At 38.1% G+C, this 144,179-nt stretch overlaps 1 protein-coding gene and 1 long non-coding RNA gene across 5 annotated transcripts in view; both read left to right on the top strand.

Moving 5' to 3' along the window:
- The window catches only part of LOC135324675 (uncharacterized), a 6,757-nt gene extending 27 nt beyond the window's left edge, over nucleotides 1-6,730 (top strand). Inside the window, exons 1-2 of one of the 2 annotated variants that reach the window (XR_010385964.1) lie at nucleotides 1-3,779; nucleotides 5,454-6,730. The exon at nucleotides 1-3,779 is cut by the window's left edge and continues 27 nt beyond it. This is a non-coding gene — a long non-coding RNA (uncharacterized LOC135324675). Of the gene's footprint in view, nucleotides 4,077-5,453 lie in introns of both variants that reach the window. The other variant, XR_010385963.1, reaches the window with a different exon arrangement.
- A 48,917-nt stretch (nucleotides 6,731-55,647) lies between these two features.
- LOC112987100 (E3 ubiquitin-protein ligase RNF180) lies at nucleotides 55,648-116,745 on the top strand. Of its 3 annotated transcripts, XM_026106798.2 has the most exons (8): nucleotides 55,648-55,776; nucleotides 60,739-60,870; nucleotides 63,113-63,208; nucleotides 66,493-67,443; nucleotides 98,606-98,831; nucleotides 103,312-103,437; nucleotides 113,405-113,553; nucleotides 114,419-116,745. In XM_026106798.2, exons 2-8 carry the CDS (start codon nucleotides 60,769-60,771, stop codon nucleotides 114,452-114,454), a joined length of 1,686 nt encoding a protein of 561 aa, XP_025962583.2. In that variant the 5' UTR covers nucleotides 55,648-55,776; nucleotides 60,739-60,768; the 3' UTR covers nucleotides 114,455-116,745. The 3 variants fall into 3 exon arrangements, with proteins under 3 accessions (XP_025962583.2, XP_025962582.2, XP_025962584.2); XM_026106797.2 differs by having other exon boundaries at nucleotides 113,408-116,745; XM_026106799.2 differs by having other exon boundaries at nucleotides 113,405-116,745.
- The last annotated feature ends 27,434 nt before the right edge of the window (nucleotides 116,746-144,179 follow it).

Here is a 144,179-nt window from a genome sequence, read left to right as displayed (position 1 = left end):
AGGCACCGCAGAGCAACAGGAAAGGAGAACATCGTGTGACGGTTCCTCCCGCAAGGAGGGGGACAGGCTGAGCCTGGAGGGGGGCGAAATGAGAAAAATATCTCTGGGAACGACCTTGAATAAAGGAGAGCGTCGGACTGGCACATCGTAAGTCAATCAGCTAATACCCAGTAAATAGCCCAAACAATCGAAAACCTGGGAAACATCCTCGGTCACTTACAGAAAAACAAAGTGTTGTGACTGACAGCTTTAACTTTACTCTCCGCGGAAGCCGAGAGCAAGCCCCGTGACACAAAGTTATGAGGCAGGCTTTCTACTCTCTTGCGGCTCAGTGTTTTTGATGATATTAGAGCATCTTTCACTCCAGTTTGCACTTGTGCCATGCAAACTCAGAAAACGCAGAAAGCCAAATAAGTAATTGCTTAACTGCACGGCTTGGCCAGACTCTATCTTAATCACACTGGCGATGAGGACCGCAGCGGCAGGCTCTGCGCACACAGTCAGGATTCTCCATCTTCTCTGCGGGCGCTTAAAAATGCGGCTGAGTTCGTAACTTCACAACAGTTGGGCAGATTTCGGTCAGCTCCTCTCCACGAGAAGACCTGGCCGCCTTTGCCCACCTCCAGGCTTGCAACCTCTGCGGTTTTAAACGGCCAAGGCACAGAGAGGGGCTGGCTAAGCCGAGCTGCACCCTGCGTATCCCTGCGTTAGCTGATCGCACCCAGGTCTGCGCGCTCTTGAATGGTGCCCGCACAGGCGGGATGCGGACAAGCCCGGACGCGTCAGTGACCGGCATGTAAGGGTGCTTCGTGCCCTCCCTACCCGGGCCTGCTATTCCCTCCGCTGCGTCTCCTGAAATGCCAGGGATGGCATGAAAAGCACGGCTGGCTCCTGAGCAACTGGCCACTCGCAGCCCCTTTCCCTTCACTGAAATGGAAGTGTGTCCTGGCTGCTTGGAGCCGGCTCGGCCCGAGGAAGAAAGCGCCGGGCGGGAGGCACAAGCCCTGCGCGGCCCTGCGCGGCCCTGCGCGGACGCGCCGTCAGCCTGGCGACGCCTCGGGACCGCGGGGGCGGCGCGTTTGGGAGCGCACGGAAGGCTCGTGCAGCGACTGCTCTCAGGGGTGTCTCGCACTACCATGGCCAAGCGAAGTCAACCCCAGCCGCTTTCTGCCAAGGACAAGCAGCGGGGCCCCTTTTGGCTTGAAATCTTTCAAACCGGCTCTACTTTTCGGATTTTTTCCCCAGCCACTGAAAGTCATTTCACCCTGAATTAAATTGAGAGGCAATTTAGGCAACCATGAAGGAAGGGGAGGGAGCAGGAGGTGAAAGATATAGACGAAGGGAAAACTCACTCTTTTGATGTGATAGCATCTTTAATCCTACTAAGCATTTAAACAGCAAAATGCTGTTTAAACTTTTAAACAACTGAATGAGGTGCTAATGTGTTTAGAGAACCTAGGTGAAGCAGCTAGGGAAATCCTTAAAGAAAAGTCATAGTCTCATAAAATCCGAGCTGACTTGAGAGCAAATGAAACCCTAACACTGCACAACTTTAAAAAATTCAATTAAAATATTAGTTAATGTTATTCAGTTATGACGTAGCTGCAGCAAACAGGAGCAACTGCAGCAAAACTTCAATACGTACAAAAAGAAAAAGCATTAACAATCATGGCAGAAGGGGCTTTCTTTTGCCATTCCGTTTTACACACTTCAGAAATGGGAAGGGCTACGCTCGATGCTCTCAGATCATGACTGTTTTTATCTATCTGCCAGAGAGAAACTGGAATGTTACAATTTGATTGCAGTGTTTTGTTCATGCGGTTGCATGTTACACTTCGGTTTGAAAAGCATTTGTTTTTTCTCCATTCAGAAGGATAAAATACAGCGCTTGTGTTAAAAATGAACCTACACTCCGCTAGTGGTTCCAGCGGGAACGAGCTTTACCAGGGAGCTACGGGAATGAGTGTTTTCGGTTCACTGAAACCGATCCAGTATGTGCAGCTTTCTGCGGGAGAGCTCCCAAACAGGTGGAAGAGAAGATTGCCGGGAGACAACCTACCAACCACGGCCTTCCTGAATCCTCGCATTAGGTACCTCGGAAATAGAGCCAACAGAAATTAGCACCGCTCCACTCTGTTCAAAAACCTTTTGAAGAACAGCTATAACTTTAAAAAGCGGAAAAGAGAATAGGAATTTTGTGCCTGAGGGGACTCTGCCATTGAACCCTCTCTCCTCCATATCAGCACACACATTTTGCTATGAGAGACCCACTTCAGAATACCTGCTTCACACATTTCACTTTTCATAAACCACAAAACGTATCACAATACTCTCTAGCAACTTTAAGCTTTGTAGTGCAACAGGCCAAAAACTATACAAAGGGAACAGAAAAGTTTAGGGGCATTGCTGGTGTTGCTCTCAGCCAGATGAATCTGGAGCAAAATGACTCCAAATCTGGCACTCTGTTTAGTCCTGACTGTGAGCAAGATGAGCCAGCCAGGAACCGAAGTGGCTTACAAAACCAGCAGCAGAATCATTCCCTGTGTCCTGTCTCTAGCTATGGCCAGATCCTGAAGCCCTAGAGGACATCCAATTTATGTATCAAGAGGGGAGAAAATCCCTCTTCAAGCCAACATTTTAGTCTCCTTGGAATTAATACAGTACAAATTCCGTGCAATAGCACAATAAACAAGCCTAAATTTCCAACTTCTGGATCACCACTGAGTGCTATCTCACTATCTTTTCCCTAAACTTATTAAGTTCTATCTTAAAACATTTAAGGTTTATTTGTTGATTTTCAGGGGGCTATATAAAAACTTTTCTCCTGATTAGAAATCTTTCAAAATGTATTATAATTCCCTGGCTGGTCGTGTACCACTCTCCTCTACTTTGCACGGTTCTTTCCACATCCTTGGCCTTTACTTTGAATCACAGCTGGCACTAAGCAGAGGCGAAAGTGAGCTCAGTCCTGCTAAACCACTCAGCTGTTTCTGTACCCTCTTCTCTAGAGCTCACCTTCTCCTTGGGCTCAGGGCTGATCCGCTCCGGCCCACGGGGCCACGTACCCGAGCTCAGGCCCGGCGAGATTTGTTAGCTCTGGTGCCAGCCATGCCAAAGCAGCTCAGCTGTGCTGCTCCCTGGCTTCAGCAGGTCTGGGGAGCAGCACAGCCAGCTCCACACGCTGCTGACTCCGTCAGGCCTCTGGTGGCTCTGCACCGAGCCCGGTCAGGTTCCTGCTCCCTCTTCATTGCTCTGTTTATTTTGTTAGAACCCACTATATAATGTGGGCCCCATAACCCAGAGGAATAACCTGAATGATGGAGGAATAACCACTGTCTCAGAATATTAGCAAGTCAGTCCATTATGTTCCCATGTTATTAACCACGTTTTCCATTACCTCAGATATTCCAGTTGCCCCTATCATCCCAGACAGTGATGCGTTGACTGCAATTTCCACTGTCCTATTCTCATCTCATTCATTTACCTTATCACTACTCTCATGTTCATCATTTTTATTAAAACCAGACACAAAGTAGACACCTAAGTATTTATATGCCTTTTTCTGCCAAGAGCTTACAGTAGTACCTGAAATTATAGCATAACTCAGCATAACCCACCGCACAGTCTCAGAAGTAACACAACAGGAGGTGATCTTTCTTTTCCCCCAAATGAATGCATGTTACGTATATCCAAATGGCATCACTGAAGTGAAGCTGTTACTTGTGATGCCCTGCTACCCTTATGATGGGTCAGTCTTTATGCGAGCCTAGAGATTTAAGGTGAGTTTTAAATAAGGTTCACTTTAGTATTTTTATTGTATGGGGGAGAGGGATTTTCAAGCATATTTGTTATTCTGGAAAAACTTCAGTTTGGGCTAAATCTTCTGCCTTGTCCCTTCTGTACCCAGTGCAGCTATGATAAGGGAAGATCTGCAATATTGTCTGTTAACCATCTGCGTATTTTCTTGATACTTAAGCTGCTGAGCATGGACTTGATTCCTGAGAAACTCTGGGAAATCTATTTAGTCAACTCTAATCATGCTGCGGAGAAGAAAGCGATGTTCCCACGACACACAGGTTTTTATCAGCACATCTCGTGTGTCAGAGGCAAGGGAGAGCAACATACAGAGCTGGTGCACTAGGAGCTGGTCTTTGTGAGGGAGCATTTTGTAGCTGGTGAAGAATCACCTGTGTGGTGCAATGCAGTCCTGGGAATCCAGAATCTGGCTAAATGCTTTTTAAAAAGCTGTAGCCTGATATTTGTAATTGAATTAAAAATATCACCTCAAAAGTATTTTTTCCCCCAATGAAGTTTGCAAAATAAATCATCCTAATAATATCCGCTATACAGTTCTAAAATTGCTGACTAGTGCTGAGCAGCTTCTTGGTTAAATCGGACTTTTCCTAGTAGCTAATTAAGATTATTCCATCTGTTTATTTAACAATCACATTCATCTTATAAAAAAATATACAACTGGCTGAAAGCACTTGCTGACAATACATACTAGATTCCAGTAATATTCTAGATCTTAAGCATTTTTTCCAGGTATTAAAGAATATTTGCATGATTGTTTAAACAAGTACCGTCGATTCAGTCCAACCTTTGCAAGCATTTTTTAAGCTTCCTACTTTATTTTTTCACTTACTAGTTACTTTATTTAGTATTTTTAATGAATACATTCAAGCTTTTTGATTTGTTCCTCCCATCCCCACCACAGAAACATTATAAAATAACTTCTAAATGAGAAGGAACTTTATACAATGAGCAGCTTAAGGAGAATTATGCTCAGAAGATTTTTACTGCAATAGCCATTTTTCCAGCTTACATATATATGTTTTATCACTCCAAAAGAGACAAAATAAGAGAGAAATTATGTTGGACTAACAATGAGTTAAGAAAAACATCTTCTCCTTTCCTTAGCTAAACTTCTACAGGTGTCAACTTTGGATATTTGACTAAACTAAACCAGTTTATCATTATTTTCCAATATAAAATTAATGTACTTGAATCTTTCAGCTTAGTTTTAAGATTCATAAAGCTGAGGACTTCCTCTATTGTTATTATGTCAGAGCTTTCATACTACACTAGAGATCAAAAATAAATTATGTAGGATCATTGTCTCCTTAATTAATAAAGATATCAGTTCCAGTTCAAACATCATTGCTTATAAAGGATACAAACTCTACTGTTTGATGCATACTTCAAGACTGGAATTCAATAGTATTGATTGGAGTTCAATAGTATATTAATTCAAGGATATTTTTTTCAAAAAAAGATTTTTTTATGAATGACTTTTAATCTGTTTACATTAAAATGAATATAAAATTATTATTTTAAAAATACTATATGGAAAAAGCAGAGTTGATGCATAGGAATTAAATTTTAGGAAGATCTGATCTTTGGAGACTAACTTTATCCCATTAACTGAGAAACAATTTATTTTATCTATACAGAGACAAGTCATGCCTAACCACAGAGCCTTACTGACTGCCTTTAAAGAGTGACTTGACAAGGACCACGAGGACACTGTGTTTCCTGCTCTATTAACCTCCTTTACCTATGGCATTGGCTGGCAGAGTACTAGACCACCAAGCCTTCTCAGGAACCTGGGGCCCCGTTCATGGAGGAAGGTTCTTGTCTTTGCGGGAAGTAAATGTGCTCTTGAGGAATTAATTGGCTGAAAAGCTTTTCTTTCTTTTTATGAATGTGTCGCCTAGTAGAGGCAACTGCTGGTGCTGAGGCAGGTGGGAGTCTTTGGCCAGGGACAGGGTGGAAGGCAGGACTGCCCTCCAGCAGCAGCCCACACTGTCAGTTTACAGTAACTGTGGAACAGAAGGGCAGGCTCATTGCTGCTGCTGCCCATTAACTTTTAAGCGCCCTGCTAACTAGCAGAGTTCAGGCTTAAGTTAAGCATCTGGGAGTCCTACATAACAAAGGGAGTTCAGAGAGCCTCAAAAAATTGATTCATAAAAGCTGGCACATTGAGTGTGAAGCCTTCCAACTCTTTTCATTGCAAATTATAGGGAGAGGATGGTTGTTTGATCTGTTTTTAGCAAAGTAGTTCAGGCAGCTATATCTACCAGCAGAGCTAGAAACCTCAAACTATTTTCTAGTAGTTAAAAGAATACTGGTTCTTGAGTATAAGGTGATGGGAGGGACCGCTACCATCTCCTCTTGCTTATATTTTGAATGGCATTCGCTGGATTGGGCCCCAGAGGCCAGGGAGTCTCTGTTCTGTCTCTATCCATCCTATCTGCCAGTCAACATTCGCTTTCCAGTTGCAATGGTCATCCAAATTCTCTCACTGCAGTGTATGCAATCACTAAATCAGATTCAAAATAAGTAAAACTTTTTCTGGCAAAAGATCATCTAGTTATTAGTTCCTCCCATTTAATCTTGTCTGATCCAATGGGGTCACATTTTGGGGCCCTCAATGCTATCTGACTGACAGGGCCTCCCGTGGAGTCTGTAAAGTACAGTTGCAATGCATGGTATTTGCTAAAACTTTCAGGAATCTCCATCTACAAGCAGCGCTCTTGTGGATCTAAATTTTGTCCATGGGCACATAAGTTGCAGTAATGAAGGTAGTTGTAAAGCTAGCCCTTATGACTTTTGTTAGATGCTGTCTCCAACTACCTTACACCCAAGAACTCAGCATTAGAGCACTAGTATCTTTACTACTACAAAACAAAATCTGAGAACAAGATGTTAATAAAGTTCTGACAAACCAGTCCCTTCATCTCTATTCTTTACAATAATTTTATCTCCGTAACTGTTCATACGAAAGAGTCACAATGTGTTTTATGTCTCCTGTACATCATGTATCCCTCAAGATCTTCACATTTTTTTCTTCCTAACACACATTTTATGTTAGTCATGTACCTGTACTCTGGTGCAATACATAATTGCATTACTGCCAAGAAGCATAGAATTATGTCTCTGAGAGAAACAATTCATTTCTTCCTTTCCACTTGTCCAGAGAGGAGAGTAAACTGCCAGTTCTTAACTGTTTCTGTCCATCTCCTCAAGAGGAAAAAGCAGTATGGCAAAAATCTCTTTCCTCCTCCCTGTCTGAATCCTGGGAGCAAGGCTCTGTGGGGCATTCTTCCCTCCCCTGCCCACCACTCTAACCAGGTGAGCCAAGACTCAACCTAGTTTATTCACTAAAAATCAATATATAAAAGTTATTCTTAGATCTTTCTAAAGACAGTTCCATGAAAATTAACACTACAGCCATATATTTCATGTATCTGTTCACTTTGTATCAGTTCTTTTCTACATCATATTCCTTGTTCAGTAAGAAATCAGTATTGTGATATCGCCCTTGAATTCAGTTGCGTTGTGCCTATTTTCCATTTCTGTTTCCATGCGACTTTGGTAAGCAATTATGCTGGCTAAGGCTTTTGAAAGGAAAAAGAGAGTAAATTGTTTTCTGCACAAATGCACAAATCTGTTTTTGTTTATTCTGATGTCAGAGTAACATTGCCATCATGGGGATAAATTAACTTGTATTTGATTATTACAAGACAATGAGAGAGACTAGAGCTGAAGAAGAAGATATTTATGACTCTTTGTGTTCGCAATAATATGATTCAAGTTAATAATCTGTTTGGCTCTAAACCACATAACAGAGGATCACAGGGGAAAAAATGCCCATTAGATTCCTTACACAGCTCAAATTGTGGATGTTCATTTAGGGGTTCATATTCTAAACATTTTCCTCTGCGGGCACTTCCATCTGCTCACTCACTAAGTGACAGGTAAGTATGTAAGGTTCAAAAAACAGGGAGAAAATTCTGTCCTGTACTTCTGTCACCAGAAAACCTGCCTTTTAACTTCCGCAGGGTTAGGGCACTGTGTCTGGCTCTTCCAGACACTAAAGTGCAATTTTTCTTTCAATCTACAAAAAGTCATATAAATTGGATTGAAATTACTGAAATCCAAGGGGCTCTGTCAGGATAACTCAGGAGGAGGTTTGGTCTCATCACTTTTATTCTGAAGCCCAGGTAGGCTAAGTGCAGCCTGCAGCTGGGAGAAGCTCCACTCACTGAGACGAGTGATCCATCTCCACCCGTATGTGGCCAGAAACAGGAAGCTCAGAGGAAGGCGTAAAACCCCACTGTACAATTCTGCACAATATACCTATTGGGGAAATTACTGAAAGATTCCCTAGTCCCTCACAGTTCATGATTAATGTATGTCTGAAAACAAGTGAGCATCTATTCATATCTCTTTATATATATTTTTACCCTAATGTAATTAAGGTCATAAAAATGTCAGGTTCAAAGAGAAAACATACTTTGCTCTTGGCCTTTATTCCACATTTGGCAATGAGTTGAATAGTTCAATTATGTGTTGTGTAAAGGATTATAAATGAGTTTTTACATTTTTATTAGCTAACTTTTTATTTGTGTATGAAGAAAAGCCTGAAATACCTTCTCTATCCATTTTCTTAACTACCTCTGTGATGCCTCTGTCTAACAAGGTTCTGTCTGAACAGAATTACTCCAGTCTTTTCTCATCATATGGAAGCTTCTCCAGCCCTCTAAGCACTTCTTCTCATAACCTGGACTGCCATGTTTTTGTCATTTCTCTTGGCAGCCTTGCCCAAGGAGAACTAACTTTGTGAAGAGGGTCTGTAAAGTTATATCTTTTTCCTGACAGAATTCATTTCAGTAAATGTGATTTTTTCACTTGGGCAACTAATTTACTTATTGCTTTTAGTCACACTGTTCAGAAGAGTATTATCAGGAATTAGTACTATAGGCTGTGTTTCTCTCTTCTTGCACTAGCTTACTGCATGCATATAGAGTTTGGAGCAAACTCCTACTTCTGTATAATAATTCAGTTTCTCTTGCATCCTTCTTTCTGATATTTACATAGAGAAATGGCTTCCAAGCCTTTTTTACAAATAATAACATTGACCTTATTATTAATTGTGAGCATAGTCTCAAATTAATAATAAGTATATAAATGAAAGAGTCTAAACAAGGTTCCTGGATTAAGAACATTGGAAATGGTTAGAATTAACGTCACTATTAAGAGACGAGGGATTGGTTTTCCAGCTGCTGTAAATCAGGTAGTCAACCCAAAATGTAACTAGCTGCAAATTTTAACAAAAACTGAAAACATCGTAGTATGATTCCAAAAGGCTGTGACATCTAAAATAGAATATCCTGTGTCACGCTATAACAGACAAAAATGTAACACTGGTTTCCTTTGCTCTTGGTTACTGTTTATAGGCTATAAATTTTGGCCCTTGTAAACATAGCTGAATGGAGGAAAGAAAGAGGGGCTGAAAAATCTGCTGTGAAAAGGACACCGGTTGGGTATCTCAAGCATGAGATTGTTTCTTGGTTTCTCTGTATCACAATGATGGTTGCAACTTTTTATTTTAATAGAGCATGTCTCATCTTTCTTAATGAGATGCAGATGTGATCAATATCATTAGACACAAGAAACTGGATATAGATGTGTGATCTCTAGATCTAAAGTACAGGCAATATAGAAGTGCATACATCTACAACCATGAAGAGAATTGCCAACTGCTGTGTGGGACAAGACTGGACTACCTGCTGCACTGCATGTGGCTCTCTCTATAATAGCTCTGATCTGTACGACAGCTCAGTTTGCCTACTCTCTTGGTGGTCATTGCAATACAGAATACTTTAAGAGAAGTTTAGGTATGTACATGTCACGTTAACGCTTTTTTCCATTTTTCATTTGTCACCTGTTGTAGTTCACTAAAGTTTGGTCTTCTTTAGTTTCTTCCTTCTAAGGAAGGAGGCTCTCAGTTCCCTTCATACCTGAGCTGGATGTCCCAGTTCTCCATAGGATAACATCCACAAAATGGACACAGGATGAAGTCAGATGTAAGTTAAAGGAGTTCTTCCATAATGAAAATCACCACTGATTTTAATGGAAGTTCTGCATTCATAAGGGCTACAGAATTACCAAATATATATGGACCACTCCACAATACCATTTTTTCTGTAGAACTACATGAAAATAAAGATTATGGCAAGCACATATCCATCTACAGATGAGCCCGTGGAATTAGAGTCTCTGTTCAAATGACAATTTATTTTCTTCTGACACCACTTGAAATAATTTCAGCCAGAGGGAGTTGAGAGTGCAGGTTCTGCAAAGTATTTTAAGTAGATGCATAATGCTCAGCAAATATTTGAGTTTTTACCAACTTTTGGGTTTTTATTTGCAAAAAACCCTTTTTGTTTTACAAACAAAAGCTTGTACAGTTATGTCCCACTAACATATATGGGCAAGCCAAGTACCCCACAAATGCTCAGAATTCAGGGGAAAACAATGGATGAAAGTCTGACCATGTTAAAAGCAATTGAAGTTTTTCCGCATTGTCTCTCTGTTGAAACAAACATCAAAATCCCAAATTCAAAAATACTTAGGAATAGAAATGAATATTAATGACTAATATTAACAGAAAATAACACATTTGACTTAATCTATAAGACGATGAAACCTACAACCATAAAAGCCAGTAGTCACCTTAATTCAAGTAATAATGCTTCTATTAATGTATTGCTGTTACTAGCTCACCTTTCACTTCCCAAGTGAGAGAAGGATAGGAAGGGAAAGTATAGAGTCAGTATTTGTCTCTCTCTTTCTTTCTTGATTAAAACTATTTTACTTTCTGTAAATAAATAAATATCCATTAGTGCATAGGGAGAATGACTCAGTGGCTTCAAGCATAAAGCATTCATACGTAAAGCCAGAAAGTGTTTTCAAATCCCTGTTCTAATGACCAGTTAATTGTTTATACAAAGTGTTCATACAAAGCTCCAGCAAACTGCTTTCCACCAAGAGACGGAAAGTGCCTTACTTTAAGAGAGCCAATAGCCTCATGGCTAGGACGCTTACTGGGCATGGAGAAGACCTAAGTTCAAGACCCTCCTGTCAATCTCACAGACTCAAAATCATGTGTTCAAGACCCCGGGAATGTATCCTAATCATCCAGCTGTCAGTTATTATAAGATATTTCTCAGTGTCAGGCCTTTTTTGAGGAAAAGTCATTTCATCTAAGTGTTATTGACCTTCCTACCAGCATTAATCTTAAGTGTTTACCTCTCTCCTGGAACAAAATTATTCTTGGTGACAACATTTTTTCTGCGATGTCCCATTCTTCAGTCTCGGTAGAGTTTATTGAAGACAGCAGCTAGATTGTCATGGAAATCCAATTCCTTAAAATACTAGCCCTGACAAGTTCCAGCCTAACAGCAAAACATAGAGAGGTAATGTTTTTCAAACTGAAAAATCAGCAGTTATCACAAATAATTGCTACTCATGGTAGCCACGGGTAGTGACTGGCTTCTAGGTAGCCACAGATCTCCCACATCCTTACAACAGTTTATTTGACTAGCCAACAACTTAAAAATCTTTCAAGCCCGGTGTGTTAAATCAACTGGATTGAGACTGGATGTCTCTTTTCATTCTCTGGGTTAACCAGCCAACTGTGTTGTTGCATCAGGAAAGAGTTTTCCCAAAAGCTGGAATAATCCAGGCTAGACAGATATTTCCTTCTCTATAGCCTCAAATCTGGTTGTATATTTGGCAAATAATCTGTCTCTTATTTCTTACAGTAACAGTTTGGTTGCTAGAGTCAAAGGCCAGCACTTGTCTCTACATTTAAGATTTTAGATGCACAAACTGTGAGTTTTGTGAAAGACAGCAGAAGCTTCAGACACTTGCAGAACTGGATTTTCTTCTTTCCCAACAGGATCTTTAATTGGACCAAATGGCTGGTATTCCCTGACTGCAGGTATGTGATTGTGGCTCTGTATTGGTGCACTAATGCTAACTGAGTATGTATTTTTCAAGAAATCAAGCAGCAGCCCACAGCTTGTCCTTTAAATCCTCTGTTCTTCAACATCAGAGTCAATCTCTTGCTATAGGTTTTCCCATAGTGTTGGAGCCCGTCCTAAAAATGAATTTGTAGGAGCACAGTCTCTGTCAAGTCTCTAGAGAACTTTCATCCACAGGTAGCATAACAGCGACTGGGCATTTGCTTCTCTCCTGCACACCAGAGTTACTCCAATATAATTCAGTGCACTTTCTCCTAAATTACAACAAAGTGATGAAAACTAATCCCACAGAATGCCGCAGAGATCTGAGACATTTCTGTATGTGATTCAGCAACTGCAAATCTGCAGCTAAAATAGTGTTTCCATTTGCATTAAGCTCTCTCTTTTCCAATTACAAATGGCAGGCCAATGATCTCATACTGGAATAAATCAGAAATAATTCCAGCAGTGCTGCATTGGTTTAAAATTGAAATGAATGAGAGCAGAATCAGGCATATGATAGTCTGCACACTACTCTGCCAGCAATGATTGGATTCTGTATCCTAAAGTATTGTTTTACCATCACTACTTTTTTTTCCCCCAAGCAAAGAACATCCCCAGGCAATCTACCAGCCACCAAACAATGCTTTTCTGCATTGGTGGTTTAAGTGGCAGGAAGACCACAACACCACAGTGTTGAGCTATTTTATCTGCAGAGACATCATATGTTGAACAATTGCCAAGACACAATTGCATATGAAAATGTAGATGCCACTGTTTTGAAAACTTGACATGAACTATGTGGAAAACAGGCAGAGACAAGAAATCAAAAGAAACTTAGAAGCATGAAAAGAAAAGAAAGCTCATAGCTAAGAGTATGAAACTTGTGAATAAAATCCTATTTCCACCAAAAGTGAAAGTTCCCATCCACTTTCACTAGGTATGCAAAATCCTGTACCAACTACAGATGCAAGCAGCTTTTCTAGTCAGAGCCAGGCAAGATTTCAAACATGAGCACTGTAAGTTAGATATAGGCATACCTTTATACAGATAAAATATATTTTATTTGTTGGAAAGAAACTGTGCTGGTGGGATGCATTAGGTAACAACCTGGAAGAAAAAGCTCTATCTTTTGAAATTAAATGAAAATGTGCTTAAATGTATTATAGCTGGCAATCAGAAACTGCCAGTCTGACTCATTTTTAAATATAATTTGGCTGCAAGAAAGTGACCCAAATCTCAAGAATTCCATTCAGAAATCAGCTATTAGCTATAAAAAAGAGGAAAGAGGTAGGAAAGGCTATACCAGTTCTCATCAAAAAGGGATACCATGTAGATTAGAGGGGACTGATAAATATTCTGCTGTTGGCAAGTCCTTTTGTTAAGAGTTTAAAGCCCAAATTTAAGGTGGTAAAGCACACCCTTAACTTTCAATGATTCCAGGGACCTCTGTGGAACTATTTGTATACTTAGAGATAACTCCTGATACAGCAAAATACTTGAAAAAAATGCTGAAACTAGCAGACATTTACATTCTTCAGTGCTACTGAATGAAATCATGCAGCTGCATGTTTGCTTTAGGACACAGGTCAGTGCTCCTTACTCATTTTAGTCATGTTTCTGCCTCAGGGAAGCAGATAAATCTGTCAAATCTCTAAATCAGATCAGCATATTAGAGAGTGACATGGACGCAAGAGGGAATTACAAGAGCATGCAGTTTTAAACCACAGATAAGAGAATGCCCTTTAAATAAGTGTGCAAGCAGTAGCCAGAATGAACCAGCATGTGATGGTACTCCAGACAGGCATCTCTAAATTTTTCTCTCAGCCACTTTTGACCAGGAATCAGTTAATAGAGAAAATGCAAGAAGCCTTAGGATATGTAATATATAATCCTCAGCAGTCCCAGGATGAAACCACTCAGTTTTGAGCCCTGGAAATAGCATTTTTATAAGCTTCCTATGGAGCTTGCTGGCTCTCCAATTCAGGTTAGCAACCCTAAGATTAAACCAGATCTCAACTGCTCCCTGGGCTGGAATGAGGTATAAAGAGTTGCCAGAAATGCTGCAATTACCCTTGTGTACCTGAAAACACTGAAATGTGGTTGAAATTGATGTGGCTAATTTTTCACACTGCTTCAGTTTTAGCAATAGTCATCCAAGCAATGTTATACCTGCAAAATCTATTGCAATAGCTCTTATCCAAACATCAAACTAGTCCAAAATGGTGTATTTCATATTCTCCAGGGTGCTTTTGTTTGTTTGGGGATTTTTTTGTACTGATGAAGTAAAAAATACATTTGGAAGCAAAGCATATAGGGCCAGAGGGACAAAGCTTAATAAATATTTAAAAATGAACCCAACCAACTGAATATGGGCCTCAAGTAGTCAGTTGCGCAAAGGCTATAGAAAGAAAAAGAACTGTTTTCACAATGTAAAAGAAATGACTCACCATCACTTGAATCAACTAGAAGCTGCCAGAAGATCCTCACATATGCTCAAGATGAAAATGCTGAAAAAAATGAATGAACAATTATAATTTGTTATGAAGCTGTTATGCAAAGGAGCCTTTGTTGTGTAACAGAAAGGAGTTGGGAGGACTTTGCCCTAAATTACAGGTAGCTCAGCTTTTAAAACCCTGGTCAAGGTTTGATGTTATATACTTTTCTGTCGCTAGAGTTGAAAGAAGTACAACAAAAACCACTGGCTGGAATGGATATAATCCTTCAGCAAAGAATGTGGTAATTCAAATACTCCTTCCTTTAAAAGGGAACCGATGGAACAACAAGGCTTATAGGGGTCCTATGGTACATATGCTAGTATTGGAGTTAGTGAGCAAAAGGCAGACAAGCTGTGGCCATTTGTCAGCCTCTCCTCCAGCAACTCTTTCTGCCCACACCTAGTAGGTTTCTCGTCCCTGCAGGCACAGAGAGGTCACAGGCTGTAGAGTGCGGCTACGTGGAGGGCCCAAGGCACAGGAAGCTCACATGCAGCTATGCTCTCTCTGCAGGAACGTCTTCCCTCAGCAAGCCAGCTGGGTTTTGGCATATAGCCAGAAAACGGACTGAAATACATCTACGTGAAATATGATCAATTTTTAGTTATACATATCCACTTTTTATCAGTCTGAGCTATGGGGTCCCGTTTGTTATAGGATAAAACACTCATTTTTGTAGATATTATGTATTTATGGGCTGGGAACTTCACAGATATTAGCAGGAACAATATTAAGCTAACACTGAGTACATCTGAAAATGCTTCCCTAATGGAAAGAAACTAGTAACAGAACAAGTAGGCATTTTAATATATTAAATTACTGCCTCAATTATTACATGGTATTAATAATTTAAGCAGTTTGGGAAGCATCCTTCACTGACAGCAGCCAGTTCTGCAACTATATACAATAAAGACCAGGGCAGGAAACTCACACTGTCTGTTCTAGTAAATTAAATGTGCATGAGAATGCCCTTGGGCACTAAAGTGAAATGGTGTGGAAAGGCCCACAGCTACACTAACAAACACTGTTAGCATCCAGAAGAGGGTGGTTGCAGGCAGTATGCCTTTTAGTCCCAGAGCGGGCCCAGGAATTGACTGGACGTGACAAGGGACCTGAGCTGAAGGCCTGCCAGGGCACACTGTCCCCATACGAGGGGCTGTATTTCAGTGCACTGGCGCATTTTGGCTACTGTTTAGCAATCTGGGAAACTGTAAACTCTAGCTGTAGCCTCAGATTCCAGATGTATTGCTACATTTACATGTTGATGTGTGATCTCAAACACATACACACAGACAGGTACAAATCTGTACAGTTACAGTCACAGTGGCAACACATCACACTTCAAGACTCCTCTATAATAAATCGTCCAGAGGAGGGAGGACTGCTCCTTTATTTAAACAAATACAAGTTTCATATAATTATAAATTGTATTAATCTACTTTGCTTCCACACGCAGAATTTCTTTTTCTTGATTTGTTTGACATTGACACTGCACTAGGCTGCAGATTACTAGCCTTTGGCAGATGATTGTTGATATGGGATATTGCTGAAATTAGTAATATCCATAAAATGAGAATATGTGCAATAGCTGGTTATGTAGGTTCTTCAATTAGTGAAATGGCAGGTTTTGCAGTAGCAAAGAGAGAATTTTTCCATAGATTGAAAAAGTTAAGTCCTGAAGAAATTATTGATCATTTAGTCTTGTCTTCTATACAGCACACATCACTATATTTCTGCCAGTTATCCCTATACTGATTGCAGTAATTCATGTTGCAGTAGAGCATATCTTCTAACAGGCATCTGATTGTGATTTGAAGGCATTAGACCATAAAAAATTATTTTGATAGTTTGTTCCAATATTTTACACCTTCATTGTTAAAGTTTGTACTTAACTTCCAGTTTAAATTAGTCTCATTTCAGCTTCCAGTTCTAATTTATAGCAATTACACTTGCTCTTTACTTTTTTTTTCTTTAGAGACAGATAAGGGATTTTTAGCTGTAGGATATTTCAAATAAAAAAAAGGAAGGGATTGTAATAACTTTCATACTAATCATCTCTCCCAGTTTGGAAAAAGTCTTTAGAAGCTGTGATACATATTTTCACTTTAAATCTCCCCTTACCAGTCATGCTTAGTAGTAGTTTTGGAGGTGTTTTTATATCTGCTTATGAGCACTGAGGACTGTTTCCCCTGATTCATTGCAGGAGTGCAAAAGCAGTCATTTTGAAAATTAAAACATTTAAAACCATTTTGTCTTTTCAAAGAAAAAACAAGACATAGCACACTTTCAACCTTAACACAGCCTCTTTCAGCTTATGATGCTATCATCACCTGCACATGAAACCAACACTGGCTGCATATGACAAATGCATATTTAATATACAACTATTACACCTTTTAAAATATGTATTTTTTTAATCTGTAATGTTCAGCAACTCAGTTACAGAGATTCTACTGCAAAGCAGGGGCTTTTGGATCGCATGCACAGCACAGTCATGCGAGACAATTCCAGAGCTGGTAGGCTCACAGCAAAGCTGAGGATTAGATTACAGTCATAGTCAGTAGTATGTTATGCTGCCATGTTTTTTTTTTTCCTTCCTCTGGTGCTTTTTAGCTGTCCTGTAGGGTTTTACACTCCTCCTCCTAGATTAAATCTTTTTCCTTTGCCCTTGAAGACCTTGTTAGCTTTATTGTGGGTGATATCCTATGCACATTTTCCTGAGCAACAACACTGGCTTAAGTGACTCCTGTCCCTGGCTACTCGTTCCTACTTTATGCCACAGGGCGCCACTCCTCAGCTGTTTTTGCACAGCTATTAGAAGGGTCACACTGCAAAATGGATCATTGAAATGATCCCGGTTTAAAAGAGAATAAACAAGCAACAGTATTTTGGGGGAGGATTTGTTTGTTTAATTTCCTTTCAGTGGCCCAGGCTGCAGCACAGCTCACAGACTCTGGCACAGGCAAAAGTGAGGTGATGACAAACTGCAGTGCAGAAATACAAACATGCACCCAAAAGCAAAGCAGAGGTAGAATTTTTATAGCAGCTAGGATGTATCTGGGAAAATATCTACAAACTATGTCTTCAGGCTGTGGTTCCATGATGCAATGAGACTGGCTTTAGGGCTCCCGGTACCAGATCAAAATCACTACTGCCACATGATACATAAGGACTGATCCAGGAGAAACTCATTGCTGCATGAGTTGTGGTTCATACAGTTTCTGATGGCCTGACTTTGTACCTATGGGCCAGATCTGGTATCACCTGACCTCCCATATCTGGATGACAGCAGTGAAACTACAGCCTAACTCTGCAGTGAGAAAGTGTTGTTAAACGATAGCCACTAGAGAAGGTATCAGTTGTACAGTTACCTCACTGTTCTGCTAACTCTGACACCTGATGTGAATTTCCAGCACAGGGAAGCTGCTTTCCTGTTGACTGTTTCAGCAAAAGCTCCCACTAAATTATACAGAGTTTAGGATTGCCCGTGGTGGTTGTGTCAAATGTCACCTCTTCTCCTACACGCACACAGCATATACGTCCAGTATCTACTCCTTTGCCTCCTCCAAGTACAGGTAGTTTAATAGACTGTTAGCTTTCATGAGCTAGGAGTGCGTTAGCAGGACAATGTCCTGCTACATCCTTTTTACCCTCTTCTAATGTTAATTTAAATAACAGATGCTTTGTATTCTGTGGTAAAGAATTCTTCTGTGATATTCTTTCTGGTAATTATCGCTCACATTATATTTGAAAAAGGACTGTCATCTAGTGATTGAAGGGAAGTTTGCATGGACAGAGCTTTCTTGGTGTGAAATCACTCTCTCCACAGAATGAACAAGACCAGACCAAGGATTCTACTAATCTAGAGCCTTACAGCAGAGAAAGTACATGAGATCCCACCAGTACTCCAGGTCAGAAGAAAACAAAAAATAATTAGAGACATTAAAGGGATACTCCCATCCCATTACAGCCAAAGCCTCTGGAATTGCACTTTGTGAAACATCACTGCAGAGTGTAGTCCTCCATTTCACAGCAAGGGGGCAGATGTGCCTGAGTCTCCACTACTGGATTTCCAAAAAATCTAATGCAGGTCTACTGGGGGAGCATCTTAGAAGGAGGCAACAGTCTGCAATACCAAGCACAGCTGAGGAAATACACTGATACAGCACATCTCATGAGAAACTCACAATCTATTGTAGGAGTTCTTTTCCACAGTGAAAAACCACAAAGGGAAAACAGGTATCTGGAGCATCTTGTCCTGCTATGATGAAATCACTCGCCATGCATACTAGAGCTGGCAGTTTAGACAGCCTGATGGCATGTTTGTCACTCTTTACCACAGCTTTCATATGGGCTGTTCTGCACAATATGACATCAGCTGTTCTTTTAAATCTGCTCACTTTTTCACTGTAGTTCTATAATAATGGACTCTACCAGCTCTGTTCAACTCCCATCATGTTCCATTAGTATCTCCCCTCAAAGTACACTATTCTGTGAATTTTCCCCATGTAGGTTATATGCGATTATGCTTGACTGCTTGCTCCAAATGTTCACCATAGTTTATCTCATCTGTCCTCTCTGGTTTGTTGCTTTGGTTTAAGTAAAAATAGCTTCTAATCTCATTGGTTCCTCAATGAACTATGAAATTCTTACTCATATACTCCTCCAAAAACATGTGTTTCCTCTGTCATTTTGTGGGTTCTGCTGCTGTTAATTCCAGAACCACTCACTTCTGCAAAGATCAGAGAGTATTCATAAACATTTTTTCCCCTTCTGTTTTCTGACAACCTTTAGAAAAGAATATTTTTCCCATGCATTTAAGAACGAACGAACCTTTAAAAATAGAATATATACAAACAAAGTGGATATTGTTTGCATTTGTGTTACAAATGAGATTTGCAAAAGGGATGTTCTTTTGAGTTTGGACTCTTCACTGTAGTAAGAACACTCTGAATTCCGGTCCCCCTGTCCTTCCTCCAAAGTATTTAAAACTCTGGTCCAGCGATACCTACAGACTTTCTCAGGTTTTTCTTTATTTCACCATCCAGGCCGTTAATGAAAGTCTTGAATAGAATCATGCCCTGACCAGATTTGTGCAGGACTCTCAAAATGACCTCCCATTTTGAGAGCACACCACTGAGAGTTGCTTTCTAAGTGTTTCTCCACTGGATGACTACTTCATTTCATCTGGACCGTATTTCCTTAGTTTGCAAATGAGAATGTCATGCAGGACAGTGACAAAAGCCATACTGAAGCCAGTACATCACATATACTGCTTCTCCTCAGTTACTAAGCTGGTTCCTACCAGAAGAGGAAATTAAACTGGCTTCCACTATTTGATCTTGACAAATCTGTGCTTGGATACTTTCCTCAACATTGTTATCCCTCAGATGCTTATAAAATTGATTGTTCTAGCACTTTACCAAATACTGACATTAGGCTGACATCTATAATTCTTCAAGTACTTTTCTACTCCTTTTTCAAGATATGTGCCATGTTTGACTTATCCTTTCCAGGTTGAAATTCATAATCTCTACTGATTTCTCAGAAAAATTTCTTCAACATGCCAAGTTGAATTTCACCAGCCCTTGCAATCTGGATTCATACAGCATATCCAAATATTATCTTTTCCTTTGTATTCTGGGCTGTTTATCCTTGTTAAACAAAAGTTCTTTAACTGAGTAGTCATAAGCAGCCCTTCACGACAATGTTTCAGCTTTCTCTGCACCCATCACTATCTACTCACCCTTCTCCATTACTGACTAGGCCTATCTGTTCCTTTCTCTTCGTTACAGGACAATATCTATTTTATGTTGCCTTTTATGTTATTTACTCTCCAGCTAAGCCCTTCCAATTTTGTCTTCATATATCTGTGCTTGCTTGTCCCTAAAGCATGGCAGATGCAGACATATCTGTCCCTAATTATGTTTCCCATTTTTTTCTGCACAGCAGGTCAGTTTGCCATTCTCATTTTGATAAAGTTTCTTTCAGTAATTATTTTCTCTCACACAGTCCTTGAAATGATCACTCTAAGACCCCACTGACCATTTCTCTGCATTCATTCAGGTTTCCTTGTAGAAAAATAAGAACAACTGTATTCTGGTCCACATTCAAAGTCCATCCATTTTCCAAAGCAGTGGATGCTTTTTTTATGCCTGCCTTTGTATTCTTACTTCTGTATGCATGGTTATGTATGCATGATAACTGGACAGGCAAATCTAAACAGTTCTCACTTTCTGTTTAATAGTTTTTGTTCCTTAAGAAATTTTCTTTCTCCTCAAAAGTCTTGCTACAAGATGTTATTCCCATTAGTTCTCTGACACAAGGTATTAGCAAACACCTTCTACTTATTTTTCTGCTAATTATCTATTGGTTCCTCCTAGATAAGATTCCAGTCACTACATCAGAATTATATCGCATTCATTTTTTCGCACTGTCACACTAGGGAGAATCTTTGTGACATTTAGAGGGATTGACTCACTTACTGAGAAGGATGTGTATTATTTTGTGCAAGATGTATAAAACTGATTCAGAGACAGAAGTTATTTTGAGAGCTAAGATTAAACAGGAGACAGTTAGGTGATGGGGGAAAGTGATATGGGAATGTTAGGGAGATATTTAATAGGTTTCCAAATAGAACCCTTGAAGAAAACGAAAATATTTGTAAATGGACACTGAACAGAAAAAAAGTAAAATCAGTTATTGACAGTGGCTGCCTGGCCAGTATATGAAGGTTAGAAGCAAAGTAAAATTCCAGCTCCAAATACACTATATTTTTGAAGGAGTTATGATCTGGATTGATAGCCAGTGACAAAAATGAGTTATGGGGAATTACCTTCTCATAGGTTCTTCAAGTAAAAGAACCTTTTGTACCACTTCTAGCAATGGATAAGGCTCAGAGGCATCCCAAGGGCCAGTTTTCTCTGGTACATCTTCTAATACAGCCATTGTATATCTTCTGTGGTCAGGAGGATTGTTTGTTGGGAGGAAACAAAGGAAGTAAGAGAACGAATGGCATTATCCCCTATTTCCAACAATCGCAGGTGATTCCACCTGAAAGGTAATATATCCGCAGTCTGAGGTTTTTTCATTTGTGTTACTCTAGAAATTAGGTGAACAATTACCAAATTGATAGGTAGGATGCTCTGATGTGGTGTTTGAGGTAAGCAATATTGCTCTTATCCAACTGCTTGCATCTGCCTGAAGTAAGGTTAAATTTAGTAGGCTGAGATGAAAAGTGAACTGACCCTTGAGTGATCAGGTGGCTTTGCTTAAGAGGCACCAGTGTCACTGGAGATGGGCAGAGAGGCTAGGGCAGTAAGCTTTCTGGTTTTGCTCTGCAAAACACCTCGATACCCAAAGTCCACCTTGGAAATCTAGCTCAAGTGCCATGGGAGTACTGCACTTTTCAGCTATATGGAGCCATTGGATTAGGACATGGTTTAGCAGTGGATAGGCTGAAAATCCATCCATATATCTCTTCTGCAGGGCTAGTCTGAACATAAGCAGCACGTCAGTTTTAACTCACGTCCAAGACAATCTAGTTTGTGAAAGCTAAAAATACTATTTACCTCTACCTAGAGATTTCTAGGTTCTGCTAATGCTACAAGGATGAATACAAGCTTTTATACCCTTATGCTTTCCTTTATGCTACATAAATCATGCATGCCTAGTGCAACAGGACAGAATGTATAGTCTTGTGCTCGGATATCACAAAGGTGAACATATAACCTTACACAATTTACACATGTAAGTCTGTACTATACAGGGGTTGCTATTTTCCTTGTGGATGATTTCCTCCTACAACCTGTAAAAATCCCTACTTCACACTAATACAGAGCGAATGCTAAAATGCCACCAAAATCACATGATAGCATTTTGTGTTCCCTTTGCTTTGATGCATACCATATCATGCAAGGAAATACAGAATTTGGACTTACTCTTTTACATGCTTAATTTTTATATAAAATGTTACAATAAAGAAGAAGATTCTATTTCAGCATTTCCTAATTGTAAATAGAAAACTGACACTCAATTTGTAATTTTTCTACTGAAAGTCTGTCAATCACTCCTGTTATGCAACATTCACAGGCTGTCAGCAATGTCTTTTACAGACAACTAATCTTTTAGTTTTAGTCTGCAGTATTTACTGACGGTAAAAATAAAATATAGCTGCATGCCAATGCATCACATGGGCAGTTTTGCAGTCTTTAAAACACTCAGCCATTCTGCAATAGTATCTGCAACGGAAATCATGTTCAGTGATGGATTACTTTTTACTGGAATCATCTGCATTTGCATGAAATCACTAAAATAACAAAATAATTAGCGAAGATTGAAACTTCAGGCAAATAAACCTACTAAATACAATATCAAAGATTTGTCTCATTGTTTCTCCATATTTTTCTTTGACCAAATATTTCAGGAGAAAAGAACAGCTCTCACGGAAAATGAATACAAAAATTTCATGTAGCAGTAGTGACCTGAGGATAGGAGCCACGCTACACACACAGCCAGATACATAACATACAAATAAAGCTCTGTTTCGATAGTAATACTTAAGCTTTTTAAAAATCAATTCCATTAATGGGGGAGGAGAAATCCCTTACACTGTTCCTTCTTCCTCCTCAGTGGATCCACCCCAAATGCAGAGTGTTGTCCTCCAAAACAGGGCAGCCACTCTGTGTCTGTAAGCAGGAACCCAAATAGCATGCTGATGGCACAGGTGGGCTGGAGCTCCTTTGGGCAAGTTGGGCCCAAGTATTTGGCAGGACTCACTCATTCACAGGTCTCCATGTGTCTTATCAGCATTCCCCCAAAATCAGTTCCCAAAATGTAACCAGTGCTTTAGATAATAAAAATGCTGGCATAGTGAGTTGCCAGTAGCTTTGGCCTGTGGGAGGGATCCTTCCCCTGGTCATTAAAATTTGTCAGGTATAAATTCAGAAGGAATCTGCTAATGCCTCCAGTATATCTTTACTGGACAGCCTGTGTATGAGGTGTATGGGTCATACCCACCCCTGCTCTCCTTCCAGTCTTCTAGAGCATGTCTGGGGATTTTAGGTGGGTTAAGTAGCTCCTGGAGATGTCCTCTTGTGTGTCTTCTCTTCGGCATCCTTTCTTAGGAGCAGACATGACCCTTCCAGAAAAAGTCCCATCATCACAAGTGCTAGTTTCATGTTTAACCAAGCCAGTTCAAACTAAATTATTTAATCTGTAGTAATACACTTGCCCTCTCTCGCCTCCATCCATGGACTGCTACATTCTGTCAGTCTTCTCTCTGCATCCTTGATTTTGTCATTTACCACAGTTTATCACCTTAAGAATCTGGTTAACTTTATACAATTATAACTCAAGAAACCTAATTCACTTCAAAGTCCCAAACATACTTGTTGGTTTTCTCACTCACAACAATTGACATAAGCATATTTGTGGCACAGTTTTCCATGAAGGAAACTTTCAGTATTATTCGTGATCTGAGAAGCAAGCTAGTGCCTGCATGCTAATGCAATTCATCTGCTATTCCCAGGGGAACTTCAGGGGCCTTTTTCTCTTTCAGCCAAGAGACCTCCCTCTTAATATTTATCACCAGACTAGATAGATTCTGTAACACCAACAAATGCTAACAATTGTTATGGCATCAGTATATCGGAGGGAAACTGTCTACCATGAAGAAGGAAGAAAATCTCAGTGAAACAAACAAAGCCTTAAAGAACAGAGAGAAAACACAGAAAACTGCACTGACACTTGGGCAGTTATACATGGACAAAGTTAGAGGACAAGATATAAAGAGAACATTCCCCAAAACAGTTGCATTTTCTCTGTAAACAATTCTTGTCGGTAAAAATAATTGAATACTTTTGACTCAAAATAGGCCTTGTTTATAGTCCTAGCAATGACTTCATCAGATTTGTAATACAGAATTTTATTCCCTTTACCTCATAGCTGAGTAAACTTCCCTGTTGTTACAGAATTTTCATATGCATTAACAGAAATGTGATTCTGCATATTTTCCCTTGGTTGACTGAAATTCACGGCTGATGCACACTGGTGTCTTTTTCCCCTGTGTTTCATTCATCCTGATCTCTCCTATGCTGCTCACTGGCAGAGAATCATAAAATTACAGAGCCAGATTGTGTTGGCTTTTGAAAGCAGATCTTCCTTTTGATTTTCCTCTCCTTTGCTACTACAAGTATGGAAACTCTTCCTCGGAGTTTTTTCTTAAAACATTTACCACAGTTTGTTACCTTCAGAATCCAGTCACCCTCAAGACAACTATAAATAGTAAATCTAAATCAACTTAAACCCTAAAGATATTGATCCATTTTCTTGCACCTTAAGCCCCATAATGCATATACTGTAGCTCCGTACGCAGAATCACACGGAATAGTTGAGGCTGGAAGCGACCTCTGGAGATCATCTAGTCCTACCCCCCTGACCAAGCAGGGTCACCGAGAGCATGTTGCCCAGGATTGTGTCCAGACAGCTTTTGAGTACCTCCAAGGAAGGAGACTCCACAACCTCTCTGGGTAACCTGTTGCAGTGCTCAGTCATCCAACAATGTATGCAGAAAGTTTTCTGTGTATCTATAACCTAGCTAGACATTACTAAGAAGCTACACAGTTATCTTACTTCACGGTCTGCTTCACTCAGACTTCAAGTTCAAATTCTCTTAAAAAAATGCAGAGACCACAACGGTCTCAAATAAAAGTTATATATTTTCCTGTTTGGCTTAAGGGGGAAAAAAAATGACCTTGGCATCTAGCCTGGCTAAATTTGCACAGTCTCCTAGCTCCCACAAATTCTTATCTCTTGTAACGAAATACAGTTTTTCAATATTCAGACATCTCTCACGACTCATAATGCCAGGAGGAGCTTAGAGTAATAGCAAGCACTCTGGGAAAATCATATGGAATGCGAGACTGAAGAAATCAAGGAAGAAATTAGAAAATCAGATTGCAGAAATTACTTAAACAGCCTATTATTTTTACTTCAGAAAAATGTCACCCTAAAAGGATTTTATTCAAACAATTATATAATGTTCTGACGCTAATATATATGCTCTTGGATAGTTATTTAAAAAGTTCTATAGAGAGATTGTTTTCACATCAAGATCTGTAGGACTTCTCCCACAAATTTCACTTCTGAAAGAGGGAATAGAATCTGACACTGGAATAAGTTAACCTGTGATAAATTAAAAAAAAAAAAGAAGAAGAAGAAGAAGAAGTAGGAGTTTAAATGCACCTGGAAAGTTTAATACATACGAAATGCCAGCAGAAAGGTCATCATCTTCTATAACTCCACAAAATACAAAAATTCTATTACCACAGGATTTTATTCATTTTTTTCTATAGCCTCAGGTTTCCTACATACTAGAATACATGTTCTCAGCTTGGGGCTTGTGAGCCGATCCGGGGGTATTAAGATCACCTTCTTTTCCTTGATAGTTAGATGAAGGTGTTAAAACTCAGGGTGAAGTATACTGGAGAGCAAGTTACATACTATGCGGAGGCTAACTGTACTAAAATATTTTCCTTGGTCAAACTTTCAGAGATTTTATATTTCCATTCTGCTTAAATATTTCCTCTTTACTTTTTCATCCAGAAAAGTTCCACTCACAATCTATTGTTAAAGATACTTAACCTTTTAAAAGAAAACATCAAATGTGCTATCTCCCAAGAGGAAACTTACATTGCGAAAAACTGAACGTAGAAAAAATGTTTTACTGAGAACCTCCAGAAAGATGACACCTCTATGTGGAACCACCAAATTTCTGTTTGCTAACTGACCTGCTTCCCAAGTGGTTAAAGTTCATAATGATGAGAAAAATTACAGTAACACGAGGGCAGCACCAGGATGCCATTTCTGATAATTTTGCCCTCAAGGGGAGCTGAGAATAAGCAGGGCAGAGCCACAGTCTTTCTAGGAACTTCTGTGCTCACTATGACAGTGATTCATTTGCAAATCAGGGCATGGTGTTTATACTGGAAAACAATATCAAACACATCCAATAGGGTCAAATCATCTGTGTCATATTCCATAATTTTGAAAAACAGTAACAGAAGTTATGTGGACCCAGGGATGGAAAAGATAGAAAACAGGGAGGAGAAAATAAAGGGAGAATAGCTAAAGAGAAAATCTCTTGCTTTTATGGTAGATATGGCATAAATCAAATCCACTTTCATCGCATTATATAATGCTCATATGATTTGCAGATTCTGGTAGCATGTCTCATCCTGTATGCATCATATAACAAAGCTTTTGGCTGGTCATGAGCCTCATCAAGCAGGTCCAAAAACGTCAGGAAAGGCTGAAACATTAACTACCGTCCACCGAATCCAGTGGAATTATTTTTAAGTGCTAAAAGCAATATTTGGTGAGTTTTCTATTCGATTCTTGCATGCACCATCAAAAAAAAATTTGCTGGATTAGCTTGAATATAAGGCAGTCCCTTTTCCTGAGCAGAAATACAGTTTCACAAATTTTCTTGTAAAAGCTTATAATCAGCAACCTGTCTCCCCCCCAGATCTTCTTGTTAGTGTAGCAGGGCAGGGGCTGCCTCTAAGCATGAGACCTGGTACAATTGTACTAGTTGCACTTGCCTAAATCCAGATTTGGACTTAGGTAGTAAGGGGTAAAACTTAAACCACTACAATGGATTAAGTCTGAATTAATTTGTGCTTCATTAGAGCACAGATTACCAGGAAGACAGGAGAGATGTAATTTCTCTCTTTTGTAGCAACCCAAAGTCACTTCATATAGTAAAACATGATCTTGAGGGTAGTGCAGTAGCTGGTACTCAGAAGACACAAATTCTATTAGCAGCTTTGTCCTTGACTGATTGTGTAAATTTGAATAAGTCCCATTTATTTTCCATATTTCAGATTTTCCTGCCTGTGGAATAAAGCGAATGATTACCTTAACAGTATTGACAGATTTTGATACATTTCTGTTTTTAAATAAAAACAAGTTGCTGTGGAAAAAGTCATTAATAATTACTACCAAACTCTGATCTCAAATTCATTCATGAAATTCAAAGAATTCCTTTGTCTGTTGAGCTAAAGGTTATGCAGAAATGAACAACACTGAAAAAGCATGATGTCGAACGTCTAACCGGATTTTTTCTGAAGCAAGGTAGAAGGCATACTTCAAATGATTATTAGCATTTGTTCACAAAGATATCTAAAAAATAGAAAAATGAGTATTATTTTCCATTGCTACACTTAAAATTTGTCCATATGCCAAATGAAATCTTTAAAAATTATTATGTACAGCCATGTATAGCATTCTCAGTATTTCTTACTACATGTTCTCATATTTCTTTCCTGAGTATCTTTTGAGCTCAGCAACTGCAATGCAGTTGTTATCGTTATATGAAAATTTTGCTATGACGGGGTATAATGCATATGAATTTGCTTAAGACATTATTGTTTTAGATCGACTGAACGATCTTGAAGTTGTTATTCCTAATAGGTAAGATCTAACTGGGATCACTTGTAAAAATTTTACAAGCAGAATTAGACTGCTGTCATTTCTGGCTAACATCATGACTGGGTATATGCAGAACATGGTTTCAAGTTACATTAATCTGATATAAATGCAGGTTGCCAGTGAACAAGACAGTTTACCTGACCCTCATCAACACATTCACAGAACACATTGACATTTGTTTGGTCACTTGATGAGTCAGATCAGGAAACTGATCCAGCTGAGAATTCATCTTTTATCTATTTGTTTATTTTGCCATTTCTCAGCCAGATCTCTTCCCAGGTCCAACTCGCTATACAGCCACCTCAACACGAACATCAGCACAAGGAAGAGACTACAAACCAGTGGTAGAGGAAAGGCATTTCTGTCAGAGTAAAGCAACTAGGAAACAATCACCTTGGAATAGGATAGTGGATGGTTGTGCTTCTTTTTTAGGGCGCTGGCTAACACGTCTTAAATCTCTCACTTTTTAAAGCCGGATTATAATATAACATTAGATTTTTCCAAAAGGAACTCTAGATGAATTGAAAGGTTAGTCTTGACTACCTAATACATTCAAAATAAAATAAGCCTGTGCCATAGTTTAAAAATACTATTTTAAAGATGTTAACTAATATGTATAAAAACAATCCAAAAATCCCAGTTTTATCTTGATGTAGATGTACACAGAGAGGAGAACAAATATAAGAATACCCTGTGGTCTTATTCTATCAAAGACTGTTAAAGTAATAAAATAGCACACAATAGGTGTTTTAGATGAATAGCTCAGAACTTAATTGGCAAATGTAATTGTCAAGGCAAGCTGTGATTTATATGGTTTATCAGAGTACAGCCTTTGATAACAGCACGGGGAAATCTTAATTTTGAGTTTTTAACATAATCATGTAATCTTTAGGTACGAGATTGCAAAATAACAGTTACATCAATTTTCATTGGGAAATATTTTACTCCTGTGCAGTAATGGCAAGTACTTTAAATAAGACTGTGTTTCTAAAGCCAAAATTAAAAAATCGTATTTACTGGCTTTCTGTTTTCTGAGCCTCTAATGATGGTCATTTTCAAACTGTCTCTTATAGCTCACCCAAACTATAGAAAGGCCCCTATTCAGAGACCCTTACATTAAACTCTTGTTCATATCTATTTAGCTTGCACAGGTAACTTACTGACTCAAGTTAATTCAGGTAAACAAGAATTTTAAAAGATCAAGTGTATCTGTTAGGCTTTTAAACTGCTCTAAGTATGCTGCTTTCAGTTTAACCTATTCCAATGTTTTGTCTGTGTGTGGCAACCACTTTTTTGGCTCGCACCTGACAAATCGCAGTTTGTAGAGGCTGCCTCCTGGTCAACGCACAAAGAAAAAATTGGGGACCTTCGTAACTAGCAGTATCAAGGTTTCTACAGTTTGAGATAGAGAGTCATGGTTCAGTGGTTTGAAGGGAGAGGTGTGAACAGAAAATTGGAGCAAACAGGCATATAGACAAGACTATGTAATGTTTATAGAAGTAGGCAGGAAGGGTCAATGTTGTTATAGGCAAATTACAAAGGCTATAATCTCCGGCAGAGAACCTGTTGTATGTAATTTCTACTCATGTAACTAGTCAGGCAAACCTATTGCTAAATGCTTTCCCATATGTTGAAAATCTCCTGGTCATGGAATTGGAGATATTCTCAAGTGCAGAACTTTGGATGCTGGCTATATGCATGCAGACACATACAAAGTTTCACTTTCTGCAGCATCAACTGACTTCCCTTAGCTTAAGTGCTTAAATTCTGGTTTAATGCTCCATACATTCTGAATTAACTTCTCTCCTGGGCACCTTTTGCATTCTTTTGAAAAGAAGTATGCAATGGCCAAATGACCAGTTCAGTAAAAGAGGAAATTCTATCAGAATCTGTTATATTAAATTTTAGCAAGTAAAACTGATGGATACATAAAAAGGAGAAAAATCCCTCAAAAACTATTCGTGAAGAGTGGAAACTTGAACAGATGACATGACAATTCTCTTGTATCATTTCATAGTCATTTTAGTGGAAAAGACAAATTCAGCATTATTTTGCTCACACATCTTGCTGAAGAGACAAATGAGGTAAATAAATATTCATCATCACTTCCACTATTCAGTAAAGATCCTCACAAGCGCCCTCTTCAACAGTTTTCTTCATGCAGATAGCTCATCCTCTTTGTAGCCTGACCTGATCTCATTTGGGAAAAATTCTCTTTTCTCTTATTTATGGCTGCTAATAAAGTGAGGCTTAAGCCCAAGACTGTTGTAACAGCAACCTGAGAACGTGTAGCATGTTATTGCATTATAAAAGTAAAAAAATATATATATTTAAAAATCAACATCATACACGTTTACAGTTCTGTATAGAAGCAGGATGGCTATGGTCTAACGTGTACTCTCCCGTCCATGTAAAACATGTTCTTTAGTTTAGGTGAGCTATACTCAGTGTGAAACCATTTTTTCTTTGTTTGTTTCTCAATCCTCACATCAGCTCTTCTTACCTTTTTACACATAAGGGGATTGGAGAAAGTATCCGCATGCAGCCTAATGTACCCTCTACCAACCACTGGCAGCCAGCAGCCTACAGATGGAAGCATGGGATCACTTTTCCATCTAGAATTAAGCCTCAATTCATTAAACAGGCCCCATGCAGCATCCTGGTGGAGCATGTTGTTAGTTCATGCCAACACAACTGAAACCTTCAAAATCTAAGTCTTCCTTCAGCTTTGTAGAAAGATGCTGAAAGAAAACTACCTTAATGGACCAAAGACTGCAGTCTTTTACCATTCCTTATTGCTTCGATACTGTTAAAAGAACATAGCTCCTTCAGTGTCTGATGTGTACAATGCACAAATTTTACTAGTCTGAAATCTAAATTCTGCCTTCATTGTACAGGGTCATTTTCACTGAAGTATGAGACTATCTAACATACAGAGAAGGATAATAAGTCTCCATTGTGTCTATTAGTTCAATAGAGCTGCTCAGCTATAAAGGAGAAAGAAGCATTTCATTCCTTATCAATCAATTGTGGCCTATATAGAACGGCATCTTCACTGAATACCGGAAGAAAAAAGCAAATTTTGATTTTCTGACCCAAGCTGTGTTTTCACTTAAAGACAGCAAACTTTTTAAACATAAAATAAACAGATTTGATACGGAAATAGCCATGACATTTTAGAGACATTTCTCTGATTAGGCAGTCATTTTGATAGATCTTTGAAATAACAGTGCATTGAACACCGTGGACTGTACCAACAAAACTAACCATATACATTTCACAGTTGCTACCAGATTTTTGTATGACAATGTCAACTTAAGCACAGTAGGCAGAAAAACACATGATTCTCGAACCACTTGAATAATGCCAATTGGCATGCACAGGTTGTTTAACTCAGAATATTACTCTAGTTCAGACAGTGGATTTTTGTTGAATTATGGTATCAGGAAGGTCTCTCATAATAAATATTGAGGACGCAGTAGCATCTTAAATTAGATTCTTGTTTATTTGTATTATTCAGAGTCTAATGATGCAGTAGGAAAAAAATTCTAAAGAAAGAAAACACTCACGGGTTATTTAGATTTTATTGTAAGAAATGCAAATGTTATTTTGTAATTTTTTGAAAAGGGAAAGCTGGTTTCTACTAACTAGAATGGATAGATGGTTTCTATTAACTTGCATTGAAATCAATAGAAAGCAATGCTGTCAGAAATCCCACACTTAAATGTCTTGTCCAAAAATACGCACTTCCCTACTTAAACCTGTCATAAGAAAACAATTCTCAGAAAACAACAGAGGTAAAAAACACTTATTTGTATGATATGCCTTCATGATCTTAGGTCTGTGATTGCTTGCACTGACAATTGGTCTGCTACTAAAATATAATTTTCATGCATTGATCCCTGAATATTAATTGTATAATTATGCTTACTATACTTACAGGAACCTGGTATTAAAAATATTAGGAAGAAAACATCTGAAATCAAAGTCTCTAGCTCAGCTAAGAGAAACTAATGATGTTCTAAGTCCGAAAGGGCGGCCCACTTTATTGTCTACAGCTCTTCACCATAGCACCAGGTGGAACGTGCAACAAACACCACACAGCTGTGGCTGCAGAAGCAGAATGGCTAGGGCTGCACAAACAGAGGTTGTATATCATGTAGGAGGAGGAAATCTGTAGGTATTGAGGTAACACTCAGTGCAGGTAGAGAGCAAGTCAAGCTTTGAATGAAGCAAAGGTAGCTAACTGATGACAGTGGCAGAGAAGACAGGAGTTTGTGGACTTCAAACTGACCATCTAAATTCTCAGCATCCTACAGCAGTGTATCTTCACTATTACTGTTACCCAAGCCAGCTCATTTAAAGCTAGCTTGGATACATCTACCTGTACTGTAATTGCCATACTTCTCGACTGCAGGTCAGTCGGACACAATACCTTATACAAAAATGCTACTGATTCTAAAAAAGATCATGTGCATAACCTTACCAACACAATATAACTGATTCATTAAATTAGAACATAGACAATTAAAAGAACTGAATCCTTCTCTCTATGTTTATGGAATCAATTCTACTGAAGTAGTGAAGACCGCTCTCCCAAGCGAGTGGAGTAGGATTTGCCCCAGCCAAGCATACTTTTCCGGAAACAATTGTTTCATACTTTGCTTATAATTTCCTTAAATGCTTTTCTTTTCAAACGGAACAAACAGAAAATGCAAAACACAGCTTTGAAATTTTTCAGATCAGAGAGGAATATTCCATCAAATCAGGATAGAGAAGAGAAATCTGAATCTGTTTAACAATGAAGCAACTGTCTCCTAATTTTTCTATTAAAAAAAGATGTGGATTGATACAGATAAACATTTATAATTAACTGATGTAAACTGACAGACTGTTGATAGTGTTTCTCTTTCTCACACCACTTTTGTTTTTGGATGAATGCCATTTTTGCCGGTTACATCACCTATAGATTATTTTCTAATGATTTGTTTCATTCTACAATACTTTTCTACCTATTTCAGAGTCACACTGTCAAAAATTAGCAATATTGACATGTTTTGAATGTTTTCAGAGTAAGAAATCTAGTCTTCACAGATAATCTCCTGAAAGGAATAACAAGAAAGACACCCCAGTGCCAACTCACTGTGACTATAAGCAAACTGGTGAGAAGGGACTTCCTTCTTACTTGTGTTTTATTATTATATCTGACCTTCAAAGCAGTTGCCAGATAAGACAGCTAGTTTCAGGTCAATCCAAAATCTGGTCTACTATTATTCCAAAGAGTTTCCTTATAAGAATGTTTTGCCTGTATCTCTATTGCTCAGCTTATTTTGAGTCCATAATGTAGTGCCTTGATTTAACCACCTGAAACCTCTACTCTGGAAATCAATTTTTAAATATCAGCATCCATATACAAAATTACAGCCTCAGCCTGAGCGAGTCATTAAAATACTACTGTTCTTAAAGGTCTCTCTTATTGCCATTCTGTATGAGAACTGAGTACACAACTATTAGGATCCTGCTAACTTAATGTTTCCTTACTTATGAGAAAGAAGCAAGGGAGGACGTTTGCTTTTGTTTTTATCAGACTTCATAGACCATTTATTCAGCCTGACTCCCATGGATGACAATAACAAAAAAAGAAATGATTTTGACAGGACCAAGCTCAGCTGTCAAGACTTCAGTGAAAATCATCAGAGAGACAAACTTGCTAGCATTTTTATAAATGCTAGCATAATTCATAATTCATGCAGCCATATACAGAAATTAGCATGTGTGATTACATGCTGCATTCCCTTTTCCCATCCACTCTCTGCTGCATGTTTGGTCTGAAAATTCTTAGTCTGGGGATTCTCACATTTCTTACTAATGCTTTTGAAGTTGTGGTGATCAATCAGCTTCCTGTGCATCTTCTAGAGCCATAGAGCACACTTTATGCAAAGAGAAGGAGCTACAGAACTCCCCTTATGCTTCAAACCTCAAGCCTTTTCTCTCAGTGACTCAGATGGCATTCACTCATAATTCCTACTCAGGGTACAGTACCCTGGAAATATGGAAAAATTTAACTGAGAGAAGACTGGAAGGGCATTGTGGAAAACCCAAGGCTGCTTAAGAAAAGTGGTTATACTTCTGTACACTTTTTCTGAGTTTTTCAACATAATTTGCTGAATATTTGACTTACAGTCAGAAGAATGGTGGCATTTTTGCCTCCCATTCTATCAAATCCACACACACAAAAAAATTGTATTGCACAGCTGTTTTTAATACCTCCTCGCTGTACCCTTGTATGACATGACTTCAGTTATATGGTATGTGAAGGAAATATGTGCAGTTTTAAACATAATAAGCAGCCTAAAAGCTTACACAAGATAGATTGTCAATGGACAGCCACTACAAGCCATACGCAATCCCTGTTCAGGATTTATTTTACCTTGTGTTTACAACCCTTGTCAGGAAGAAAAGAGAAGCTTAAAAATTGAAGTCTTCAAATAGATAATCCTTGAAATTAGAGAAGTCTTCAAAACTGTTTTTCTGACCAGAGGAAGAAAACAGAAATACTTCCAGATCTTCCAGCATTTGTGACAATAAACTTTCAGCTACTCTTGATTCTGTACTTGTATTATTTGGCTCTTTGATTCCTTCAGCTGGAATCTGCAACTCCACAGAAGTAGCATGCAACAAGCAGAATATTCTGTTATCCAGGAAGAACAATGAGATTGCTCCAGAATGTAGGAAAACATCAGTAGAATGGATAAAGGATGCCTTAACAGTAAGGAATTATGATATGAAACTCATGACTTTAGTCAGTGCGTCAGTGCTATCTAGGATTTGAGGCAAAACAGATTTCAATAGGTCTTAAAGAGGGAATTCCATTTCCATTACTAATACTTAAGAATAGTGAGGACATGAAACATCTGACAACTTATCTCAGTCTTCTGAATCTATTTAACTTAGACAGGTGTGATTAACAATTAAATATCTTGCCTTCTTTGTGTTCAAGTGTTTCTTTGATATCTTTCTATTTAAGCAAGGAGGAAATTGCCCCTGAGAATATGAGTTAATCATTTTCCTTCAGCTACATGACTGCGTTATCAATTGTTTTCACACAAAGCTAAATTATCTTCTCAGAGTGCATTTAAGTCACAATAGTCTGCACTGCTAGTATCCGCACCAGTTGATCTAAACTGGATGTTTACATACAGAGCAGGTAGGTTTTAGAGTGATATTGTGGAACAGTTTGTACTTGACCCTCTTTTTAAGTCTTTGGGATTTCTGTGTATCTCATAAAGCCTAATGCAGCTTCCTTCAGTAATATATATTGTCTATGATTTTTAGTCTGCATTTGCACTTTTAGCTTGCTTTTAACTGTCTAATATGAGTGGGGAAACGTACTTTCACATGCATTTTAAGAAGCAGGATTGCTGCCTTCACAGCAGTAGATCCTGTGACTGAGAACTCGCAAGTCTTTCCATGCATTAGTACACAAGGGTTTTGTTATAGTGAACACTGTCACTTCTGGTTGAGATTTGAGGCAAGGATTACGGTAAGCAGATTTCTGCATCAGCTGGTCTTGGGATGTCCAGCAAGATGACAAGGAGTCTAGGTCCCCCTGGATGGCTACTCCGAAAGAGGGAATCGGTAAGCCTCATAATGTGAGATTGTTACTAGGCCTTCACTATGCCAATGAACAACATGACACAGCCTCTCTCGTGTGACTTGTTTGGAAGTGTGCTAGCTAGCCTGGGCCAAAAACACACTAGGAGCCACGCTAACAATTTCACATTAGGTGCAATTGAATTGCAGCACCTAGGAGTGTTCCCTTGCACTGTTTAATTTACTAGTAAGTTGCAATAAGAAGACTAATGACAACAGTGAGGTTCTTGTGCACCTTAGAACTGTTTGAGATAGTTTGCTTGGTTAAGCATTGGTATAATTTAGACAGTGATGCAAGCGCCTGTGTACATGCAGCGTAACAGCTGCACCTACCTCCTGTAACGAAATAACAGTCATTAAGAGAAGGGATGCATTAGGTGGTCAGCACACTGAAAGAAAAATAGCATTGCTAGTTGTTTCTCTGTGTAAGAAAGTGATACGTATAAAGTAATAATTTTAACCAACATATGAGCAATTCCCCACCATTTCTGTGTGACATTAAAAAATAGCTACATCATTAACAGTATCAGGGTCTTTTTTTCTAGCATTCCTATTCACACTGAACGAGAGTTCTAGAGAATCAGCCAGTTTCTGATTCAGCAAAAGTACTCCGGTTTCCTCAAAATTTTCAGAAGATAGCAGGGGGGAAAAGCCTTATCTGAGGAATCCTGAATTCTTAAGGAAATTCTGATCAAAAGGAAAGAGCAGAAATTAGAGGAGACTGACTAAAGTATTTGCTAAGTCTGCTATCCGTGCGCTTGCTATTTATCTAACAGTTAAAAACATTTTGGGCATTACTGCTAAAGCTGTATAAAAAATGTATCTTGGAAATTAAAAGGATATATTCAGAAAGGAAAAGTTTTCTTCCATCTTCCAGAGAGTCTTCCAGCTTCATATGAGCCTGAGAACTCTCAAACAAGGAAAAAATGGAAGAAATGAGCTTTCTAGCAGAAATCTTCACGGAGATGAACAAATAAAACATTGTCTAAGTGAACCAAGAACCTTTCAGTTTGGAAGTGTACAAGACTTCTTAATCAATGAGAAAATACTATTAGAAAGATAAGCATAAAGCATTACAGAAATCCACTTCAATAAAACAGATTTATGGTCTATCTGCGTTTTTAGTATCTCTTAAAATTGTACCAGGTGCCTAAACCTTCTCTCTCTTTTCAATTTTGTTTTGTTTTGGTTTTTTGCTTTGTTTTCTTACTGGAGGTGAACACTTCTCCCTGGATTTTTTAAGTTTCAAAGGTTTCTATGAGGACTTGCTTGAATTTTGTGTGTTTAGCAGTTCTGCAGATCAGGCCTTTCAGATTCTAATTCCCCTCTCCGCAGCTGTTGCTCTGTGCTCAAAACCTATGTATGATCTAAATGAGCATGCAGATCAGTGCTGTGGAACAAGAGTTCTGAGAAAAAGAGCTGAGGTGCCTCATTTATCTCTGAGATCTTAACTCTGGAGTCAAATACAGACATTTAAAATATCAATATTGTCAGCTATGTTATATTCAGAGTTGAAAAATTCATTTGAAAGGACATTTCAGGCGGACAGCAAAGCATCAGGGCTTGAGGGTGCTATGCCTCACTAAGAGCACAATTGCCAGTTCCAGTCTAAACACGAGACAGTTCAGATGTCAAACTGTTGGATGCAGTTTACTTGCTTAGCACTAGGGACTCCTGCCTTCCAGTTAAGGGATTCCAGTTAGCAGAGGAGAGGAACAGTGGACTTATGGCACACTTTGGAGATACTGATGTAGATTTCTCCCACAGAAACTGAGATTCTTCCACATGTTCCCGGGAGTCCTGGCACCAAATGAAACGGGCATGGAGCCGGCTTCTGTGAAAAGCAAGCAAGTCACCACCATTTCTGCAGGAGTGGAAAATAGCTTCCTTGCTGTCCTGCTCTGCTGCCTGACCCTCCGGTTCAAAAACAAACTTTAACTGGAGTTTGGGAAAGTAAAAAGCATTGAATGGACTCCCTCCGCACAGAGGTAAATCTTACTTATATGTAGAAGCAACTAGGTCAGGTTGCTGGATAATGCTTGGAACAAAAGGACCCTCTATACAGCTGCAAAAAAAAGTCATGGCAAGGTGTAGTATTCAGCTAAGAAGAGGATGCTGTGCTCTCATCCCTATGTCTTTCTACATTGTATGTGCAGGTTTACAGTTGCTCTGCCTCATCAGTAAAAAAATGTTTCCCTTTCACTTTCACTATGCTTTGAGAAAGCATTAGTGGTTACACTGACTGCTCAGTAGTTAATCTCAGTTTGGGGAGGGGAGACTTAGCTAGAAGTAACACCTTAGACTTCATACATACGCCAAAGAGTTTCAGACAGGCAACTCTAGGTATGAGGCAAACTTCAGCCCAAGCTGACTTTATTACTACACAGTGGAAAAATCCCTGTCAGCATGGGCTAACAGGGTGGGTAATCTATTTGTTTGTCATCTAATAAGCAAAAAGAGAGTCTGTAAATCTTACAGCAGATGGTAGATTTATGCTACAGTCTGTGGTCTTTTCATGGGATTTATTACCATATGTGCTGCTTCCATTTGACTATCCTTCTGCTTTGATTACTGATACAACTCTATTTGAATGCAAGGAGGATTAGGGCTTGGTGTAATGAATCTAAGTCAGGTTCCAAAAGAGCAATAAACTGTGCACTCATCCTTAATGCATAGATGGTACAGGTTCAAAAGTTAAAATGATACGAAAGAAATTGTCAAATAAATTGATTTACTAATGTAGTTTTTGATATACTGTACACTGGGATTTGCAGTCTCCAAAGAAGGAGTTAAAGGCCACTATAGGCTTTTAAGAACATTACTGCTAAATTAGCATTAATTAGCATTAGTATTAGCATTTGGATAAACAGTCAAATCCATAAGGCAATTGGCAACTTTTGGAACCCTGTTTGGGTGGATAGCTAGACAGGTGTTTCCTGTGCACCTCTTCATTCCAAGCTGTGGTACCATTATTCCTACTCTTCCTCCTTCCCCTCATCAGCTTCTGTCCCTTGCTACATTTCAGGTAGCTAACTTCAACAGATGGGAGAGGAGCAGCCAAAACATCACACTTGCTAGAAACATTCTGCCAAAGATGAAGTCAAACGTCTTTTTATTTCCCTGAAGTAAGGGCCTGTCACTAGGTTGCAGGATAAGAAAGAGGTGAATTAGTATCTGTCATTGAAAGTCAGAAATACTTTCCCAACACGAGCAGCCTGGAATAGGTCTGAGACTGCAGGATCAATTCTAGAAGTCCAAGGAAGGACTTTCTATGGGTCAGTGTTCTCCTGCCCACCTTTACGATGAGGCAAAGGATGGCCAGCACCCAGCCCTTAAAAAGTAATGATAGTTGTGGTGCTAGCTATAAAAGTGTCCTAGGCAGACCCCTGAAAGCATCTTCTTTTCTGGTTTTCAGTTGGTTTGGTTAGGTTGAGGACAAAGAGAAGGGGAATCAGCTTTTCCAATAATGTTTTTTTCCCCCCATCGATACTCAGGAATGAAACAGGTTCATTCTGCATTTTTGATGTTCCATCATGATCATTATCTACATAGGGAAAAATCTGTGACTCTTGAATAGCCCAGGACAACTATTAAACAGAGTTTTGTACTTACTTGTTCTGTTTGTTTGGTGTTAAATAGGTACTAAAGCCATGGCATACATGCTGCAGAGAACAATCACAGTCCTCTCCAATCTGTGCTTTACACATGAAACCTGACACAACAAGTAAGAGCCAATAAATCCCCACTCTGAGCACCTATTAGAGACAAAAATTACAGTTTGTATTTAAAAGAACAAAAGAGACACATTAGCGACCAAGGCATATCAAAGGAAGGGTTACTCTTCAAGTTTCTTCAATTTTTTAAGTACAACACCTGAAAGCACTTGCCATGCCACAGAGTAAATGCTCACAAAAATCAGTCAGAAGCACTAGGACTCACCTAAAATTCAGCTCTCTCCTATTTATGTATTTTATAAACACAGATAATTTTTAAACAAATTACAATAGCAGAAAGGGAAAGCACATTTCATAGTGAACGCTGACCGCAGTGATGCTTGAGAAACCCTCTGGGTACACATTGCCATTATTCAGCACCACAGTACTAGCAATCATCAAGCTAGCTTTAAAGAAGCTAGCTCAGGAACCTTTGAGAGCCTAGCCACTGTATGACAGAGCTCAGCAAAAGTTAATTTTAGCCAAGCCATGGCAAATACCTGTACTTAACTCAATGGTGCTTTGAGTAGACCCCTCCTGATTCTCAAGCCAGGTTTGGTACATCTCTATAGTTTAGAGGAAGTCATACTCTGCAATAGCCTGTAGAACAGCCCCCCAGTATGACCTGGAAAACATACTGAATGAAAGAGCCGGCTCCATTCAAACAACAGGGGACAAATGACTTTTTGAACCAGTTATGAAATGGTGAGACCTAAGTACCCCCTATTATCTCATCTTTGCATTGGAATATAAAACTTTTATTTAACTGATCGTTTGTGTGTGCTTAATTTCTATTAACCATACATTCATATATTGCTTATTTTCTCAAATATTAGACGTCTCTTAAACAGTGGTCCCTTAGAGCTTTTAGCAACTACACATTTACTGTAATGTGGCAAACAAACTGCTGTCACATGACATTCCCACTAACAGTGGGCTTCCGGACAATCAGGAAAGTTAGTAAGTTAACATACAAAACAAACAATAATATCTACCTTCATGTATTTCAGCCACTACAGTTTCTTTTCAAGTTAGAGCTTCCTTACTACTGGTAATGAATTGACAGCTAATTACACCAAATATAAAATAGTGACTACAGAAACAGCAACAAGAAATGCACTAAAGGTATTTTAGATTAATGTCTAAAACAATGCATGTCAGCGTATGGAAGACTCTTCAGGGAGGAATAATGGGGGGAAAACACCTCTTCCAAAGGGAAGTATCTGTTTACTAGTAGTGGTTGCTCTTAGGAATATCTAATTACAAATACTATGTTTACCTACTCCTTTCACAAGGTTCTAATCTTCTTTTGAAGTCAGTCAAACACATCTGCCAAATGATAGAAAAATTAGAACAAAAACTTATGTGCCAGTCATTTAGACTGTTCTGTTATCTCAAACCAGATGTCTTTTCCAAAACCTACAAAAGGTTGAAAAAATTTGAAAAAGTTGAGTTTTTAGTCAATTTGCATTGTCTTCTTTTCTACCAAGCATTTTTTCCCTAGGAAAAAATATCTGCAGAATACAAATAATGCAAGAAATACCACTCACTTCAGAACTCAAAGACCACATCACATTCCTTCTCTGGCATATCCAAGAATATCTGCAGCACTTATTTCCCCATTCTTCTATCCCTGAATGTGAATCCTGTGAAGCATCTAAAACAAACCAGGGAACCCTGGAAGACCTATTGTACTTAACAATATTTACCCTGACTGAGATTATCAATATTTGTAGAGACCATCTTCAAGTCCTCCTCACACCAGGGGTCTTGCTCTAAGACATAACATTTTTCCATAAATTACACATCAGCTACCTCACTAACCTTTGCCACATCTTTGTGGCATCTTTGCCACAATGGTCATCATCAGGCTACACAAAACATCCCAATATCATGACATAAACTGCCTCAAGTATTTGTGAGAACAAGACCAAGGCAGAGACTGTATTCAAACATGCTGCTACACTTACTTCATCTTCAACAGTATTTTCTTCAGTGATAGGAATTTTCTCTGAATTATGGGCATCAAAAAGTATCCTCTACATGAGTGACCTCAAGGATAATCAACTTTTAGATAATTATCTAATGAAATCTTTTTAACCTAAGACAATTCTATTGTATACAGTAAAAACACAGACTGTCTTGTTAATTTACACAAACCATATCATCAAACTGTCTCCAAAACATCCTCCAAAATACCACTTCACCTTTCTAGACAGCACAGTCAATATACCTACAGCAATTTGCAACCCACAGACAAACATACGTATTTCCATTAAGACAGCAAACTTCAAAATACTGAATATAACTCTCTAAAATCAAAAGCTGTGATTTATAGCGAAGACCTTCCATAGCTCTGCAGCAGTTCTGAAAAGATTGTCCATCTTTTTCTTATCAAACTGACAGATAATCCGCAAGCAAAAACAGGGAAAATGTATCTATTTTTGAATGGGCCATCTGAATATTATATGCAAATTTGTTAAAAGATTAAGGAAATACCACTAACTGGTTCTCACAGATCACCTTGTTATTGAAACCTATGCAAAAATTACTTTAAGAGTTCTAATGTAATGCTATTAGAAGATGATATTACAGATATGCTCTGTAAATATTTCCTTCAGTTATCGGTAAGGAAACATTTTCCAAATGTTTTGGCAAACTTCTACTACTTCTTTTGACTCTATTCTGAATCTCTGAAAAGACCTACAAAATAGATGGAGAAAACAGGGTTGGAAACTAATACTGGTAACTCTGCTAGAAAATAAAAATAATGGTTTCATGTAGACATTGATTTTATGCCACATAACAATTTTGTCAAGGCCTATCTCCTGATGACTGCTCACTATTTCAAAGGTGTTAATTACCCATTTCTGTTTTTTATTGTTTCTCTTCCATCTGTCATGTGTACTTTACTAAAACCTTTCTTCTTCACTTTTTCTCTCTCACAGATTACTTAGGTTAAACTCAAAGAAACCACCCTGCTTCATTTGAGGCTTACCTCCATTTCATACCTAAAGAAAGGCTTGCCTCTTTTTACAGGTCAGCCTTCTGAAACACTGCTCATTTTATTCCAGTCGTATCAGTAAGATAAGCTATTACTTCTTCCTACAAACCTGTTCCCTCAAAACAGAAGCAGTAGTCTCAAACAGAAAAATCTCCTAAAAATGGCACTTACTGGTAAAACGTTTCTGAATGCTCAGTCTGTCAGAAATACCCCTTCATACATATAATAACATATTGTGTCTTTCAAACCTCCTATCTATATAAACAATTCACAAGAACTGGCTTCTTTCTTAATTTTGTACCAAAATAATCACAGCAGCTACTGCCACAAATACCTAATCGGTCCTCCAACAATCATCTCCTCACCAAGAGTTAAATTTCCTCTTGTAGCTATCACATGTGGACCAGGGACATAATATATTGACATGATGAAGAAATCTTAATTTCAGTGTTCTCTTAATAATTCCAGTGCATACAATCACTGGCATCCCTTAATATTTCAGCTTTATGTTTTTCACAGACAACAAGTTCACTTTCCTTTACCTGCTGAAATTTTCATTTTCTGTTAAGATCTGAATTATACATATTCTAGTCAAGAAGATAAATTAAGAGGAAAACATTACCTGGAAACACCTCCCTTTCTGAGGAGAATACAAATTTGACTGAAGTTATCAAACTGCTAATTCAGAACCTGATTTTCAGAGCTAACAGATTGTTCAAAGAAGTGTCACAGGTGCCCATCACTTTCTACAATAATGCTTGATTTAATGTTTCTATTTTATTAGATAACACTACCTCTAAGATTTTCCTCATTGCCAGTTGGATTCTTGAGATGAGACTTCTAGGAGAAATATTCTGTCTCAATATGGTACCTAGCACAATAGGACCCTCTCTCAGCTGGGGTCACTGAAAAATTACCATAATATTTTGCAATTTATTATGGTGAGGAAGATGTTTGTGTCTTCTCTCTCTTTAGATGTTATTACTAGACATTCTTAAAGTGGCTCCTAAAGACCAAAGGCATGCCTAGTTCTATTGTGGTAGAATTGGTGGTACTTTGCTGAACAAATATATAATACGTAAGTAAGTACTGTTGACAATTCTCAGATGGATTTGTTGGTTTTTCCATCTCATTTGTACTGAATTCTAAAAGTAGTTTCCATGTTTTAAATGAATAGTTTATATGCACAGTTTATAAATAATACAGTTTTTATATATTGAGAAAATGCTATCAAAAGAAAGCAAATTCCCCTCTACAGAGAAAAATAGGCTTTCCCTACTCATGCCAATGACAATAGTCTCGATAAATATTACAGCATTTTGGCATGATTTAAAGATCAACAAAAGTAAGCTTCCTTGTTTCGCCCAGGTTTCAACCAAGCTTATTTTTTGTGCATATTACAGATTGGATTAGTTGCCCAGAATTCCTTTGGGCGTTTTTTATGTTGTAATTTAGTTCTGCCTATTGCCCATGAACTTCATCACAGCATACTTTCGGAGAACTACAGATCGTTCTGTAATTTCCTTTTATCTTGTGCTCTGATCTAAAACTGCATCCTAGAACATTGCCAACCCATAAATTAAAATGTTCTTTGAATCATTAATAAGGCACACTGAATGATACTGTCCCTAATATTGACTTTTTGTTGAATCTTGACACTTACCTCTCCACAATTAGTTTGAGCAATTATTCTTTAGCTCATACTAACCAAGCCTATTAATTTTGTTTCTAATCTAGAGGCACAAGAGGGCTGTTCCCCAGCAGATTTTCAATATACTGTTTTTAAAAGAACTGAAAATTAATTGCAGCAAATTATGGAAGGAATGGAGGATACCAAACAGATAATTGCAAGCCAAGTTTTCACTTGGGCTGGTATTTAGGTCAGTCCATTTTGTCTGCATCTCATCTCTATTCATCCTTTCCTATTTCCAATAAAAACTGAGAGAAACCAGTTGTTATATACTTGAGCACAGTCCACACCTTTCCTAGAGCTCATTATAACTAGAGATTAATGACTGCTTGCAAAATGCTGATGGCTCATGGGTAAGTCGCCCTACCCTTCCCATTCATTCTCAGGAATGTACTTCAGGAAAATCTTTAGAATCAGTAAGAATGAACATACTGCAAAAAAATTTAGCGATTTTTACCTTGTCGCTCGCTCACGACATACTAATCAAAATGGGATTCATAATGTTGCAGGCACTACCAGTGAATTAATTGGCCATCACACAGGTATGCTTTTCTGAGTTGTTTTTGTCATTTGTTTACATATTTTCCATAGATAGCAATTAAATTTATGTTAATCGATAACCATTTCAGCAAGAAGATGCATCATTTCAGTCTACACTCTAATGAACAGATGTGAAAAATTACATATGCTAGTAATGAAATAAATTTCCCTATTAAAGGCTTAATCTCACTTCATCAATATTTGATTTGTAGCAATCATGAAGATATATGTCACTACCATTAATTAAAATGATTTCCTCAGTAATGTCTCATACTTCCAGTCAGCTAACCATTATTTCTATATTCTTAGCTCTTAAACTTCTCAGACTCTTTACTAGTAAAATAAAAATTGTAACCAGTTCAAGACAGTGCTTTCTGTTTAGACAGCTTCAATATTTTGAACTACTTTAGTCATCTCCCTTCGTTGCACATCTCACAAGCTTTCTGCTTGTGCCTGTGCTGGCACACTGACGCTTGCCCTTGGGGGCTGGAGCCAGGGCACTCCTAATAGAGGGGTATTGCCTGAGGAACTCACTCCCTCTGCTGGTCTTCTGAGCCTCTTGCTTTCACAGTTGACAATTTTAGCCCAGCATTTACTAGACAGATCTAAACTATGGTTATATCTTTTCTTATCTGTTTGGTGGCCAGCTATCTGGAAGCACAGTCAGTACTTTTGCTTTACACAAGATGATCTCATATGTATTTTTACAGAGAGCAAGAGATACTGTCAGTATGTTTCTGCTGAATGCAGAAAAGAGAGAGTATGCATGCACTGTTTAATGTGGAAAGGAGATATTTGATAAACAAATGAAAGAAGAAAAACAGTGTCAGAGAAAAAATACTCAATGAAAATAAAAGGATAGATAAGAACCACAACACAAGAAAATTAGGGTTGTGACAAGAGATATGAAAGGCTGCAAAGGGGGCAAAGACAATGTTTAAAAGCTATTACTGCAGAAAAATTATATCAGCTAAACAAGTACCAAAAAAGTGCATAAAATACACAGTTAGAAGAAAAAACATGAAGAAGTAGAAGAAGGTGAAAAAGACAAAACAAAGGCAGATACCTAGAGCTGGTTTCAGTAATTATCCCAAGCATGCACTTTCTACAAGGTGCTAAGAGAAATGTATGCATCCTGGGTAGCATAGGGTTGTAACTGCAAAGGACAACCAGTCTAGATCAGGGCAGTACTGCTCAGATCATTTACAGTTCAACCTGATGGGAGACTGTGAGTAGCTGCAAATAGAATTTTCCTACCTTCCTACTTTATTTTAAAAAGTCACATTAAAAGGCTGCCAAACCACACATCTGATTTCTCAGGTCAGAAGACACAAGAACATGGTTATGGACACGAGCCTGCTAATGACACCTAGTTGCTCCTTCTCTTGGAGGCAAAAATGGTATCTTTAGCTCTTTTTGTGAGTGATGTGACACTTCGAAGCCACACCACAGGTAACGAAGCTCTGGGAGATGCACGTGTCCCAGGATCATCCAGAAACAGACAGCTGTGGCAGATGTGCTGTTCTACACATGGTGACTAACCAGAAGCATAAAACTGAAAGGCAAGCGTGTGTCCAGGAGGGAGAACTCCAATCCATAAATCTCTCCAGCTTCCCTGGAGCTGTCCAAGCACTAGCCCAAGCAGGTTCTCACTGCTAAGCTGAGATGGGCAACACGCCAGGTATGAAATGTGATTCTTTGACCTGTCACTTAGCTTCTCCTTGGCATGTTGCCTGGCTGTGAGAACATGCAGAGCACACAGGACTTTCTGACATTATTAGGATTCTTCTAACCATCTATTTAGATGCTTTCACTGACATATTTTTTCTGAAGTTTTAAATAAATCTACATTTTCACTATAATATTAAAATATTTTCTGTTTTTCTCCTTTTTGTTAATAAAGAATTACATTTTTAAGCATTCAACTTTGAAAGGACAGGGAAAAAGTACTACATGCATTTCTATAGCCCCTACATATATGCAATAACTGTACAGGGATTCTTGTAACAAAGTAAATTTGGTTGCAAAGTACTACTGGTTCTTACCATCTCCCCTCACCTTAAAACAAATAAGAAGAATTAAATATTCTGGGGGAAGTACAGATGGAGTTTTCTACTCATTATTAAAATTTAAGAATGGTTTCTTATAATCCGTATTATTTACACTGCACATTAATTTACTATGATTTTCCTGTGCTGCACTTAGCATGAAACCACAGGCTCCTTTGTAGTCTAACACTGTTAACATAGAAATCAACAAACTTTATTGTTTCTTATATGTCATCAATGTTAATGATCTAACCAAAGGGAAAAAAGAATCCAATGTGCATCAAAGCAAACTGAAAAATACATAACCACAGATCTTAAATTTCTGCAGCAGAGAACAAGAGGGATTGTTGTAGCAAATATTTGGCATGTTCTGAAAGAGTGATATCATGGACCAGAAGATAAGGTATTGGCTGAAGATTTCCACCTAATGTAAAATTGTGATTACATGCCAGCTGTATATTTCATCGTCAGTGTTATACTGTGGCATCATTTAAGAGTTCCACTCTCAGACCGGGGCTCTTTCATGCTCATCCCTGAAGATGCACAAAAAATCACTGCACCTTCCCCAAGGATTTGCAGTCTGAGTAAACTAGCTGTGGATGTGGGAAGCAGGCAGAGTTGCATGTATTATTATGTTGTAAAGACTGTGTGTTCTGCAGCCCTCCACTCAAGCTTAGATAGATGTATACAGCCTCCTAAAATCAATTTGCTCTCTATGTAAACTAGAAATATCATATGATTAGAGAATGTTATAATCTTTTTCATTACTTCAACTCACATCTTGATCACTCTGCTTGTAAAATGCCATATAAAGGCCTGACCTACAACTCAGTGTACAAAGTACAACTGACTTTGCTGAGGTTCTGCTAACAGAGCAGCTTCAGCCAACTGTAAACTGTAGGATCAAGCCTATAAATGAACACACACAAACATACTTATGGCTCCTTGTACTTCTGTAACTTGTAATATCCATTTCTACCCATATAACTTTTCTATACAAGTTAAACTGGAAGTATCTTTCACATGGATGACAACTTGACAAAGAGTTAGTATAAATCAGCTCTGTGTCTCAATGTGTAAGTCCATCAGTCTTTCCCTTGGACTCTTCTCTTCACACACAGTGTATTCAACAAAATGGCTCAGATTCAGTGTTTATCAGCTAATTGTTCCTTCCATGTCTTGCTCTTGTTCAGATTAAGATCTGCTCTGAAGTTATATACTGCATAATTACAATTTTTGTATATTCATAAACAATCAATTTAACATTTTTAATCAGTCTTCTGTTGAAATAATGTCCTTCTCATGGCCTTTTCTGGAACCACAGAGAGAAGATAATGGAATGTTACAGAAAGCAAGAATCTATAAAAATATATGAGCATCTTAGCATGTTTTTTGAGAGAGTGAACACATGAGCTTAATCAGACATACCAGCAGCTACAGCAAATGAGTAATTAAGAACTTAATTCTGTATCTGATGCAATGCATCATGCCTTACACTGCCATTGGTATCAGAATTCAAAGGCCTTAAAAACTAAAACACTTAGGCAATTAAGAACTACTTTTTGACATCTCAGATACAGTTTGATGCAGGACATTGATTAGGACTTAGTTCAGGGGCCAGTAAGCCCTTACTGCCATTTGAGATGCCCTCAGGTATTGAATCTAGCCTCCAGCTGTTGCTCCAGAAGGGCATGTTGTATCTGCCAATACCATGCAGATGTGAGGATCTTAAATAGCACTAAAAGGATGTGTGTGGGTACCTAAAACAAGTGTTGTGTCAAGGATTCAGAATACCATCCTTCCACAACCAACCAGCTGTTAAAGTGCCTGTAATTTATGGATACCTATGCTGTGAACCACAAAGTTTTCCGGATGTTTAAGCCTAGTGTCTTGCTCAGAAACTGCAGGCATACAGTTCTGTCCTTAAGTCTGCTGTGACTTGAGCCTGAGGTGGGGAATGTGACTAAACCATGTCAAGAGCCATAGAAGTGAGTGCTGTTAGGCAGTTAGTAGAACCAGCGCTTCTACCTGAAGAGTTCAGTTCTATGAACTAGCTGGGTGTACGTTCTTACTTACCAATTCTGGCAGCAACCTGTAAGAGCACTGGAACAGTGAATCACCCCTTAAGAAATCTCAGTCTTGACAGACTCAAGGAGGTGCGCAGCTGCCCTGAAACACCTCACTGAAGCAGGAAGTCTCCTTTCAGCCCATCACTGCTCAATTTTGGCACCTGAAATAGTTACTTTAATGTGACCCTCTGCTGGGATAAATCAAAGTTTACATTTAAGGATTACAGATGGGCTTCTATGGCAAAAGGAGCCAAGTAATAATCCATTTAGATAGATGACAGATAAATAAATAAAGTGAAAATGTTTTTTATTGTAGTGCCACACTGTATTATACAACTTTCAATGAATATATGACAAGAACAGAATTTTGATTTCTGTGAAATCTGGCAAAATCAGACATTGTATTTTAGTAAGAGTTAAAATACGCATAATCAGGCACGAGTGTAGGAGGTTCTTCTGACTACAACAAAAGAATATTTGAACACAGTATCATGTTAGAATGATAAAGTTTTAAAGTCCTATCTTTGTTTTGCTATTGTTAACAAATTGCAAGTCCCAAGCACAACATTGTATTTGTCAAACTATTTTGTCATAGATTTGTCAGAAACTGGGATATATAAATAATCAACATACTTTTCCAAAAAGTAAAGCTGGAAATTATTTTAAAATGATTTATTTCCTAAACTGAAATTGAGACCTGAATGACGATATTATTCTTTGAGTGTAAAACATAAGTTTTTCATTATTGAACATTTTTAATTATGTGTCTTAAACTGGAACATGTACATAAACTAGCTGATTCTAACATAATTTACATATATCTGCATTAATTTATTGCCCATTTATTTCTTACCATATATCTAGACATTTTTCAATATAATAGGACAATTCATTTAAATTATTTGTATCTCAGCCTCAGAACAAGTCTGTTATATGCAGGCAGCAGCACCGACAAGTGAAAGAAACTTTCACTGCTTTCTACGCATTCCTACTGAAAAAGTGAAAGTGATAATTCTGGAATGGGAGTGAATTCCAGGCTGCTCTTAAAAACTATAAAACACAGGAAGATGAAAAGATTTGCAAAGGTTTAATTTAGACAACGGTAAAACAGCAGATGATGCTGGAGTCTCATGAAAGCTAGAACTCCCCTAAACAGCAATTACTGTGCAGAGCTGTTTGGAGGGCTTGAATGACAGTAGCATTTAAAAAAAGCCTTTATATCATTTCTGAAGTATATAAGAAATATTTTTAGACTTCTTACAAAATTTTTTATATATATTCAAGCATTGATATGGCATTGCCTCTTATAGGACAGGAAAATCAGAACTAAGAAATACAGAGACACATTCAATCACAAGATAGCAAATTACCAAGTAAACTACCTAAATCATCTTTTCCCAAAAAGTATAAGATTTTCAAAAATCAGCTGGGAGTGTAATAACAAAGGACTGGAAAGGATTTTCCAAATCTTTAAGTCCCACGACCAGCTGCTGTAAGCTTCACATCATACAGCTGTATTTCATCTTCAGATTAGTTGGTGTTTTACCCTAATGACTTTTCTTAAGATGCTCTTCCAATAATCTCCCTGCTACAACTTCTTAATTTCCACCCTAACTTTCTTAATGGCCAGTTCATACCCATTTTTTTTCTTATATTCAATATCTTTTAGGCTAAATAAGGTTGTTGTAATCTCTAGTAATTTCCTCACTGATGATCAATAAAGAGAAATTTTTCTCTCCCCAACATTTGTTAACTATGTAAGCAAAGCTCCTTTCTTCCCATAAGACAGGCTCTCTCCATTCTGATCATCCTAGTATTACTTCTTTGCACCTGTTCCAGCCCCAATTTCTTTCTTGAAAATGGGTGATTACAACTATCTATATTATTTCACATGAAGAACTATCAGAGCGTCAACATTCCCGTAGAGGTCCTGGGAAGGCACCCACAGTCGAGGTCACAATTTGCCTTTTCAGGGCTACATCATACTGCCAATGCACAGACAGTCTGTGACTAATTAGTATACTCTGATACTTCTCCTCCATATCACCCCCATCTGAGGGGTCCTCAGTTGGTAGCAAAAAATCTTGTTAGCAGTCTCCAAGTGCATAACCTTGCATATTATTCAATTGAATCTCATTCCTTTTCCATTTCTCTAATGCCCAGGGTCATCTAGATCTCTTTTAGTATTCTTTGCAAGTTCTAACTCAACTTCAATTCAAACAGTTTTTATTCTTGCTCTACATTCTTGCTCATACTCTTGCTCTTCTTTGCTAATCAGTAATTTTTTTATTCCTTTCTGGTTTTTTCTTCTCCTTGTAGGCTTCCATATATTTCTAAAATCATTCCTGAAGTAACTATCCATTTAGGTCTGACATTATTTCTGAAAGTATTTTTCTGTGCTTGGATATAAATTCTAGACATTTTAAATAAATTTAACTTAGAGAAATTCCACACTTTCTCTCCATTCAAATTCCTGAACAGTTCAGACTGGCTGAGTTATCAGTGTAGTTTCTTTAGCTTACTAAGCTGACTCTTAAAGTGCAGCATTCTATTTGAAGACATACTTTTGTTTATCTTTTCATTTAATCTAAGCAGAATCACTTAATCAAAAGTCCTGATTAAAAGTTACATGACTGGCTTATCTGTAATGTGCCTATTATTTACCCACACTAAATATAAAACAGCATATCTGTTTCTTCATAGGGTTGTTAGCATATTTTTAAATGTCTGCTTAGTGTAAAATACTTAAGGTGGTCCCTGAAGATCTTTGAACTTTCCACTCCCATGTGAGTACTACAATCCTTTGGGCGCGGGCATGTTCTCTTCCATCCTTTATGGCCCCATATATCATAAGTTCTTTGAAGCTGTGCCATTGAAGAGCAAAAGACAAGAGTGCTCTTGTCTTTAGCTGGTAACTAGTATGCTCTCCTGGGTTATAGGAAATCTGGCGATGAATAAATACAGGTGGTGGAGAGAAATGACCTTAGGTCTATTTTCTACATGAATAACTTCTAGGAACTAGTTTCCAACAGGTGGTAAATACAACACAAACTAATCAACTTCACTGTCCTTACTAGTTTGAATATGTCATATTTGAGTATGAATATGAAGTTCAGATAAGTGGTATTAGGAATTACTTATTAGATCTACTCCTGAACAACTTAAACACTAAAAAAAAAAAAAAAACAAGCTCTAACATGGCCTCTGACCACACACAGCAAGTTTAGACTGATCTGATTGTTCTTTGAAGAGAAGCAAAATGAAACAAATAGTTTGTTAAATTATGATTTTCTCCAGTTCTTACAAGACTATAACTAGCTTCACAAATCAGATTTAGAACCTTAACTGAAAATACAAAATCATTATTTTCCAGGTGTATGGGAAAGTGCAGAAGAATGTCGAGGAGATAGACAATGGAAGCTAGCCAGACCGTTCCGTGGGAAAAGGAGCATCAACAGGGCATGTTGACCCATAGTCACGTAGTTGAGCCTGAGCCAGGGTGGTGCTGCACCTGGGCTTTGAATTGGGAATAACAATGAGCTCAACATGCTTACTGCGCATGTGTACAGTACATACAAACTTCATCTAGTGCCCCCCTGGTGTTCCTCACCCTGGACCGACGCTCAGCAGTGCCAGGGATCCCCCGCTCCATTATTGCCTCGATCGGGAAAATGCCGGGCAACCCCCGTTCAGACGCAGAGGTAATAAATGCTCCATATCAACCATCATATGCCTTGTGTTTGTGTATCCGTCCCTGCCAGGAGTCCAGGCGGTGCCCACGCCTCACCCTTACACCAGGGAAAGGGGAAGAAATAACATTTTCTTAGAATTTACTTGCAATAGGAAAAGTTGTTAAATGGTAAGTCAAATTGAAAAGCAGGGGTATATTTTTCAAAGAATAATAAAATGCAAGATGATGATAATCTCCATACAGTGACGTTATGCTTTAGGGGTATTGTAATGCCCAGTGGCACTAAAGTTATTCCAACAATGAATCCTGTAGCAAAGGGTGAAACCAGACAGTACTGCTCACTGGGCTTCTGCTAAGACAATGCTATTCAAGTATGCAAGTTGCTCAGAAGAAAAAAGGTACGTGCAGTGTCTTCCTGTGCTCTGTTTCAAGCTTGATCCAGCAGGTCTGTCCAATGGCAACTATTTTTTCAGTCATTTCTCCTTATGCCCCCTCTCTAGCCATTTTCTAAGATACGGTGCCCCAGCACAGAGGATCAAATGATAAATATCCAAGTCTTGGAGACAACACCAGCTGACTGGGACAGCCTAATGGGTGAAAGGACCAGGGATTACAGAACTAAGTTAATGCCTGTGGTATTCACTGGTCCACTACTAAACAACTGGAAAAAAAGTAATTCCTTCTATTGCAGATGTATTTTAATAAAGAAGCAACTCTACTGGAACAAAAGACGGGTCATTCAGTTTCCTAAATAGCTAAGAATTATTTTTTCTAGATTCATCATCACTGCTGGCAAGGAAGAACTATCCCTGTTGTGGCTGCCGGCAAATATAATCATTTGTTAGAAACCAGTGGACTGGACTATGTATTTCACGGGCCATGAAAATTGGATGTACCACTGTCCACGCACGAAATCACCACACCATGACAGTGTGTTTCAGTGTTCACCAATTCACTGCATATAGTCTTCACTACAGCCTCCCTGCTGTCCCATCCTTGTCTCAGAGACAGTCTCTGCCTCCTGATTTACTCTCTGTCAGCGTGGCATTGTACCTTGGACTGCCCACCATGGACCCAAGGGCCATTCCAGTAAAAAGCACTCCATACATACTCCACTTGAGAATTAACTTCTGCACCAGGCTGTCCTGTATCCCAACACCACAGTGCAAGCAATATCCGTTAACCTTCTTAGTGGCCATTTTACCCTCTCTAATCTCGCACAGGACAGCTGCCCTGCACTCTTCCTGCAGCAGACAAACTCTCTGTAAGACAACTGCATGGCACACAGCTGAATGGCGCGTTCCTCTCGCTTAGTAAAATCCAACACGCTGAACAAAATCCTCAAAATACTATCACATAAAAGCCACTAGTAGCAAGGGTTTTTTCTTCCTCATTCTATTTGCTGTTTCTGTGACATACAACATACTGTGCCTTTCATTTCTTTCCCCCAGTGCCATCTTCACTGCTATTTCTCCTTAAGCATGGGATGCCATCAAGTCCCAGCAGTACAATTCTACATCTTCCTTGAGAGGAATAAAATGGGTACAGTTATATGGCAAAATTCTAAAAGAATAAGAGCTCTCTGCTCAAATATTTCCAATATTCTTATATCTTAGAAGGTCAAGCCGTAAAATAGCAGCTAGTCATATTAATCTGTCTTTTATTTACTCCTTTTCCTACTTATTTCCCTCCTTTGCTTGTTTCTGCATATCTTTACCAATTAAGCCTGCTACAAAATGCGTTATAACCTGCAGCTATTTGTCACTGATGCACTGTTTAAATTTGAGCATGCCGTATCTTATCAGAAATTCTTTCAAAATAACCATCTCTCTCATGTAGAAGAGATGAGAAGATCACAACTCAGTCATGGCGGAGATGAGTGAAAGTTAATTATTGTAAGCACCCCACCTGTAAGCATCTTTAGGTAGACCTACTTTATTGAGCCTACATAAAGCAAGCAAAAAAGAGTAATCAGGACTACATCTCACCAACAGTAATAACCACTCAAAGGACCGTAATGATCCTCTTCTCAAAAATAAAAGTGAAAGCTTTTCTAACCATGGAATAATAAAATGGTAAGGTAGGAAAGTCGTTCATCTTAGTGTCAATTAAGTTTTTAAAAAGGGGGGAAAAAACCCTGCAACTGAATTTACAGTGTTTAAGCACAAAACTGAAAAGGATAAAGTCTTATAGTTAGCAGCAATTATTGAAAATCACAATTTTCTGATTGAGTGCTGTTACACTGTTATTTAAAATATTTGTATCACACTATTCTTTGAAAGCTCTCCTCATGATTAGGACTCCAGATAGCAGGAACTGAATAGACCTATATGCTCTTCCAAGAAAAAAACAGACTAAATAATTCTACTGCTACAAGGCAGTCTGTTAGCATGACAGGGTAGCAAAGAACAAAAAATTAGTACACATTCAGGTAAATGAGAGCACTTAAAAACTGATACTACACTCCTGCATCCATGAAGGCCCCAAACACACAGAGTCCTGCATTATCCAAAATAACTAAGTGATAGCAGAAGCTTATCCTGACCCAGAGAGAATTCACATTAAAATACAGCAAGTCACCTATTAAAGTCACTCAGATACCATAAACGCAGGAGTAACAGTGAAAAGGAGGTTTTAGTGTTTCAAACCATCTCCATGGGCCAAAAGTGGTCATACTCTGAATTTTTTTTCCTCAGCAATGCTCCCACCATCCTCCTGTTCGGTATGACACACTTTGATACCTCAGAGCCCTCCTCCGCGTGTAAGGGGGGTATGTCTGAAGCGATGCAGCTACACTTAGCAGTTTCTGAAGCTCCGGATCAAGGCAGAGAACTATTTTAAAGGACCAACATGCCACCGAGCTGGACACAGAGCCCGCCTGGCACGCGAGCCCCCCTTCGACACGGAGGCACGGACGCTCACCATGGAGGGCTCACGGCGCTGGCCTGGGCCGCCCGGTCTTCAGAGGACAGCACCGGCCCCCGCGCTACCTCCGACGGCAGCGTGAAGCACCAGGAGCGTCTGCACTGTTGCCTCCGCAGAAAGGGCCTGCTACCGCCCAAAACGTGCTTTCCCCAAAGCCAGCCCTGTTCAGCACTCCCCAACCCGTTGCTGAGATCCTCCGCCTCGGGAGGGAGCCCACGGGCGCTGAGCCGCTCCCTCGCCACCCGGCGGGAGAGCAGAGGGAGCGCGCCCGCCCTCGACGCCGCGCCTGGGCCTGACACCGTCCCCCCCCCCCCGCCCCACATGGCACCGGCCCGGCCCGCGCCAGGGCGGCGCCATTTCCCCCTCACCGCGGGGTCGCGCTGTTTACCCCCCGCGCGGGGGAGCAGCGGCCGCCCCAGGGGCTGAGCGCCCCCGCGGCCGGGGCTAGCGGGGCTGCGCCTGCCGCCTCGCGGGCCGGGCGGAGCGGAGCGCTTTCCGCAGCCGTTTGTCTCACGTCTCTTCCCGTTCGCTGGAGCAGCAGCTGCTGCTGCGCAACCCCTTCCCCCGCCCGCGCCGCCTCCTCGCAGCCTCGCCCAGCGCGGCCCAGTGAGCGGAGCCCGGCGGCGGCGCCTTCGCGGTGCAGGGTAAGCGCCGAGGCGCGGAGCCGCGGGGCGGGGCGGGAGGCCTCCCTGCGAGGGGGGCGGGCGCCTCCCCCCGGGGCGCGCCCGGGCCCCGCTCGCCGTCGCCTCGGCCGCGGCGCGGGCAGCCCGCGCCTCGCCGCCGAGTTAACTTAGCGCCGCCGCCCCCTCCCGCCGGCTGCCGGCGCCCCGAGAGCCCGCCCGCCCCCGCGCAGCGAGCCCGGCCCCTGCGCCGGTGGCTTGCGGGCGGCGCTGCGCTGGGCGCGGCGGGCCGGGTGCGCGGCCCTGGGCTCGGGGCGGCGGCGGCGGCGGCGTGCGGGAGGCCGCCCGCCCGGGCACGTCACGCCTCGGCGCCTGCTTCTGCGCTCGGTGATCTTCGCCAGAGCAGTGTGGATACTTCGCGTTGTGCTGCTGCGTCGTGCAGACCTGTTGACTTCGGCAGCGTGCACTGGGATTTTCTAGCAAGTTAAGCATATGCTTAACTAACGACTAATAAGTTGTATGTGTTCCTGCCCGTTTTTATGTTAACTGCCTTGTAATGGCTCGGGCTACTCTTACTGAACGGCGTCACCTGCTAGCCACCAGCTCCCACCAACCAGTGGCCCGTCACCTGAGAGCTGATCACACAGCAGCTGAGATGGTAGAGCAAAATAGGGTTCATAGTCCAGCTGGAGCTGGCACAGGAGCAGGTTGTATGGCACTCTGCTCATCTTGCTGCTTTGCTTCTCTGGCAATCTGAAGGCAGTTGTTTAAACACTTTTTCTGACTTCCCATCAAAGTGTCACTTTATTGCAGATATTGAGACATGCAGGTTATTCTTTTAAAGGTGCCTCTTTAAGCAGAAATACTTGCAAGATCAGAAGCTAGCAGCCAGCATCTACAGGTACCTTAGTAGCTTCCATGATCATTTCTCTGTCCAGCAAAGCGTCAGTTCGTCTCATTCTGGGAGCAGGAACTTCTGGTCCAGACACATGCTGGCTAGGAGACTTAATACAACTTTTCTTTGTCATCTTACTTCAAAGCTGCCACTCATCTACCATTTCTTCAAAACTCCCACTAGCTAAAGCTTAAGTTCCTGTGCCCTAATTTCTTGCTGCAGCCTAATTACTACTGTCATCTTTGTGGCTGCAGTGTCCTGAAAAGTCATGGATGGCTTGAACAAAAAAACATTGAGAACCACTTGGGTTGCTTTACTTCTTTTCTTATTTTTATGTATTTGGGGAGGAGGGGGAAACTAGTCAAGGAGAAATTCTGGACCAGGCTTTCAACAGAAATAAGTTTTTATGTTTAGTCCTTTACTTTGTGCATTTAAGAAACTTTTCTTGGGCTTTGCTTTGTATTTTCTTATTCTTTTTGACAAGAAATGCACAAAGCTAACTACACTATACAGTTTGGACTGTATAAGAAACTTCAGTGTAGTTATCAAAGGGGATTTAAAACAAAGAAAAAACAAAAAAACCTCCTGCTAGTGAGAGGATGCCAAAAGGGAAACAGTCTCATTCAAGAAGTGATGAATAAACAGGAAACTGAACCATTTTGCTGGTTGCTATGTCTGTCACTTCATCCTTCACCTAATTTTCCGTGTTTTTTTGTGAATAGTTCTATTAGCTTCCAGTGGTGGTGTTCATAGGTTTTCCAGATAAAGGGAAGGAAAATTTGATTCCTGTTTCTTCTCCCCATAAAATCTCAAGGAACATGTATGAATCAGAAACTTGTAAGGATCTCATGCAGAAGTTGCATATTAAAGTTGTTTGCCATGAGAGAGTTGGTTATTAATCTTCCAGCCTTTCCTGTTCTTATAAATATAGGAAACAGCTTTTTCGAAAGGGTCTAGTGAATTTTGTGTTAGTTTCTGCCCTAATAAGTCATTTTTTTGCTTGTATCGAGTGTTACGTTGTTCACGTGTTTAATAACATCATATTGGAGTACATGAATAGCAGTATAGTTAGAAATTTATATAATCAGTCCAGGCTCCTCAGTGCTGGCAGTACTTCATTTTGTGTTCCGCGTGCAGATTTGAGCACTGTGATGTAAGAATAGGTGACCTATTTGGAAGAGTTCCCGATAGCAGTGACAGTTGGAGATCAAGACAGCATCATCTGTGAGGAAAGATTAAAAGAACTGGATTTATTTGGCTCAAAGACAGGTTTGAAGGGGAGGTAATGTCTCAAGTGCTTCAAATTATAAAACGTTCTTGAACATAAGCAAAAGAGACGTTTTCTTCTCCGTATTCATGGTGGATAAGGGAAAGAGTAAGGCTTAAATCACAAGAAAATTCAGGCTACATGTTAAGGGGAAAAGTTATAATTATAAAGATAACAAGGTATTGAACTAGGTGGGGAGGGCTGGGGAATATCCATCAAAGGTCTGTAAGAGAAGGTCAGACAGACATTTTTCAAAAATGAGGGCTGAGGACTCTAGCTTGCGAAGGAACTGTTAGGACCCTCTCGTGCTGGCTTTTCTGGGACTGAATCACAGAAAAATACAACCTGTGCTGTGTAGATTATTATGTATTATACATTCCTTTCTCTTATGAAAGTGTATTTTTAAGTGAAAGGTCTATGCAGAACTTAGAAAATACTTTTAAAGTATTTATCAAAAGCAAAAAAAAGAGCTTTTATTTTGCTGTAAAACAGTGATTGCTTGCTGGACACTGTTTAGGTAGGGAGAAGTTTACATCACTTCAGATGTCACGGATAACTAGACGACCTTTGTTCGCATTAGTTCAAACTTGTCTTGCAATACAGCAACACCGCTTTGTCACTTCTTTATCTGTTGTTTCAGAGGTGCACTACCAATTGTTTATCACCCTCCTCCGGTAGCTGTTATCAGCCTCAAATGAAGCAACTGCTCAACGGGTAGCAAAGCAGGGTTTTTTTCCATAAGAATTAGTATAATGGGGACAGGATGTATAGAGACTTGTATACAGTTTGAATACACAGATACGGTATATATAATGTGGAGGATGGATAGTACTAACTGTAACACTTTTCAAGAATGTGTCTTTAGTAGACAGGGGGTATGACTGTACCTGAAATACACATTTGAGCTGGCCTTATTGTGCAAAAAAATCTTTCAGTCCTTCCTGCTTAGTCTTAGATTTGAGGTTCTCACTGAGCTCTTGTAAGATTAAATTAAAGATGTATTATGAAATTGGCAAGAATGAATGAATTAGAACAGCTTTAAGGTGTTTGACTGATACAAGCAAATTCACAACTGCTAATCACTCCTTCAGTACCTTGTGAAGTCTAATGCTATATTTAGCAAAGTGATCCATGCTGCTTGTTAAGTCTTTCAGAACCTGAGTTTGATGGGGGGGGGGGTTAATATATAAGTTACTCCTAGACAGGCCTAGCATTTTTATTCCACTTTCAAAATGTGCCTGATACAGAAAGCAGCACTGGCATAGCCAGATCAATAAAAACTTAGGAGATTCTGTTTAAGTCAAGGCATTAGAATCATCAGTTTTTTGTCATGAACGAGACAGACTTTCAGTGTAAATTCTCTTTCCCATCAGTGTCTCGTCTATGATCTCTTACTTGACCAATTTCATTTACATTAAGTTCTTACATTCACTTACCTGGAAACAAAAACAACTGGAATCTTCACAAAAATTAATTGTAATTTACTGTGTAAAATTGCAAGAAAAAAATTAATGCTTGCTTAAATTTCATTTCATTCATTTTGTTAGTGTGGATCTACACGTTAAAAGCTGTTTGTACACTTGAGCTAGGAGTCTAATGTAGGCACGCTTTGTTTTAGTTCTTTCTTGTCAAACCAGATTTCAGACTCTGCGCATTTAGAAAGAGTAGGAATTCTGCTGAAACAAGAACTCAGATACAAATGGAAAACAAGGTTTAACCAGTGTGTTTATTTGTTTCATAGTCTTTCATTCCTTCAGAAAACAAATCAGAAGATTGAAAGATGGAAATGGGAAAAATGCAAAGATTTATGTGATTTAGTAAGTCAACATACTGTGCACACAGCCTAGGTTGAGGACCTGAGTTTTCTTTCTTAGTGAAAAATAAATAGAAATGAAGTTGTTAAATGAATTGCAGAATCAGACATTTGGATTGTGGAAGAACACAGATTCTTTTAACATTCCTTTGAATTTTTATGGCACAGCTTCCTTGTCAGTAAGCATTGTGCACTTCAACACTACAAGTAGGCATAACTATAGCATAGTGTCTGAGTTGAGTGTGTAAACGTAAAAGGTCATCTTAGGTTTCTTTTCATGTAGCTAGCACAAGGGGATAAAAACAGAAGTCAGTAGAAAGAAGAGCATTGAAGAAAACTTGCCCAAAAGACAAGCCTTTGGAATCAGATTAGAAAAGACCAAAGAGACATCAGAACATAGTAAGGTGCAAACAGAAAAACAGCTGTCTTCTCCTTCTGGGTGTTGTCTTAAATTAAGTCTGTTTTGCAAGCAGACTGATTCAGGTCAGTGAAAAGCCCTGTTGACTTAGTGCAGCAGTAGCGCTGGTCCTCCCGTACAAAATAATTTAAGGGAACAAGCTTCCAGATGCCCGGTGAGAAAACAGTCTTTTTTTCTATGTGGGCTTTCTTTTTTGTTATATGGCATCACATATTTAATGTATATTATAATCAGGAATTAATTTTCTGGACATATTCTGGGAAGTAGTGTGGTTTGGAGGAGGGGATATAAATTGGGAGGACTAGAGTTCTCTTGTGTAAACATTGAGGAAGTTGGTCTATTTTCTAGATTTGGAGGGGTTTTGCTTTCTAATTCTGTATGTAAACTGGAAATAAAACAGCTGTTTCTCTTTGCTATTTAAAATGTTTTTGGTAGCATGCTGTACAAGATCAGAAAATTTTGCTTATAAATGGAATATTAATCTCCTTTACAGTGAAGATAGACTACTGATAGACGTGGGGGTTGCAAGAGGCAAGCATGTGTGGATTTAACAGGTGACTTGAGTTGTACATTTTTGTGGTCTTTACAAATAGGCATACAGATCTGAGGAATCACAAGTGGAAATGAGTAATGAAGAGACTGATGTGCTACGTTGCTGGAGATGTAGAAAATACATAGCAAATTCTGTTTGCCTTATAAAACGTCACGGAAAAGAACCATCTAAAGTAAGTATGGAGTCTGAAGGGGGTTTGTAACCTTTTTCGGTGCCTTTGGTTTTAAATATAGGAGGAGTATTGTATGTGCAACATTCTTTTTGGCACTGGAGAAGGGTGTAACCAATAGAGGTAGAAACAAATATAATTTTTTAAGCTCCTGTATAGTTAGTATTATTAATAGTCCCTATTTATTCATCTACATGTATTTAATTTAGTAGTCAGAAATCAGTGTTTTCAATACAGACATTTGCAGTAGAGCAAGACATGCTCTGGCCTGATGTATGTCTGCAACATGGAGCTCTCGGTGCTCTTCCAGCCAAGGAATCCGCATGTCATGGCTGAGAAGTAGGGAAATATTTTAAAGACAGGAGACAAATAGCTGTCTTAATTTTACTGCTTCTCCAAGGATGCTTTCACAGACTTTATATTCATAGCTGACATACACATAAGTCAAAATGATGGGAAATAATATCATCAGAAACAGAGCCCCTTTGGGTAGAAAATCATTTCCTTATCCAAGAACTAGGAAGTTGTCTTCTAATTTTTTCTTTAACATTGCTCATAATGCTTAAACGTATCATTTGTACACAACATTTAGTACATCTGCATTTAGTAGATCTGTACACATCAATTTCTGTTGATTAGCTTCATGAATTAATGGTTTGTTACCTGAATATGCATTTATACTTACCAAATACATCTATCTCAGGACTCAGCACAGAGAAGATCTTTTCTTTATATTTATATGGCTTTTTTTATTTTATCTTGGTTTTCTTGGCAATGCAAAGGAGTGAAAGAAAATGTGTCTTTTTACTTTAAAAGCTGTGTATTTTTTGTATGGTTTGGGTTTTGGAGTGGAGGGGGAGGGCTTGGAGATAATTTCAACTCTTTTTACGGGAAAAGAAGTAGTGAACAGTAGAGGGTATCTTTGCTACATGGATGTGCCATGGTGGAACCAGGTACTCTTGGTTGCTAGGGGAGATCCACCTTCATTGTGCACACAACCAGAAAGTTCTTTCTGTGTTCATGTAAATAGCAGATAAAAAACATAGGTTACCAGTGTTTTCTGAGACACTGGAAAGCAAATATTCTACTAAGATGAGAAGAGTAATATTTTTCTGTATGTTAGCAACCGTGTTCTTTCCCTGCTGAATTTTAGAACTTAAATCGAACACACAGATGAGTTATAAGTGAAGGAGACTTTGGGAGGACAAAATCTTACAGCAAATCTTAATCAGACATTGAAGTTATGAATGCAGTATAAGCACTGTAAGTCAGAATTATATCCAACTTTAAGTACAGGGATATTTGTACAAGTACTCTCTATAGGTATGAGGAAAAAGACAACGCAAGCGTGGCAAACAAATTTATCTGGGTATTTTAAGTTCTGCTGACATTGATTGAAGAACTTTTAAAAACTTCTGTCTTCCTTATATAGAGCCACTTTCACTTCTCAGTATAATAGAACTGTTATTCCCATGAGTTTCATAACATAGGAGTCAGGATTTTTTCCATGTTCATATCTTTCAGCATCTGGTTTTAAGACTTTTATGCTCCCCACAGGTGTTTTTATAGCTTAGCCTGCATTATAACTTTATTGTCATTCTAAATTATATTAAAATGTTTTAATTCCTTTTGCACTAAAATATAGTTACGTAATTGTATTCATTTTAGCATCAGTTAGTGAAATGCTACAATTTGGAAGCTCAGCTAAAATCCAGCACTATTCTTATGAATATTTTTGAAATCTTGTTTTTTTCCTCTGCAGTTGGTCACATTATTGAAATAAAAACTAAATAAAACTTACTGAAAGTCTTCGGGTTTTCAGGTAGTTATTCTAACAACCATTTTTAGGAAATGAATTTGAAACTCTGTGGAATGATTCTCTGGTACTGACCACCGTTTTCAAATGAACCAGAACTTAACTTTGTCCTGTCTTCACTGAAAAACTGACAGTGTTTGTGAAGTCAGTTTCCTAATACACTTGGAAGATCAACCATGGCATACTTTCTGTTCTTACAAAACAAAAACGCCTCCCTATCAGAGTCTGTCCGCTCTCCTTAGATTCAGAAATAGAGTATTACTGACAGCATCTACTTTATTTTTGGCTTAGAGAATGCACAGCATCTTTTGAGTTTTATCAGTTGTTAATAAAACATTTACTGAATTTGGGTGGCTGATTTCTGGCTAGATTCAAAGAAAAAACATACATGAATGTTGAATATCAATACAATATTTCTGTGTTTAACAGACACCTCAGCATTCAGCTGCTGCTCAGGAGACTTGCAACATATGGCATGTGAATTTAGAAGCCATTCCAGAGTGGGTAAAATGTGTCATTGAAAAGGTAATTTTTTTAACTTGCATTTTTATTATTCAATAAAAATGAAATAAGTATGGGGAACAAATATCAAAGGCACTTTTCCAAGGAGGTCCACATATCACATACAGACTTTTTTTATTGAGGGAATTTCCATCAGTAGTTTTGATCATTACCATTTACAGAGGTTTTTTTTTCTTTCCTCTTGAGTATTTTTTTCTATATGCACAAAACCTAGAAGTGGAATATTCTATTCTTGGCCATAAGAATGATGGAATATAATGTGATGTCTCTCTTTTACATCACCTGTGCTATTTTGTCATATGAATAGAAAATGCACTTCTGTAAATTCAAAGGTCTGATGACAAGCAGTGTCCCTGCTTTTGAGTTTTATCTGCCCATTTGAAATTACAAACCAGCTCACAACTCTGCTGTTGAAACGATTGCTTCAGCTGAGTATTTAAATTATTTAGCCTCTAGAAGTTAATCTTATTGCATGGATTTAAGAAGCAGAAATAGTGATAGTCTTTTGCTGTAAGATTTTTTTGATCAGCCTTACCTGATTTTGAGTCTCACGCAACCTGCATTCCTTTCTGCTTAAACTGCAGTGTCTAAGCTTTACTATATTACAAGATTCACATCAGAAATCCACCCTGAAAATAATATGCAAAGCAAAAATGGTTATGACTGTAAAGCTAAGCACTCAAAAATTAAGAAAATCTGTTTCATCTTCTGTCTTCCTTGTTTTGCCCTGTGTTTTATTTTGTTAAACATTAATTAAGCTCTTAAAATTACTGATCTCTTAGACTTCAGCACTGCATGGCAAAATAGTGCATCTGTTTCACAAACATTTCCCCTTTGGGGAAAAAATATTTGAGCAGTGAGGAGGTATTTTCATGCTGAGTTTCTTAATCTTGAATGCCTGATCGCAAAGACCCAGATTTGTTTTAGTACTTTGTATTTTTTTATGATTTCATGTATTGCAACTAGCTTTATACTTTTCACGGTCAGCTGTAGATGCCCAGCCTTCTGCATTTAAAAGCCTGGAGATACAGGTTTCCAGGAGACCTGGAAAATAAGAAAACCACAGACAGTGGCTGTGCAGAAAAGACTTAAAATATTTGCTCAAGATTGCAGAGGAGCAGTGTTCCTCTGGTGGCAGAGACAGAGAATCCAGTTCTGTATGAAAGCCTTCAGCTGTCTTAGCCCTGACTTTGTCCTTTCACATCCTGGAAAGTCTTGCCACATTCCCTTCTGACTTCTGTAGAAAGGTCCTGTGGGTTTATGGATAAATGTATGGGCTTTTTACACAGTTCTTTCTTACCCAGATCTGAATAATTTTGTGATCATTTGTTATTTCCTCCTGTATGACTTCTGAATCAAAGGCTAAATCATTTTACATAAGCACAAAGTCTGTTTGGAGGCTGCAACAACCTACTGCTTCCTAGCCAGTTCTTTTTTGCCATCTGTCCCTGTTCTTAACCAATCTCATTTGGTTTCATACACACTTCAGTGTACAGAAATTCTTAAATTGGCTCTTCCCTGCTTTACCTTTTTATGCAGCCTATCACGAAATTGTGTCCCCTCAGCTTCTTTTCAGATCTTGCTGATTTTCCCCCTACCACCTCCTCCACAGTTAGGCTGTTGCCTCTTTTACTGAGTCAGTACTTCCACAGTCCACTTCCAAGTTCATGTTAAATTAATCCTGGACTCCTTTGTATTGCACCTCATCTCCCAGTCTCTATGCACATAGGACAGGTCGTCTCCTCCTTTCCTCGTTTTACCGGGCTCCTTACCTTCTTCCCTGACTTCTCATGGCTCGTCCATCCCCTGCATTTGGAGATCCAAATTAGTGTTCCATAGCACCAGAGTGCCAAGAAGACTCGCTAGAGGCACTAGAGAGAGACTGCTTTTTCCTCAGTTTTAGTGCCTAGCCTGTAGCATCTGCGAAATGGAACGTGGGAAGCTCATAGTAAGTCTTTGAACCAGCTTAGTTGTTCTGAGGAATGGCATAGACACAAATTGGTCAGCCTTATAAACTGTGAGAGGTACTGTGCATGTTCAAGGAATTTCCAGGGATCTTAAAGCCTTCAGAAAGCTTTACTGAGCATGTGTAAACTGAGATTTTTTCCTCTAGGCTAATAACATGTTCAGATTCAAACAGATTCTCATAGGTGCAACAAAAGGCACATCTCTTACATTTTGTGAAATTTCGAGCTTTTAACACAAAACACAGGAGTAAGTTTCTCAAGGAAGAGTTTCCAGAACTTTTTCTAGTGTTACATAACAAAAAATAACCTTTTTTAGCACACAAGCTTTTTCTGACACTGCAAAATTGGTTTTACCGAAACTTTCTGAAGCATTCACTCAGACAAGTGTCAGTCATGGCAACATCTTCTCAATCAAACTTGCAAAGGTATAGGCAACTAAAAGCATTGCCTAATTAGAAATGTTGGGCAGCATCTGTAACACTCAGAGCTGAACTTCACTTACAACTCCAGGCACACGAGTGATGTGTGACCAGAGTTGATAATGTTGTTTCTCATCTTTGCTTTGATCCTGCAAACACTTGCATAACTTTAATCCTCACAAATGTTTCTGCTGAACAGATTAATATATTTACTGAAAATACTGAGTGTGCAAGTGTGTGTTTATAGATCTGTTATAAGTTTTCCTTTGAAAAAGTGGCTTTAGAATTGAAATGAGTTTCATAAAATTACAAATAATGAAAATAATTGTCTCCTTAAAGATACAGTATAAAGGGTTTGTGACAGTACCCGCACACAGATTATGCTGTAATACTACGTACACCAAAATACATTAAGTACTATTTTAAGCATTGTCGGGTAAGCAAAGCAAAAGCTACGCTCATCTTGTGAGAAATCTTCTTCCTCTGCACTTAGTATTCAAGAGATGTATCAGCACTCAGAAAACTCAAGTGAGAAACTGTGCTTGCCAATTCCAGGCTAACATAAGAAATTAATTTCAGTGTTTTAAAGGATCTAATATTTTCATTAGTATTGCAGCATTATTCTCTCTATAGACAAATTTTTGAAGTAATTTAAAGCCTCTATATTTTGAAACGTGTGTTTGTTCTGGATTTCTTAGAATCAGTTATCACTTCAGCAAGCAGTGTTTTTGAGAGAACATTATTTATAGTGGATTTTCTTTTTTCTGTGCAGTCTCTTTTCCTGTGTTTAAAAGGGTTTACTTTTTGTTTTTCATTAAAGGAGAAAAGTAAATCTAGTAATGGCTTCTTAATCATTCATTTACAATGAATCTGTTGTTCTTTTTTCTTTTCTTGCTAATAGACACAGTGGACAACTGGAAAACTACACTGTCCGTTCTGTGAGGCCCGCTTAGGGGGCTTTAACTTTGTTTGCAACACAAAGTGCTCCTGTGGACAGTCTGTAAATATACATTTCTGCAAGAGTCGGACTGACTATCAGCCAGCTTTCTCTGTTAAACTGGCAAAACCATCAGCAAAACGCTTATCACTCTGCAAAATTCAGTGTGATTTTAACAAGGATCCCCACCGCATACTGGTAGCTGCAACTTTGGAAATCAAAAATCAAGGGTTTTCATACATGGCCAGAAAGAACAATGATATTGGAAGATTAACAGAAGCACTTTGTCTGGAAGTCAGATCACCCAGTTTTGAGATGAAGGGTAAAAAACTTCCCTTAAAGGCATTAAATCAAAGGAAAAACCTGTCTGCTGCCTGGCCTATGAATGATGCATGCACTGTAGAAGCTTTTCGCAGAAGATCACATAGTTTGGATTTAAGTATCAGGGAGAGGCTTGTTTTGTTGCCTGCTTTATATGGAACTTCCAGTGTGGGAACTATTTGCCATGGCCAAAATGAAAATCCACCTGTTTACACAAGATGTGACTTGCAATTAGAGTCCAATCAGAAAGACGATACTGCTTTTCAGGACCAATACAGTGTGAATGCTGATGAACTACAGAAAAGGTTTCGAGTTACTTCCTGTAACACATTGGTACATAGAGTAACAGAAAGTGGATGTGATTTTGAAGCTACTGGGCAATATTCCGGGAGTGCCACTGCTGATCAGTCACCTTTTGTGATGAACCGTTCTTCATCTACAAGTGCTGTAGAAGAGGAACAGTGCATCACACCTGGTGGTCTTGTGCAGCCTGCAAGTATTTCCTTCAACCAAAAGCTGAGTAAGAAAGAAAGAAACAAGTTGAAAAGCTTAAAGAGGAAACAAAGAAGGCGAGAACGGTGGCTACAGAAACAGGTAGGTGTTTAAAATGAATTATGTTTGTAAAGTTTGGCATGCTTTTGTAAATCATTCTATTTTTGATGCTTTTTTTTAATATTGGTTTAAGATGGTACTATCTAAGGTTACGTATTCTGCAAACACATATTTATGATCGCTTCCTGCATGCATTTTTTTCTAATTCAACGTGATCAGTTCCTCCTCTGCAGAATCAAATCTTGATGGGTAAAGATAAGTACGTAACTAGTTTCTGTTGGACTTCTTGTTGTTTTGTGATGTAAAAACAAACAAACTTGAAGTGTGAAGAAATACTGTAAAATTTAATCAATAGGATCAAAGGAAATCTGAACATTCATATCTTCTAAATGGGAAACACTAGCATTCAGGATTTCCTAACTTTTAAGTAATGGCGTTTCGGAGTATCTTTTTGCATATTTTTTTTTAAAAGATGTTTGTATTTATTATTTATCAAAACAGAAATATTTTTCTTTGAATAGTGAGCTGATCCTTGCTGTTTATATTATCATTATGTCTTTAGTAGCTAGATATTTTGGATACAAATATAACAAAAATGTTATATATTCATATCACTTATACAGTTATAGTTACCTTCTTCAAACCATCTAAATAGGAACAGAATTAAAGACCACAGATTGTCATGAGATTTTTACAGGGGGAGAGAGGGGCAAAAAAAAGGGGAATGTATCTTAAAATGAATAACACAGTCATTGTGTGCTCAGAGGAAATTGAATAGAAAGACTAATGATATGCATGTCTTCAAAGGAAAAGTTCTCATAAAATTCCTGCCATAAAATACTGTGTGGCCAGATAGAGCAAACACATTAAGTAATTCATATCAGAGAAATAATACCTACTTAAGAAATCGTTCCCATTTTGGGTAGGCATGTCATTGTTATAGGCTTAGAATATTCTATGACTGAAGTACAGTGACATGTAAAGCTTCCATAAACCATAATTCACAGATTTTTTGTGTGATTGCTTTACATTTGATAGCAATCTAATTTAATTTAGTATTTATGCCTTATCTAGAAGCTGCTAAGCTTATTTTAATTGACTACGCTTAAGTAAGATGCTATATTGTTTTCATTAGTTTGCATTTAAAACAATAGGCTATATAGGCTATATACCGTTCCACTCTGCTCAGACAGTGAATGACTTCAGACTCTGCTAGATATTATCAGTAGACCCTTTAGAAGGTAGTACAAGATCATAGTGGAGCAGTGAATTCCAGATCGAGAAATAATTGCATGGAGACTGTCCCTCTCAATTAAATGTGCAGACCCAGCTTGAAAATGTGATGAGTCCAGGACATATCATAGGACTTTTCAGTATGACGTATATACTTTCATCTGGGGGAAGCCTGAGTTTGGGTTTTTTGCTTGTTTGTTTTTGTTTTGTGTTAGCAAATATTTCAGTTGGCACTGTGATATTATGAAAACTTGTTCTGGCTTTGTAAAATGACTGTGATACTGAGAGTAAAGAACCTTTCTAAGTTCTGGATGTCTTAGCATTGGATGCTGGTCTTTTGATAAATTTAAAGATTATTAAGTGTCAGAGCCCCTAAAATGGTTTTAAAAATTCCAGACCTCATTGCTTCTATTGAATAAAATGTTGATGCAAAAGCACAGTGTATATGAGCATTTGCAGTCATGTCACCTGTGGTGTCTTCAGCCACCTTCATCTTTGCAAGAGATTACTTTCTCGAATGAAATTTTGCACAAATTTTCCTAATTTGTGGTAGCTGGAGAAAGAAAAATATACTTTCAAATCTCTTCTTTGTTAAACCTTGCCTAACCAATTCCTCTACATTATTCTTAAATTTGATATATCAAATGATATACAGTTGTTAAATCTGCATATAATTTGCAAAGTACAAGAATTCAAAACTAAGCATGTGAAACAAATCATCTGGTTTTGAACAGTGTGTTTGAGGGGAAGTTATTTTGCTTTTGTTCCTTGATGGACATTGATTTCTTTAATCTTGATGAAAGTCTATGCTTGTGGCATGGACTATTTAAACGGGACTATTTTAATACTGAAATGTATACTTTTCAGGCTCTCAGTCAGGCAGCGTGTTTCCCACCAGGAGAGTTTTTCCCACCAGGAGTTTGGGACATCGCACCCCCTCTGCAGGCTGACATGGCACGAAAGGTGCTGCGTCCCTGTTAGCAGCCTCCCCTCCCTCGTGCCAGCCGAGGGGTCCTGCCTTTGCTTCCGAGCTCCCTTTGCCAGCGTTTCTCTTCAGTGCTCTGACACCTCTCTTTTGTATGTAGGCGCAAATTGTCACTGCGGTACATAGAATAGTAGGCCGTGGTACTTTGAAACCGTGATTTTGAGCATGCTTATTGCTATACACTTAAGTAATCAGATGGTAAAACTTCACACGTAGAAGAAAGCATGAACATTTGATAGGTGGAGTGCAAGAGTTTTGATAAGTGGCAGTGGGGAGCATTTCATTTAAGTGCTCTTTCAAGAAGTCCTGTACAGAGCCGTGATGGGAGGCGAACCTTTTAATTTATCTCTGTTAAAGTTACTGTACATCTCACTTTTTATTAAACCTTTTCCTGAAAGCAGCCTGAGAGAATGAACCCTTTCAGACTTTGGACTTCTTTTTCTTTGGAAACCAGCATAGGCTGGTTCTCTAAGTTTATTTTGTAGTGTGAGAACTTCGTCTGTCGAGTTGCCCTTCCCTCTTTCAGCACACATATTCTGGCTGATGCAGTAAGCCAAAATAGATCCATAAACGTGGTCTCGTGACTGAATGCACACTATGATTAGTTTAAAGTGTATAAACCTTGAACTGTGAGCAGGAGCAAGGCTGCCAGCTCCTGAGCTGTGCCTGCACTGCGCGGCCTGCGCTGCGGCGTGGGTGCTGCGAGCAGCAGGGGGACCCAAACTTCCTCGCCTGCTCAGCAAGCGAAGGCTCTGCCTGCCTGCGAGGAGGATGCCTGCCTAGTGGCTGTGTGCTCCTGGGGTTTTTTAGGCATACAGCATATCATTAGAGTGTGACGGGAAGTGACTTATGTTTAGCGATTTGCCTGTATAAATAGTGGTTCTTGTTACTGTTGTTGTAGCTAAGAATATGAAGTATTTCTGTTATAACAAGATGTATGTGAAAGGGAATTTGTATGCTTGCATTATTTGCTAAAGTCTGAAACTTGTAATCATTTGCTGAAAGATCTCGGTCAAAGAAATGTCTTTTGCTCCTCCCAGTTTTGTTTCATTTCTGTTTACAGTCATTTTATGTAGAGGAAGACTCTACAGTTACATTCAAATTTGCAGTGTCCTCTTGGAAATGATCCTGATATACAGGGGGAAGAAAATATTATTGGGCGTTTGCTTCACTTGATAACTTGACACATCACCAGTGCTTTTGTATCTTTTCTAAAACACGGAAGTGTGTCTGACAAAGGTGACCAGTGGTCAGCCCCTAGGAAGTAAGTTGGCTTTCACGCTCCCGGTGTTAATCAGAACTAAGGATAAACAGATGGATAAAATACTGGATTGTTTAACCACACCATCTTGTGCTAAATGTTCTTATCTTGGCCTGCAGCCTTGAATTTTCATATCTACACTGATGATCGCTGGCAACTGACAGTCTTGTAGCAAAGGCACTAGACTTGGAAGGTTTAACTTCTGACCTTAGTCACATCATCGATGTTTGTCTCCTTCATGTGTAAATCGGTTTAAAATTCTTTTTCTTGCACTGCTGTGTTTGTATTTAAAGTGTAAATCCTTCAGGTGTCTCATCCTGGATTTGTGCAGTGGGACTTCAGACATCCCTGCTGTGATACTACTTGTAAAAAGAATTATTCTCAGATTCCTTACGGATTCCTTAACTGGTTGTTGCAAGAATAAATGTATTATTTAGTGTTGGGACCAAAGTAAGGCAGGATGAGAAGGAAGTGAAATGAAACCACAGCTGGAAAAGCAAGCAATGACTACAAGGTCTAAAGATTGTGACCTGTGTCAAAAAAATATGAGACCCTAGAGAAGTTCCTTAAGACTGAGTAAAGAGGGAATACAGGGGAAAGAAGGTAATTCCTAATCCCATACCCTGAGATCTGTATCAGAAGGTGATGGATTTAGTAAGAAGTAATATTTAGTTGTAGTGACTGACTTACTGTGAATCCTCAGGATTAAGGTGGAGAGATGCAGTAGTGCAAGAGCATTTTGTCTACCTGGCTCATGCTTGTATGATGTGCTTCAGCATGGGAGGTGTTCACACTGGCTTGCTCATTCACTTTCTAGAGTGACTGAAAGAGAAGTGAAGATCAAATATGCATAAAAATGTTTCCAGCTAGGGAGTTTACCATGGCTGACTTCAGAATCATTCCTGCTCTGGATCAGTTCTCAGAATAGCATAGTAATTTTGTAAGTAACTGTTTAAACTTATGTTTACTGCACAACAAACCATGAGAAAAGAAGACTCTCATGTTTCGACTGAGGTGCTTCTATGTTAACCCGCAGCTGCAGAGAACACAGGCCTGCTATCTTTATGATTTGCTCTTTCTGGAATAGTGATGTTGTAATGATGATGTTACAGCATTAGTGGTTTAACGGTCATTAAGCAGCAAGGCTGCAGGATGTTACAATCAAAACCTTGTTTATGGGCAAAGAGGAAAACCCCATATATATAATAATAAAGGGAAGAATTTATTGTTAGTAGAATTGAAATCTTAAAAGTCTGATTATTATTAGTCCAAATCTAATTGTTACAGAAAGAATAATAATGCAGTTGTAACTGTTAGACATGCCTCTTAGTTTCTCCTCTTTTCCTGGTGTTACGCTCACCATTCTGCTGCTCCTCTGGGTGCTGAAGTTGGTAGTTTCATTGTGGAGTGTGTGGGGGGGTGTTACAGCCAGTTGTCAGCATCTGGAGTCCTTTACCAGAAGGAATATGATGTCCAAGTTTATGGTTTCTTTTTCCTCACTGCAGAATCCACTCGGGCACTTTTATGTGTTTGCTAACACACTTTTACACCTTTGCTCTTCCTCATTGGTCTGCAGTACCACATTACGTCTGAATTTACTAATGTGATGCCTTTTATGTATGTTAGATACTGTTACTTTGATCTCTTTGTTACCCCTAAAACCAGTTTTGTCCAGCTCTGGGTCTGCATTTCTTTAATGGGCCATTGGGGAGTTGTTTATAGCTGTGGGCTCTCCAGTGCTGGCCTGTGCCCATCTTGTGTCATCCCATACCTGGGCTCCTCTGCACCATACCCTCTCTCGCCACTTCTCAGGGCCTCTGCTGTGGTGGTTACACCTTCTGAGGGCGACGTGAGTCCTGACTTGTTCTACTGTTTGATATGCCTTTTACATAATTTGGGCTTAATAATAACCAAAGTGGGATAAACAGCCTTGCAAATTTGCCAACAAATTTACCCGTCCAGGAACAAACTCTGCTTGCCTTCTGTCATGGATAGTTAGAAAAACTAGTGTATATTAATTGATTTAATAAAATACATCGCCTGACCATATAATACTATATCCTTAGTCCATTGCAGCATTATCCATTGCAGCGTCACTATTTCTATATTGCAAACTTACTCTTCACTTGTGTTGGAAAGGAGAAGAAATTACTCACGGAGCTACCAGAGAAGTACAACATATCAAGATTGTCTCACTGTATCTGTAAACTATATACTGTGAATTTTTATGATTATTTTGAGGGTAGACTAGAATGTAGTGTAGCTGCGTTGTCTTAATATAGCTTTACTGCAGGCAGAAATAATTGGTTGTGCTCTGAATATATTCCTTCGCTTCAGCAAAGTACTTATGAATAAGCTGTTGGTCTGTAAGATACTTTCAGAATATATAAATACTATAAAATAATGTCAGCGTAGCAGAAGTCCCTGAGCATTAATGCCTTAAATGACCATCTTCCAGAAGAGAGGGGCACTTGCTACTTCTTGTGTCAGGCCACCCTTCATGGTTGCTAAGCTTAGAAAAAGAAAAAAAAGGCAGTGATTTTGGCTGACCTGTTTGTGCTTTTCCAGCATTCTTGGTAGTGAGAAGTAGAAGTGATTATAAGCATCAAACAGATGTCACACAAGTAGAGCGGAAAAGATTGCATACATCCTCACTATTTGTAAATTTGATAACCTATTGGTCATTCTAGTAGAAAATGGAAAATTAAAGTGCAAATTAGTGAAACAAATCATATATAGTACTGAAAAATAGTGAAGAGATGTTATATGGTAGCTGCATTCCAGAATTAAATGTAAGGAAAGATAATATCTGCTGTTGAAGCTGAAGAGGGTGGGTGGACAGTCTTTTGGGCTTCTGAATGCGTTTTTCAGATCCAAAGTAAAATTTTATGCTAGTTAGTCTAAGAAGTTAAAGAAAGCAAGAATTTCCTCTGTTGCATTGTAACAGCCTTACCACTATAAACCTGCACCTATGTACATATTTAAAGCTGACTATTCCCAAGTTTTTATTTGAAACAGTGTTTTCTCTAACATCATGCACTTCCCTAGTGTTTTTTATCAACACTTAAATTAAACACTTAAAACGATTACACATCAGAAGGGAGAACTTGTCCTTAGAGATTCTTACAGGGTAAAGCCTTAGCTAGGAACAGGCTTCACATTTAATACAATTTGGAATTGTGGGGGAGAGCGTGTGTGTTTCTTCTTTTTAAATTTGCTTTCAAGAGAGTACCTGCCTTTTGTGAAGATGCCCTGTCTGTCAGTTCCCATTATTAGGAATTTGCAATCAAGTTTCTAAATTTAAAGTCTTTTACCTTCTATTTGAATAATAGGAGTTTAGATGTATTTTTTCTAAAGATTGGGCTCAACAAGGCAGCATTTTGATGTAGTGAACATGAAGAGAAGAAATACAGTTGATTTAATGGTGATCTCACATTTTTGATAATGCTGTCAGTCAGAACGAAGCAGATTCATCCTCATTAAATAAGGCTTCTCCTCTGCAGTCTTTTAAAAAAAATCCAACAGTTTTACAAAAGCTTAATCAAATCTGAATCTTTTGTAGCTTAAAAAGTTGAACATTTTTAAATGACTGTATTTTCATATTTTTGTATTTCTCATTTTCTTCTATGTACAGAATGAGGAGAGCATACACATGGACTTTTTTAAAAGTAAAATTAGAAGATCTAAATAGATGTTATTTAGAATATCTCAGTTTCCACTTGTAAATTAAAATTAGTATGTCTCTGGAAGAGGAGAGCTAAAATTACAGTGCATCTCTGAAACGCGCTTTACCAGAAAAATGAAGCTCCAACTATGTCCTTATTCCATTACTATACTTTTCATATCAGTTTTCATACAGAAAATCCATTGGTTAAGAAAATAAGTTTAGTATTTCTAAATAGAAAACTATATAATTAATAAGAAACAGAGCAAAAGCCTCTCATTAAAAAGTGAAAGAAGACTTGACTGCAGCCGTGGTGAAGGAAGATAAAACATTAGAGAGAAAGAAACCATCCAATGAGGAGTGTTACAGTCAGTGGGCTCCCTGAATTGGCAAGAGTGAATGACTTGGGAGCATTCTGAGTGTTTTCTAATTGAATATAGTAGGTTTATTGCAAAAAGAGATGTATGATTAGGAAGAAGCATTACACCAAAGATTATAGAAAAGGGTAAAAACTTGGGGGTAGTCAAGTTTTTTTTTTTTGCAACAAACTTACACTCTGTCTTTTCCTGTTTCCCTAGTAATATTTTTTACCCTCTTTGTTCATTTCAGCCACACTTGATAGTGTGATAGAAGTTTTATCTTCAGATAACTGTTTGTTTTTTAAAGAAAATTTCAAGACGGTAGATAAACAAGTGAGACCCTTTAAGTTCCCTAATGTGGGGAACGGCTGTACATGAAGTTAGGAAAGTGAACAAATATCAATCATAAAGCACAAATCCGTAGAAACCGGGGTCCATAGCAGCAGACCTGCCAACACTGGCACATTCAAAAGCAACATGTCCTAGCTATTCTTGAGTCTCATTTATTTGCATATGTCCTCAAGTCTGATGCATGCTAAATATATCACTGCCACTTAATACCTTGGATCTTGTAGAAGCAGATACCATTAACAACTGTATTCTTACACGTTATTGGTAGAGCTGGCAGATTTTCTTTGGTTTATAGAACTACTTTTTATTTTTATTGACATTCATGGAAAAGTAAGATTCTACAAGAGACAGGAAAAAATGTTGTGCTGTGTATGAACAGTTGTGTATGTCTTCATTATTTGCCTTTTTAAAAAACTGTTAAATGGGTTCGGTGTTCAATCTCACTTGCTGCAGAAGAGGCAAGGTTTTAAAAAAAGATATAAATAGATTGTTTGTTTGAGGGTATTAGATACAGGTAGACCTTGTAATTCCTCTTGGCTGCACAATTACAGCACTCGAACTGTTAAGTAGTGCTCCCCTTGAGGTGGGTCCAAAATCCAGCCTGGAATGAGAAGAGGACCACAGATTTTGGTATAGTAGCAAAATAAATATTGATTTTGTGCATTAGAATAAATCTACTGGACAGGAGCATATCTCCTAAATGATCATATTTCTTGTATAGGGAATTACTGAACTGAAAAGCAGAATATCATTGTTGTAGTCACTGTAGCAATATGTTATTTCCTGCTGCAGCACAACAGACCAGTCTGGCCTCTAACAGTAAGCTGTTCCAGGAGGATATAAATAATTAATTAGAATTACTACTAGATGAATTTTTCTGGACTGAAGTCTGTTAATCTGTTTGGAATATATCCATATTTAGAATGCTATTGACTACTGTGTTGATGTCTGTCTCTTGGATGTCTTTTGTTCTAAAAATATCCTGATTCTCCTTACTTTAAGCATAAATGTAGCATTGGCTAGTGTACCGAAACTGTTTTTATACAAAAAGTATGAGCAGTTTTAGAGAGATATGCTGAAATGTGACCTGCCACAATGGGGACAAAATACGATGAGGCTCGCCTGGGAGTAACATGGCACTAGTCACGCTTGATCCAGTGTTCGTAAGATACGATCTCACTCTTTAATGAAGAGCTGAGATAGCAAGTGGTTGCTTAGCCAGGCTGCTGAGATAGGCTCCCAGTTATTCTCCACTTCACTTGTTCTCTAGATTGAACTTCTGTAAAACCTGTCTTGGGCAATAGCGGTGGAAGATCGTACAGAATTTCACCTGCAGCACCACATTATACGAGTTCTGTGTTCCACTTTACCTATACCACTAGTCCATCACCTTCAGCTACGAAGACTTATTTTTCCTCTTGCTTCTAACACAGATTTTCTTCAGCATTTTGAATCTCAGCAAATCCAGTGCTCCAGATAGATGTAGATTTAGAGTATCTGTTCATCTGGCTGTAAATTTCTCTACAATCTTTTCCCTGTGCTTCCAGCAACAGGCTGTTTCTCTTTCCCCTTTATGAGCTAGAGGTGGTATCAGATCAAGAGGCTTGGGGACTACTGCAGTTCCTTCTGCGTATTTTTATGTGCATTTTCTCCTCATCTTATCTTCATTTTCTTAGTTGTGCTCTAAAACAATGTTTTTTCCTGTTTGTCTTCCATCAGCCTTCTGTCATTTTTCAAATATGGCAGTGCATGTTTTGAGGGAGGCAGACTTGCTGCGTTTTTGACTGCAGTATGGTTTTATAATCATTGCAGGTAGAGTTCAGTTGCTCAAGTTATTTTTCGTGAAAGCACATAGCAAGTGGGATTTTGAGCACAGTGGAAGAAAACAATTCTTAAACCTCAAAATGGAAACTAGAGAGTGCTTGTCAGTATTTTCCTAGTCATATAGAAGATGTACTGCATGTGCACTAAAATGGCACATGTATTGAAATCTCTACAGCAAGATCCTTCAACCAGTGATCTAAAAGACAAATATTTAGCTCACAAGTGATTTTCTGTTCTCCTTTGTGCCTCAGTATTCCTTTTATAAGGAGCCCTTTGTGTGTGGAGAAGGAAGAAACCCAGCACAGACAGAGGTAGCTACAAGACTGTGGATCTTGAATGCAAGAGTGAGGCTGTTCAGTATAAGAGAGCAGAGGAAATTTGGGTTTTCTCCTTCAGCTGTCTCTTATGTTCCTGCTGGGTTGGATGGGACTGCAGCTGAAGATGGAAGAAGCAGAACAAAAGTTAATGGAGCTGAGGTGCAAATACACATACACAGTTCTTCCCTGGGCCTGCTGTGCTTTGTTTTGAAGCTGAACTGTAGAGAAGAAGGGAGTGAGATGAAACAGAGCAGGATCACCGGAGGCTCTCAGTTCTTGCACACAGAAGTGGAGGTGGAGCAGGAAAAAGAATGAAATAGCGCTGCTAGAAAGTACCTTTACATACACATAGGGGTGAAATGTGGAAGTAGGAAATGGGGACAAGAAGTGGGGCCTGTCAACTCGCACTTACATTTGGATATTGAAGAAACAGGCAAGGAGCTCGGGGGCTGATGGAACACGTAGTTTGGAGAGCATCCTTTACTCACTTGGCTTTGTGTTTCTCCTTTTAAGAAAAAGGTAAGTTAAGACGTATTAGTTAAAAAGCAAATTGGAACTATTTTCATGGCTTATTTGAGAACATCCTGTATATTTTCCTATGACTTTAGGAGTGTCACTGAGGAAACCTGTCTGATCTAGCGTAGTGCAGTAACAGTTGAATCTTTTTTTGTGTTTAGTGCCTAATTTATTCACAGAAGCGCTGCTTTGTTGAAATTTTTGCCACTAAAGTCTGTGTTGATGCTCAAACTTACCAGTGCCAGTAGCTTACCTTTGCTGATTTAGAGTGTGATGATTCAAGATGCATACTTCTGTGGGAAGTTCTGCTGGATGCAGAGTTCAGGGAGTTCAGGGTACCTGGTACTTTACGGGGTTGCCTTTGGCAAGCTTACTAATCCAGCTTAATTTTTGGCAAAATACAGAGCAAAAGGTGTGGTACTTGTACTATCCTGAATCTTGTGCCCTTCTGCAAGGTTCGCACTAGCAACTTTGTTTAGGCTGTTTGAAGAATACCAGACTATCAATCAGGACTGTTGGATTGGCATAGTGGAGTTGTGACTGAACCAGAATTTTTCAGGAATTTTGCTTTTCCTGTGCATCAGCTGCAAGGAAAGCATATGAATCAACATGTCCATGATATATTATTGTAACATAGTTTTATGAATGACTGGCTGGGCCATTTTCACAGTTCTGTGTTCAAAATACAAACATGATCAGAACCACACACCAGTGTCAAAATTTGCCAGGATGTAATTATCTTGTTAGTTTAAATAATAATATGAGGAGGCAACTTAGGCAGTGGTTTCATCTTACAGTTGGTGAGAAGGAATCCCACGTGATTCTGGCCACAACTGGCTACTTCTCTTGTCTCATCTGATTCCACGGTGACCTGATTCAGAGAGGTAAAACAGGTGAAAACTAACAGAGCAAAACTCATAAATTCTTGTCTATTGATTCTCTCCCTAATTCGGCTCACGCTGAGTTCAGTAGATTGGTACAGACAGCATAAGAATACAGGTGGGACTGCACGGTTGGAGACAAAGAAATAATAGCCATTACATCAGCTGAGCTATAACATCAGAACAGGGCCTTATACTTACTATTTTTGCTAACGGTTCTTTGTTTCATATTTTTACCATCCTCATAGAAAACATATCAGTCACAGAGTCTTGTTCATTTGCAGTCAAAATGATTCCCAGGAGCAAATGTCTTCAGCTGATGAATGTTTCTGATGATAGCTGTAACAATGTCATCATTCTTAGTGGAAATGTATGAGATGTTATCCAGAAGTGATTTGTTGTGAATGGAATGAAGATAGCTATTACATAATCAGAGTGTATTGATACTCTGCTTCTATAATGTGAATACAAAAACTGATTGATCTTTTGTCTTCATAAATTTATAAGATGGACTTCTGTATCTGCACTGGAGCTTTGTAGCCTTATATACTCACATGTATGTAATTAAACCATGAATTATTGTCACCTAGCATGTCCCATTGATACATTGCTTTAAAATGTAGTAAGGAAATTTATATTTTGCTTCTATCTAGCATTTTTATACTACTGTAAGAGTTACTGCAATTTGGGGGGAGAGACTGTTTTTTTTCAAAAGCAGAATCTGAAACATTCCTCAAAAATTTCAGAACTCTGAAGGAGTAAATGCTGTCCTATGTGCTATGTGGAATAAAATATTCTGTAAAGAGCGGGGGAAGACCAGTTTCTTGGAAAGAAAGATGTATTTAATTCTTTCTTAAGATCAGTTTCAGTAGCTAAGCAGTACCATTTACGTGGGGAAATTCGTGATGGATATTAATGCAAATAGTTTTTGTTTAATGCTGAATGTGCCAATCTGAGACCCCAGTGGCAACTCTGTGTTCCACTTTGGGAATGAAAAGTGATGGACAGCAAATATTTTACAGAACACTTGGGCACTGAAGAGACTGACTATCTAGTTATGTATTACCCTCTTTTCATAAGGCAGTGGTCATATTTCTGGGTGAAAAAATGGGCATGGTAACAAATAGCAAAGGTATCATGCAAACTAGGTGTCTAGTGACTCCAGAGCTTCCTAAGAAACGAACATATCCCGTTCAGAGGCCTGTGCTTCAGTTTCCACACTGCAGTGCAGTGCAAGAAAAATGCAGAGGAGCATTCTAGAGGAGCATTTGTGCCTCAGCCCCTTCCGAAGAACAGACATGCAGCCCCTGTAACCTGGATGCTGATGACATTGGATAACTGTCGTCTAAAGATGTAGCCTGAGACCCAGAGATCCTTAGCTGGTTCTAGGAAGGACAGTTTCTCTCATATGTTTAGTTGTAGACCTTTGTGCTACATGTAGCCTGACTGAACATGGGCATCTGCAATAACACTGTAGTTTACATCATAAACATAGTTGCAATTAACTAGTTGCTGTAAGTATTTTTAAAACTGACCTGAAGTTACAGAAGTTATATTTGTATCATATGATAGCAGAAAAAATGTCCAGCCATTTTTCAGAGAACTTTAGTCAACAGCATTTTTATTTTATCTCTGTACCAAAATTTTAATGTCAAGTAGAAATTTCTGAAAATAAAAAATGTGCTCTGAAAGTGAGAATGTGTTCTGGGACTACTAGCATAGCTTTAGCTATTACACTGCCTCATTAATAACAATTATATTGCATAGTAGCATGCTGTACTCTTTTACTATATCGAGCAATGAGAGTGTTTTTCCTGCTGTTGTCTTTTCTCTTAGGAATAACAGATTTTAGAAGCATGGTCCACTGCAGTGAGTGCTTTGATAAATTAGCAAAAGATACACTGCTGACTTATCTCAACACTGCTTAGCCGCCACAGAGTATTCTAGCAATAATGCCAAGTTATAAGGATGCCAAATATGTGGTTACCAAAAATTACACAATTGAAAGTAAAAAGTTTGCCAGTATATTAAGGCTAATTCTTTTGCTTATTTCACTCCCTCCATAAGGAGGACTTGGCTCGACTTAGCTTTCTCATACTGCATTACAAATTCCTTCCAAAGCCTACAAAAATTATTTCATGTTCTTTTTCTTCCAATAGTTTTAGAAAAGATTGTGCTATATCTGAACAGCAGCCGTCATCGCAGATGATTTCCAGCCCACAAATTGCAGTGTTTCTCGTGATATAGAAGCATGCATATGTTAGACACAAATTGGAAGAAAGGACATAACATTCTGGAAGGACAGAAATAGTTAAATGTACAGTTTATCAGAGTGCAGTCGTACCAGGCATACAGTCACAGTGCCTAAGGGCATTAGAGCTGCAAAGAGCTCCCTGTAAGAACTGCTATACCATTTGCTTTAAATATTGCTGGAGTTCATACCGAACAGTTTGGTTAATAAACAACAGTTGTTCAGCTATGTAGATTTTCTGTAGGAAGTGGTTTGTAGTATTTTAATTGAAAGCTTTAACAGTTAGGATATCCTAGCATCTTTACTTGTTTCACAGAACTTCAGAATACTGCATACTGAGTATTTTTCAGCGTAGGTAAAATCGATAATCTCTGCTTCATGCAGCCTACTTTCTGAAATGAATTTAATTAACAAAATTAGAAATAAAACAAGTTTTGTGTTCTCTAGTCACCGTGGCTGAAATAGGTGCTGAGGAGATGGATGATGGTTAGACAGTTCCAGGAGGGCTCAGTGGGAGAAAAAGTTCTGACTTATGGGAGAAACAGTGACATGCTGTATTCAGGCTAGAGACACTGACAGACCATGGACTATGAGGTAAGATAAATTGAGATTAGGTACGCTAGGGTGAGCCAGAGCTGTCCCAAGCCATCAAATTTAAATTTGATCTGATGCAAAACTAAATGTGTCACTTCTTCCAGGCAAGAGTTTTTCTTTCAGAATGCAGAGTATGCATAGATATTTCATTATTTGGAGCAATGGGAAACCTGGGATTTTCCAAGTGATGGAAATGATGGGGAAAAAAGCAAATAAAATGGATGCTCTAACCATGGTGTAAAGGCACTTTGGTCACTGCATGTATAATTATTATAGATCTGGCTGGGCCAGAGCTGAACTCATGCCTAATAAGCGAGTCAGGGAGCAAGCTGAATTCTGCAGATGCTCCCGAGTTCCTGTGCTGTCCTTCCCTGTATCGCAGGACAACTAGCGGGGGTACAGTTGATATTTACAAGTTGATTCCATGTTTTTGCGATATCGTGACAGAGCGTGATGTAGAAGCATCTAAGTGCTTCTATACGAGTCGACCTGAATCCAGGCAGAGGCACTCAGGTGTCTTCACCATAGACCCCTGTTTCTGGGATCATAGTGCAGAAGTATTTGCACTAACCTTGCACAGAAGTGCCTCTGTGCTGAATTTATTTCTTCATACCGTATGGAAGGGGATAAGCTGCTTATTTATCCAACCTGACCCTGAAAGCTTAACGTCAGCTGTCATGCAGTTCTGGGTATGTCTTAAGAAGCCTGCCAGATGCAAATGATTGTGGAAGGAGCCAGTCGTCTTTGCATTATTGACAGATAATCACAACCCAGACAGACATTTCAGAAACAGAGAGCCGTCAGTGTAAAACATAGGATTAGTCCATATAAGAATAGCAGTGAACAGTGGTTAGTGATTTGTCACTAGATTTTTGTTACAGTGTTACAGAAGGTTACATTTCATAAAGTCATGATCTGTTTGCTTTATAGGGCATTTGGGGGATTGTTTTTTCTTACAAGACTGTGTTTCCTAATTGCAAGAATTTTCAAATACATATATAAAATAAAATATACATACATATTAGTATATGTCTGATGTGAACCAGAAATCATCTCCAGTTTTTGAGCTCATAATCTTAGAAGTATTTTTCTCACTTGAGTTAAAAGCTGCTATATTGATTGTGGCAACATGGAGCAGTCTGAATTATTAATTTAGTCTCATTTGGCAAGTAAAACAGTTTTTAATTGATTATGTTATAAAAGATGATATATGCTTTCACAGAGCTGTTATCTGCATCTTTAAGATATTAATGAATATATACTGTTGAGTCTACATAAATTAGTATCATCCATCACCAAGCAGAACTTGAAACTAAAAATGCCTAGGTAACAAAATACTATGAAAAGCAAGACTTTCATTAAAATAAGTGCTGAAGAGATTCTAGTTTAGGTAATAGATTTCAAATTTTAAGAGGTGAGTTGTTTGCCAGCTAACTATCGTGAACTTTTGGGGATAAGTAGTTTCATTCAGAACTTTAGTTAAATGAAAAATAATGAACCATTTTCACATTTTACAATAGTTGTCTGGAAATGCAATTTACTGTACTGAAATCCGAGGGTAAAACAGGTCATGCTCAGACCCAAGAAAGTAGAGATAGTTGCTGAGTTCTCTGAAGACTTTTCATGGGTTTTGATCAGAGTATCTCGATGCCTTGTAGCAATTGTTGCAATTTTTAACTGAAATAAATTTTCAAAATTATAGATAATTTCAGAATCACGTTAGCCTTTGAATTCTCAAAAGAATTCCAGCTCAATTACAAGGGATCTTTTCAGATTGTCATTCTGGCAGTTACAGTGCGTACAGCTACACACTTCATGAAATCAATAGTTGAGGTTCTTTTTCCGTTAAGAAGTTCAGGATTTTGACCTGTAATTTCCTTTCATACAAGTAAACAGCTTGACTGTGGTATTTGTACTTTAAAGGCGTATAAGTAAGATTACTTAAGGAGAAAAATGAGAGACCAGCATCTGTTTGAAGTTAGTGTGTGTACCTTTTCTTGCTCTGTATTTCAAAAGGACAATTATCTGAAAGTTTAAAAGTGTATCATTCCAGTTGCTAGGTCATGTGCTCTTCTTGTAAACACAGACAATTAAATGTTCTTCTTGTGAAAAGTAAAAGAGCAAAGTTGTCTTATATTCTAAACAAACCTTTTGTTAAAAGCAATGTCTCAGGTCCTTAACTTAATGTTTTCTTTTCAAAGCATCATTCCCACCAGTGCAGGGGTAGGAAAGGACCAGTCTACACAATTTTTTTTTTATATTACTGGTTTTGAGGTTTTTATCTGTATAATACTTAGGCACTTAGAAAATCACCAAGCATTGGAAATTTGCCACACTTGAGGAGGAGGTAGGCAGGATGTCTTGGCATTAAGTTCTTAGATGCTTGGTTGATGTGTCGTGTTCACACTCTCAGGGGTAACCTAATCACTAGATTTGGTGCCAGGAAGAAATTTTTCACACAGTTTGAACTGGTGAAAGCAGATATATGGTACAGACCTCTGGACAAGTTCATAGTTTGCTTCCTAACGTTTTTTGTCATTGATTTCTTGCCATTTAATAGTTTAGATGTTTAGTTTTTGCTTGTGTCTTTCAGTATGAATCTAAACTAAACTATGAACTTGTTTGAGGATGTTGGAATGTGGTTTAGGAGCTTTGGCATACGGAGTAGGCAGGCTATGGACCTGTCGTCTTATTACCCACAATTTTACAATACTGGGTTCAGTGATCCAGAGAACCTTACAGTCCTATTCTATATACCTCTAAGACTTTTTAGCCACTGCAAATCATATTTCTATCATGTGCTAGTTCAGATAGATTTAGGACAGGCACTTAGACGTGCTGGGTACATTTGCAATTGCTGAAAAAGAGGGCCGAGGAGTTATCCTGTGACCTGAAGCCTGGTAGCCCTGGTACTGTGCACTCTGCTAAGAGCTAACTGCCCCCAGAGCATACTAGTTTTATCCATACCTCAAATCACTTGGCTCCGGGTCTCCTCAGAGCCCCATATGGTGTCTCTGTGGTCCTAAGATATAATCAGGTCTTGGGTATCCTGTGTCAGTTCAAAATGTCTGAACATAAGGGCTGTGTTGTAGCATTAGCAGAGTGGTAATTTTTGCAGCATGGAGCTGAGTAGGTGTTGCAGGGCTTGGAGTATGACCTGAGCACATGGGATGATGTTTAGGATGCAAACTTGGATGCAAACTGTACAAAGAACAGAAGAAGCCAAATACAGTAGATTGTCCATGCTGACTTCTGAGGTCAGTCTCTGTACTGTGTCCACGTGGTATCCAGTTATGAGCAGGCCAAAACAGTGCCAAGGAGTTAACTAACAGTTAAGCAGCATTGGATGGTCAGGGATTCAGTGCTGAGGTCCCCTTTTTTGATTATCATTATGAATGTGCTCATCGTGCCTTAAAAAGGGCGACGGGGGAAATGGAAATGCTTTATATTTATTTAAATGTTTTGAATCTTCAAAACATCATCTTTGAATTTATTTTTGAATCATCCAAATTTTTTTGAGAATTAGCAGTAGGAAGGGAGGCATTCAGTCCTTCCAAAAAAAGAAATCCCCTTGAGCCTAACTAGCCCTCATCTAGGACACACAGAGGAAGGTCCAGCCCATGCATCCCACTTTTCAGATTTTCACTGTTGTGTGCACAAAAGCTTGAAGTCCATTTGTGGTGTCAAAAAAAAATTTTTGCAGAGTCCTCTGCTGAAGGAGAAAAAATAAGTCATGAAGGTATCGTTCTCCCCTCTTGCACACACCACAGTTCTTCCCACAAAATAGAAGGAAGCACTTGAATATAAATACATTTATATTTTTTGTTAACCATTCTTGATTATTTTTGTTCTGCTAAACTGTAAGTTCATTCCGACTTAATATATGCTAGAGATGATTACATTTGACCTTTTTAGAGCTGGTAATAAAGTAAAAGTAGTATTTCAATTTTGAAAATTAGGTGAGGTTTTACTTTTTTTTTCAGTTAATTTTCCTTGTTGCTGTCTAATCTTTTCAAACGAACATTCTCTGGTACCACCTTTATGTTGGCATCTTTGTTGATTACTTCTCTATAAAGTCTTACGTAGTAAGCTCTATATTTTAAAATGGAAGTACACATTATATAAAGTGAGCTCGTACGGACTGACTTTTTGTGTGATTGCCTAGCAACCTAAAATTCAGTAGCTGAATAATTTTAACAACTCTGAATATTATTAGAAATGCTTGGAAGTAAATGCAACATTCTTTACTCAAGAGTTACCACGTGCTGCTTCCTACCACTGAGCATGAAAATTTTATTAGTAGTGTACAGTATGTCACTTCAGTCAGCCTTTTTCTGAACATGGAAGTACAATTTAACTCTGTAGCTTTCTGTGAAATTATGCAGTATATGTATGAAAGAATCTTGTTTTCACAGCTTCTGTAGTTCTTAATCATAAAGGTGTATGGTTATGCTTATGAGATATTGACTTAAGAACAGTATTTTGGGGCGTTATGATGATGTTTTACATATAAACTTTGGTAATAAGATTAGCTGGATTTTATTACATTTTAGTACTAGTTTGGGATTTTTTTTACAAGATCTTTTAAAATAGTATTTTCAAGTCATTTCAAGACTATACCCCCTTAGCCATGTCAGTGCTTCTCCCCTAAGTTTCTTGGTTTTCTCTCTGGTAGTTGTCTTTTGACACATCTTTGTGCTTTTTGCTGTGTCTTCCCAGTAGCATCTCCCTCCCAGGTGAGTTCATTCCATTGCCACTTTGTTCCCACTCTCTCCACTTAGTGATCTGTGGTTAAATGACTGAAGTTGACACTGATGGACTGCACAGTTAAGACTGCAGACAGGCTTAAGAGCTGAAGAGTTTGCATCACTGAGTTTTTCTCCAAGGTTGTCCCTACTAGTTAAATTTTATTACTTTTGAAAGTCTATCTGCAGAATGAGAGCTAAAAGACTTCTTTTTAGTAATGAAATGCTGGGTTGTAGAGACTTGGCTGTGTTGTGCACTCTGTAAGCATTTGTGCTGGTCATACCCTTCACAAAGGCTTTACGGTGGATATTCTGCTTGAGGGCTTTAGCTTGCATTCTTTAAGAACCCAAAATAAAGTACTAGTCTTCCATTGAATTCACTGTGAAAGCCATAAAACAAAAAGTCTGAAGCTTAATTCATTCTATTCTGTTAATATACTTAGGTCTTTGAACAAATACAAGTGAGCTTTGTACAAATATGTCCTGCTTTTGTCTGAGGAACTGACAAATAATCCATCTAAAAATGATCACACCTTACTAGCTAGAAATCAACTAATTGCAGTCAAACTCAATAGTATTGGTTTGCTTTGTGTGCTTTATGATACTGGATTTTTTTTGTCTTTGATTGTTATATTTCATCATCAGAAAAGAGTTCTTCCATTCTGATAAGCTAGGATACAGGATGCTGCCTACATTAAGGAAAATAAAATTAGAAGTGCAATTATTCTGTAAAAAGGCTTAGAACATTTATGTATCTAATATAGGTAGTTTTTTGAAATGTTTAAAATATGTTAAAGAAGAGTTCACTTTTATCAGTTAACCTCAAAGAACGATTCTTCCCAGCAGTGGAAGCCTTCTCTCATTCAGCTACCCAAGGCTCTCAACACATCCGCTCATCAAAAGGAAAAAAAGTGAGTGTAGCATATCTCAGGTAGGAGTCCAGGATTTTATTATATTTAAAGGTTTATCTGCAGAATGAGAGCTAAAAAACTTCTTTTTAGTAATGAAATGCTGGGTTCTAGAGAATTTGGCTGTGTTGTGCACTCTGTAAGCATTTGTGCTGGTCGCACCCTTCGTACCTCTTGATCAGGGCAGTTATAGTCAGCATTGTGTTTGAACTCAGCTGTATGAATGTAAGCAATAATAGGAAGATTAGGCCTTACATATTACTTGACTTTTCAACTTCTAAGAAAAATTTGCAAAACTTAGTGTCATGAAGGAAGCTTTCTCTAGCAGTTTTATCTCGGTGTTGATTTAGCTTGAATACACTCTTCTATGCTAAATTCGTGTTCATCTACTTAAGCACAGATTCTTCTGCATTATGCAGGAGGACAGACTTAGCTCTTGAAGAAAGTTAATGGAGCTGCTATGAACAAATTTTATTGTTAATGGAGCTACTATGAGCAATTGGTGTTGACCATGTCTATGATGCATGACGGTGTAATCAGTCTATGGAACAGGAATTATTGTAGACATACTAATGCTGCCTTATGCACACTCTAATTATCCCTATTGGGAGGAAAAGTTTATTAGCTTGTGCACAGCAGCGTACTAACATGGTTTTCTGCTATTGGGCCCTTAACTACTACTTCCATTTGTAAGTCCAAATTAGCGCTCTTTGATGGCTCTCTTTAGGGAACAGGAACTTGGGTCTTCCTTCTTTTGTGGGCTTTGGAGGGGAGGGAAGGAGGAGAGTCTATTAAATTTAGCAATAACTACTATAAGGCCTTTTTTTGTATTTTCTAGAGCTTATTCCATTATTCCATGTATACCTTATTTTTTAACTTAGACTTTATGTGGCTGCTGCTTCTGTTTGAATAGTGAATTCTCTAGATACTGCCTAATTGGTTAATTGAATATCAAAATTATTTGCTGTAATTCTCAGTCTCTGTGTGCTTGGTTGCAGCCAAAAGTATGAGTACTGTTGTCAGATTCTATTTATTATTATTTTGCTTCAGCTGTGTTTTCTTGGAACACTGAAAATATGTTTGAGCATCTCTTCCTTAGTCTTTTCTTCCAGTTCAGATATCCAAACTCTAGAGCTGTGCTTGAAAATTTGTTGCTTTCTTTTTTTCCTAATCATAAAATTGTTTCCTGTATGTTCTGGTTGACCATGATTTCCTGTAACTCTTAGGGAGATCAGTAAGTGAAACAGGACCTCCTGAACACCTCTTGTGACCTTTCAGAAAACTGAGATATATCTACGTACTTAACCAGTCTGAATGGTGGCACCAGCAAAAGCTGCTGAGGATTTCTGTGACAATTTAATTAGCTATAGAGATTTGCAGTATTTTAGGACTGAATCTAGCTGTTCTTTAAACTTTTCGTAGGTGATCTTTTTTTACTGTCGGTCATTTACTAAAACATTTTTTGTTCTTTTTGTTTTAATTTTGTAGTTTCCTGTAAAAGTGTTTCTTTGTAAAGAAACTTTGTCATTTTAATTATTTGTGCATTTAAGCAAAAAGGGAGGAAAAACAGTGAAGAAAGTTAATGGAGATCTATTTGGAGATGTTACATAGATGAATACATAAAATTACCAAAAGACTGGAATTCTTACAATTGTAACAGAATGTGCCAGAGTAGCTTCGGTTTCTGGAGGTGATGTGATTAAAATACTGTAGTACAGTTTCTGTTACAGTCCAATTAATGCACAGGGTTTGAAGCACATTTTCTTCTTACAAAGAGATTAGTTTATCAAAAGAATATTTGTAGGAGAAAATGAAAACACAAAGCGCATTTCTGTACTGATCCTTTCGTAAATGAAGTACAGTGCTGATTTATGTTGTGCTAATAATGGAAAGATATATTCCAGGTTAGTGTGCAACATGAATGTAAATGTTACAGCAAAAACACAAAATAGATCTGAATGAACAGAATCATAACTTATCACTGAGCACACAGGTAGCAGGATCATAACTTACCATTAATCATAGCTTATCACTATGCACATTTTCTCAAATGTAAATACACATTTGTTACCACTGTCCTACGCAGCTAATCAGAACGTGGATGGATTCTGTTAAGGCAAGAAGACCAATTCAGCTTCACCCTCCCTCACACCAGAATAGTCATCTTGTGCTGTTGAACACTGCAGTGGCAGTGTCCCATGGTGGCACTTCCATTGAATTGTCTTTGCATCTCATATCTCTTCTGAAGAGACTCACTTGGGAGCCTGTCTTGAGGCAGATCCCTTCTCCTGCACCACATGAGGCAGCGAAAAAGAACCACGTTCAGTCAACATCACCTCGTAGCAGTGCACCTGATCGAGAGTGTCACTGTCCTGCTACCAGGAACAGATCCCAGCTTAGTGAATGGCAGGGAGACTTCCTCTACGGGACTGTTATCCAAGAGGTGCTAAGCAAGTAGAAATTTAATTTTACCTCCTTATATATAGCCTGTGTCAGAGTACATCCCTGAAATGAGGAGCAGAAGAGGGGCTTTCTTTTTTCCTCATCCAGTTTGTTTTTTTGCCAGACTTTTTCTGCCACTTCTGCTTCATCTACAGGGCTATGTTTCCTTTGCACAAAGGCAAGAGAAATTTTGAATTAAAAAAATACCCCGTGGAAAATACAGTAAAATACTTTTTTCCTTTGCAGATGAAATTTTATTAGCAATGCAAGCAGAAAGCAAGAAAATCTAGCATTTTATAACACTTGTAGCAGAAGATGCTATGTGGAAAGCTCAGTGTCTCTGTAACTCAGGCAGAGGCCAAATAACAAAAAGAGGTGAAAAGAGAATTATTAGAAACTGAAAATCATTAGTTAGCAAATAAACTGATAGAATGATAGAATAATTTATCTTACAGTTCAGGGATCTCAGGAGGTCTCCAGTCCAACCTCCTGCTCAAAGCAAGGTCAGATAGATCAGACCAGGTTATTCAGGGCTTCATCCAGTCAGGTCTTGAAAACCCCCAAGGATGGAGACTGCCCAACCTCTCTGGCCAGTGCAATCCACTGCTGGACGGTCCACATGGGAGGGGGAAATTTCCATATACACAACCTGAACCCCTCTTGTTTCAACGTATGCATGTTGTTTCTTATTCTCCCACCATGCACCATGTAAAGAGTCATCTTTGCAGTGAACTCCTCATAAATGTTGTAAGGCTGCTATTACATCACCCCAAGCCATCTCTTCTCCATGCTAAACAAGCCCTGAGTACAATCTTTTTATGGTATTAAAATCCTTTTTATAAGGTGACACAGTGTTATAGACAAGTTCAAACCCACATTTATGCAGCAATACACTATTGTTTCGTTTTAACTGTATTTTTTTTACATTTTTAAAAGCAACAGGCTGGTGTTTATGAGCACATTAGCACAGTAATTCTTAAATCCTTGTGTTGGTGAGTCTCGTGCACCAAGGTTAATAGTTGCATCCTACTTTTTCAGTCAAGTCAGAGAAATGTAAAATAGCAGATGTTCAATTGCATTTTTCCATTTCATCATCCTGTCATTCAAAAGCCTTAAATTCTCTGAATTTTGGGGGATTTTCATATTGGTTTCTGAGAAGCTTTGTAACAAGAAGCAAAAATCTGCTTTATTAAACTTAAATAGGGAGAAAAGATTGAAATCGTAAGAGCTCATTATTCAGTCCCTTCAAGGCTTTTGTAAGAAGGCTCACAAGAAGGGAAGTGTTGCCATCCTAAAAATTAAAATGGCCTTATCTTCAAAAAACTTCTGGGGAGAATAAAGAAGGATGCCATATGCTTATTACACAACATAGGTAACTCATGTCTTGCATAAAATAATTTCTGCATGTTATAATTGTAGTATTTATATGCGGAATGTGGTTTGCTCTGTGTGAAAGGAAGTATATATGGAAGTGTATATTAAAGTTCTCATTGCTACAAAAACATACATGCGTGTATACAAGATTTCCCACTTATAGTAAGAAATAAAAAATAAACATTTTGCTCTGCTCATCTGACAGAAAATATTTTGATAATAGCTGCTTAAATCAAGAATCTGGAAAGAGGATTTATTTAAATATCAGTATCCTGACAGCTGAACCCTTTGAAACTTTCCAGGTTCTACATCTCCAAAGTGAGGCATCTAATGGTTAAATCTAAGGGAAAGCAAGTTTTTGCACAGTTTGAATGACTTTGCATATGACTGAATAAAATATTGAGGAAAGAATATAATGGTTATTGCTGGCAGCTGCCATCACAGAACTATAATTTATATTTTCCGATAGAATATAACAGAGGAGATTTGAAAAGAGATGGTTAGTCAAACTGAGTATCTATATCTTATTTTTCAGAAGAGCAATATTTGGGTTGCATTTTGTTACTGCAAATCCATCTGAATTTTTTGTAACAGAACAGGATCAGATTTCAGTGTCAGTCCTCAGAGGTAGCATGAAAAGAAGAAAACAAGATTTCTTTCTATTGCTACATGAAGATATCTGAAATACTTTTATATTTTTGGTTGTTTTTGTTGTCTTAATCTCACATTAGAATGTGTAGTACATTAGAATGTTAGAATGTACAGTTGGATTATAAGCTGCAAGTTTTACTATGTCAAAATAACTATGTAAATTAAATTGGAAAAAAAGATTTGCTTGGCCTGTTTATAAATGTTCTTTGTTTTTGCTGTTGACTCCTACTTGAGTCTTAAGCGTTAATCATTTTTTCTAACTTGAGAAAATTTTCAGAAAGGAAATACAAGTTCTGTAAGAAATCCAATGGATTTGGACTTCTTGCAGATTTGTAGTGCCGGAAAAGCTAGTACTGGAAAGGCTACCTTCATTTTCTTGACATTTTTGAAGTAAAAACATATTTTTATATATTTTGGTGAGTTGTTTGGTTGTTTGGTTTTTTTAAGGAAAAAATGTATGAATTTCTTCAAGTCATCCCTGAACTACATAGGAAGTAAATTCAAAGATTCAATTCTAGTGAAGTTAGGATTATTCAGTAGTTATCTTAGTCATCAAAGTATAAAAGAATAACCTACAGTGACAAGATTTGATCTTTCCCCTAAAGTTTCTCAAGTGTATTCTTATTTGAAATCCTTTACATGTCTCTCTTTTCCTTCAATGTAAGTGAATGTTGTACTTAAGTATGGTTTATATATGGAATCTATTTATATGATAATTAAATCATGTTTAAGAAACTCAGTCAGGCCTCTTAAATAGGTGGTCTGATTATTCTGAGCAAGAACATCACCCAGTTGCTCCATCCAGATAATGAAAACTTTTAAAAATTGGGACACTTCTTTAATTGTCTCAATATAAATTTAGGATCCTAATTTTAGGGTGAGTTATTTTGAAGAAATTGATCTCACTTGGTGAATCTTTTTCTTACTATAACATATCACAAGCTGTACTTAGGTTGTGGAAACTGAGGATACTTGCAGATTCCTTAAATCGCTATGCTGTTTGTCCAGTCCAATGGAAAGGACATGTCATGTCCCAGCAGGTGCCCAGAGGGAGAGTCAGGGTAGTACCTACCATAGTGCACATCCATGTAATTGCAGACAGAGGCACGGTTCATTTATTTGGATTAAACTACTATTTCCAGTCAAAGTTCTGATGGTTCTTACGTAATTCTAGTATTTGCAGAATAAAAGGCAACAACTTTCTCAGTTCTGCTTCTGCCCTGTGTTGTAAATCTCTGTTGTTATGTCATATTAATAACATTTGAGTGATCGTGTAATCACTGCAAATAATGACTGAAAAAATTGTGTTTATGTAATACTACTAAGTAATTTATATAAAATTTACTTAAATAAATTCCTTGAAAAAGCCTGTTAAGTTCAGCAAACCCATCTTTTTGTTCAAATCAATAGCAAGTTCCCTACAAACATATCTAGTGGCCAGAAATTCTGTGTACCTTTCCTTGTGTTGGTCTTCTGATAACCGTTTGCAGCCTCTCTGTGCAGTTGCTGACCAGTTCCCCTTGATTTACTCAGGTGCAGTTCTGCTCATTATCTGCAGTCTGGACAGCAGCAGGTGTAGACTATATAGGCAGAGAGAACTGTGACTTGGAGCTGACAAATCCCAGGAACAGTGAAACTTTAGCAGAAAACTAAAATTTACAGTCTCATGTTATTTATGAAGCTGCATTCCAGAAATGGAGATGCATGTGAGTGCAGACTGTCAGTGCAGTTGAGAACAGCGCTGGAACTCCATCTCTGAACTGGCCTCTTTCCGTGGCTCGTTCTGCTCTGTAGTGCTGAGGAAAAGGCCTATTTTAATGGTAAGAGTAGGAGTTCTGCACAAAGGGGCCTTTTGTATGCTATCTATTAACTCAGATTGTGTCATGCATCATTATAAAATGCTTCAGATTTATGCTGAATGACAAGAAGAATTTCAGATGCGTTGTTTGGAATACTATGACTATATTTATGCAAAGCTGCCAAAATATAGCGACACTGTTCCAGACATCCTTTCACAACTCATTTTATTATGAGTATTTTCCCTGACAGAATAATAGCGTGTGCATTCACGCAAAGCCTGCAAGTAGCGTGGAAAAATAAATACATACTATTGTCTGTTATTTCAGTGCTGCAAATCTGTTGGTTATCTCAAAATTAAAAGGTGGGCTATTTTTACAGGTATAATACTAATATTTCAGTTGAAATAATTTATTGATTCTCTAGGTCTTTATATATGTGAACTGACAGGACTCTTTTTACCACATACCAGAAATATTACAAGCAGAGAACACCACTTTAGATATAGATAGCAACTGCTTTGATGTAACTAATAGATGGCGATCTTTTACTTTGGTAGGAAGAATAAAACTTAAGTAAATGTGTAAAAGGACATGATTCCTTAACAATCAGATTAAATAAATATATGCTTTAAAACTTTAAATTCACCCCTGATAAGCCATTTCTCTTGTTTCTTTGTAATAGTTTTAGGTTTATGAAAATTAGATGTTGCCATATTACCTTGATATTTTTTCGTGATAAAATAGCTGCATTTCCAGAGAAGAAAAATGCAGACGGAACCTACCTAGATAGACTCCAGTAAAGTACTCATTTATGAGGGTGGGCTTGATGTTCCACTGAGTGGTGAATTAATCCAGTAATTTCAGTCTTAGTAGCATCTCCTAGTTAACTTCTGCCTGCAGCAGGACTGTAGTGGTTACCCAGGAGTCTTTGTGCCACCAGAAGAAGAGTAGAAAGTTGCATTCGGCAAGCACAAAAAATGCGAATGCATGTTAGAGAAAATAATTTCAGCTAACCACACAGGCTGTGATGAGTTGTGATGGTAAGGTGCTCAGATACTAAAATAATGGACCAGATAATTATCATAGGTAGGGGTATAATAAGGTCAATGGAGACTTAGAGTTACTGGCCTGGCTCAGTTTGTAGCATGTATAATATGTGGGTAACATTATGGCCTGTGCATAATAATTCAATGAACTTTAACTAGATAGGAAACTAAATTGCCTGTGCTGTTCATTATGAGATCATTCAGGACTAAGAAAATATTGTAGTAATACTGTTGTGGCCATCATTATCTAAAGATAGAAACGATTCAAGATTGATAGGGAAAAGTTAATACGTGTACATATATTTGATTAGGCAAATCAAATCAAGCATATTCGATTAGGCAGATTGCTAGAGTGAGGAAAAACAAAGTTTGGAGGGTCAAAAGGCCTTTTCAGGTCTGAAAAGTAGTAACCTTCATGAATAAACATGACCTCAGAACAACCTTTGATGACTCGAATAGAGCAGGGAAAGGGAATTAGAGTGTTCAGGAGGATATCTTCTCTGAGAAGACGACAGGCAATTTATTGCCTCTGCAGTGTGGAAGAGGTTACCTGGAGGCTGGAGTGTGATTATCTGTTCAGAATATTCTGATATTCACTTTTATTATTTATTATATTCATTTAGTGTTGTCACTTTACAACCTTATATACGAAAGTATAGCTCTCTACCCATAGTTAATTGTTGCTTTAGAAGCCATGGTCTGCAAAGTACTTAATCAAGAGTTGAAGAACTCCATTGCCTAAAGCTACTTTTAAATACACAAAATAAAAATAAATACACTCTTTGCTTTAAACAAAAGTTCTCAGTGAAAGAAAATGTCCTTCAGTTGTTTTTCCCTTTGGGCAATTTATCCAGCCCAAATGTAGCGGGGAGAGTCTGAAAGAAGGACATGGCTCTTGGCAATAGGTAGCTCCAGAGAGCTGCTCAAGCTGCTTTGCTCTGCTTTGAAGTTTGTAGTTTGCCTTTGGGTTTTTCTGAGAAGTTGTATAGGGAGAAGTTTAGAGTGCAGGTAGTTCAGAGTGAATTATTAATTTGTACAGAAATGTAAGCCATGGCCATCGGCCTGTCTGCCCTGTTATAATCTATATGTTTTAAGCTTAGGTTTGCCAGAAGCCTGAAAAGATGCCCTTTGCATTCATTATACCAGTCAACCAAAACAGAGGCTCGAAGGCATACAAACCCCAATGGACATTTTGGCCTGACTTGGAAGAACTGCTGCTAGCTTAGTCAAGTAAAAACTTTTGATAGGGATTTCATACATTTTAAAATTGTACTTGGTTTTGGGTTTTGAGTTTGCTTTTAAATCTCCATAAAAAGTCACTGGTCTAGCCTGCAGAAGTTAGGCTATAATTTCTAGTAAGCAACAATATATTAATGCTATTACTACCACTGACTTGAAAGAAAATGACTACAAGTTCTTAGTTGAATAAGAGTAAGTAATGGTGAAGCCTGCTTTCCTACTTCTTCATATCCTCCATAGCTACCACATTATGTCTGCTCCCTTCTGTGATTTCCTTAACATTCTTTACTCTGTACACCCCTAAGTACACCCCCCAGACTCTAAAGCCTCTTTCAATACTCCTCTTTCATCCAGTATCCCCACTTTCCTCTTCCAAGCTTTCACTGTACTAGTTGGCAAAAAAATAGGCACCCGGTGAGGGCACTCTGCAGACTTTCCCATAATGGTGGCACTCATTTCAGTCTCCTTACTCAACCTAGCTGTCAATTTTAGTGAAATTTGCAGGAAGCCAGTATACTTCAGATCTCAACTGTTCTGTCAAATTCAGTTACAATTGACTAAGGATTCAAAAGCTGTTGTGGAACCACCTGATGCATAGATGGGGCAATCTCATAAGCTGCATTTCTTTAGGAAATGATGCTGAAACCACTGATCATTCTTTTCCAGCAGTAACCAAGAAGTATTTATTTCTTCTTGATCCATTTCTGTACAAAGCAGGATCTATAGCCATTCTTTCTTCTATAACAAACTTTTTTAAACCTGGGTATAATATTCTGAGTATATAGTACAATTAAAGGCTTAAACTCAGTTTTTGAGTTGTAAATCATTATAGTCTCATTTATGTATAGCTTACAAATAGCATGGAACAAACTACCAAACGGGAGCTTCTGAGAGAGCACAGGAGAGTATGCAAACTGTTCTCTTTCAAAATGTGAGGCACCCAAATGTGCAGCAAATCAGCTCTTCCTTCTGGTGTATAAGGGTAAAAATGTGGCTTTATGTATTCTTCTGCCTCCCACCCCACTGCTCTCCCTTAGAAGAGGGATAGTTCATGTAAGAGAGTGCTGAAGGAGTTGCCTGTGCAAAAGACTACAGTTATATGCACCTTTACATTAAGCATGCAAGGATAGAAGGAGAATTTTCCCCTCCGAAGCAGTCTACATAACATCTGGACTGATAAATCCTCCCAGGTAAATATTTCTGCTCTGTGTTTTCAAATGCATTCCATAGTACTCATATTGTTAGGGTGTTCAGTATCCCAGATAGCAGGGGATTGACTGTAATGAGAAACAGCAGAAATCCAAAGCAGTAAGCCATAAACATAATCATCCCTGAGACAGACATAGAGACTCCCACTCTCTGAGCAGGCACAAAATATTATCATGAATATTTGGTACACAAGTAGCAGTGATAGTCTGCCATGGCCTACAAGTGTCAAAATTGGCCTGTCTAACAGACAGCTGGTGAATATGCAGATCTAGATGCTAATCATGCAGCTACTCTGGCACAGAACATTATATATTGGGTAGCAGTGAGTCATGAGGTAGGCTTAATGTTGGTAATAGGTGTCTATAAGGACTTCTGCAGGCCTGGCAAGGAGGTAGGTATGGGGTAGTGGTTGAGCAAGGGACATTTAGAGCATAGGTTGTTAAGTATGGGTGCTGGAGCCTACAAGAAGTCATTGATGCTACAAGACAGCTTAGAATTAAGATGCTTAAATTGGAGTCACTAGGTATGGTTTGAGAGTTTAGAACAAGGGACATATGAGAAGGGTTTTGACACTCGGCAGTGTCTGGCACCCTCCTTTGTCTCAGATCTTTCCCGGTGGGTCTGCTGGATACTGGGGTATGTTGGGTTCTGTTAGCTATGAAATGGAGAGTAGGGGCAGAGGAAACAGAGCCAAGTAAATCTGTTTCTTGTGTTCCTCCCGTAGAAATGAAGAAAATATATTTTTCCTAAGCCAAAAACTTTGGGGGCCATTAGTATAAGATCTTCAGCTTACATGGAAAAGTTTAGTCGTTTTACAAGAACAAAGCAGGAACCGGGTACTATATAAACATTTTTATGCTCATATGGCATGTAGACAATATGGAAAGTCCAGTCATGCCCCCCTGCAAATACATCCATTCAAGAAAATTCATAGCATACATGCTAGCAAAAACAAGCATTTGCCAAAGTTGCTAGGGTTTCCTAGAAGGAAAAGCTAGAAGGGTTTCCGTTCTACATTAAGGTTCAGGGGTTCTCCATTATAGTGATAAAGCTGTGGCTTATTTCAAACTGTGGGTCATTAACTGAGAGTCACTGTTGAGTCTCGCAGAAACATACCCTTCACAAATTACCTTTCAAAGGCAGAAGAATCCACAGGTTACTTTTAGAATTGTTTGTTTCATTTTGCCTTTCTTTGGAAAATTGGCAGATATTCTGGTAATAAAGTTACATATGAATTGTTAAAATCTGTTTTAAAAGAAGAAATCTGAAAATATTACAGTTTTAGTCAAACTTTTTGGTTTTGTTGTTCCTTTCTTTTACTGTCTAATATATGACTTTTGTTCTCCTTTTCCTCAATGCTTGTTGTGACATTCTTGTCTTGTCCATATGTTTCATTATCTCATTAAAAGTAACGTGTATTAAAAGTTAAGAATATCACAGTTTGTACCGACTTCTTAGGCATTATTTAAAGCCACCTTCTTGCTGATTGGTTTATCCAAAATAGTTATAAGCTGCGCTGTGAAGAAATGTTCTCTCTCTCTTTTCCTTCTTGCAGACTGCAAATGATAACCTGCATACAGATGATGAGCATGAATTCAGAGGAGATAAAGAAAGCTATCTCTGTGCAGTGTGCCTGGATATTTATTTCAATCCTTACATGTGCTATCCATGCCACCACATCTTTTGTGAACTGTGCTTAAGGATGCTTGCCAAAGACAATCCAGCCAGCACTCCATGTCCACTGTGTCGCACTACAATTGCCAGAGTCTTTTTCCAAACAGGTATAAAAATTAAACTTTTTACAATATAGAAAAATATTTATAACTTTTTCTTCATCTATTTCTGGTCTGAATAAGTATGTAGGTAAAAGCATAGTAAATGCCTGCTAACAAAGTATAGTCATAAAAAATAGTCTGTTGTCCAAAGAAATAATAAGAGTATGCAGTGGGGTAAATCCAGAATCCACACAGAGCAGAATTTGGTCTCATTATCCATTGTGAGGATTTCTTTGCATTTAGCTCTTCCTAGAACTATTGCGTGCAGGCTTTCTTAAGCAGTAAGAAATTACTCTGGAGGTATATTTCAAAACCTTTTGATTTTTGAAGTGGGGTTTTGATATTTCATATTTCTTTGGTTTCCTCTTGCTAAATAATCACAAACTCCAAACATTACAAACATGCCTCAAAATACCTCACTAAAAAGGCATTTTAAAATTATTAAATTAATGACAAAAATGATTCTTTTCTTGGTTTTATGACTTTAATTTAGCTGTAGGTGAAAATAAAAGCTGACAGAACTATAGAATTCTAATATTGTTTTTAAATTCTGCCCTCCTCCCCTCTTACACCCTCACCTTTCGTACTCCTGACTTCCTGCAGTAGGAAAACATTCGTGGGTAGGGGTTGTTGTTTGAGGTCAGAAAGGGTGTAGGAATAAGAAAGGCTAAGTAGTGCTATTCATAGTATACATGGAACAGCATGGGTCAGTCTTTACACCTGGAGCTTTAAAAGGTAAATTCCAGCACTATGGATAAAATTCCACTATGGTATATGGAGCCAGGCCCTTTACAGCACTTAAAAGTATGCATAGATGGTCACAAAATAATGGAAATGACTCAGCCATATGGAACATTTGTTTATTTTTGCATGGTGCAGAGATCATGCAGGCATCCTGCTTAAACGGGGAGAGTGCTGTGGTGATGACAGGTTGGGGATGCAGATTTTGTGGAATTAAGTTATGATTTTGCACTGAGCAGCAGAGCTACCCAGCTTCTATTTCTGGCCGTGTGCAGACTATTCCTTGAAGAGGCTCAGCGTCGTAGAACTGGATGACACGTTAGCTCGAGGAACTGAACTGTCTGAAAAAGAGCTCACAGGGGTGGGAAGGAGGCGTTTTTCAGCCATACTAGTTTTCCCAGGATGGTTCACTCGAGTGCTGCAGGTGGCAAGAGCCAACGGTCAGGGACAGGGACTGAAAAAACTAGCACTGCAGCAGAAAAACTGCGTGTGAAACTGAAGCTTGAGCACTCTCAGCACCTTGCCTGTCTGGTGTATAGAGGCTTCAAGCTGTTCTCACTTCAGTTGCTTAATGCTCAATGCTTCTTTGGATTTGATGTACAGATGAAGTGGGTTTCACTACTACAGAATGGCTTTTAGTTGCTGTAGGGCTATGAATAAAGAAAAGCTATTTAACAGGGTTGCTGCAGTAAAGTATTACTGGGAGAGCAGAAGGAGGATACGGATGCTGGCTATAATGTATTTGCAAACCTTTCTAACACCTCTGAAGTACTGTCATTTAAGTGAAATATTTCCAGGATTATTTGTTGCAATTGAATACTTAGAAAAGTATGTAGCTTTACTGAGGAAATGGATTTGTGTGGCTAAACTGTAAACACAGTGTCAGGAATAGAGAGTCATAACAAGTACAGGATATGTGTGTAGAATTAATAACTTCAGATCAGAGAAATCCGTATGACCTTACCACAGCTATCTGTATACTTTTATACAATTTATAGCAGTATATGCTTGACTTAGCAATATATTTGAAAACAGATACACTAAATTGACTTTGTTTTATCATACATCTATTAAGAAAAATATTTTGTAATTTGCCAATGCATAACATGTTGAACAGCTTATAAATCAACCAAGAAATATTGATGATGATATCATATCCTTAGAGAAATTAATAGAATCAACATATTAGGGAATACAAATGGCGCAGGACTAATATAAAGGGTAGTAGATACTTTCTACTCAGGAGGTTTATTAAGTCTTTTAAAAGTTACGTTAAAGTCACTGCTGTTACCGGTCTGAGCAACCAGTGAAGCAGAACTGCTAACATTCTTTACATTTTCCACTAATGCTACAGCCTGCCTGTCTCATTTCCCTCATTATTCTGGATTCCCCTAATTTATTCTGGATGCCTTCTGTAAGTTTCCTTTTGTATAATTGCATTTTATTTTACAAGGATATGTCAAAAAAAAATTTAAGGATATGTTCAGAAGTTCACTTTTTAGTTTGTACAGTTTTGCAAACTGAATGTAACTAAAATAGAAGGATGCATGTAACAAGTCAAAAAAAGATGAAGGCAAAAAGATCCATTAACCACCAATTATAAAGAAAAAGAGTGCCGAATCCAGAGCTACGAAGCCAAATGTGACTCAGGAGGACAGTTAATCTGGCCTGTTGCCCACAACAAGTGAGCATCTTCTACTGCTTCCCTTGAGCGTGAGTTCCAGCGCAGACAGGTTGCTCTGGCGGTGTCTGCGGTACATTCCCATCTTCCTTAAAGGACAGAAAGCCCTTCCCTTCGGGATAGATTTGCTTCTGGTCAGATGACAGAGTGCCAAGGACTCACCTGAGAAAAAGGACAGAATTTGATCTGATTATAGCAACCCACTTCCAGGAAGTCTGTCTTTTAAATGCCTCTCGTATTAGGTGAAAGAATGAGCCCAGGACGGGCTTGTGCACTTTCATTCAGGTTGAAGTTTGATTCATGTAAAATGTTTCCAAGAAGTGCCAGATCTGGCACCCATGTGTAATAAATCCTCCACTTCTAAGAAACAGAGATTGAGTGCACTATTTGTGCATAGTAAGTCCAGTCACGCGAGAAGGAAAGGGTCCCATACAGCAAGGTAGCTTGGTCTGGCCGGCCCGAAAGCCTAACCAAGCAACCTTCTAAAAGCCAGTAAGAGTTGTGGTCACTGCCTTTTCTGAAAAACAGGAATTAGATGCCTCACCAGAGATTTCAGTGGTTAAATCTGGACAATCAATTTGAAAGAATTGATTCAATTTTTATGGCCATTAAAAGGAAACTAAAACACTCTCTGTTGATCCTGCAAGAGGCAAGCAGAGTCTCATCAGAGGCTATTTTTCTGAATCCTGATAGTACTTAATCAAAATATATTCAGTGCCATATATAGCTCTTACATAAAAATTGAAAAGCACTAGTGAAAAAATATGCAATTTGTTTCAATTACATTTAGGAAGAAAAATGGCCTCTTTCCCTTCACTGATGCAGGTTTGTAGGTGCAGTAGCACTGTTCTTCTCCCATAATGAGATAGAAGCATTTGGGGATTTCTGTACTTTCTGTATGCTGTGTGGCCAATTCTGCCTGCATTCTGACATAGTGAAATATGGAAAGGCACATTGAAAGACTTTTTAGAACCAGTGCATTTTTGACTTTCAATCTGCTAACCCCTTCCTCTTATGTAGCAAGAGCTACTGTGATGAAAGGGCTCAGTAGCTTGCTGTCAGATTTTTTTTTTTCTTTGTGGAGCCTGCTCACAAAAAGTTTAACTTTCTCAGATTTGTCAGAGAAGATTCATCTCTTAAAGAATTACTAACTATTGATTATTAAAGGTATGCAAAATTGCAGCAAAGTAATAATAAGTATAGTAATAACACATAAGGCTTTTCAAAGACCTGTGAAGGGCCTTTCTTTTCTTTCTATTTTTTAAGGTACACAATGAGTTGTGGAAACAACCTCTATTATTAGTATTTATATGGAGCCATGATAGTTGGAAGGGAGAATGTTCATTCAAGCAACTGAAATTAGGGCTTTAAAAAATTTTCCTGTTAACCGTTAGCTTGCAACTGTCTGTTATCATCAAATCACTTCTTTTCTGTGATAGGATATTATGTTCATCTTTTAAATCTATTTTCCATGGATACATGACTATAGATAGGTTCATTTTGCCATTTTTGAGTTGCAGTCCATCTAGTTAGTTCCTCAGATCTTCCAGTGTGTCATTAATCACTCTAAGAATGTGTTAAGTAGTAATTCCTTTTAATCCACAGTATAAAAAAATCTATCCAGATAATTTTTCAGACTTTTCCATCTCTTTCCATTATTGCCAGCTGTTACTGACTGATGGTGTTAAAGCAAAAAATAGCATGAATGGAGAATTAATACCACAGTCACATTCATTGATTCATAGAGGTCTTCATTGTCTTGTAACTTAAATAGCCTGATTTATAATGTGCTTCATTCATGTACAGTTTGACATCATCTTTCCTAAATGCCTTAGTCTGGAGGTAGAGAATTAGAAGAGCATGTTTAAGACTTGTTCTTGCTGTATCTGGACATGTTTGTTTTTATGTGATTTTCAAAAACTTGAGGAGATCTAAAGGTATGTAATAATCAGAAAAAATATTACACGGTAGATGAGGTAATCTTATTTTGTAGAATTAACATAAGAAAATTATTGCTGTAATTGCAGCATTAATGCATATATTCTTTCCCATTAATTATTATAGAACTGAACAACTCTACCAAATCTTTTTTTCCTACGGAATATTTGAAATTAAAAGAAAGTTTTCAAAGATCAAATTCTGCAAAATGGCCTCTTCCAAGCTGCAAGAAAGCCTTCAGAGTTTTTGAAGGTAAGAAAATCATTTCTATATCATTTTGGAGATGAAGAATTTAATTTTCAGAATTAAATGGGTATTTTTTGTATTTTTCCCTAACCTCCACTCACTCTTGAGTACACTATTTGAAAATAAAAATTTGAATTTTTGAACATTTGAATAGCTAATGCATGCAATAAGGAATCAGAGATGGATGACTACTGGAGTAGAACAAAGTTAAAATTTCTCCTTATGTGACTTATACACAGTTCTCCAAATCTAAAGATAAGCTACAAATTGTATAAAGGCAATTTGGGTGTGTAACTCTTTTTATTCTTTAATCTTTAATTTTGTGCACATTATCAGGATAATTGTATGTGCAGTTTTTTGTTTGGAAAAGCTTATCGCGTCTAGTCTGCCTAGTGGAGTAAAGAAAATGACTCTGGAAAAAAAGTTATCAGTTGTAGGTGCGGTCAATAAAGAAATACACACCAAAAAAATCCAGAATATTTTATGAAAGAGGTCATATAAAATAGTTGGAATTATTTCATAGATATTATCCTGTATTCCTTGTTTTATACATCCGAAATGGAATGAGAGGGTTTTTTTCTTTAGTTTTCCTTTATTTTCTATTTATTACATGAAGGAAGTGTACTTCAATAGTTAAACATTGCCATGGTTATAAGTAATTGTTAACTGAAAAACATTTAAGCTAGAGGAGTGAAATGTACGATTCACTGTTTATGCAAGTTTCCCAGTTTTCAGTCTAATGAGGCCTTTCTTCACCAGGCCTCATCTATGTTTACGTATCTAGTAGCTTTCTGTAGTGTTGAGTCTTGCTAACAAATCTGTTTTTCCTGTTCATAAGAACAATATAGATTGCTTCTAAAAGCATGTGGAAAAAAATAGAACAGAACATCCTTCTCATACCCTCTTTGTCTACACAGGCCTTTTTACAGGTCAGATTTGATAAAATGTGGTCTGCTACTTATAAAACTGTGTCACACAACCTCATGATTTGATACTGAAAATAACAAGGAATGCTCTGAGCTATCAAAAATGAGCAGACTTGAGAACTTTGAGAACTGGCAGATGTTCTTTGGTACTGCTCAGAGGTGGAAGCTGTTGGCAGGAAAAACAAAAATGTTCCTTTTTCTCTAAGGCAGTTAATGTAGTTTAGATGTTGATGTTGAGCTTATTGTTTTATTGTAATCTATTACATTATATATATGACATGGTTCATGTATGTGTTATAATGTCATATGAATGATGCATTTCATATATGTGAAAAGCTATCATCTTGAGCTTCATAAAAGGTTCATACTGCTTAAGCAGTGTACTACGTCAAAATCAGGCAAGTGGTCCTACAGAAGTAATTCAGAGTGAGTGCTGGACTTAGGTATCTCAAAAGGATAGCCTGAAAATCCCTCACATGGTATAGGAACACGGCTAGAGACAGTCGGTAGGAAACCCTAAAGACAAAGCTGTCTGAAGCTTTGCCTTCTTAAATACGAGTGTCACTACCACAGCCCTTTCCTCTGGCTTTCAACTTGAATAAAAGTTACTGCAGGTTTCGTATCAGTTCAAAATGCAACCGGCTAATATATTCTCCCTGGATCACTTTCTTGGGCTTGCATCTAAATTGTGCTCAAAACCTCTTTAGGTTCCATATTTGGTATTCCTAACTTTGCCTATAATCCCTGCCTCAGGAGGTTGCTGGGCACACACAGGCAGAAGGCTTGAGCGTGTCTGGAGCAAAAGACTTCTGACACCATAACAGACGAACTCACAAAAATACACCTTAACATCACTGAGAGCAGGAGGGAAATTAGATTATTTTTTGTTTAATTAGGAAAGTAACAGCATAATCTGTAAATGGGTCAGTGTTTGTGCAATCTATAGAAGAAATATTTTTAGGGAGGAATTTGAATGAAGAGAATGTGAGTGGGATAAACCTGGGATGGAGTTGCAGAAAGCAAAAAATGCAGCATGGGAAGAAAAAAGAGCTGAAAGGGGTAAGTCACACTAGTGAAGTGACTGGAGTGAAAAGGGATATGATTACAGTGCTTAGAAAGGGACAGAAAAATGCAGAGTTTTGACTATGAGGATAACTGCTTCTTCATAACAAAGTGCTGCATTGTCAAAAAACAAACGTGGCCCTGCTGGAAAAGCATGTTCTTTTGTCCTGTACATATCTAACAGGTGTAGTCGTCACAGAAAATTTGGCTGCTATTTTCAAACTTCGTATGGTTCAACTTTTCCCATATGACAAAACCATTTTCAGAATATGTTATGTGGTTTTAGGGTTCTGGACATAAAAATGGTAAACCTTGAGTGTAGGCAAGCTGGAAGTTCTAGTGTAGATCCTGGGGCAAAAGGAGTTCGGAAGTTGAGGGCTGTAGAAAAAAATGAGATTTTGATCTCTGAGACAAGAGGTTTGTGCAGCTGATACCTGAGGTAGGGGAGTAGGGAGGCTTTGGGGTAGGAGAGGGAGAAACTAAAACTCCGGCTCTGAGAAGGATGGTGACTGGTTTGAGCAGCCTTAGCTTTGGGAAGGAACTGGATGCCTCTGGTACTTGAGTTTGGTGGAGGGTTTCAGACCAAGCTAGGGATTAGGATACAAGACTGGGAATCAGTGTGACATATGTTTGCAGGCATTCATACAGGATGACTGCCATCCTCTCAAAAATCTCGCTAGTAATGTATGCCCTTTTCTGTTGTTGGAAGTATAGGACTCATAGTTCATTTTAACTAGCAAATCTTGCAATTTAGCTATTATATTAGCATAACCAGAATATGTTACAGCTTGCACACATACTGGAGAAGGCTGGTAGGCAAGCATGAAGTTTGGGATAATACCTCCTCTGTGAAAACAGTGTAGAAACACTGTGTCCTTGAAACAAGTACAGGACAAACAATGGTAAACTTCATGTGGGAAGCAGTGAAGCAGACCCTTCAGCAAATAAAGGCCTCTTTCAGCAGAGCACATACAAATAAAACCAGACCAAGACAAAAGATGGAATATATGATGGAAAGTACAACGGAAAAGAACATCTAGCAAACCACAATGGATTGTCATTGGAATCCCACAGCAGTCCATGTAGTTCAGCATACTCACATGTGGTTAGGAAAAGAGATGCACAATGAGCTGCTAAAGTTTACTAATGATACTGAATTATTCAGCTCGCTGATGATAGTAACAACGAACTTGACAGCTAAGAGTTATCTTTATTGGCGATTTAGAGGAGGCAACGAGTCCTCTCTCACCAGGTTTGCAGATGACAAAAAACTAGAAGGATCAGTTGATAGACTCCTGTGCAGGCTTGCTATTCAGAGAGACTTAGACAGGCTGGAGAAATGGGCTGATGGGAACCTCGTGAAATTCAGCAAGAACAAATGCTGTCTTGCACATGCAAAGGAGCAGGCCTTGGCAATGACACAGGCTGGGCACTGCCTGGGGAGCAGCTCTCTGGAAGGGACCTGGGCATCCTGATGGAGAGCAAGCTGAGCACAAGCCAGCACTGTGCCCTGACAGCGAAGGCAGCCATCATCATCTTGGGCTGCATGAACTGGAGCACGGCCAGTAGACTGAGGGAAGCTATGATCCCTCACTCCTGAGCACTCAGCAGACCATATATAGAATACTGCATCCAATTTTGGGCCCCAGTGCAGAAAAGACATTGCTAAACTGGAGCAAGGTTAGCAGAGGGACACCAGGATGCTCAGGGCCTGAAGCAACTTGCCCCGTGAGGAGAGGCTGAGGGAACTGGGCTTGTTCGGTCTGGGGAAGGGAAGGCTTTGCGGCAGGCCTCAGAGCAGCCTTCCCAGACCTACGAGGAGGCATTCAAGAGGACAGAGCCAGTTGTTCACAGTACTGCATGGCAGGAGGATGAGAGGCAACAGACTGCATGTAAGAAGAACTTTCTCACCACGCAGACAGTTAGGTGGGGGAGCATTTGCCCAGAGGCTGTGCAGGCTCCATAATATATAATATTCACAATGAGGAGCTGTAAATTAGCTATGACCACTTAAGAGGTCTGGGAAATGCTTTGGTTTCTGAAAACATGCAATGCACAGCCATAGTCAAAAAAGTAAATAGAATTATTAGGAACATAACAAAATGGAAGACGTTATGTCATTGTCTGGATTTTTGATTATCCCACATCTTCAGTTTTGCATATACTTTTGATTACATCATCTCAAAGAAAGATAAAGCAGGGTGAAGCATCTTTCTGTAATACAGAAGGGACAATCTGAGGGTATGGAAGCTTTTCTGTACAAAGGGAGTCTGCAACATTTTAGTTTGGAAAAGGGCTATTACAGGAGGCAGATACAAGTGGTCTGTGAAGTTATGAATAGCATAAAGGTGTTTCAGGAAAGATTGTTCAATAGCTCTCAGAAGCTCTCTACATTAGCAGTTAGTAGAGCCATAATAGGTAGGGCAAAACAATTGGTGCTGAGGACCAGATGTTCACTTGTGCATTCCAGGGGACAGAGGGACGACTTACTTCTGATTTCACAGGCCGAATGACCACTAGTGGTTGGAGCGCATTACTTGAGCTCCTGGAGCTCATCTTCTCATTTAGTTTCACCTGGAATGAGTCCAATTTATTTGCTCCACCACAGGACACAAAGTGCAGTAAGTGGGGGCAATATGAGATCTGGTTCAAAAGTATGCATCCTGATCCAAATGAAAATGTTAGTCTAGACACATCAAGGAACAGCCAATGAATATTGTCAATGAAGGCAATAGGCTGCATATATACAAAAGGAAATATTTTTTTTCACAAAGCACTTACTTACTTAAATTAAGAAACTCATTGCCATTGAATATTTTGGATGCCAAAAGTGTAAGGGGTTAAAGATGCAATTGGCCAAACTTACAGGAAGAAGGGCCTATCAGTGACTTTTTAGCAGTGTTCTGAGCACAGCTTCCAAGGGGGCCTAAACTGCTAGTTGCTGCACAGTAACATGTGGGAAGGTGTCAGTCTGTACTTGCCTTTTTTCTTACACTGTTTCAATAGATCTGTCTATCTGCTGCTGGCCATATCAAAACAAGCGATCAGGTCAAAATCACCTTGGTAGATCTGATACACTTACTTTTAGGTAACTTAATCTTACATGAGCACTTATAATGTAGGTGTAGCTTACATATTATTCATTCAGGCATATTTTTAAAGATGAATTTCCTATCTCTTATCTCACCTTCAGTCGTAGCAAAATTAGTCCCATCAATTTGTAAAATAGGGAGAATATTTTAAATTATTTGTAGTCTTATTTTGAATATCATTAGCACCTCAATAGGAGGCTGCAAAAACTTCATCAGGGACACATGCAACAGATATGCCTATTCATGATCTGGTGAAAATCCTTTTTGATTTGTACTCTTTTATCAGTATAAAAGCATAATTTGCACACAGCCTTCTGGGGTTTTTTTCAGTTACAGGTTTCCACTAAGTCTGCCAGACTCTGCTGGCACTGTGCATGTTTGTGCATGTGATTTGAGTGGAAATCCATGTTCAGAGTGGCAACACAGGCATGCATAAGAAAGTTATGTAAAGTATATATTTTAACAAATACATGCTTATAGAAATGATTTAGGGACTGTATTCCTGAAATGAGACAGGACTTCTTTTTTAAAAAAGGAACAAATACATTAGAAGTGATTTGGAGCTCCATCAGCTCTTCTGTTTCGTAAGTCAAAACCCCTACACCATGTTACTGAGCAGTTTTTGGAGAACTTCACAGCTCTCAGACTTTATTTGCTGTTGGCTAAAATGCTATGTATAGCCACAGGTTACTTCCACTCTAGCTGGAGAGAGAGACATCTGAAGGTATTTTTCATGTCAGAACGTATTAAAGACAGTAGTAGAGTATGGATCATAGAGTCTGCAGCAAGCGATCTGCATGATCAGACAGAGTGTCTAAATCTGCTACTCAGTTTCAGTAGTGTATATATATCCAAATGTCTTTTGGAATATACTTCAGGGTTAAAAAAAAAAGTTCTTTGTTAGCCCGTGTTAAGTTCCAGAATTCACTTTAGAGGCTAGTTGTAATACTGACATTTTCAACTAAAGCTTAATCAATTTATAGATGGTAAAAAGGAGACTATTATTTCAATAATTCAGCAATTCTTTCAAAAAGAATTAAAATCTGTTCCACATTACTGGCCATCAATTTTCAATTGCTTAACTCATGCTCAGAGAAGCCACAGGGATTACACTTGTTGTACAGTAAGCAGTTCCTGATTGCATTCGTATCATTACTACAGTGCCAGCAGTCTTTCTGGGGCTTTCTATACCAAGAGCAATTACAGAATAGATAGTTTGCTATATTGAAACTGCTGTTCTTGAATGTAGAATGATTACATTACAAAGTCTAATCTAAGATAAATTGAATGCAGATTTGCTTAAGGTAAATTACATAGAGATAGAAACCACAGATAATATTTGTCTAAATCCTCTAGAAGGCGAGGACTACCAATTCTTAAATAACGTAGCTAAATATTTACATAATTCTGGGACTGCAAGATGCTCCCAAACTGTTGATGCAAAAATAGCCAGTAGCATTTTGTTAAATTGTTCTATTTGCTACAAATATAGAAATAAATAAAAAGAAATCACAGATAGCAGTCTTGACTGAGACCCTCCAGAGAGGATAATATACACCAAAATTCATGTGTAAAAGGCAAAGATCATGTTACAACATAAGTGATAAAATTTAACATCATTTGCAATTTCAATTAAAAAAGAACACAATAACATAAATCCAGACTTATATGTGACAATAATATTTAACAAGTGTTACAAAAGAAATTAAGAGAAACTGAGGTTTGAAGTTGAGGTCGGTTTTTTAATGAGCTTTTTTCACATAAACTACATCTTCATAGCAGGATAAGGATACTTAAAGAAGAGTAACATTTTTCACTATTCAGTTACTGAATTACTGATGTTATTTTTGAGTAATCAAAGATACTGTTTTAAATTAATGTAATTGAAAACATAACATAAAAAAAGGACAGTCCATATCATACTTCTCTTTAAGCAGTTGATTAGCTCATGCACTTGCATAAAATTTGTAGTATTCCAACCTAAAGCTCTATAAAAGAAAATCCCTGCTTTTTTTTTCCCTAGAGTCACTGTAGCATTTTTAGCTGTAGGCAAATCTTAGCCCACTTGGAGTCACTGAAAACCATCACAAAATTTCACCACTCTCTTCTTTGGCATGAAGATTTCATGTATAGTCTCCAAAATAAGATAAATAGTAATAGAGAGATTCTGATAGACACACACCTGGAAACTTAATATCTGTACATGACAAACTGATGCATATTATCATTAGAAATAAAATTAATCTACATATGATATCATGATATCTAACCAGCACTGATTCTCCAATGAAAATCTGTGTCTCAGTAGTCTAGTCACATTGCTAAATCAGTCATTAAATGAACACATAAGAATCAACTGAATTATTTTATTAGGAGTCAAAAGGTCTCCAATAAATTATCTTAAAAAGGACACCAATGAGAGAAAGTTTTTGTTTGGAAAGCATGGAAAAAATTGTGCTATACAAGTTCTGGACAAAACATTAATTCAGAACACTCCATTGAGAAGGAAAAATAGTGCAATTCCACCAAAGTTGTTAATTAGGACACTTTATATATATATATGTATTTGTCAATTATCTTGAATAAAGTCTGAGAGTATTAAAATGAAAATTACTGGCATGTGAACACAATTTATACAGAATTATTTATGTTAGTCAAAAGCAGAAGACTGAGGAACTTCAGGAAGGCCTAGTTAAGCTAGCCTAGAAGGAGCACATTAGCAGATGCAACTGAGGAGTGTGCACTGATGCACACTGCTATGCAGTGATGCCCACTGAAGGGAGCACTTTTAACTGTTTCTCCCCCACCTTGAGGTTCCAAAATCCATTATATCAATTTAGGGGAAAAGTGTCTGGACAGTTCAGTGATAACCTGTTTCCCAAAATCAAAGAATGTATCATAAAGGTTGAATTTTACCTGAAAACAGAATGCTGTACATAAATCCAGAGCTGTATGAATGCGGTCCTTCCTTGTCCACCATCACAGGTAAGGTCAGGTTGTCTGCCTCTGCAGTGCAGCTCCCACCTCTTCCCCATGCCATAAGCCAGGGCCTAACACAGCTGGTCCATCAGAGGCTTCTTTACCCTCACGAGCAGCTTTTATTCAAGTACTGTGCATACATAGTGCTTCTCTTACTATATAGGGAAGTCTGGGGAGGACTGACCTTTTGGCAGAGTCCTGCATTCAAAGAAGCCATTCTTGGAGTCACACTGAGGCTGTAAAATACTGGAAAGTCTTTAAATCAGTTGCTTAGATTTGATCACACATCTCCAAAATGACAGAAATAGAGGGTTTTCATGGAGGCAGGTGACAAGAATGATTAGACATGGAAAAATCTTTCCTGAGAGAAGAAGTTGCAATAATCAGCGTTGTGTACAAATTAATAAACTTGCAAATCAGAGTAGTAGGGTATTGTTACCCAGTGATTTTTTTTCTTTGTAGTAAAAGTTCAAAAAATATTCAAAGACATTTGAAGAGAAAAAAATTAAATGGATGAAACACTTTTTCTGCACAACTAGCCCATGACCTGCCCAGGAGATCTTTGAGGCTAAGAGCTTTATAGGATTCAAAGTAGGATTGCAGAGTCACAAAGATGAAAAGAATATAGTCACAAGAGTAGTCTTTTAAAAAACAAGAGTAACAGGACACATAAATCTACAGTTTTAGTGCAAAAGCAAGTCTATTGCTTTGGAGATTAAAATCAATTTTCCCCTAGATCAGATTATTGTGTAATTGTTCAAAAAAGCATTCTTTGCACCTCTCCATATCATTTGCTACTTGCTATTAAAAAGAGACTGGTGGATGGAATGGACCGGTGCTCTGGCCCACTATGCCAGTCCCTATGTTCTTTCATTGAAGTTGTTCTCTCTGCTTCTGTCTTGCCAGAAGGGTTATCCTAAATGCTTACAAAAATAATGTAGCTAAAAAGAAAATTATACAAGAATTTGCAGTTTAATTCAATTTTAAAATAGAAACATAAAATCAAATGAGCCATTTATTTAAAAGGCTTATTATTTAGGAAAGGGGTTTCTTAGTGGCATGGTGGGTGATGAATCTTTTTCTGGATTCCTCAGCATTAGATCCACCAAACCAGTTTCAAAACAGAAGAGTTTAAAAGTAGAAGAGTGTGTATCTAGATTTATTATTTTAAGTATTTTGAGGTTTATTTTTCACACTAGATTTTTACATTTACTTGAAAGCCTGTTTGCAGTGTCCCAAGTTATATTTAGAGAATTATCAGCATACAAACAGTAATTTGAAAATGAGTTTTAACCTGGTATGTGTATATAGAGACATGCTCTGCCATCAATCAGTGCAAGTTCAAGGAAATAGATCTTGGTCAGAAGAGTGTTTTGAGAAAAAATCAAATACAAAATTCAGTTAATTCAATAGGATTTCAAATATTTTTGCACTGTTGACCTATGTGTTCATTAGGTATTTGTGTATGCATAGGGAGGTGGCTCGACTGCTGAAGAATTCAGATGAGTAGGCTCAGGGAATCCAGAGATTAATGACTCAAGAAATTAATTACAGTATATGGAGCCTTTTACTTTCAAATGACTGAATCAAATTCAGTGGAAGTTGGCACCAAAAGAGACATGTTCATAGATCTGGATGACATAAGCATATTATTTTACTATAGTAGAGAGTACCAAATCCAAACAAAAATATTATTTGCCAGACTTGGAAGAAAAGTTTCATTTTAGATCGTTAAAAGTCAAATCCCCAGAGAGCTTCTTGTCCAATAAAGTGAGGAAACCCAGCAGTGAGGTGTAAGATTGCCTGCTTCCATTTGTTCTGTAAATAACTGGGGGGGGGGGGAGGTTAACTTCTTATTTTGTACTCAGTGTAGTTGCTTTTATAAGGATCTGTATATCCTCTTCTGTTTTCCAGCAGGTTTTCAAAGACGCTCAGCTACTGTAACAAGGAGGCATTTCCCACATGCTGCTCACAGGATGGACTACATGGACTTCGAGGATGATAGCCGTGGATGGCGGTTTGATATGGATATGGCGATAATCTACATTTATTCTGTCAACTGGGTAATAGGATTTATTGTGTTCTGTTTTCTTTGTTATTTCTTTTTCCCTTTTTAGTTTGTATTAATTACAGTTTAAGAAAACAGCAGTCATGTGAACCATGATAATAACAATCTAAAGAGGCACAATGTTTGACATTGCATTTTTTATCATTAAGAATTGTAATAGACTGCATCAAGCATGCTGTAAGGCTATTTGCTTGATAGTTCTGCTATATGTGACAAAGTACTTGACTTTGGTTCCAAATATAATGTAAGATCCAGATCATACTTAACTCAGTGGGAGTTTTGCCGTGATTCAGATGGGAGCAGGACTTTACCTCTAATGTATAAAATAATTACTCTGTAGAAATATACAGTACTGTTTGTTCTTAGGGAAGTTCTGTCCATTACAACAGAACATGATCCATAGGGTCATTTGGGGGGTTGACTATTGGCACACTTTGCAACCTTAAGCCAAGTCATCTCACTTATGGGTGATTCAATTCCTCATATATAAAAAAACGACGATGCTCCCCATTTATAGTCGGATCTTTTGGGGACAGTAGACTACAAGCACTGAAGTGCTGCACTGTGCATTATATAGACATTTATCAGAGCTCTTTCAATCACATAATCCAAATTTGGGGAAATTTTGACAATTGATAGACCTGTCAGCATTCTGCTGTGGGGATGTGCTCTACTCAGTGCCTGATACTCTGAGCCTGCTAACCAAGAAGAGAAATGATCCCGCACAGTTTGCTAACAGTTCACCTTTTCAGCAAATGGCAATCAGAATGAATCAACTAACAACTCCAAGTTCTGCACATTAAAGGGACCCTTTTAGCACAGATTTCCAGAGTAGCACTATACCTTTTTTACCTATCCAGATGACTGCATATGGATCTAGGAAGACACAGAACTAAAGGAGGGCAAGCAGCAGGCCTGCTGGCTGTGATGCCATGAGACACTAACCCCAGTAAATACAGGAGAAAGAAGTGTTCTTCGGTTTTAATTCAGCCTATGCATGGCTGTGTGGAATTCATATGTTTTTTCCATTACTGTAACAATTTGAGGATACCCCTGAGTGTGGGCTCACCAGTACTATGTGTCTCCAAGGAAACCATGTAAGAGGACACTGTTTATTTGCACCTTTCATGTAAACAGATTCTAAAGCACTTTATAGTTTGTGTATGTAAAGATCACAGAGTTACAGTACCAAACTGCAGCCGGTTCAGCATTTGGTCCATACTTGCTGCTTTACACAGTATTTTTCAAATGAAAGTGAAAGAACTTCTTTAAATGACAGGAGGGATATCAGAAACTTGCAGAAATCAAGTGCCAAAGACTGGTACAACATAGTTAAAGAGCTTACTTTTCAGGAAAGTACAAGGAAGGGGCATAATTCTACACAGAGCAATGCAGTTTAATCTTGAAAAGCATGTGCATATATGTATGTAGTTCCTCTGGTGTTAGGATTTGTGTGGGAGACCTGTGGTTTTTCAGTAGGTGGTGTACTCCCCTGTTCAAGCAGAGAACAAAGAGAAATGTGTTATGGAAGCTGCCATCTGCCAAATGTGATGGAATGGAATGAAATCAGAGGTTTTATCGGTGTGCTTAACATTAAGCATGTGCTTATGCTTCTTTGTTGAAGCAGGGCCAGCAAGCTCAGTCTCTTATAGGCTATGAAGTGATCAGGACCAGAGACTTTTATTTAATCTGAAAAACAGCAGTAAATCCACTACTTAGTTTTCCTTACAGGCTGCAAAAAATAATTGCTGTATCTGTTTGAGAATATATGTGCAGAATTAAAAATTACCAGTCTAGCTATGCTAATTGAAATAAATGCTTTTCACCATCATTTCTTTAATGTACACAAACTTAAAGGAAATGTAGTAATTTAAATTCACCATCACGGTGTAGTCATGGTCATGAGAGAAATGATTTTTATGTAATTACAGTATATCCAGTTACTTCACATATAAGAGATTGGCTGTGTTACTGGTGGCATTAGGCATGATATTTTATAAGTTTAAGGGTGTAATAAAGCTTATGGCAGATTTCCTCTTATATTGATATAAACAAGTCTTTAAAAAGCTAGTTTTTTATTGTCATAGTTTCATGTTTTGCTACATCCAGATGTGTAGGTCCATACGCTCAAAAATTATCAAAAATTTTAAACATTTTTCTCATCTATGCCAGGACTGGGATTCTAGCTGCATTTTTTTGTTTGTCTCTCTTTAGTCTTATTAGCTTACTGTTCCTATCTCAGCAAAGAGAGGGACTGATTCACCTGTTCAGCCAAATTGCTTCTATCTTTTGATCTTATAAAAATATTAAAATAAGATGTATTTTAAAAAATTACTTTAACTTAACTGACATACTGATAGTCTGAAACTCTGATAATAATTTAAAATAATTTAATTTAGGATATCTGATAAAGTAATATCCTTAAGTTAATATTCCAAAATATATTGACACATAAGAAACATAATATAGATATCACTAATTGTATATGAATAGAATTACTTATATCATTTTTAATAGCATGTTACCATGGATTTATTCTGAAAAAGACAAGAAGGAGAGTCAAAAATCCAATGTAATATTGGCCCCTTTTGTACATTTACAGTAAAAATTGATAACTGAGGATGGCTACATTTTCCTAAATTTAGTCTGGATAACAATTTTGTATGGCATTTCTAACTGCACAGCTGTATCTTTCTCTGAGACATAAACAGTAAACTGTTTCTTGGGCTATACTGTTTTACTTTATATTGGTTATTATTAATTCCAAGGGGCAATTAGTTTAAAAAGATTGCAAAGGCACACAAATAAGACAGTTGCAACATTTTTCTTAAGGAGAGAGATCCTCCTTAAGAAAAAAAAATAGAAAGTGTAGAGAGATTCTACTTTTTTCCTTTATTGCTCTTTCCAAATAAATACTTTTGTAAAAATACAGTAAGAATTTGAAGGCTCAAATTTGATTTTCTTTGAATTCTGCCAACGAAATGCTGTTGATATCTGTGGGAGCAAGAGTAGGTCCTTTGTAAACAGTTTTCTGGTTAAGAAGTTAATCCTGCTCTGCAATCTTGTCTTTCTTATCTACAGTGGTACTAAAATGTTTCCAGTAAAATTTGGGTTGTTTGTAATATTTTGCAGCCATTTCAATAGAATTTTCATGGTGGAATTAAATTTTAATATTTTTTTCAATCAACTTAATGTTTGTTATTCTGTTGTTTGGGGTGCAACTGGGATTTGCTGAATTTTTTATTACTATGGTTACCGCTTTTCATACTAGCAATCTTTTATTTGTTTCAGTAGTTTCCAGGGAACAGTCAGCTTTTGTTGTAAACCATCTTGGGGCAAAGTAGGGCACTTAACATATTCTATGAATGGAGAGTACTCGGTGCTGATGCTGTTAGTCCAGACAGATGAAACGCTGAAGGCAGCACAAACCCAGGAAGAGACCGAGAGGTTTGCCTCTGACAGGGAAAGGCACTTTGTGCACATTTGGAAGTGTGTGAGTTTCATGCCTAGTAGTGGATATATTCACAGCTATTCTACCTGCCAAAGGTCCAGTCATCTTGCTTCCCTCCCACACTTTTAAAAGAAAAAAAATCCTGAATGATAGCTGCACAGGGAACGGTTGTTACGAAACAGAGGAACGAAGGAAATGGATTCCTTCACAGCCAACGTACCTACCCACGAAAGCAAATGTGAACAGAAGGAAAACATATATCCAGACAAAATCCAAAGATCTTTCCAGAGTGACTTCTGAGCCCCTGTGTGGAAGTTCCCTAAAGAGATTTCCAGGAGCCAGAGCTTTGCCGGTGCTTGCAGGGCAGCAGAAGCGAAGGAACCACAGAGGTGTGCAAGGCAGCAGGTGAGCGAGGCCAGGCGAGCAGCCGCTGCAGGGCAGGTACTGGGCAGCCGCACTGGGGGCAGGGGCAGGTGCTGAGTTCTGTTCAGCCTGGCTAAGGAAAAGGAGGGTCAGCATTAACACCACGAAGCTACTTTACAGACCACTGTCCAGAAGACAACTGAATATTCCCTCAGCTTCAATCAAGGCGGTATGAAATGAGAACGGTAACAGAGGAGCAGCTTGGGAACCTATGCGTTGGTTTTACCCACAGAGCCAAAAGCCCTCGGGGCCCTTGCTCAGCCGGCCTGCTTTCCTGAGGGCTGTCAGGGGCCTGAGGTCTTTACACACCCATCTCCGGGGACAAGCGTGGTCCTTCATCCAGGCTTGTTTATGGTATTTGAAAAATGTTACTACTCAAAAAAGAAACAGGTCGGATTGTTTGAAATTTTGAATTTATCTATTAGCACTTGCTTTAATATTGCAGCAGCAGTCAGTATCCTTCATGTACTTAAGCAAATAGTTTTTGAGATTGAAAAATATTCTAAAATCCAGTACCACATCATATCCTAACTAGATATTCCTCTAGAGCCATCAACAGTGCTGCCATCACTCAACCACATTATAAAACATCCATCCTATTTCTGTATAGAATTTGGAAAGACTCCTTCAGCCTCATGCCCTCCATATGCCAATACTAATTTACAAGTGAAATAAAACCATTCTTCATGCTTCTCATGATTGAGGTTATGCAAGTGATATACATCACTATATGATGCCATATTAGTGATGGATTATTTAGGTTAGCAGTTTGGTTTTCGGATGAGAAAACTGCAGTTATTATGACTTTTTGCAAGATGTCTTTTAAATTAATAATAAATTATTTTATTTTCCATCAAATATTTTCTTCAGCTGAAATATTTCAGTGTTTCCAATAAGGCATTAAAATGTAATAAAGCAATCACTTAAATATATCGCATATGTAATCTTTTATCCTCAAACAAGAAGGTGAAGCAGAAAAAGTAAATGCCACCAATAAAAAGATCATGTTAAGTCATTTGATATTCATACAAGCATTAAAAGTTAATTTCATAAAATAGGTTTTACTCTGTCATAAAAAAATGAGTATTAAAATGCTAATCTTGTACTGTACTCCACTATTTCTCAGCGAGAGAATGGAATTCAGATTGAGCAGAAGGGAAATCTGCACGTAGCCACACTGTATTAGCTCTCCAAAATAAATGATGTTGGGTATTGACATAAAAATCTACATGATTGTCCTACTCAATGAACAAGTGAAAAATAATACTTTAAAAAATTGTATGTAATCCCAGTCTGCCCCAAAAATCCCTCTCTTGGGGATATCAGCTCTTCATATAATTAAGTTGCTATCCAAGAAATACTGTTTAGACTTACAGACAAGGTGTGAAAATAACTGAAACTCACAAAAGGCTCTCCTTAATCCATGAAGATTTTAAATCCTTTGGGATGTACTTGATTTCAGAATTCATTACCAGTCATAGCATGGCATCTGATAGTGCCTGAAAGACAAAACGTTCTAATTAGAAACATATGAGGTAAGAATGTGTTTGCCTTGCAGATGGCTCTAGCTAGCTAATGTATGCATTTCATCTGCCAGAAGTTAAACTGGTTCTACAATAATTTGAATCAGACTTTCTGGGAAGAATATGTTAATTTTCTTTTACATCTTATCAAGCAGACCATGTTTGCAGGGAACTAGTATGTTACAGACAATCTTTAGCCCTATCTGGCTTCCTCTTAAAGAAGTGGACCCTTAAAGTGGACCCCTCTTAAAGAAGTGGATCTTTTTTTTTAACAGTTTGTGAATTGAATGGCTATAGAAATTAATGATTAGTTGTGTTGTCTTAAAGAGCGCAGGTTTTTCTTGTGAAAACTCTTTTACACTACCCACACAGTGCATTTTTTATGAACAATTGCACAACCTACAAAATGGTCTGGTAGTTTTGTATTATACTCAAATAGGAATTAAAACAAGACTCCCAAACTCATTTTTATTTGTCATCTAGACAGTGATTTAGATTCTAAACTACAAAAAATAAATTATAATGCCATTAAATTACCAAGCTATACTGGCAGATTTATTTAAGATTGGAATACAGGATAATGATAACAATAGCATAAACCACAATATCCGAGTTCTTCTCTTCCCTAATTTGTTATTCCTCAAACTCACTATTTTCACAGTGATTTACAGGTTTAAATTCCCATTGTTCTGAATCTCTAAAAGCAAGTTCTAATGCTTCAAAACTTCCCTTTCCCCATGTTCAGTAAATGCACAAAGCACTTCGAGCTCCTCAAATGAAAGGCACTTTTACAAGCACAAGATGGTATCTAAATTCAAATATTACACTGTTAATCCACCAGTTTAAAAAATATTTTGGCAACAGTAACTAAATTATCATTAAATTATCATTAAAATCACTGGACAGCCAATTACACATGCATGGTTTGTGTAGTTATTAACTCTATTCTTTATTGACTCAATTAAAAAAAAAAGCTGGTTTAGCATGTACTGCTTTATAGGAAGTTTAAAATTATAAGGTTCTTCAGGATTTTGCCTATGACCCACTGGTAAGGAGGAGATTTCTGGAAGATTTCCATTAGCAGCATTCCCCCACATATTGCTTAGCCAAGTATCCTCAGTAGGCAAAGAAAACGTCTAAGCCTTTAAATAGTGCACACAGCAAGTTGCTTCAGGCAACACAATATAAATTACAGTGTGATTTATCAAAAAATTTTGTTTTCTTGCTCACTAGAAAGATGAGTTTTACTGCACGTCTCAGCTTTTTATCAAGTATAAGTAAAGTAATCAAGTAGTAATTACACAAACCTAAGAGTGAAGAAACCTCCATTGTCAGCATCACCAGTGATCTACGGTGGGATATAGCAAGTCATGCAACTCTTTTTTGCACCAATATTTCTGTCTGTAAAACAGGATGCTCGTAAAGACTGTTGAGCTGTTTCTTTGAAAAACACTGTAAGAATAAAACAGTGCACTTTGTAATACACAATGAACACAAAACATTTTTTGAAATGAGTCACTCTAGACATTGTATACTGGATAGATCTCAAAAGCAGGCAAATAAATTTATTTCAAACATAATGAATGGAATTATAGTTAAATCTTTAAATACAATAGCAACTGTGATTCCTTTATATTTTTTTCTTGAAAGGTAAAGCAGTGACTCCAACCACCATACAGTAACAGGAATTACAGTACACTTAAAAGCAAGGACTAGATTAGTAAAATGTCAAGTTCTAGAAAAGCGTCTTCCAAACAGGTAAAGATGAAGTTCGGATTCAGCAATGAATGTTAAAGCTGTCCACAAGTCTCACCAAAATTAGCAAATATAAAGATATGCTTACAGCTAAGCAGAAGCTGAAGTGTTTTGCTGAATCTGGCCTTGGTTTCCTAAACTTGCCAACATGAATCTCAGGCTGATGAAAAGCAGCAATTGCTGCCACAACAGCCACAAATAAGAAGTTGAATAAAACAGATGGCTTTCAGCAATGGTAGCAGAAAATCATCTCATGAAGAAAAGAATAATTGCCTTAAATGATTTAATTGCTGTCTGAAAGTTTATGAAGGTTTCCTCAGGTTACTCTGTAGTATTAATGTACTGTCATTTTTATCCACCGGGTCCTCAGAGCAGTTCTGCCTGCACTATGTCATGATGTCTAACTTGCATGTCTTTTTTTTTTTTTTTTTTTTTTTTTTTGCCTACTTGATTTCTCTCTCAAGCACCTCAGAGCTTCTCTAAATGAAAAATGAGGTTTTGAATTTGACATTATGATTCTGTTCCAGAACAGTTTTCTATTAAAATTTTGTTACCATTGTTAGTTTTCCCACATTGTTGTGGTTTCTGATGATTGATAAATCTTGCACTGTGCTCTAGTGTTGTTTTGTCTGTTTTTTTTTTTTAATATTTCATACATTCAACTCTTTGGTTAAAGCCTGATAAATGCTACGCACAAAAATGTGAAACTGAGATGAACTGAACTTGACAATAAACTCGGCGCTTTTGGAGCTAGATTTACAAAGAGGGTATAGGCTCTTAACTCATTGCTCATATTCAGAAACCTTCCAAACAGGCCTTCTCCCATGTGACTCATCTGCAGTGCCCAATGAAGAAGACATGCTGTTCACACACATCAAGTGGTAGAAAGACTGCCTTACTCGCTTTGCTAATGCCCCAGCCGTTCTCCTGTGGTATAAGTCTCTGTTACAGTACTCACATTCTTGTTGTGATGCACTGGACACTACAGTGATGAACAGAAATTAAATAGTTTTGAAAATTCTCTAGAAAAGCTTGCTTTACCTTGTTACTGGCTTACAGTGATGCAGAGGTATGATCAGATAGTCCAAAACTTTCTTCAGACTCGCTCACAGCTTAGAGATAAATTCAATGTAACTCTTATTTAAGGCTTTCCTCTAATGGGTGTTAGATAATACACAAGTATAGTATTCATCTGTTCCTATATTATTTTGTAAGAATATTTTTCTGTAAATTCTCATAGTGGATTATTTGAATTAACATTTCACTTTACACACTTAGTGAACCGATTCTAAATAAAACCTATGGCCCATTTCCATTCCCACCATCCTTTTCAAAGTTCTGCCTTTTGTTTATTACTTAAGATCACGTTCATCATATAGAGGCCCTCAAATTCAAACATTTTGAAGCAAACATATGGAAAGAATTCCTATTGGCCTCTGGCCTATTTCATTTGATTGTATTTTCATGGATTAACATTTTTCTCTCTTTAGCTCACTTGCTCTTATTCTTTATACCATGGTTATGCTGTTATACCTTAACTGGATTATTGACATGTTCATCTAAATTATGAATCACTTTATCTGAAATGTCCAATTCCAGTTCTGCAAGGAACTAATGGTAGTAGAGTTAAATCATCATGTTCAGAATGCGGGGTTTAGAAATACTAGGTAAAAACAGAAATAGTATTCTTAGATGAGTAAAACTCCCCTTAAACTCAAAAATCTGTTTCTTTCTTCTTGTTTTTACCTGCTGTTAGGGACAAATCTGGTCTCTCACTAGCCCTTTTACTGTACCACTGCATCATTCTGCACCTGATATTGCTGCAATCTGCTCCCCTTTTAATGCAGAAATCCTTACGTGGAATAGAGCCAGCATGGCAGGGAGCATGGTCAGATGACACTGCAAACTGGCCGTGCTCTGCCTGAACAACAGGCTCTAGGTGACTGCTACAGACAAGTGCAAATTCAGTGGCTGCAGCTCTCCAGGCATTTCTCCTTTATTCCCAGGAAGTGACCAACACAGAATGAAGTAGGCCTGTATCTTCTACCTGAGGAACCTCACTCCCCATAAACTAACAGCATCTATTATATATAATAATAAATATATTTATCACTGATCACAATAATCTTATTCTACATAACAGTTTAGTGACCAGAGCACTGTTACTATATAGGGAGAAAGTAGAAATATAGTACAAACACATTAAAACCATAGCATATCAAAGCAAAATCCCTGATTAAAACTCTGGAGATACTTCTCTTTCCCACTAAATAGAGAGTCATAAGGAAAAATATTTGATGAAATGCTTTTCCCTTCTATGACAGTCTAATTTAATGGCTATTTATACCAGTTGTACAAACATCTATATAAATAAGGTTAAACCTATATAAGCATTGTTATGATTGTACTAGTTACTTAGATATTGGTAAGCCAACAGTTTTTTTTTTTTAATACAAACTACCACTTTTGCACAGTGACTTTCAAAATTAATTAGAATCATTGCTATAATACAACTCAGCAAGAATATGAAAAAGATTAGTTTAGCAAAGCCATCAAAGGAATTATTAAATATATGAACATTTGTCTCTGAAGTTACTTTTTAAAGAATAAGAAAATAGATTTACCTTGTCAGAGATATTTGATGAATTTTAACAAAATGTTCAGTATTTATTTCAAATAAATGTTTATACCAGTGAAACTTTTTAACGCTAATGGAAATAAAAAGCAAAATAACATGAACATGATTTTGCTGAACTCTTAATAAGAAATTGGTGTTTGCTATTACCATGTTAAAGGAGATGCAGTTTTTAGATACTGTATTGGCCTTGACATTGTTCATCGCATTCAATCAGTCAGAATTGTCGCAGTCTTTGCTGAGAACCATGGTGAGCATGTGCAAACCCTCCTCTCTGGCCATTCTAAGTTGTCACAAGTGTTCCCTCATTTTCTGGGAAATGTGACAAATCCTTCCTTCTGTAGCAGGCACTGCAATTACTGATGTTCTTTTATCTGTGCTTTCTTCAAAGGCTTGCAACAAATTCAAAAAATGTTAAAGTAATATAGATATATATTATAAAATAATAGAATAAAAATTATTAACTACTAGTCATTTAAACAACTTAAATGTTGATCTGATTGTAGAATGACTGTGGTATATTTCATAAACATTTTAAAACAATGTTTTTAACTATAATCTAGAATTCTGATAGATAATTCAAACTGCACAGTTTCCTATAATTGTCTTTTACGTACCTAGAACTCAGCACTGTAGTTGGAGTGAGGCACCATTCTTTAACTTGTTGAAACGATGTCAGAATCCAAGGAACAGCATTTACAGACTGTACAGTGAAATGCAGGCAGCAGGTCACCAGCTTACAGAGAATATGAATGAGGAATAACTGGGTGTTTGAGAAGTTTCTATAGGATGAACTATTCTTCATTACCCGATCTTTTCTTTCATTCTCATCCAGATGAGCTGAGGCTAAAAGTTAGCACAGCTATTGCTTCATGCTAGAGAGATTTCTTATGTTCTTATTACCTACCGCACTGTCTTAAGACATGGGCCCCCAAATCCCCAGGCTGAAAGAAGATCTTAACAGTGGTCATATATCTCCTATCTACCTATTTCTCCTCCAGAAATACTGTTACCACACCATGTGGTTGGTACGTGTGACTGCTGCAGAGTAGTACATACACACTAAATCTAACATGCAGGATGCACATGAACGTGGAGTGCTCAGGAGCTTTTCAAGGATTAAAAATTCCTGACGATTCACAAACTAAAACTCATCCATATATTGTACAAGGTGAATATCATCATCTATTATTCTGACAGAAGAAAGTCAGTGTAAAAATTAAATAATATGACAAGAAGGGGAAGTAAGGAGCATCCTCAAAAAAAATAATTTATTTTGAATCAGTCATGTAAGGAAAAAAAGGTTAAATATGATGTCGTAATAACAAAGGAGCCAGTATGGGATTCAAAGGGGGAGAATAACCTGGTTTGAACTGTATTCACAAATCAGGGAGCCCGTTACAGAGCCCCAGTCCTCTGTTCTCATGAACCAGGTAAGGCAATCTGGGGGCTGTATTACCTTTGAATAGACCGTGAATAGGGTGCCTCTTCCTTGCACCCAACATGCCTCCTGCAACAGGATCAATGAGGAAAAATAACAAAGGCATCAATTAGGCCAGTTTTATTACCCATCAGGAGACGTTTGTGCTAGGTAGTAGGTCCAGAGGGTTAGATTTTTTCATTGGCTTTTCAAAGAAAAGGAAAATGAGAATAAAGCAATTCACATGATTGTAAGGAGATAATGTACAGCCAGTGTGCCTAAGGGAGGAAAGTGAAAGAAAAGACTTAAAGGGAAAAGGAGGAACTTCTGTTTCTCACTAAACTTTAAGACATCTACTTTCAGCAGAAATTACATAAATTATTGCATTACCTCAAGTTCTACATTGTGAAATGCTAATAGTGTTTCTAGGCTTTGTTCTGTGGCTTTGACCTGATTTCCTTCATATCTCCTCAAACAAGACCTATCTACTCCTGACAGTATTTCTGAAACCTTTTGAGACATAGCGTTATAAATTACTTTGGCAAAATTACAAATAGAAGGTTTTAGCTAATGCTAGTGTTTTGAAACACTTCCTTTTTTGTGTGTGTGCTTTTTAGCAGAAATCATAGGAGGGTATGATCTGTTGTCTGGCTTGTATAATTTAGATCTGTGAAAATGGTTTTAACTATTTTCAGTTTTCACATGATTCTTAGGATTAAAAAAAATACATGTAACAGCTGCTTAGCCCAGAATGTCAGGTAGACTTCCTTTTCTGGAGGAGATTAAAACATTTTTGACATTGCATCTACTACAAAGTGATTTCTCTGTAGCTCAGTCCTGTTGGTTTAAAAAAACATGTTCTGAATTTCCTGTCGATGAAGCAATACAGATTCTAAATGAGCTGTCACTGAAAGTTTGCAAGGTGAGTTATATGATACAAATAAAATACAGTATTTTATTCACATTGTTTTGGGCACAAGGAAAATTGTACAAGATGCAGGATAGCAAGTATTAGGATTTGCCATAAATTGTTCATTTAAGGACAGTGCAAAAATGTAGAAGACAAAGGGTAATGCCTCACCCCTTCAGTGTTTTACATGTCCTTGACTAAAGGAAAATTGCTTTCTGGATTATTAAAAGGATTTTACTGATTATCCAAACCTGCCTGTAAGTAAATTCCAGCTTTTACCTTTTCCTTCCATATTTCAAACTTGTGGCAGAAGGGTGAGTTTACCGCTATGAAAATTTCAGCCTGTAAGGCTCATGAATAGATGGCAAAAGCGTCTTACAGAGAAGACCTTTAAGTTAGTATTAGGATCACTTAAAGAATTCTTCAGATCAGCGTTCCTCCCTTCTAACAAGTAAACAGTCTGAAAAAACCAGCTTTGTTCAAATATCACCGGGGAGAACCTGACAAAACCTGAAGGGCCATAATCATGGCTCTAAACAATAAAATCTTAGGTGGGATTTTTTCAGACCTGCCCAAGTAAATTAGTGTTAAAATCCACATATTCCACTTTAATCTCAAGCACACAATAGCTAAATAGGGCATCTTCCAATAGCAACATAGTCTTAGCTGCCTTTAAAGGTGCCAGTGTCCCTTTTTGACCTATCCATTGAAATCAGTGGGAATTGGATGACCTAACACCCTAGGATTTGTATTTTAGTTCTCAACTCTTACAATGAAGAGAGATACAGTATTACGTAGTTGTCATTTTCCTGGCCTATTTTAATTAATTACAATTTTTGTAACCATGGAAAACCTAATGCAACACAACTTCTGCAACTGGTGCACAGAGAAAATAAAGTGACAGAATCACTCTGTATTCTCTCCAGACATTAGTTTTGATGCTTACAAGAGGGAAAGAAAGAAAAGGAGATAAAAGGGGACAGTGCCAGGAAGTATCGATAGACCTTCCCCCCACCCCCCCCACCCCACCCCACCCCAAAAAAAAAAGTTTTATCCCACACTGTTTGCAAAGGTGAAAAAGGGATTTCATCAGAAAGGCTTTTGTCCCTAAAAAGTCTTACATGCTAAATCCAAAGCCTCCACATGTTAAATCCACTTTCTTAACAAGTACAAGGGGACTAGAACTTCTAACCACAGTTTGAACTCTAAGACTGTTTTCTCCTTCATCCATTTTCCTGTCCCTTCAGAAATCCATCTCTATATGCCTGCAGGATCGATCTCCCAAATACAACCGACTCTGAACCCAGCTTGCATCTGGAAGAAGTATGACCACATTCACACAGCAGTGGCTGCATGGGCTTGCAGGGTCACATACTCAGAGGTTGTCACAGATTTCTCTTTCTTTTCATGATTACACCCTGGTCGAGCTCCCATAGACTAATTTCTGTATGTTTTGTTTTATTCACGCTTTAGCTTTGTTTGCATTATTCAAACTTGTAATAACCTGGATGACTGAAAGTTGACCATAGAAGACATGTCTCCAAGAGAAACAGTCCCATTCTCATAAACGACAGTTCTAACCATAATACTGAGCAATTGTTGCTCTAAGAAAATATAGCACTTATCCCTGTTAAATACTGCATAAGAGTCAGGAGAAAATGTCCTATTTGTATTGACCAAATTCCAAAACCCATTGTAATGACTGGAGCTGACTGGAACCTCCTATTTTAAATTACCTGTTAATGATGCAGATTTCAACAGAGTAATTAAGCTCATTCTGAAATACATTTGTGAAGCCATGAACAACTCCGATAGATTCAAAATGATTAATAACAGCTGCAGAAAGTGTCTGTGTAGTTTCTGTACCAAACGTAGGATGCTTCTGTACTGTCACATCCCTGAATACTTCCCCTGAAAAACCAGAGTAATAATATATATCTAATGAATATGTTCATGCATAAATGTACACACTTAATGCCTATTTCAAAATTACTTTGAACTGTAAGGTTGCAGAAGAATTAGTAATAATACTATCATTTTTTGTTTTATTACAAATATTTTATTTGTAACAAATAAGTTGAAATTGCTTGGAGCCACCTTCTTAAATAACTTCCAGATTGAACATGTACATTTTGCATACAAATAGGACTGAGAGATTGTGGCTACAAATAGCTGTTCTTAATTTGAACATGCAAAAATAGTACTTGCAGACATGAACCTCAGTAGAAGACTAAGATGATTTAAAAACCAAAGTTGATATCTAATATTCTGCAGGATGGCAGGAATATTCATTAGACTAAAGACAGATAGCAATGTCAGAAAATGAATGCATTTGAAAACTGATGGGGAAAAAAGGGAAAAGAATTGAATCATAATCCAGTGTACTCTCATAATTTAGCAATCACCATTAGATTGTATTTTATGGAAATAATGCTTCACAAGTAGGAAGTATTCTCAGAAACTGTATGTAAATATATCAGAACATATATTAGCCAATTAATCCTTACTGTCAAGTAGGTAGACCTTATTTTTCTTTAGATATTGTGCTTGAATTTTCACTTAGAATTCTGTGCCCTCATTCTGCATCTGGATCAAATCCAAACTCTATTCCCGCTACTTGAAGAAATATGGAAGTTAAGAAGACAAATGCTGAATAGCAGAGGAATAAATCAAATTAATGAACCATTTGGAACAATGCAGTAAAAGCTAAACTCAGAACAAGCCAGACATTGCTCAACACAATCTTAAAATAAGATTAATAAGATCATACTTTCACCAAATACCCTAAAATATAAGGGTATTTGAGGCAGCAGCTGCTAGGCTTCTTGCCAGCAGCCCAGAACTTGGTCCAGAACTAATCATCTATGTTAAGACACTAAAAATTATGACATAGCTGTGGTCATCTGCACGTGTTGTTTAATGGCCTCATAGAAAATCTGGACTACATGTTAAATCACATGTCATTTCAGTGCTAACTAAATCATTAATGTGTCTATCATTTGGAGAATCAAGCTAACTGCAGAATTTATTACTTAGTAGCTTGCAATATGAAAATGTCATTCTCTTGAAGTTGGTTTTTTCAAAATAAAAAATAAATATTTCCCGGATAAATATCCTATTTTGTAAACCAAACATGCACTGTATGTGATATGATTCTACCCATTTTAAACTAGTGTAATATAGGAATATTACTAGAAATGTGTCTTGTAGAGAAGTAATCATCATACATTGTACAAGTATTACACAACACTTGTGACACCATTATCGGCATTAATCGAAACTGAAAAATTTTAACTTTCTGGGACAACTAATGTTGTCATACACAAATAGAACAGTCTGAACGATCACTCTACCGACCTTCTATAAGGAGCTGGCTGGCTGTAAACTTCATTTTCAAGAATATGTAATTCAGCAGTACGTAATTCTCTGACTATAATTCTGACTGTAATTCTGACTACTAGCAGTGGATCTACAATAGGATAGTCACAAGATCATGCACAGTAAAACCCCCTGCTGCACGCACTCGATTTGAACAAAAGGTACCTATAAAGTCATAATAGAAAATAAAGATATTTCCTGTGAGGGTTTTTTTTTCCCATAAACATTTGGTTATATAATATATTTCCTTGTTCTACAGATTTAAGATTCGAGGTTAGGTGCCCAAGAAATGATATATGCAAAAATTGTCCAAATAACTGCAATACTGTTATTTGGACAATTTATTTGCAATGCTGCAAAGACTTATATACATACTTAATGTTGCACGGTGAATAATCCTTAGAAAATTAAGCAAGCATGCTGATTTAATGACTGCTATAGATTTTTAACATTTCACACACATGGGTGGATGGAAAAGCCAAATCCCAATCTTAATCCCTTCCATCATAAAATAACATAGCCAATATAAAACTAAAGTCATTTGGGCACCAGGTTAAATACTGTTCAAAAAACCAATAATAATTCAGTATAAGAAGAGTAATTATTAGCTAAGAAAATAATAAGGGTTTTCGAAAACGGAGAGAGCAATCCCAACAAAACTGACTGTATTTGTAGATTAGTAGAAGTTTTCATTTTTAAAATAGTTCCATAGCATTTTGATTTAAAACATATTTGGCAAAACCAATTGCTCTGCAGATTTAGTAAGATGAAGATTTTATATGTGGGAAGAAAAATGTGTTCTCAGATTGCTTCTTACTGGGTTGGGGAGTGGAAATAACTGCAAAAATATGTTGCCTTTGAGACTCTGACCAGGATTTCACCCAAGCTATTTTATCTCATTAAAGTACCACTGCACTTTAAGTATCATTCTTTACTCTTACCATAGTTGCTCTGCAAACAAATAGGCTTGATTCCTGCCTTGGATACCATATATTTTAAAAGACCACCCCACCCCATCCCAGAAAGAAAAAAAAAAAACAAGAGAACACGAGACAGTGTAAGGAAAAGTAGACCCAAAACAAATTCATCTGCACTTACTGCTGATATCTGTTGCCAGCAATAGAAACTTATTCTTAGAGAAAGTTATGTGATTGGGGATTACAAACAACTTCAGCATCAACCTAATCTTAACGGTCTCAAAGTTTTACTATAATGTGTGCTAGTTTTTCATGTCTTGTGGATTCAGACGACCTAATTAAAATTATCTTCTGATCTCCAGAGTCCCATCAGGAATAGAGAATATAGCAGATGCACTACCACAGTACAGCAAAGACTGCTACAAACTGCCAAGAATGCAGAAATCTACCAGGGATTGACAGGTATCAGTGTTGCATAGCAGAGGAAATAGCTTATTTGCATTTAATATTTTGTCAGAAATATTTTATACAGAGTGTGAATGTACTATGCAACTCGAGTGTGATAATTACATAAGGAATTTAAATACAAAGCTCTAGGGACTGTAGTACTACAGCAGTATTACTAACAAATATCTATAATAATAAAGGACACTCTTCATTACATGCAGTGATCTTTCAATCAGAAAGTCCCAGCATCCATAAAAAAGAATGTTACAGAATGCTGCAAGCTTTCACCCAGCCACATACAAGCATTGCTTGTAACTACTGAATGAGTAGCTATGTCAAGGATGAATTAATTCATATACCTTCTTTAAAACTGTATAGGCAACAATCATTTTCATAGGTCTGAAAAGAAACTAATTCTCCTAAGAATTCAGTAGCTAAGAGGCAGAGGGATGTCAAGGGTTTCTTACCATGAGCTTTCCCATATTGTGCAGATATAGCAATATTTCAGGTTCAAACTGGATAAAATACAAAATTTCTAAATGCCATTTTCATAGGTGGGATTAAAACTAAATTTGATAAGATGAGGTCTTCTACTGAAGTCAGTGGAGTTATATCAGGAACAAATCTGGACCTCATTTCAGCACATAAGGTGAAGCTAAGTCACAAATTCCTGTCGAAAAATAAATGCAAACTGTTTTTATAAAAGCAGGAAAATCCCCTGGTTACAATGTAAATGCAGCATAGTTGATTGCATTGAGATTGCATATAAAACAGAGACTACTTATGCTTCCCCATGCCCCAAATTCACAGATACAGTGTCAGGGTGCAGCCATAGTAGAACTCTATGTCCAGGAATATGGAGATGCTTCACAGTCCAATATTACAGATGTGGCCATTGAAAACTTTTTTTTAAAATAAATTTGAAAATAATTCTTGTTAGCTGTTTATTTTTTAAACAGATAATTAAGAAAACCATACATATCTGCAGGTTTTGAGTATACTCACTGACAACTGATTTTATAAAAGAATCTTCTTCCAGATTTCTCAGAATATCAGTTCTTTGAAGATTATACTGAAAGAGTGAACCAAAGTTTCCTATATTTATTTTTGAGAAATTATTTAAATCAGACTTTTTGACAATTCATGTTCATGCTTTTGATTCAATAATCACGGTCATGGCCACGCAGTATCAGATCTACTCCATGGGTATTCTGTGCAGGTCTCAGTCACTCATTCACCCCAAGTATGTCATAGCAATGATAAGCTCCGCTCCTTCTGCTTTAGGTTTTGCAGATATTTCATTAGCTACTTCAATATAATCTATGTTTCAGAATTTACTAGGTTAATGCACTGCTGTTTTCAGTAACCAGCTTTGTTGTCTACTAGTTCTGAAACTGTTTGTCGTTATCTTACTTTGCGGTTTGAACACTTGCTGCCCACATCAAAAGCAAAGTCTGTTTCAACAGAAGAGTCTGTTATTCTGTTTATTAAACAGTATTTCTTTTCATAAGCACACTTTGTATTGTTTGCCTCTTAATTTCTAGGCGGATTTTAGCCCAAACAAAAAATCCTATATAAATGGTCTTGGATTTACTTCATCCTTGAAATAAAGTTGTCACACAGTTGCTCCAAGTAGCACCTGAATTAGAGCACTGTTCTCTTTTTTTAAAAAAAGATGTTACAGTTGACTGGTGATTTTATGCTATGACCCCGTACATCTAGGATTTGATTTTCCTTTTATTTGTGCAATTTCAGAGGCAAACTTTGACTCTTCCTTCATTCCTGAAGAAGACAGTCCACATTTAGGAGCATTTTTCTGAGAGAGCTTGTAGAAGTGCATTCCCTATGCTCCACGTATCCTATGAAGCTGTGCTCTGCAGAGCACAGACATGTTGCGGTCCAGCCCTGAAGAGGGACTGGGAGCAGGCCAGAGTGCTCTCACTGTAAAAATACCGTGCTCATTCTGCTGTGACAACGGTATGCTGAGGCTGCAGTGCGCTACTGCAGCCACCACATCAAAACAATCCCTTTCTACACACCACATGAAGAGTTTAGGCTATGCTGACAGCACAGAGACCCCAGGCTTTGTTAAGATAAAACCGCAAGATCCCATCTACAACAACCTACAATCAAAAAGCTATAAATGACCCCATACAGCTTGGAATAAGCCAACAGATGATAGGTATTATGAAATCCAACTGACTTTATATTTACTTACGAAAGACTGGAAAATGTACTCCCAAGGCATTTAAAATAGGAATCATATGTTTTCCTTTAGTTACTCACACTTTTAAGCAGTCTCCACTAAAAATTGTAAGTGGATTCAGAGAACTAAACCTTTTTGTATCTATAGCAAGTCTACAAGGAAAAACAATCAGCCAACTTGACACGTTCTTGCTGCTCTTCATCCATACTTGTAACTCCTTTCCACTGTAGAATTAACAAAGTTTTAAAGTTTGGCATTTCCTCAAAATAAGCCAAAATATTTACAGACAGAACAGATGAAGGAGTGTTCAGAACACTCTATTCTTCTTTAAATGTCAATAGTAGGTGTTCTCCGAATGGAAATGGAAGGAAAAATAGAAAAAAGTATAGGCAAAATGTGGACCTAATCTTTTTCTGTATCCCACTACCTTTTCTATTTTCTCATTCTGTCCTTCACTCCTAGATATCTGCTCTTTTATCTCCTTCCTTTTCACTGTCTCATCATTCGTAAGTATTCTCTGTTGCTGTCCAGCTTCTCCCATCCTGTTTCTACATGCTAGTACGTGTGTCTCTGCTCTTCCCTTCCCTTCCTTTCTTCCACGCTTCTTCCTTACCCTGATCTTTAAAATACATACAAATTACTGGAATATTTAATCAGTACTAATGTTATTGTCACTAAATCACTTTACTGGTGCTCTATTGAGAATAGCATTTCCAGTAATTGAATGTTACAAAATGCTGCTTTCGACAGTACTGAATCTAAAAAGCAGAAAAGATGCTGAAGTAATGGTAAAGGCAGTGGAAGAAAATATCTGTCTCTGAAGTTGACAAATAACCTTCCACAGAATGGCAGGCCCTTTCATCAGTCTGGGGAAGGTCGTAAAAGCAGTTTTACCTTCTATAGGAATATTTGTGAGTGAGTATTTCTTATGAAGCTGACAGGAATTTTTGTAATTCCAAGAAGAATGGGGTTGAAAAGGACCTTGAGAAGTCCTATAATCCAATTTCCCTCCCAAGGAATGATTAACACCTCATATGTAACTTCTGGCAGAAGTTTGTCCAGCCTTTTCTGTAAGACCTTCAATTACAGTCTCCTGCAAAAAACGAATCCAGACCTTCACTATCCTTACCATCAGAAAAAAATGTCAAACTAACCTAACACTCTTGCTGAAATTTATTAGGTATTTCTATAATTCCGGGGCAGGGGGGGACGAAGAGAGGGAGATCATTCCTTTCCTTTTGCAGGAGCATTTTGTGAACTTGAGAATTGCAGTCTTGGTTTCCCTCAGTCCTCTACTTCCAGTACTTGCAACCTCTGTGGAGTTCATGTTTTCTAGACCCCTTATGATTTTTTTCTCCCTACTCCCCCTCCATCCAAGTGGCCGACATCTTGCTTGAATTGCAAGGCACCACACTGGATAGGGTACTGCAGCTGATAAAGCTGAGACCGAGTAAATATTAAGTGGAAAGATTATTTCATGTGTCTGGCTAGTTATATCACTAACTATACCTCCTAGTATGACAGGGTGGTTGGTTTTTTTTCATAACAGCTTCATGTTCCGCTCAACAGCAAATAACCCAGATCCTGTTCTGCAGAATTTTATCTACCCCAATCTTCCATTTATACGGCGGATTACTTCTGCCAAAGTACAGTATCTCACACATTTCGTTATACAACTTCATAACATTTTTAAAGATGATATTCTCGGTTTGGATGATATTCTCGGTTTGCCAGGATCACAATGAATTCTCATTTATCTAAATTCCAGCAGCAATCCCTTCCAGATTCACATCATCTGCTACTTTAATAATCATTTTCCCAGTAACGTCATCTGAGTGATTACAGAAAACACAGAACAGAGCCAGACTCTGCTGAACTCCATTCAATATTCCATATTAAGAGTATCCCACTGATTATTCCTTGGGATGCTTGTTCAAACAATTTTGCACACCCCAGTGAGAAGGGCAAGAAACAGCTCAGAGGTATACACTAAACCATAGTACATCTGTGGAATGTACACTATATATATGGAATATGATTTGCTCAGTCACCTGTGGTTACTCCTGGACAACAAAGGCAGGACTAGAGATCTGGCTCTCTAAGTCTGCCATGTAGGATGCAGTTCATGCCTGCTTATGAAGTTGGATCTAATTTTATAAGTATAATAAACCTTCCTCTCACATTATAGTCTGAACACGAGTTCTTTAGGAAGGTGTTCCATTGTTATACCTAATTAATCCTGGGAAAGTTTTGAATTTTGCTCATATTTGGTCATCTAACATGCTAACTTCAAAACTACAATTCAACTTGTCATTTAGAAGAACAGAACACAAATCAATAAACTGTTCTTTGATCATACAGAAAAAAAAAAGATGGGAATGTGGCAATAGAGAAATGAGTGAGAAATGAGACTGGAAAAAATAAGACATGCAGAGTAGATGGGTAACATCAGAACAGAACAAATGGAAGATGAAAATGTACCAGTTTAAAAATATAGGACATAAACCATGAAGGAATTAATGCAAAGAAGAAAAAGAAAAAGCTAAAAAGAACAGAAACAAGAAAAGGCAAGAAAGAAAATGCAAATTCATGAAACAACATTAAAGGCAAGGACATAAGTGGCTGGTTTCAAACTGTAATTCAGTCCTATGTTTTCAGAAGAGTAGTCATACATTCTCCAATCTATAGCTGTTTATTGGCAGCACAACAGCTTGATGCAGGATTTTAAAACATGTTTCAAGACAAGGATGTACCATGTCTTTCTGAATTTCTGCAGATCCTCCCACATGCTCTATCCTTTTCTCAAGTTAAGATTCATTAAGACTTAAGCTGCTTTGCTTTTTTTAGATGTATGAAATATATGGACAGAAACATTGGTCTTGGTGAATATGTCTCCCCAAACCTTTCCTCTTCAGAATTCATAATCATGTTTAATTTTTTTTTGAATCTTAAAAACAATTTATTTCACTTCACTATCATACAAAACTCAAGTTAGCATCATTAGAAAGCATTTTTCTTCTTGTTTCTACTGTCTATGAAGCAGAAAGGAAGAAGAATTAGAAGAGACAAAAGTTGCCAGTCAAAGCCCTCAGCCTGATGCTTCTCTGCTTCCAAGCAATACAGTAACTACCACAGTCATAAGGACTTTTCTTATTTATGAACCTTTCCACCTCCACAGTAACCACCCAACAACTTTCAAAAGGTAAAACTACAAGCCTACGGCAGCAACACAACACCACTGCACCACAGCGAGGATTACCAGACTTTCTGCACAGGTGAAAAGAGAGAAAATTAAAGCAATCATCAGCTCACTACAGTTTGCACAATCACACAATTAATAAAATACAAAACTGAAAATCCTGGTCAATATCATCTAAAAAGTCACCATTCTTCCATCCTAAAATATCAAGAGAAAATTTTTTTCATTTGCTTTCTTATGGAAAACCACATGCTTTTTGTGTTGATTTTCATATTCTAACACATTAATACCCTGATTTAATCAGTTCCAGGTTTCCTCAAAAGTCTTCCTGCTTTCAGTGAACCCCCTTGGAACATCATCAGCAAGCACCATCATCCTCAATCCTTTTCTAGATAATTTTAATTGAAAAAAAAAAAGTAAATGTAACATTCAAAGGTCAGGAGAGCAAAAATGAAGGTTCCCATTATTATCCTTACGTTCATCACGTCGCAAACAGCCAAATTCTCAGAAGGGCCCAGCATTCATTTAAAACAACTTCAGTTTTTGTTTGCTGGGAGAGTCTGAAAATTAAATTGCCTTCCTCAAACAAAAAACAAAACAAAAACCACACAGCACAAACCAACCCTGTGGATCTGCAGCAGTTTTGAAAATTATGACTGATAATTCACATTTTTTTCTGATATTAGCAACTTCAACTGAAATGTATAGAATTACTTTCAGCTGGTTATACATTTAAAAACAGAACCATAACACAAAACAAAGCACATACTTCTTTTTTAGGGTCCTGGCAGAAGGAAGGGGAGGGAGACCTGAACCAAAGAAGAGCAGGTACTAAGCAAAACGTTCAGCGTTATCCCCCACAAAGTTCCCCCACGCTGTGTACCGCCGCATACCAAGCTCTTCTCCAGTGCAGCGTGAAACCTGTCAGAAATAGGTACCATTTGAAACGGCTTTATCTGACCAGTGAAGTTTTATATATGAACCAGCATAGAAACATCTGTGACAACGTCCTACTGAATACACAAAGCTCAAGCAGGCAAAACTATAAAAACTTAAGCACTTTAAAAACCCCTGAATACCCAACTCCCCAGTGCAAACAATGTGAAAAGAGTGAAAATTGCCAAACCCCTACATATAGTGAACGTGGTGCTTCTGCAAACGTACCAGTAAACAGCAACAGCCTGAACAGCCATTGATGGATCAAGCTCTGCCGTAACTAACAATTCCTTCTAAAGCTGAGACAAGACAGCCAAAACAAGCGTGACTTATAGAAATCCCCAAGGCAGCAGCGGGCCGGCAGCAGCCTTCCCCAGCAGCGGGGCTGGGCCCAGCAGTCCCAGCGCCCCGGGCACAGCGCAAAGCCCAGCAGACGGCAGAGGGACGCCCAACGCGAGAGCTGCCGCCATGCTCTGCCTCGCTCTCTCCTCCTGCCGCAGATGTAAACCACGTGGAGGACCGTAGCCTCCTCGACACCTGGAGGGGGGCTATGGGCGATGCTTTCCGAACTGGCGTTTCTTTGACCCTCACGCCTAGGAGGCAGGGAGGGAGTCACGTTTCAGTCGTCCTTCCCGCCCCGAGCAGTGCCGGGGCTGGGCCGAGGCCGCACAACGGCGCCCAGCCCACCTACGCGCAGGCAGGGAGGGAGAGAAGGAGGCCGCCGCAGGCCGCGCCCCCGCCCACTGCTGCTGCCCCCGGCCCCTTCCCTGCCGGGGCCCAGACACGGAGCCTCCGGGGCAGCCCGGCCGGGCCGGCGTGCAAGGACCTCGGCGCACAGGGGCCGCCCTGGGGCCTGTCCAAGCCCAGCTGCGACACAGGTGGGGCGCCACAGCCGCCCGCCGCCGCTAACCCCCGGCCAAGATGGCGCCGGGGTGCCTGGGCCCCCAGTGGCCGCCCGGCAGGCGGGGGCTGAGGGCTGAGGGCTGAGGGCAGGTGCCCGCCCCGTGGGCACGTACCGGGAGCCAAGCGCTGGGGCGACACTGGCTGGCTTAATTCCGTTGTTAACATCAAAAGCTTTATTAAATGGCAGACTAATACGAAAAAAGAATGGAAAGAAGCCCCTGGGGCGATGCATATATTTTGCTCTTCGTAATCTCATTATTATACTTGCTCAGTATAGGGAACGTAGCCACTACCATGCAGACTCACAGTGGAATAAATGACATGAGCCTAACAAATACATATTACCATGTTTCCAGTATTCTCATCTACGTATTATGAAGTTATTTTTCCCCTTTACATGCTTGCAGCAAGTTAGCCCCCAATGAGAGTTACAGTTGAGGGTTTTTCGGCTATGCACGGAAAAGCTGGTGGTGGAATGCGTGTGCTTCCATGTCTCGTGTTCACGAAGAACGGCTGGGCCACACCGGTGCTCATTTTCTCCAGGAAAACTATTCACACCATAGAAAGTAATCAGGGAACAATTTAATTCAGAATGATTTCAGATTTAAGTAAGTATGGTATTCCGGTAGTATCTGTAGCGTGACTTAATTTTTCAGTAATATAACTTTTATTAGAGATGAGGGATGTAAGAATAGTGAAATGAGAAGTTACCATGTATTTTAAGTTAATTATTGCCTATGTATTAAAAGTTACAGTGCAGATGATCTTTAGAAATCAGGATGAACAATAGAATTAGCTAGAATAATATGTTGCTCTGTGTTAAATTATCTCCGTGGAAAGAATGAATGGAAGAACTTGGCGGGGGAGATTCCCTTTCTCTTCCAAATAGGTTTCTTCTGCTTTGGAGTGGGGTTTACAAAAGCAGTCTGCATTAAAATACTGCCTAGCCTAACCCTGCACTGACTCAAGTTAATATTTGCTTTAGTACAAGGAGAGTTAACACTAGTAAGAGCAGAGGAAAGCCAGTGCAAAGCGTTGCGAAAATCACTGGCATAACTCTTCAGCGGGTACTGCCAAGGCCCCTGGCCATTACAGACTCATCTTCCCTCTTCCCGCTACTTTTGCTTGCTCTCTTCCTCCTACCGCCAACCCTTTGTTTCGTAGAGGCTGGATGACAAACAAAGAAATTTCAAATACAAATAACTTTATGGGACTTAAAGTAACACAATCTCCTGTGATCCCTTGGAGGATGTTTTTCTTTTGTTTGTATTTCTTCTTCATATGAGCCATTGATACAATAATTTTGGCAATACCAACAAGCAACAGAAATGAAAACTGACAAGACATAGTAACAAATATACATTTTTGTAATTTGCATGTATTTATAAGCAAGTAATAGTACACCAAAAAATATGTTTTTGATGAAAGTTACATAAACTGTTCCAAGCTGCCAAAAAATAAGACTTGAAAATTATATTCCTTACATTAAAAAACTATGAATTTAGTAGATGTGAAAGCAGATGGATGACTCCTCCTAAGTAGGACTTAGACACTTGCAGTATGTATTTCCCTTGAAAATGGCATGATTTCAATGCAATTACTCACAGCAGCAAAGCTAAGAAAGCCTATAAGGCAGAATAACAGCTCAAGTTTCCTTATAAAAGATCACTGATCATTTGATTCAACCCATATTACATTTTCATGTAAAAATGAGCCATGCTGCATTTGCCATGTACCAAAAGCAGATTAAGCCAGTGTTTGTGGTGCGCTGTAATGACACTTATATGGAAACCACATCATTTTCTGTGTGATTTAAGCTCTCATTTAAAAAAAAAATATGAAAATGTGGTTATTAAAATAATCTAAATGTGAAAAGTTATTGAATCTGCACAGTAACATTTCTGGATGATAGCTCTTAAGAGGCTGCGATCTATTTCTGTTCATTTCAAAAGAACATTAATTTCTAAGAGCAATAATGACAATTTAAAAAATCAATGCTGTATCTTTTCTGACCATTTAACAGAAATATGCATCAACAGAATAACTGAAATTGTAGCCAGTTTGTTTTGTAGGGCTCCTATGTCTCTTTCAAACCTGTAGCTAGTGAATAGTTATCACCAACTACAGGTAGAAGAGTGGACACATAAAGAAGCCAGTAAAGGCATTTTCACAAATGACAAATTCACATGGCACACGAAAGGCTTCAAAGTACTGCTGCCTCCAATGATTTTATTGATTTTGAGATGTATTCCCGTCTTCTTACAACAAATTGATTAAGCCTCTATGTCCACTCTGATTTAGTTTCCACATTTGCTTTAGGTCACTAGCTCTGAGAGTTTTCTTTGAGCACTGTTCGAGAGTTTCTTTGAGAGTCTGAGAGTTTGAGTAATTCTTTAAGAGTTTCTTTGAAGCTTTCTTTGCTCCGTGTAATAGCATAATTCTTGTGCTGCATTTATGTTAGATACAGCAGTGAAATTTTATTATCCTTGATTTACTTTTGAAATCTGAAAATACTTGTCCAGAACCACTGAAATGTTACAAAAATAATCTTTCCAACAAAAAATGTATACATGTGTACATGTAATCTGCTGGCAAGATTCCTTTACCTGGTATAGGTAATGCTATTTGCTATTCCATACCTGAGCACCTGCTGCCTGTCTCCTAGGAGAGAGTACAGGCATAGTGGCAAAACATTTCTCATACAGACTGAACCAGAAATTTTGTATAGGACTTTATTTCTCAAAACCACATGGCTCTACAGAACAACGCTGGACTCTATAATGTCTATGTATTTTATCATCTATTCCACTTCTATAAATTAAACATATGACTTTTTAAATGTTCCTGAAGATAAAGGGAAGGCCTGTCTCTTAGTCCAGGCATTCTTCCTAAATCGAGTAGGGGGATGAAGATTATTTGCTTTGGTATCTATCCATTATTCTATGATTCTGAAATGATGAGACTTTTTTTTTTTGAATTAAGTATATGTTTCCAGAATACATAGAGGATTGCAATTTAGACATTTTATACAAAAACACAAAAACACATATTTCTCCTAAGCATCCATCAAGCAGTCAGCCAAAACACTGTATGCCAAACATTGCATGCTCTAAGTAGTAAAGCACTAGTACATCTACAGACAGCAAATGCATTTGCATTCACTTGGCTAGAGCTGTATTCTGTCACTCTGTCTTACAGCTCCTCAGAAATACATGGTGTATTCATTTGCATAGCTGTTCCTATTCTACTTTTATTCATAGCCATGTTTTCCTTTTAATCTTTACCTTGCTATAAATCATGTATGGATTTATTATGTATATTTCTTCTAAAATTTTACTGCACAGTCATTTATGAAATTTGTAATGGGACGTATTAGTAATCTCATAAAGCTGACCTTTTAATTGTTAGTTCTGAAAAGTATTTTTTCATTATTTAGATTTTTTCTGCTTTTTAACTTAGTTTTTCTTGGCTCATTTTATTCATGATTATAGGAGGATTTGTTGTCCTGATATTGAGGATTGTGGTCCTTTTTATCTTTCATTCATTGTTTGGCTTTGTTTTTGTGCCAAATTTTCTATTGTACAAAAAACAAAGTTAAGGCAAATGTATATGTATTTATTGCACTCCTTCTCTGTTATCTTGACAATATTAGCTAAAGATAGATTATCCACACTGATGCTTTCATAACAAGAAACTGATGTTAGCTTTGTTCTTTTCAGAATGATAATTTCATAAATAATTTTAAATTTCTACAGTTTAAAGATTTGTAATCCTAATGATAATTTTTGAAAATAGTAATTTTGGTTTTTCTTATAATAAGAAGTGCTGATGGCATTAGCCATTATTTTATATGATATTATGTTTAAACAATTTATACTTATAGACCTGAAATTAAAAAATATCTAGTTGTACAGGTCTTTTTTTTTTTTCACTTTTCTTGTCATCAAACTTGTATCTTGTTGGCCAAATCTGGAGAAATTTGAAACAGTCAGTTGTCTGGCTACCTGAGTGCTCCCAAAAATATTTCCATGTAAGTTCATGTTATGTATGCCATTTCTGTTTGTAAATACACATAGTAAAGAACTAGAGAAGGTGGGAATACATCTCACATTATCTGATTTAGAATCTCTTTCATTCTCTGATTTTAGGAATACAACAGTTCTTAAGTACCAGGGATTTCACAGAAATCATCCTTTGGCATCCTCAGGGCATAACCTAAGTGTCACAAGCAGTCTTTTGCAACACTTATGGCAAATGAAAGTTGAAACACATTAAGCCATTTTGACATTTTTGCTAGCTCAAGCATGTTGCTTCACACCATTCATAAGCAGGAGCTACATGCCTATACTAGTGTGACAACTGCAGACAGACTCAGTAATGACTACATTTTTTAAAACTTCAAGTGACTGCAAGCAAAATATGCCCCTTCCTCAGCATCTCCTCTTCTAATACATTGCACGGACATTCATTTCCGAAGTAAACTTGTAAACTTGCTGAATCTGACCCAACAGGACTTAGAAAAATGTTCTAAAATCTCTACTATATTGCTAGTCTTCACTGAATTGTGGCTATAAATTTCAGAGGACTTGGATGTCTGTCTGCTTTGAGGGGTACCTTGCATAAATTATTTTTAAGCATTTAAACAAGAGACTTAGTTTAGGGTATTTGGGGTCAGAAACACTGTATTGACCTCTAAAGTGACTGAACATAATTTTTTTCCATGTCTTGTAATTAGGCTAATAGATACTGAAAATACACAAACGTGCAATCTTTCCCCCAAAATAATTTGACTCTGTAAGCATTGCACTGAACACACGCTGAGCAGAAGAAGTGCAGGTAGCTGCCGCCGCTGGATGGGTCTCCGGATCCAGCAAGGCTAGCACTCAGCTACGGGCCCACGAAAGACTCCTCCAAGGAACCAGGCCAGCGTACTGCCTCCCGCGGCACGCTCTCCCCAAACTTCCCAGCCTGGAGGGAATGGTTAATAAAAACGATATGGCCACTGAAGCTGTGATTCTCAATGCATTATTAAATTATGTATGAGCGTTAAACATTTTTACTCCACAGCAGGCCTGCTACAAAAATTGAATACTCTATCTCCAAACACTGATCTGACCCTGCACTTCAAGGGAATAAAGTTTTTGTTCTGTTTTAAATGCACCATATGTACTTGGAGAGGCAGTCAGTTCACTTCTTAAAAATGTATTTTAAATATATGTGAGAAAAGTCTCTAATGTTATTCTTAAGCTTTCCCTTTCAAACTAACTTTAAAACTTATTTTTTTTATTTGCTGCCCCAAAGAGATCATGCAGAATTACTCTCTTGTGTAGTCTTCAGGTACCTGTTTCTTGGTTTTCTCTTCTCGCCCTGTATCTCTTTCTACAGAAACAGCCTGTATTTTCACCTTTTTTCCCTCCCTCCAAAGGGTTCTCCTCACATTTCTGAGATAGTCAGTGTCTCTTATATAACTGATCTGGTACGTTGCATTTTGCTCACCCTTGAGAAATATTACCAGAAACCAAGAACTGGAGAGATAAATGCATGAGACAAAGATTACAACAAAATTGAACAAAAGAGCCTCCCAAGTAAAAAGTTCATCTGAGTTCATTTTTGTAGAATTACAGTTCAGGATATGTATAGCAAAGCCAATATATTTACTTCTATTTCATTACAGAGTTGTGGAGTTGCCTAAGAGTTTGATTATATAACTGGTCACGTACGCTGTGAACGTATTTCAAGGTCCCTTATCTGTGCTCTTTTGAAGATGTTGCAGGAGGGAGAGAAAGGCCCCTGCTTGCTGTAATCCATTAAACATCAGGACACAAAGTTAGAATAAGGCTACTTGTGACAGGAACTCCAGTTCAGACAAGGGGAAAGAATAATTTCTCTCTCTCTTTTCAGGAAAAAAATATTGCAGCATAAATACCTGTTTTCTTCAGGAGAGCATTGTGTTTCCTGGTGGTATGCATTTTTCCTTCTGCCGCCCCCTGAGGCAGCATTTGATAGTTTAGTTTGCAACTCCTTCCCAAAGACTGAGAACTGAGACACATACAAAACTGACGGTTTCTTCTTCATCCCCAGGTGACTTGTTCCCTGTCATTTCCACTTCTCCAGCAGCACCCTGGCGCTGTCATTACATTCATAATGTCCCATGATTATTTCAGAGGTCAGCTGGAAAAATTATGAAAACACAGTCTTCTCAATTACCAAAAGAATTGCCAGATACACTTCCAAATGCGAACGTACTGAAAATAGAAACAAACAGGACTGAACACAGTGGAGATCACGGGGATTTCAAAGCGGTTCCAGATGTTGGCCAAAGGGCAAAACTCAGCTCAGACTCAGCTCAGTTTTACTATTAATTTCAAGGGACTAGAACTTCAGCCAAGACAGCTCATGTACAAGCAAACACATTGCACTCTTTGGTAGATTTATTAGTATTATTATTTCATTATTGGTATTACAGTAGCTCTTAGAGACCCAAAATGACTAGAACATATGAATTAAATGATATAGGA

The sequence above is a fragment of the Dromaius novaehollandiae genome, chromosome Z, assembly GCF_036370855.1.
Source record: "Dromaius novaehollandiae isolate bDroNov1 chromosome Z, bDroNov1.hap1, whole genome shotgun sequence".
Classification (NCBI taxonomy): domain Eukaryota; kingdom Metazoa; phylum Chordata; class Aves; order Casuariiformes; family Dromaiidae; genus Dromaius; species Dromaius novaehollandiae.
The sequence above is the reverse complement of the archived record's forward strand: the minus strand, read 5'-3'. Positions and strand labels throughout refer to the sequence as shown.

Excerpts from the sequence above, each read along its gene's own strand:
- LOC112987100 (XM_026106799.2), top strand. The coding sequence starts at position 60,769 with ATGAGTAATGAAGAGACTGATGTGCTACGTTGCTGGAGATGTAGAAAA. Across the intron at positions 60,871-63,112 it reads ACGGAAAAGAACCATCTAAA|ACACCTCAGCATTCAGCTGC; the intron begins GTAAGTATGGAG and ends TGTGTTTAACAG. Across the intron at positions 67,444-98,605 it reads AACGGTGGCTACAGAAACAG|ACTGCAAATGATAACCTGCA; the intron begins GTAGGTGTTTAA and ends TCCTTCTTGCAG.